This window comes from Erpetoichthys calabaricus, chromosome 4 (genome assembly GCF_900747795.2).
Source record: "Erpetoichthys calabaricus chromosome 4, fErpCal1.3, whole genome shotgun sequence".
Taxonomy (NCBI): Eukaryota; Metazoa; Chordata; class Cladistia; order Polypteriformes; family Polypteridae; genus Erpetoichthys; species Erpetoichthys calabaricus.
The window spans coordinates 305,854,205-305,998,383 of record NC_041397.2 but is presented as its reverse complement, the minus strand read 5'-3'; the positions used below and the strand labels follow the sequence as shown (position 1 = coordinate 305,998,383).

Below are 144,179 nucleotides of genomic sequence, written 5' to 3'. Positions count from 1 at the left end.
GTAGTAGTAGTAGAGCTTTATTGTCATCCTAACAATATACTTACAGTACACAGTGGGACGAAATATCGTTTTCCAGAGTCAAAAGGTGCAGTACACAAGATATATATATATATATATATATATATATATATATATATATATATAACTAAAAAAACATATACAGTATTAAGTAGTATTATGTAATCTTGAGAGTGTGTGGAGTAAAGAGTCCAGTGTGGAGGAGGGCAGCATGGTGTTCAGGAGCCGGACTGCTTGGGGAAAGAAACTATTGCACAATCTCGCAGACCTGCTCCTGATGCTGCAGAGTCGTCTTCCAGATGGAAGAGGAGTAAACAGTTGGTGAGAGGGGTGGTGGGGATCAGCCATGATGCTAGTGGCTTTATGAAGGCAGCGTGAGGTGTAGATCTCCTGCAGACTGGGTAGAGAGCTGCCAATGATGCACTCAGCAGTCCGCACAATCCTCTGAAGGGCTTTGCGGTCGGAGGCATGGCAGTTTCCATACCAGACTGTAATACAGCTGGTCAGGACGCTCTCTATGGTGCCTCTGTAGAAGGTGGTAAGTATGGGTTTAGGGATGTGCACCTTCTTCAGTCGTCGCAAGAAGTAAAGATGCTGCTGGGCTCTTTTTGTAAGATAGTTGGTGTTTTTGGTCCAGGACAGGTCCTCTGTGATATGAACACCTAGGAACCTGGTGCTCTTCACTCTCTCTACTGTGACGCCATCAATGTTGAGTGGGAGATGGACAGCCTTTGTCTTCGGGCCCATCTATCTATCTATCCTCGTATCCCTCCTGGTATGATGGTGTGAAAACATAAAAAGATGTAATTGAACAAAATGTATGTGTGTACAGAAAATAGGACAGAATGATGAAACTTGTTTGTGTTTTGCGTACGTGACAAGAAGCATGTATACTTTCTGGAAGTTTTCTTTTGATGATGTGTGTGACAAGAAAATATACCTTTAGGGTAATGACTTTACAAAATTGGAAAAGTACAATGAGTCAGGACGCTATTTTTTGCTTACGTGGTCAACGATCAGGAGATTAGAAAGGTATAAAAGAACAAGGACATCTGCGCTCGAGGCAGATGAAGCGCGGTGTCCTAGGACTGTGTTTCTCTGACATTTTACCTTTGCCTGGTATGTATCAATAAAAAGGTTTTGACTAATTTTAATTTTCTTCTCTGTCTTCAGTCACAAAAAGTGTCCACAGTTTTTGGCGCCCAACGTGGGGCAAGAGACGGCCGGTCGACTCCTCCAGCGAGACCATTTCAGTGATCCGTCTTACCAGCGGACTGCTGTCAACTTGAGCGCTCCGGCAGCAGAGCATGCAGCTCCGGCAAAAGTTAGGACTGCCCTGTCCTGAAACAGTTCTTGCGTGAGGAGTCCCCTGGTCTCCTCTTTGCTACATCCACAGTGACTGAACGGATTTCCAGACAGAGCTTGCACACTTCCAGGCTGGGGTAAGCACCGGGGGATTTCCGAACATTTTTTATTTTCTAAATAACGGGAGGGCGAGTTTCCTGTTGACCGTCTAGTCATACTCATATCTCAACGGGTTGCTTAAGGTGATGGAGACTTGACCCAAGCAGTTTGACGCATACGAAAGGTCTGACGAAAGGATACTGGCCTCACCCATATCCTAGACTCGGCTGGACGTATTGATGTAGTATTCTGCTGAACCGAATCGGACACGAAGTCACCTGAGCTGGAATCCGGGGATGTGAGCGGACAGGCTAACGGGACGAGTAACGGGGTGGTATGGAAATATAAGAGCACAGATTGCAGGATTGCTGTTAGGACGGAATAAATAAATCTACATACGGAATAAGCAAAAAATAGCGTCCTGACTCATTGTACTTTTCCAATTTTGTAAAGTCATTACCCTAAAGGTATATTTTCTTGTCACACACATCATCAAAAGAAAACTTCCAGAAAGTATACATGCTTCTTGTCACGTACGCAAAACACAAACAAGTTTCATCATTCTGTCCTATTTTCTGTACACACATACATTTTGTTCAATTACATCTTTTTATGTTTTCACACTCCTCCCTTTTTGAACAAAATGATGTGGGCAATATAATTCTATCTTGAAATGGTTGATGAAGGGGAAGGGGGAGAGAAAGTGGAAGAAGCTATACGAGACATGCGCTCCTCATGTAGCATATATGCCCTTTCCATAGAGGCGGTAAAGTACTTAGATATTATATAGCGAAACAAAGGGATAATACAACAACCAACCAGGAGGAGGAGACAAAATGTCACAACCAAAGAAATGAAAACAGATCTTATCCATTGTCCCCAGGATCCGAAGGAGGATGCAAACCACTGATCCCAGGGATTTGTAATGCCAGAATTAGTGGAAAGTTCTTTAGAGAGAGCAGTGAGGCCTGCCAATGCACGAGTTATTGATCCATCTGGCGCGGTATTATTTGGAATATATGTACAACAAGCATCACCAAACATAGCACAGACACCTCCCTTTTCCGCAAGTAACATGTCCAGGGCTAGACGATTTTGCCAAGTCATCAGAGAAGTACGATCAAGCTGTTCATGTATGCCTTCAATAGCGTCTTTGGTGAAGTTAAGGAAACGTTGTTGGTTATAATAAAGGTAATTAATCCAGTCTACATTCTTATTAATAGTAATTTGGGGTATGATAGATTCAAAACCGGCAGCAACTTGATCCCTAGCTTTAAATCTGTCTGGGACACCCCTAGGGACTCCAATAGCATCTATGTATACTCCAGGGCCATGTAAGGAGATATCAGTAGGCATATGGAAAAGGGAGCGGGTATGTCGGAAATAAAAAGGAGGTGTGGAATAATATGGGGAGTGAGAGGGAGGTAAGGATAGAAGTCTAAAAGGCATAACTAATTGGATTGGAGCACAGGTACCAGACCAGTTAGGGGGAAGGGTGGCAAATAATTTGGACCTACAGCACATCCACCAAATATCTGATCTAGGAGTGGTTTGGGAGAGAAGAAAGGAAGACAGAACGGTGTTCAGAGAAAAGTTAACCTGAAAAGTTTGAGAACAGAAAGAAAATGGTAATTCTCCTACCCATGTCGTTCCATAAGATTTGAAACATGTATAATTTCCTTCGTGAGTTTGAAACATAGGGGGTATCCATGTGACGGGTGGGGGGGAAAAAGAATAGATAGATTAGAACACTTTGAACCAGAGAGGGGTTTCTTGGAAGTAGTGAATAAGTACAGAAGGCAGGGCAACCCCACGGGGTCAGAAATGTTAGATAATGGGAAAGGGACTGTAGCTAAATGGGGACGGGCTGCAGCGCACGCATAACAATGAGAACGATTAACTTGCTTAGCTGAATAGAGAACCCACTGCAACCATCTATTCTGATCCCATAACCAGTTTCTACTGAAAAAGTGGATGAAAGGGTGGAAATATTCATAATCTTAACAGGAGAAAAAATCTGAACCAAAAGTTGGGGAGATGGGTGTGTGTGCCAGAGAATGAGGGGTGTTAGTAACAGGATTGTCAATCTTAATTAGAAATCTCCCTAAAGGGTCTGTTCCAGATACATATGCCCCTAATACATAAATACCTGAGTCATGTAAAGAGGGGGTTCTTCAAAGTAATGATCAAGGGGTTTACAATGGTTGTCAGCACATTCATGAGAGGCATGTCCTTTTATGATAGAAAACCGATTTTTCAAACCGTATTTTTGGGCCTCAAAAGGTTGATAACCCCAGTCCTCAGTTCCAGTGTTAGCAAAAAACCCATTGCCAGTTGTCGCAGTCACTTCCCCTCATACACACGTATTTGTCAGATCCGGTCCACTGGGCTTGTCGACCAGTCCCACAGTTGATAATAGAGCAGAAATCAAACTGCACTGATGTGGTAATTCCCAACGGGAAAGTCAAGGTGACCAGGGCAGTAGACAAGGGAAAAGAAAAACATATTAGCACAGCAATCAAGGGTGCCATCTCTTGCAATGTGAGGCGTGAATCCAGGCAGGCAGTCCTTCAACTTTCACGGCGTGTGGTGTGGATAGAAGAATTTGGAATGATCCTCTCCACCTAGGCTGATGCCAGTGTTTCCTCCGAGTATCTCGAACCAGGATCCAGGTGCCCAAAGGAATTGGTAAATCCTTGGAAAGGGGGCTGGTCCTCCAGGTTTGATTAACCTGCTGGTGGATTTCCTTCAACGAGGTTCGCAAACCTGCAAGACTAGAGAGAAGATCATTGTCCACAGTATGCAAATTCACATTACAACCATGCCAACGGGCATGGGACGTCCGGTCAGAATCTCAAACGGCGATAGTCCCTGTTGTCGGTGTGTCCGTCCCCTTAGTCCCATTAAAGCTAAGGGTAGTGCATCCGGCCATGATAAATTAGTTTGTTCACAAATTTTTGCGAGTTTAGCTTTTAAAGTGCCATTGCATCGTTCTACGATGCCTCTGCTTTGGGGATGGTATTCACAATAGCCAGGTGGTTAATTCATTTATAATGGAGTTCACAAAATGAGTGCCATTATCTGTTTGTAACTTTTGAGGGATACCCCATCTTGGAATAATCTCTTTAATTAGTGCTTTAGCTACTGTTTTGGCATCGCTGTGTTTTGAAGGGAAAGCCTCTATTCATCGGGAGAACACATCGACAATCACAAGACAATATCGGTACCCTTTAGACGGGGTTAGTTCAATGAAATCCATTTGGAGGTGTTCAAACGGACCCATTGGATTAGGGGTAACGGCGGGACTTACCTGGGTACCTTTTTCCCACATTAAACTTTTGACATATTGCACAGCGTCTGCAAAATTGCTCTGCATATGTAGAGAAACCTACAGCTTCCCAATGTTTTTCAACATCTCTTTTACAATTGCATTTCATTCATAGAATAAAGTTTTCTTTCAATTGTACTTTATTCACAGAAATCTCTCACGCGAGGTTGTGCTTAAAGGTTATCTATGCAACATACTTAAACGCGTCTTTTCCTTCATGCTTATTATTACAACTTCTCAGGCCGCAAGCTGGTATCACTTTCATTAAATTAGGAATTCATCTTACCTCAGTTTCATGCGCGCTGTGTTCCAGATCATGAAACATCCGTGGCGAAATTTTAGCCCAGCGGCAAACAAGGAAAAATCATTAAATTTTCCCGTGGCGAGCTGTAAATTCCAGCGACAAACAAGGACAATCCACTCGGGGAAATCACGCAGCACAATTCCACAACAAGAAAGCATTCCCAACAACAAGAAAGCATTCCCATTACGCGGTCACAAAGAACATTCTGACTTAACAAGGAAAACATACGTGCTTGAACCTTTATTCGTATCAAGTGTGCTGACCACTGCGTCACCATGCTCTTCCTTTATAGTACCTAAAATACACAACTTCCATTCATATCACAATTATTAAAAGAGTATTTTTCCTTCAAACTTGATCAGGGTTTAAAAGGAACACAAATCGATAATTATCTTTTTCAGTTTTTAGTTAGAGCTCTCCAGTACTGGTCTTAAATCCCCTTAGTTTCCATAGTGCTCCATGATCATGGCAGACTCCAAAAGCATACCTGGAATCTGTATAAATTGTTACGATCTTCCCTTCGGACAGCTGACATGCTTGAGTGAGTGCTACGAGTTCAGCTGTTTGTGCACTTAGCTTGATCTGCGTAACTAGTTGAGATGTGAAGTTTTGGCTTGTACTAGGATAGAATGTACAGCGTGAGGCACTTTAACTGTTAGGGGGCTCATGAGAACTACATCCGTGCTTGCTAAAACAGCTTCTGTTGTTGCAGCCACAGCACGAAGACACGGAGGAAGTGCTGCGGCCACTGGATCCAGTTTTTTTTTTAGAAAAAAATAAGTCACCGGTCTTTGTTTATCTCCATGTTGTTGCGTCAGTACTGCATTCATAAATCCCTGCTTTTCGTCCACGAACAAAGTGAATGGACGAGAATGATCAGGCAAACCTAGCGCGGGCGCAGATAAAAGAGTAGCTTTGAGGTCACAGAGAGCCTTCTCAGCCAGTTGTTGCAACGGCTGTGCTCTTTCAGTAAAATTTAGAACCCACTGTCTGCAGTAGCCCAGAATACCTAAAACAGACATAACCTGTTGTTTTGTTTAGCTGCAGCTTAACCTTAGAAACTTTATGGCCATTTTCCCCCAGAAACAGCAACAATTTCTGAGTATCTATTGTACAATTTTCTTCCGTAGCGCTACATATCATTTCCATCTACATACTGTATCCCGTCCGGCCAAAAGCCTTCTAAATTTTTGGGCAAGAGCTTAACCATAAACACAAGAGGCTTCTCTGTATCCCTGAGGCATGACGGTCTATGTCTAACGGCGGTACCGCGTTTGACGAGATCGGGATGTACGGCGGAGATGCCAGCCTCTGCTTCGGGAGACAAAGGATATTGGGCACGGTGCGGGCGGAAGGAGGATTTCGGGTGGATCACCAGAGGCTCACAATGGGCTATCTTTAAACGGTCAGGAGTATCAAAAATACCTGGAGTAACTTGTAACCAGTCTGTTCTTTCAAGGCATTTTTCCACCCATGGTCCTATTTCCCCCCATTTAACAGTGCGTGATTTAGCTAAGGAAATATGAGGCACTATGCTGCCAAGATAATATATGTGCTGTGAGCATGTAAAATGAACAGAAGCAGCTGCCTTTGTGGATGAAATAAAAACACAGTAGATGTGAAGGGTTTCGGGGCAAGTACCAGAAGTAAGGAAAGATTCTAGCCAGGTGGTGTCTACTTCTATAGGGAAGTATTGTGCAGTACAGTGTAAAATGTCAGGGGTCTGTAAATTGGGAAAAAGACAAAGGGAAAAAGAGTGTAGGGCTTTGAGGAGAATGGTGTGTAGGGAAATATCTAAAGTCCATGCTGCAAAAGAGGGTTTGGGGTAAGGGGTAATTTGACACAACAACTTTTGGGGTTGAACAAAGTATGTCCGCCAGGACGTGACTGGACTTGAAGAGGTTTTGATACTTGAAGAAGGTGAGGTTGTCCAGAAGCAGTAAGCACAGTAACAGTTTCGTTCGAAGCAGGGACCTTTGCCAGCGAGCGAGTGGCACCAGTGTCGATTAAGAAAACAGTCTCAGTGCCATCAACGAACAATGTCAGTAAAGGATCAGTCTCTGAATTATGGGTGAGCAAAGGTAGTTGAAAAGAGTGGCTGGAGGTCCCAGCGTTTTCCTATGGCCAGTATTGTTAGTCAGGGGTGTCAGAAAAAACAGGTGGAATAAGGGGAGGTGGGGGCTGTTGCTGTCTGTGAGGGCACTCCCGACGAAAATGTCCAGTTTCACCACAGGCGTAGCAAGAGAAGGAATTAGCATTGGAATTTAAGGGAGAGGGAATAAAAGGATTCTTAGTGTGGTCAACAGGAGGAGCTCTAAAACCACCTCGTCCTCTTCCTCGTCCTCGTCCCCTTCCTCTAAAGCCATATCCTCGACCTTGGTCAGGAGTATTCCTGGTATAATAGTTCATCTGTGCTGCCAATAATTTGGCATGAGAGTCCGATTCCTTCTGCTTAGTTTGTTTTTCGGCATGTTCAGCATGTCGTTTGACTTCATCAAACGTGGCACTTTCCCACTCAATACAGGAAGTGCGGACCTTGTTTTGTATATCAAAGCGCAAACCGGAAACAAAAGGTGGAACTGCAGCTCGGGTGCGGTCATCAGCATTTCCCAAGCCCGAGTGATTAGCCATAAGGTCTTGAATCCTATGTGCCCATTCATCAACCGTTTCGTGTCTCTTTTGTTTTGCAGCAGAAATAAGGGACCAGTCCGTTCCTTTTTTATATTTTTCTGCAATATTTTGTCTCAACGCCTCCCATTGTGGGTTAAAATCGCCTTCTCCACCTATCCCCTGTCCTCGAGTTAAAGCTGGGTTCCATACCCATGGAACGTCATTGCGGACACCCCTGCTAACAGTGGCCCATGTGGTCCCAAGCTTTCGACGAAGTACCTGGGTCCATTCAGCAGCATTAGGCTTATACATGCTATCTAACTGATCAAGTTGTTCAACAAATTTTAGTCCTCCTACTTCCTTGGGATCTGGAAGTGCATTCACGACATCATTTAGTTCTTGGATGTCCCAATTCCGATTTATCATAACTGTTGTGGGATTTTGGGGTCCAGCTGGATGGGCAGGGTTATAATGGGGATTGGGAACTTCTATTAAAAGGCAAGTAAGTGAAGGTGAAGGATCAGAAGAGAAAAAAGTTGGAGCTGGTTTGTGAGTGGAGGTTTGACTTCGAGTGCATTTGGAGACGGGGGTTTGTCTAGTACAGGGTGGGTCATCACGATGGGTTGAGGGGTCATAGTGATCTGTACCTGGGGAATCATCAGGGGAAACTTCTGCTAGTTGTAGTGCAGGGGGGGGGGCAGTCGGAATGGGGAATAGAGGAGGGGATAATAGAGGTGCCTGAGGTTGGACGTTTCCTTAACTTCACCAAAGACGCTATTGAAGGCATACATGAACAGCTTGATCGTACTTCTCTGATGACTTGGCAAAATCGTCTAGCCCTGGACATGTTACTTGCGGAAAAGGGAGGTGTCTGTGCTATGTTTGGTGATGCTTGTTGTACATATATTCCAAATAATACCGCGCCAGATGGATCAATAACTCGTGCATTGGCAGGCCTTACTGCTCTCTCTAAAGAACTTTCCACTAATTCTGGCATTACAAATCCCTGGGATCAGTGGTTTGCATCCTCCTTCGGATCCTGGGGACAATGGATAAGATCTGTTTTCATTTCTTTGGTTGTGACATTTTGTCTCCTCCTCCTGGTTGGTTGTTGTATTATCCCTTTGTTTCGCTATATAATATCTAAGTACTTTACCGCCTCTATGGAAAGGGCATATATGCTACATGAGGAGCGCATGTCTCGTATAGCTTCTTCCACTTTCTCTCCCCCTTCCCCTTCATCAACCATTTCAAGATAGAATTATATTGCCCACATCATTTTGTTCAAAAAGGGAGGAGTGTGAAAACATAAAAAGTGTCCACAATGGCCCATGCATAGCTATTATGCTATGCTACTCTAAATCTTGCACTCCGCAGCTGTAAACGCATATTTCCAAAAGGCCGCTACACTTATCTGCCATCATAACCCGGGTGGCTGGCGCACCAGCCCTTCACTATATAACTGGACTGTTCACATAATATACCGCCATGTAGTGACAATGTTACTCTATTTGCTCTAGTTCCACTGCTGTTTTTTTTTTTTCCTGCAGGTCAGTTTTGTTTTTGTTCATAGGTTTGCAGAAAGAAATAAAAATACTTTCCAAGTTGCACTTTAATTTTGATTAACTCATCAGGTCAAAACATAAAAATAAGTTAAGTGAGGCCAAAAAAAGAAGTAGGTAGTGAAGAATCAAATCAAAAGAAAAACGATCAACTGAGCAGTCAAGAGGTCTCCAGTAGCACAGTGGGTTTTGGTGTTAAAGAACAGCAAGGATTCACCATGGCACTGGAGCACGGGTGAGAGAATAGATGCTGTGATGGACAGCTGGCAGCTCAATGCCCAAACAGTGGAAGGATGTAGGAAGTCAGCTACTTTGGGATACTGCCTCCCCCAAGACGCTAGATGGTGATTTCCCTGCAGCATAGCAGCAGATCTGGAGTTCTGCTTCACAGCCCTGCTGGGTACCGTGGGTGCCGCCAGGAGATGCTGCAGGAGGACCTGGGGACTTCTACTTTCTACATAGCCCGGAAGTACAGGGTGGTCCAAATCTAATTATGCAACTGTTCGACTGACAACCGCCACCCCGCCATTTTGGAATGCAGGGAAGGTGCTGCCATCTATCGGAAACAAAAAGAATTTTAAGTGAAATCTCTATGTGCAGGGCAGGTGCTGTGAATTCTCTATGTAATAAACTTAATAAGGTATAGTGTAATGAAAATTGCATAATTAGATCTGGACCACCCTATACTATTAAGTCCTAGGGATGGAAATCCAGTACTTCTGGGCTGACAGAAAACTTGGTCTCTCCATCTTACCCAGAAGTGATGGAAAGTCACGTGGACAGAAGAGCAGAAGAACTTCTGGGTCGGACAATATATAAATAACTGATGAAAACCCAGCGAGCGAGTAAGAGTCAGGTGGAGGTGGACAAAGCTTGCTGGGAGGTGTAGAGGAGATATATATATAGAGAGAAAGACAGTTTATTGTCGCTGTGGTGCTTTGGGTACTATTGATAGAAGAAGAAAGAATAAAAATACTTCTCAGTGCTTTTACCCTGCGTCCTGAGAGTCTGTCTATTGGGTTTAAAGGGGCAACAGCGACACCTAGCGTTCAGAATACATAGTGTGCACAGAGAAGTACAAGTAGGCAAAGAGAACAAATCTAGGAGCCAATGACAAGGACCTGGCAAAATGCTTTGAAATTGTGTGCTGGTGTAAGTCATGAGAAGTGTTCTTGTGCATTGCTTCTGACACTGACAGCTGCTTTGGAGCACAACACTCAAAGGTGCAGTTTTGACATTAGGTCTGTACAATAGATGGTACAAAATGATAAAAACAGCGAACCTGTAAGTGATATTGTGTGTTCTACAGAATCAATCTGTTGTTATACCATTGTGGCTCATCATCGTGTTAGAATCATATAATAAATCTGTATAAATCAAAGCTTTTGGACTGTTGAAAATTATTGAAAACTGATAAGAAGGCAATGGTTTTAATGCCAGAAATGCTGGGGAAGGCAGGTTTCAAAGAATTAACATAAAGAAATGACTCAGCAAAGAATAAAAAGGACATAAAACAGGGGATTGAACCAGAGCCACAGGAGGAATCCTGACTTAAATGTAACAATTAAAAGTTGATGTTTCAGTGTGACTGTGTGTCTTCAATTTAGTGTCTGTCAATAATGAATCTAGTGAGCCCACTCGCCCCAGAATAATAAACTTCTGCCAATCCAAGATAATATCAGCTATCCATCATAGATTCTGCTTTCTTTTTTTAATTTTTATTCACCCAGCTGAATGATGATATTTTTATTTGTTAACTTACAGAGGCACATAATGTCAAGATGGGATTTGTCCATTTTCATTCAAACTCTTAGCGATGAGATGTCAAGATAGAGGATTAACAATATAATATGAAGTTCTGTGATGGACAGACAAGCTGATGATGGAATGTGAGAGAGCAGGAACTGTGGGAGACTTTGTTGAGGCTGAGATGACTTACAGAAGAGTATACAATCCTCTTAGGGGATGAGTAACTGAGAGAAGATTTAAACATAGAAGGAAGAGCAAAGGGATTCAAGTAACTTCGAAGAGAAGTTAGGAGTAGTTACAGTAACCTTTACATTTTATAAAGAAACCAGCATGTGAGATGATCAGGATGAGTCAACAGTGAGGTAGAGCGCCTCATGGTTTCAAAGCTGTACTTCATAACCCAGAATATGGAGCTGATGAAAAGGCACAATGAGAGGTATGGATGATAGGGATGTCACCGAGCCACAAACTCTGGACACTCCTGACACAAACACAGTCACAGGTTCAAATATAATGATTTTATTTTGTCCAAGTACCTTTACACAGCATGGAATACACAGGGGCGGTGAATCCTTCCTCTTTCTACTCTTCCTCCCAATTCCTCTACCTGACTACAACTCTCCGAAGTGAGGCGGAGGACTCCTTTTCTGCCAGACCCTGGAAGTACTTCTGGTGTTTGGGCAAAGTCTGGAGGACATAATTCCATTGTCAACCCTGCAGAACCCCCTGCAGCATCCAGGGCACCTAGCAGGGCTGTCACACTGGATTATGGTTTCTAGCCTGCCCAGTGGTCTGAAAAATTAGAGCACAAGTGACACATACTGTAGATGCTGCCCTCTAGCATGCTGTGGGGAGTATATATTCAGAACAGGCTAAGTCCCCCTTGCCATCCATTATTATAGACTCCCTTCCTGGCAAGGGGCTACGTTTCCTCCAGGTCAGGATGCCAGTCCATCCCAAATGGCATTTACACAGGATAAAAAGAAACCTGTCCCTTTATGACACTGTTATAATATTTTGTCCAAATTTTCAATACCATTACTTAAACAAAAGATAAGGATTTACATTTTTATGAAAGTAACAAAATTTGCAATTAGAAAGCAATTACTACAAAAACTTGAACTGAATGGTGAAGACACAAACTGAAATATTTTATGACTTACATTAGACAATACAGCTTGTTTGGTAATCAAATGGCTAAATTTTCCCATATCCAACATACATTTTAAAATTTATCAGAGTTTCCACTGCAGCCACATCACTTTGTCGTTTCTTCCATATTTCCATAACTCTTTCCAGATTGCTACTTAAATGCACTTTCCTAGATTTCATGGGTTAAATGCACATTAATCACTATATAAATTAAGACATTCTGCACAACTTGCCTTCAAATATAATAGCATTTTATTTGAAATTTTAATTGGATTGACACATTATTTGGACTGAGTATTGACAAAGTACAGCTTAAGAGTCTAAGCATCAATTTCTATAAGTTACACTTCTATTAGTTTATCAGTAAGATAACCCTAACCCATAACCCTAAGCTAAATCTCCACACAACATACAGTATATTTTTTATTTCCTTCTTATATGAGTTAATCTTCTCCTAATTAAAAGTGTTTGAATGCTTTTATTTATCTCTTTATTCCTAAAACTGTAGATAACAGGGTTCATCATAGATGGCACTGCATTTCCAAGAATAAACATAACGTTGTAAGTTTCTCTTGTTATCGTCACTCCTGCTCCTGGCAACAAATAAAATAATGAAATTGGAATATAAAAGAGCCCAACCACAAGCAGGTGGGTCACACAAGTGCTGAAAACTTTACTTTTTCCTTCAGCTGAAGAAATCCTCAGAGCTTCAATAGCAATCCGACTGTAGGATAAAAGAATAAAAAAAACTGGGAAGACACCATAGACAACTAGAGCGGCAGACAACGGTATCAAGTATTTAGGATCATCAGAACAAGATACATGGACCATGGTAGCATAATCACAGAAACAGAAAGGAAGAATATTAGTACGACAAAATGAAAGCTCAGAAACAAAAATGAGGTAATGCAATTTGAAAATTATTGCAAGAATATTTAACACTAAGACACCAACCACAATTGTTTTATTAGTAATGACTGAAGGGTACTGCAATGGGTAAACAACGGCAATGTAGCGATCAAAGGCCATAAAAGCTAAGAGAAAGGATTCCATTCCCTCAACATGTAAGAACAGAAACATCTGCAACACACAGGCTGCATGAGGCACCACTTTAGAACCGAGCAGAAGGACTGAGAGCATCTTAGGAATAAGAATTGAGCCGTTTGCTAGGTCTATCACTGCCAAGGTGCCGATACAAATGTACATTGGAGCATGGAGTTGAGGGTTCAGGATTATGATCACAATCACCAGTAGATTTCCAAACATGGATAAGAAGTAGATGATTGCAAGAATACAAATTGTAATGGTCTTCTGATTTGAATCAATGGCACATTGAAGTATAAATTCTGAGACGCTGATGGTAGCATTGTTCATTTTCATAAATCTAAAGAGTGATAAAAGAAACATTAGGATATCTGCCATGTAACCCTGTAGGAAACACTTTTCTGTATGAATGTCTGAAGAAAAAGTAGATACTAAGTGAGAAACTAACAGCACACCACACAGCAACTCTTGATGTGATCTTTAGAACATCAGAACAGTTGTGAGGAGAAAAGACCAATCAGCCAAAGAAGCGGGTCCATCCAAATGACTGAGAATGTCCAAAATAACATCGAGTTGAGATTTCAATATGCCTACAATCCAACTCTGCATACTACTTTGCAATTTTAATCACATGTCTATGGTTCTTTGCATGTAGAAAAACTTTCTATTTATGCAAAACAAGTATTCAACTGTGTCTTCATATGTTGTTGAGATGCAATTTGTTACATTATTTTTGTTTTTCCACTTGGAGCACAGATAGGTCAAGTGAATTGCTTATGGTCACATAGTGTGAGAAGTGGGATTTGAAACCACAGCCTCAGGGTTTTCTCTATCCACAGTACTAATTCTTTTAATAATTTTAAACACTTTAATCAGGTCATTTTTAAATCTCCTTTTGCATAATCTAAAAAGGTTCAACTCCTTCAATCTGAGTAGAACAAGTTAAAATAAAAAATCAATACAAAATAATAGGACTTGGGTTGAATGAAAAGATATGCCTTCAACTTCATATGTCATCAACAGACAGCAGCACTATGTAGATGATTTTTGTAGGTTGTTCTCTGTCACCTCAGTTAGCAGCAGTTCATTGCAGTGAATGTTTGTTTTGCTACTGTCTAAGAAATGAATGGAGACAAGTGCTGGTCTGTTGTCAGTGCATATTAAGCAATGTGCAGTGAATGATCACCTGTTCAGATGGCAGAAGATGTTGCTCCACCAAAGTAAGCAGGCTGTTTATGGTGATAACTGTTTACTGGCATAAAAAGAAGATCTTTGTGAACATCAGTACACATCCAGTAAAAAAGATAAGAATGCTATGATGGCTTCACAAAACTTTTTTAGCATCATCAAATATGTACTGTATATAGTTATCTAGTGACTAAGTCAAAAAATGATTATACACAATTAAAGAGCATATTGTAAAAAATGTTTTTGAGTTTAATTGATTAAAATATTTCAATTCAGTCATGTGTAAGCACTAAAGCATAGAAATGGATACATTAATTTTCATTCCACCCGTTTAAAGTTGTTAAATAAATACATTACGGTACCTTTCAGATGTTTTCTACATTTCCTACTATAGACTCCAATTTTCTGAAGCTGTGCGTCTTGTTCATCTTCTAAGTTTTGAACTACCTCAGTGAAATCCGTCTTATTACAATTCTATATTCTTTGAGCTTTCTTCACTTTTCAACTCCTTGATAAACCTGATAATTTAACAGAAATATTATATATCAGATTTCTTCCTGCTGCAAGTAGAAAGTATCTGATGAAATAACATTATGGCTTAGTTCTTTTATTGGGAAGTGAACACACAGGAGATCTGAGTCACTGTTGTGCTTAAAATGGTTTTCCCTGGTGGCTTCTTCTTGTTAATCCCAAAGTGGTTTCTAAAAATACATTTAATTACAATGTTTTTCAATACACCTCACCTGCCATTATCTAACGGCTATCTACTATTCCAGTTGTGTTGAGCAGCAGTATTTCACAAAAACAAAGTTTATGTCTTAGGTATGTGTTCAACATTTCTTGCATTTCCTGTCATCCTAGACTTACATAGATCTTTGTAGTACTAGGGTATTGTACCATGTTAGCCATTATGAATGTAGAGAAAAGCCAAGCAAAATGACACCTTTAGCCAATAAAGCTGTCGGTTGTGTTGTGTTCCTTCCAACTCCAGCAAATAATAACTACAGAGACACAACAACAACAACAACATTTATTTATATAGCACATTTTCATACAAAAAGTAGCTCAAAGTGCTTTACATAATGAAGAAAATAAAAATAAAAGACAAAATACGAAATTAAAATAAGACAACATTAGTTAACATAGAAAAGGAGTAAGGTCCGATGGCCAGGGTGGACAGAAAAAACAAAAAAAACTCCAGAAAGCTGGAGAAAAAAAAAATCTGTAGGGGTTCCAGGCCACGAGACTGCCCAGTCCCTTCTGGGCATTCTATCTAATATAAATGAAATAGTCCTCTTTGTAGTTAGGGTTCTCACGGAGTCACTTGATGCTGATGGTCATACAGACTTCTGGCTTTTAATCCATCCATCATTGTTGGAACATCATGGTGCTTTGGGTAGATGGTGGTGGCACAAGCCACCATCAAAAGGACACCTGAAAAGGAAACAGAAGAGAGAGTAGGGGTTAGTACAGATTTTAGAGCCACCATGAATAGTTATTATAATAAATTGGATATACAGAGTATCAGGATTTAAATTATAGTGAAGTTATGAGAAGGCCATGTTAAAGTAATGTGTTTTCAGCAGTTTTTTAAAGTGCTCCACTGTATTAGCCTGGCGAATTCCTACTGGCAGGCTATTCCAGATTTTAGGTGCATAACAGCAGAAGGCCCCCTCACCACTTCGTTTAAGTTTTGCTCTTGGAATTCTAAGGAGACACTCAGTTGAGGATCTGAGGTTGCGATTTGGAATATAAGGTGTCAGACATTCCGATATATAAGACGGGGCGAGATTATTTAAGGCTTTATAAACCATAAGCAGAATTTTAAAGTCAATTCTGAATGACACAGGTAACCAGTGTAGTGACATCAAAACTGGAGAGATGTGCTCGGATTTTCTTTTCCTGGTAAGGATTCTAGCAGCTGCATTCTGCACTAGTTGCAAACGATTTATGTCTTTTTTGGGTAGTCCTGACAGGAGTGCGTTACAGTAATCTAGTCGACTGAAAACAAACGCATGAACTAATTTCTCCGCATCTTTCAATGATATAAGAGGTCTAACCTTTGCTATGTGTAACACAACGTGCTCTTTACTCAATTTTGAATGGGTGTCTACCACACTTCCTATTTCCCACAAGGCTAAGCACACCACATGTCTTTATGTAAATTAAGTTATTAACATTGCTTTTTTTGCAATCTTATTTGCAATGGTGATGGACAGGTTGACAGACGAGATTAGACAGGAGTCCCTGTGTACAGTGTCCATTTTAGGACATCCTCCTCCCTCCGAAAAAACTCCATCCTTCCTACTACCTTCGACAAAATATTCCTCCTCCCTGCGAGGAATCCCCCGTCACCCCTCCTCCCTCCTTCCTCCTTCCACCACCGTCCACTCTCAGTTCTCCGATGTCCGTTTTCCGTCATCCACCCTCATATCTCCGTCATCCGCCTTCAGCTCTCCGTCAAACCCCACACTCCCCCCGCCCCCCATCACGGCATTTTCGTTAATGAAGTGACGTAATACTCCAGCTCCACCTTCTTCACAAGTTCATTCACCGAATTATTTGTCAATTTGATTTCACAGTAAGATTTTACAGCACGACTCAAATGCGGGAACGAAGGTAAATGACGTTAATTGTTGAGTGTCTTTTAATACTATGTAAGCATACATATTAACACGTGTGCATTAAAACATATGCATTTACGGGGTGATTTCTCAGGCTTAAAAGCTCACCTTTTATTGAAAGGTAAATGCAAACTTTTTTCATTCTGAAGGGCACAAACCACGTCGGATTTCAGCCGTTAAACGCGCAAAAATTTTGGTACACCAGATAAATAAGCACAACATATTATCAGTTGTATTGTATGCTTACAAAACATATAGAAATGTGTTAATCGTTAACTAATAGTATGGGATGGTATTTTTCGACTCAGCTACAGATGCAGATGGAAACCAGAACTGCTTTGGAAAAATACAAACGCCTTACTTAGGACCGATCTGGAAGAAGGTAACGCAGCGTCTTGATTTAAACGATTCCATGTTTTGGTGGGTTTGCGTAGCTTGTTGTCAATATCTTTACACCTGTTTTTAAGGCTTATTGACTGAAAGGGACTTTCATGAAAAAAGTTAGAGCTTTGCTACAGGATACACCCTCCACAAGTTGAGGAAGTAAAAATAAAAGTTATGTATTTCTGTTTTATTTAAACCTTTTAAGTTTGTATGCGGGCGGCATGGTGGCGCAGTGAAAAGTTGCCAGTTAAGGGACCCGGGTTCGCTTCCCTGCGTGGAGTTTGCATGTTCTCCCCATGTGAGCGTGGGTTTTGTCCGGGTACTCTGGTTTCCTCCCACAGTCCTGAAATCCGACGTGGTTTGTGCCCTTCAGAATGAAAAAAGTTTGCATTTACCTTTTAATAAAAGGTGAGCTTTTAAGCCTGAGAAATCACCCCGTAAATGCATATGTTTTAATGCACACGTGTTAATATGTATGCTTACATAGTATTAAAAGACACTCAACAATTAACGTCATTTACCTTCGTTCCCGCGTTTGAGTCGTGCTGTAAAATCTTACTGTGAAATCTAATTGACAAATAATTCGGTGAATGAACTTGTGAAGAAGGTGGAGCTGGAGTATTACGTCACTTCATTAACGAAAATGCCGTGATGGGGGGCGGGGGGAGTGTGGGGTTTGACGGAGAGCTGAAGGCGGATGACGGAGATATGAGGGTGGATGACGGAAAACGGACATCGGAGAACTGAGAGCGGACGGTGGTGGAAGGAGGGAGGAGAGGGGAGGGAGGAGGGGTGACGGGGGATTCCTCGCAGGGAGGAGGAATATTTTGTCGAAGGTAGTAGGAAGGATGGAGTTTTTTCGGAGGGAGGAGGATGTCCTAAAATGGACACTGTACCTGTGCACTATGACGTTTGCTGATGACATTGTGATCTGTAGCGATAGTAGGGAGCAGGTTCAGGAGACCCTGGAGAGGTGGAGATAAGCACTAGAGCGGAGAGGAATGTAGGTCAGTAGGAACAAGACAGAATACATGTGTGTAAGTGAGAGGGACATCAATGGAATGGTGAGGATGCAGGGAGTAGAGTTGACGAAGGTGGATACAATACAATACAATACAATACAATACAATACAATACAATCCAGTTTATTTTTGTATAGCCCAAAATCACACAGGAAGTGCTGCAATGGGCTTTAACAGGCCCTGCCTCTTGACAGCCCCCCAGCCTTGACTCTCTAAGAAGACAAGGAAAAACTCCCAAAAAAAAAACCTTGTAGGAAAAAATGGAATAAACCTTGGGAAAGGCAGTTCAAAGAGAGACCCCTTTCCAGGTAGGTTGGGCGTGCAGTGAGTGTCAAAAGAAGGGGGTCAATACAATACAATACACAGAACAGAGCAAATTCTCAATACAGTATAAAATAAAAAGTTTTTTTTAGAAGTAAAATAATAAAAAAAAAAAAATTAGAAGTACGGAGCAGAATTTAACAGTAGATGATATCATATAATAAGATTTGGATATTTTTAGAGTCCTGGAGACCTCATCCATCAAGCTGCATCCCCCATTTGGCCATTCCACAGGTGAAACAGTGCTTGGCCAGCCAATCCGATGAAAGGACCCCTCTTTCCCACTATTCCTGCAATCCTCCATCAGGGATGACTTTACCTTAGGCAGGCAAAACAACTTGGCAGGTGGGCCGTGGCACTTGGTGCCACATTTGAGTACCAAGAAGAGAAACAGAAAAGGTGAAGGTTAGTATCCAATTCTAACTATCATGTTACTTATGTTTTAGTGCTAATGACTAACAACAGGGATGCAGTATGTACAGTTAATCAGCAGCTCTAGTCAGGATATGCTAAACTGAAGTAGTGAGTCTTTAGCCGGGATTTAAAAGCTGAGACGGAAGGGGCATCTCTTATAGAAGCAGGCAGACCATTCCACAGTTTAGGGGCCCTGTAACTAAAAGATCGACCTCCCATTGTTATTTTATTAATCCTTGGAATCATAAGCAGACTGGCATCTTGAGATCTTAATGTGCGCTCTGGTTTGTAAGTCATGATAAGTTCAGAGAAGTAAGCCGGACCTTGGCCATTTAATGCTTTATATGTTAAAAGAAGGATTTTGGAATCTGCCCTAAACTTAACTGGGAGCCAGTGTAAGGATTTAAGAACTGGAGCTATGTGTTCGTATTTTCTTGTTCTTGTAATAATTCTTGCAGCCGCATTTTGGATTAACTGGAGGCTGTATAAAGAACAGTTTGAACATCCAGTGAACGCCGCATTGCAGTAGTCAATCCTACTAGAGATAAATGCATGAATTAATTTCTCAGAATCCTGTTTATTTAGAAAGCGCCTTACTTTCCTAACATTTTTTAGATGGAAGAAACATGTTTTGGACAACTTTGCAATATGAGTCAAAGATAACTCCTAGATTGTGGGCTGATTAAGTAAAATTAATTGGGATTCCAACTGAGTTAAATGATGACAAAATATTGTTATGATCAGCATCATTCCCTCCAACAATTAACATCTCTGTTTTATCTGTATTTAAAGACAAGTAGTTCTCATTCATCCACTCCTTTAATTCACTAACACAACTAATTAAAGACAACATCGAAGAAACTTCATTTGATTTAAATGAAAGGTATAACTGGGTGTCATCTGCATACGAGTGAAAATTAACATTATGTTTCCTAATGATAGATCCCAGTGGAAGCATGTAAAGTGAAAATAGTAAAGGTCCGGGTACTGAGCCCTGCGGGACACCATATTGAACTTCAGTGTATAATGATGGAGTACTGTCAGCACATTTCTGTACATATTGGAATTGATTTGATAAGTAAGAACTAAACCAAGCAAGCACGGTGCCTGTAAGCCCAACATCATTTTCTAGCCTGTGCTGTAAAATAGAATGGCCGATGGTGTCAAATGCTGCACTTAAGTCCAACAACATAATTACAGTGGAGTTTCCTTCATCAGAGGATATCAGAATGTCATTTACAACCAGCGTTAGTGCCGTTTCTGTACTATGACCAGTGCGAAAAACAGACTGGAATTTCTCAAATAAATTGTAATGCGTAAGGTGTGTCTGAAGTTGAGTGGCGACTACTTTTTCTAGTATTTTAGAGAGAAATGGTAGATTTGAAATAGGCCTATAATTATTTAGTATGTGTGGGTCTAGGTCTGACTTTTTAAGTAATGGTTTAATGACTGACACTTTTAGTGCATCAGGTACTGTGCCTTGCAATAATGAACTACTGATAATGTTTAGAATAGGCGCTACAAGAACATCCATTGCACTTTTTATTAGTTTTGTTGGCACTGGATCTAGGGAACAAGTAGTGGGCTAAAGTTAAGACTTCCTGCTCAGTTACAGGATTAAAATTACTAAAGTGCTGAATGCAATGTGAGGCAGGATTTGCTAAGCTAGTATGCGGTTTATACTGTGATACTGAGATCTGGGATCTTATATTTTTAATTTTCTCATTGAAGAAGTTCATAACAGTCTGTATTGCTAATATCTGTTGGTATTTTGCACTGTTGATCTGAATTTCCATTTGTTAATTTAGCCACTGTTCTAAACAATACCCGAGGATTTTTATTATTGCTATCTATTAATGTAGAATAGTATTCTGAGCGAGCTTTAAAGAGGGCTTTTTAATATTTATTAACACTCTCTGTCCATGCAATTTGAAAGACATGTAGCTTTGTTGTTCTCCATCTATGCTCCCATTTTCGACACTCTAATTTAAGAGCTCGAGTGTTTTCATTAAACCAGGATGAGTTTAAATACTTGGGATCAGCAGTACAGAGTAATGGAATTATGGAAGAGAGGTGAAAATGAGAGTGCAGGGAGGGTGGAATGGATGGAGAAGAGCGTCAGGAGTAATTTGTGACAGACGGGTATCAGCAAGAGTGAAAGGGAAAGTCTACAGGACGGTAGTGAGACCAGCTATGTTATATGGGTTGAAGATAGTGACACTGACCAGAAAGCAGGAGACAAAGCTAGAGGTGGCAGAGTTAAAGATGACAAGGTTGCACTGGGCATGAGGAGGATGGATAGGATTAGAAATGAGGACATTAGAGGGTCAGCTCAAGTTGGACTTTTGGGAGACAAAGTCAGAGAGGTGAGATTGCGTTGGTTTGGACATGTACAGAGGAGAGATGCTGAGTATATTGGGAGAAGGATGCTAAGGATAGAACTGCCAGGGAAGAGGAAAAGAGGAAGGCCTAATCGAAGGTTTATGGATGTGGTGAAAGAGGACATGCAGGTGATGGGTGTAACAGAGCAAGATGACGAGGATAGAAAGATATGGAAGAAGTTGATCCGCTGTGGCAACCCCTAACGGGAGCAGCTGAAAGAAGAAGAAGAATTAGACTGACAGTCAGTTGTTAGCACTTAAAGAAATATTTAGTTGAGCTAACATTGGAATGTTTGTTGTATTATGAATTGTAACTAAAAGTGATCAAAATACTTTGTGTTGTTTAAACATTTGCATTTTTCTGTCAAACTAAAAAAAAATCTATGTATTCAAATCTTAAATTGTTGCTCCCTGCGCAATTTTTTTCTAAGTTGAGCTAACAAAAAATGCTATTTTAAATCTTTACAATGGGTTTTACTATTAATCCAAAGAAATCAGTTAATACCAAACAGTTCAGGCAAGAAGTATTTCCATTCTACTAATAATCTTCAGTAGCTGTAGTCACAGTGTCAACTAATGCATTAAACAAAAAACAATTTCTGGTGTCATTTTTTTCTTTTTGAAAAACGTAGTGTTCTAGCTCAAAAATTGTCAAGAAATACTCAAGAAAATCAGACAAAAAACATTAACATAGTTAGCAACTGTCATTACACCGCTCCATCTCCAAATTCAACATACAACAGTCACACCATTTTTGAAACGCATTTTTTGCTGCACAAGGGTTTACAAGCAATCTTTTATAGATCTGAAACATATTTGATTGTATCTTTCAAAAATGCAGGCAATAAATTCACAGAGTGGTGTGAACAGTGCACTAGCTATAAGAAATATTTTTAAGTACATTTAACACATTCTGCAGGACAGTAATCTATGAACATACAAACTCAAAAGAGATGTTTTGTTTATCTAGAACATTAACCCTTTAACCGCCAACTCCCTAAATATTCCCCACGCCAGGCGAAATCTGAACAATTTTCGTTTTTTTTACTTTTTTACATTTTTTTTTACATTTTTTACATTTATTCAAGCAGTATTGACCACTAAATGTTGTGCAAGTTCTAGAAATGGGCAAACACATAATAAAACACAAAATGTACCTTTTCTCAGGCTTCTGGATTTATTGTCTACAACAAAACGGAACAGTCAAAAGTAATTCAAAAGTCAAAAGTAGTTCAGTCAATCATAGTTTCATTCCCAGTATTTGAGTTTGCTGTGCCACAGGCCAAAGCAGGGAACTGCACAAAGTCCTGGATTGCTGGGACACTTTGAGCAGAAGGTCTTGACGTTTCTACGCTGACCCTTCTTTGAACAGACACGACAGCGTGCCTGTGGCTTGGTCCAAGTTGGTGTTGGTTCAAGTTTGTCTGGAAAGTGACGTTCTGTGAGCCTCACCACTGCCTCTACTCTATCTGCATGTTGTTCCTCACCAGAGAAAATGAAGGCTGCAATGACGTCATGTTCAAACTGCAGAAATGTTTTTGTGCCTCCATTTTTCTGGTACAAAATATGAGCATTTAACATTGCCATTTGGAGCAGATGAACTGATAACTTTTTGTACCACTTCATAGTTTTTCTTGCAGCCGAATAGGGTTCCAATATTTGGTCCTGCTTGTCAACAGCACCCATGTTGCTGTTATACTCAATGATGCATTGAGGCTTGTAACGGACATCAGTAGGTGATGGGCGTCCTCTTCTGCGGGGAGCCTCCTGCACAGACTCATTGTGCTGAGTTGTTAGCATGTGAACATCTTTTTTGTCTCGAAATTTCAGGCACAGCAATGGGCCACTGCGGTATGCAATGTGCTGACCCGGTGCTGGCGCTGAATTGCGAACTTCTGGAGGGACCCTGTTAGACCGAATTGTGCCACATGCTGTAGTTTTACGGTGATGAAGGTAATGGAACAGCCTACAACTGGAGTACCAGTTATCCATCCAAATGGTGTACCCATTGTCCAATAGTGTTAGGGCAAGGTACACAACAATTTTTTCTGAAAGTCCAAAGTCCTTACATTCATCTGGCAACACTGCTGAAATACTACTCATAGGATCCTCTTTGCCAGTGTATATAAGCAAAACATCTTGATACCAAACCGTGCCCTTTTCAATGGTAGATACTGTCGAAACTGTAAGCGGCCCTTCCACAACAATAAACTTTCATCAACTGCAACTGACGGTCCTGGCATGTAGGGCAACTGAAATGCTTCAAATAAATGATCAATCAAAGGACGTAGCTTGAACAAGTGGTCGCGGTTTGGATCTTTCTTATCTGGCTCATTTCTGTTGTCATTCAAATGAAAGAATTTCAGCAGCAAAGAGAATCGGTTACGTGTCATGACAGCTGCAAAAATAGGTGTTGCATACATAGGATCTGTAGACCAGTACATCTCAATATCTGGTTTTCTGATTATTCCCATCAACATCAAAATCCCAATGAATTTTTTCATTTCGTTTTCATCAGTGTCAAACCAAGCACGAACACGGGAATGTGGAGGTAAATTGGGATTTTTCTCAATAAACTGTGCTGCATACAGATTTGTCTGATGAACAAAATGTCTGATCAAATCAGGTGACACAAACAGCTCATAAAACTGCTCAGCAGTGTAATTGTTTACATCAACAATAAAGCCAGACGTTGCCTCAAACGGATGCAGAAAAGGTAGTTCACCACGGGCAGCAGTCCAGCTGAGGTGCTGGGGATACACCCACTCATCGCCGTCATCCGATGCGTCTTCATTCACAGTATCATGCAGCGCACGTTGCTGCTCATCATTGTCGCTAAAATCTTCTTCAGAACTGCTACAATCATGATCAGAACTGTCCAAAATCGCCTGCAAAGCCTCACTTGAAGTCAGTTTACGTTTCGCCATTTTCACAGCTGTCACATGCGAATCACGTCACATGACCGGCCAAAACAACCACAGACTTGTCGAAATGCAATGTAGTAATAATACCCACGCCTAACCGTCAGTTATACTACTTGCCAGGCATTCATATAACCACAGGCAAATGTGCCGGATAATTCCGGCAGTATGGCGTTAGCAATAAAACAACGGTGCCGGATATATCCGGCAGAGGGCGGTTAAGGGGTTAAAAAGTCCTCACCTCAAAATCGCCTCTTTCTCAAAACAGTTACTGTAATGAGGCCTTTCCTTACCTATTTCAGTGCTATTGGTAATTTAGTTTAGTGTTCATTTGACAGAGTTATTAACATCAAAACACTAAGGATATCAAAATTCTACACACCCTTGCAGAAATTAAAGTCTACTGTTGCAACAATAGAATTCAAGGAACCTGCTGTATGACCATAAGGAGGTAATATCCATTTAGTTTATGTCATCCAATAATAGTCTAGCCCGTGAAGTTAGGTTTCTACACTGGAACGTCCAACTCTCTTCCTGGAGATCTATTGTGGCTACAGATTTTCACTCTAACCCTTTTCTTAATTAGTGACCAGTTTCTCCTGCTAATTAACGTCTTTCCCATTTTATTTTAATTGCCTTGCTTTTTATGGTTCAGTCTTCTGAATTGCTTTCTTTTCCCTTAAATGGAAGCCAAATAAAAATGAAATGTGAAGCAAGCCATCAGATGAACAGCTCAGTTGGACCCTCAGACTCCAACCAGTTCCACACTAACCAGTTTCTTAATTAGAAGCCAATTCTTGTTGTTAATAAATAATTTCTTGGCTTATTGGTGCTCTCATTCTACCACAGCAGACATTTTCAAAGATAACTATCAAAATGTTTTGTGGACCCAAGCAGATCAACATTATTCAACCCTTTATCTTTCAGATATTGTATGATGGACATAGGTTAGCAGATCATGTATTGGTCCCATTTTGTGTTGTTATTATTTGGCTACTAATTAAGGAACAAACAAACAATTAAGGGGTCTTAATCTTAAATGGCAAGTCAATTCAAATCAATACAAAAGAAGTTATTTAGCAGCAAAAACTGGTCATTAATGCACCAAATACTGCTCATTAAATTAAAATATAGTTAGAATGAAAACCTGCAGCCACTGTAGTCCTCCAGGATCACAGCTGGACACCATCATTTAATAATTTAACATGTTTTATAGGGAGTCAAAGTAATATTACTGAAAACTCACCAAACAGGTCTTTGTAATACATTCATGCTCCCGAAGATACAATGGCAAGATAGATCTGTGTAGCTGTAAATCCTATGAGATATTATGTCTGTTGTCTGAAAGACAGAAAAAACATTCAGTTTTCAATTAGCATGTTATTACGTGCATTTTTCATACAGAATTTGATCTTATTCCTGAATTTGTATAATCAGTTCTTCAGGCTCTATGATGACTCTGCTTCTCAAAAGCTTTCTAAATGCTCAGTATTCATTGTACATGTAATTTTACTTAAATCTCCAACACTTTCAAACTGAATACTATTCTTTCGGACAGTCAACAATGAGTTTAATATCTATTTACCTGTTCATCGAGTTTTTGTAGGAGACATTTAATTTCCTCTGCAAGGTCTTCAGTCTTAGCACGATACATTTAAATTACGGTTGTGGAATGCATATCAAGAGATATCAAGAAAGCAGTTTTAAGGTTGACACATTTTATCCTCTTGAATTCTACAAAAACTTTAAAACAAATTAAAATTTCAAACTCAGTTTACAAATGTTTTCAATACAACACCACATTTTCAGTCAAACTCTACCATGTACAAATCAGTACTTACCTGTTGCTCCTTGAAGAGGCCAGGCCACCATTCTTTGATGACATACTGTATAAGAGGGTGCCCCACTTCTAGAATGTGTGTATGTGTGTATACTCGCATAGGCCAAGAATCGATCACTGGCTTTCCCCTCAACTGCTCAATTGCCTTCCTCTTGTTTGTCTCACACCATGACAACTGTTATCAAAGAATCAAGTGAATAGAGACCACCCAGCCCCCTCTAGGAATTCTACCTAACATAAATGACATCAGTCAGTCCTCATTGTGTTCAGGGTTGTCATGGAAGGACTTGATGATGACGGTCACGTGGACTTCTTGTCTTTAATCCATCAATGGGGGGACAGCACGGTACTTTGATTAGGTGGTGGTGGCACAGATCGCCACCACAGAAAACCGGAAAAAGAACAGAAGAGAGAGTAGGGGTTAGTACGGATTTTCGAGCCACCATGAATAGTAATGATAATTAATTGCATATACACAGCATCAGAATTTAACTAAAATGAAGCTATGAAAAAGCCATGTTAAAGTAATGTGTTTTCAGCAGTGTTTTAAAGTACTCCACTGGCAAATTCCTATTGGCAGGCTATTCCAGATTTTTAAGGTACATAAAAGCAGAAGGTCACTTCACCACTTAAGTTTAGCTTTTGGAATTCTAAGCAGACACTCATTTGAAGATCTAAGGTTACGATTTGGAGTGTAAGGTGTCAGACATTCTGAAATATAAGATGCAGCGAGATTATTTAAGGCTTTATTAAACCATAAACTGTATTTTAAAGTTAATTCTGAATGACACAGGTAACCAATGTAGTGACATCAAAACTGGAGAAATGTGCTTGGATTTTCTTTTCCTAGTTAAGATTCTAGCAGCTGCATTCTGCACTCGTTGCAATCGATTTATATCTTTTTTGGGTGGCCCTGAGAGGAGTGCGTTACAGTAATCTAGTCGACTGAAAACAAAAGCATGAACTAATTTCTCAGCATCTTTCAATGATATAAGAGGTCTAACTTTGGCTATGTTTCTTAAGTGAAAAAATGCTGTCCTAGTGATCTGATTAATATGCGATTTAAAACTCAGATTACAGTCAACAGTTACCCCTAAATTCTTTACCTCCTTCTTGACTTTTAATCCTAATGCATCAAGTTTATTTCTAACTAGACAAAGAGTCCATTTCGACAACGTAAAATGAAACAGGCACGAGTTTGTGTCAGCATAGCATGAAGAACAAATGATAAGTAACGAAAAAGTTGTTTTGTAATGATTGTAGTCCGCTTTACTTATTATTGTACAGGCTTGTACTGTTAGTTGATGAATTTTCCAGGCCTATAGTATAATATTGAATGATGAATGTTCCAGTACAATATGGAATAGTAATAAGTATAAGCACCACAAACCTGATATAGGTGTATTGAATGAATGCGTAATTGAATCAGAATGTGTAATTAGGCCTCGAGCTGTAGTCGAAATCACCTTTCAGGCCTCTAGAGCTTTAACACTAAAATTACCAGAGCCTACGAAAAAACTCGTAGATCAGGCCCACCTTAAATCGCTTCTTAAAACCGTTCTCACCTCTCCGCCAGCGTCTTTTGTCATCTAAATGTACTGATAAAGACAAGCTGCCAGCAGCCGGCTATTCCATCCCCCCAACGACTTAGAAAGTAAACAAGCTTTTCCCAGCTCTTGCCTTGATTGATTGTCTGGGAGTGAAGTGGAGTTTTAGAGTAGAAATAATAGATTGTTATTTGAAACACACGCATTGCATATGTGTTGCATTTCTACAGTAATCTGTGTAAACACATTGTTAAAACAGAAACGTTTTATATATTCTAGTAGCAAATGACAAAATGTAGGCATAAACTATATAATGTATGAAGCCTGAAGTCCAAATATCAAAGAAACACTTTCACAAAAGGTACAAAAAAAAAGCCACCGCCAAAAAAACCCGCCTTAGTGTGAGACATTGACATGAATTAACTATCACTGCTTCCATGGCGCAACAGTATCAGTCGCTGACTGGGAATCAGAAGGTCATGAGTTCGACCCTGCACAACTCCCTTTTGAGAAGTGTTCTTATTTTCACTATTTTAGAATAAAAAGATATATTTGATTTCAGTCTGTAACAGCTGGTGTAATTTATGATATTTGTAAAGGTTAGGTTTATTTTTTTTTAAATTCACTTTTCATTGTCTCAGTCGCGTTCAGGATCCATCCCTACCGCCCCCCACCTGACACTGCTGTTTTCACATAAAGACGCGCTATACTTCTGCAGTGTATCACGATACATATGACCGCGTGTTTTTTTCCCCCAATATTGCCAGTCCCCACGTGTTGCTGTATGCTGTTTCTTTTGTACTCCAGGACATGCAGAGGAAAGCATAGTAAAGAGCAGTAACTTCAGCGCTATATGCAATCATCAGACACTCCCCATCTGATGCTGTTTTCACATAAAGACGCGCTAAAGCTCTGCAGTGTACTTGTGACTGCATTGTCGTATCAATGCTTGCGAACTGAAGTGTCTGCATGCACTTTTCGTGGCATTATACGTGTATTTTTTGAGTATGCCTATGTAGCTCAAACACAGGAACATATGTTGATGTAAAAGTATAACAAAACACTTTTATTCAAGACTATAACCAAAGAAAAAAGAAAGCAAGTTACAGTAGGAGGTTGATAAGACAGCTTGCATGGTGCAATACTAAGAACTGCTGATTTCCATTCTGTGCTATATAACTGTTAACATTTGAATCTGATGATTGCATATAGCGCTGTCTTATTCAGTGTGCGCAAGAACATGCAGGTGGCCAGTTGCTGAGTGCTACAACGCACATTTTAAAAAAAGAAAGAGACAAATATATGTGACGTTTTGAAGAAATCATTTTATGACGCGAATAGTACCAATCAGAAAACATCGTCGAAGTAATGCAATATTATTTGAAAACGAACAGCGTCAGATCGGGTGTGAAGTTATACTGGCGCTGTTTGAGTCAGATCAGAAGCTGAATAAGCTGAAAAAGCTCCTGTTCTGACTCAACAGAAATAACCGCAATTGACATTTTAAAGTTAACGATTTACAGTGCATACCAATTTATAAATTCAATGTCCGTTTGAGGAAAAAAAAAAAACGCTTTCTTCAAAGCTGGGAATCGAACTCGCGTCTCTGTGGCACAGTAAGGCAGCGGTGCTCCAAGTCAGCAAACTGTAGCGTTAAGCCACGGAAGCTGTTGTATCATCCTTGAACCTTTTGTAAAAGTGTTTATTTGATGTTTGGACTTCAGGCTTCACAGATTCTATAGTTTATGCCTACATTTTGTAACATTTATTACTAAAATATGAAAAAGTTTCTGTTTTAGCAATGTGTTTACACAGATTACTGTAGAAACGGAACACGCATGAAATGCATGTATTCCAAATAGCGATCTATTATTTCCATTCTAAAACTCCAGCACTTCAGTCACTCCCAGATAATCAAACAAGGCATGAGCTGGGAAAACTTAGTGAACGTTCTGCGACGGTGGGGGATGGAATAGCCGGCTGCTCGCTGCTCCTCTTAATCGGCACATTTAGAAGACAAAAGAGAGGTGAGAACGGTTTTAAGGTGGGCCGGATCTATGAGTTTTTTCGTAGACTCTGGTAATTCTAGTGTTAATCGAAGTCGCCTTTCTCTTTGAATTTTTGTGGCTGTAAATCTGCTGCCTGCCACGATGTTGGGGTTGGATGTCGGTATTGTATGGTTTTTCGGGCAGCTGCGCAGAAGGCGACTGCGCAGAAGGCTTCGGACAGACGTGAGTGAGTGAGTGAGTGAGTGAGTGAGTGAGTGAGTGAGTGAGGAGGCAGGTGAATTATGTATTAAGACAACCTGATTATATCCATTATTGCAAATCATTACAATTTCAGTTTTCTCTTTATTTAGTTTGAGAAAATTACTACTCATCCACTCAGAAATACAAATAAGACATTGTGTCAGTGAATCAAAAGAGTCGGGGTCATCAGGTGCTATTACTAAGTACAGTTGTGTGTCATCAGCATAGCTGTGGTAGCTCACGTTATGCCCTGAGGTAATCTGACCTAATTGAAGCATGTAAATCGAAAAGACTCAGGATAGATCCTTGTGGAACACCATATAGAATATCATGTGTCATAGAAATATGATTACCACAACTATCAAAGAATTTTCTACCTGCCAAGTAAGACTCAAATCCATTTAAGACCCTGCCAGAGAGGCCTACCCACTGACTAAGGTGATTTCTAAGAATATTGTGATCAATGGCATCAAATGCGGCACTCAGATCTAAGAGGATGAGAATAGATAGACGGCCTCTGTCTGCATTTACCCGCAAGTCATTGACTACTTTAACGAGTGCAGTTTCTGTACTGTGATTTGTTCTAAAACCTGACTGAAATTTGTCAAGAATGACATGTTTATTGAGGTGGTCATTAAGCTGCATAATGACTGTCTTCTCTAGAATTTTATTTAAGAAAGGCAAGTTAGAAATGGGTCTAAAATTTTCAAAAGCAGAGGGGTCAAGATTATTTTTCTTGAGTAGGGGTTTAACTACAGCAGTTTTAAGACAGTCTGGGAAGACCCCTGTATCTAATGACAAGTTTACTATGTCAAGAATACTATTACAGTGGAACCTCTAGATACGAGTTTAATTCGTTCCAGCACTGAGCTTGTATAGCGAATTTCTCGTATCTAGAACAAACTTCCCCATTGAAAATAATGGAAATCCAGTTAATCCGTTCCGCACCCCAAAAATATTAACATAAAAATCAATTTTCCTAACAAATAACACTTATAAATACTATATACTGTAGTCTACCTTTAATAAATAACACTGGTAAATAATATAACTGATTATTAAAAGAATCAAAACAGGTGTCCAAAGTGCAGTACAGCATTCAATAAATCTTTAAATAAATAATCCTTAAAAAGGTTGTGAAGTGGAGGTTTAAAATACACAAGAATAACAATCCTTTAACACAATGTTTAAACGTCAACAGGAAGCAGTCTTTAAAAAACAGATGACAATCCCCGGTGCTTCTTCTCTGTTAGCCTCAGCGTCTCATCTGCTTCTCCCATGCGGGCTCTGCAACAGGCGAGACACTCTTAATGCAGCTGACCATCTCTACACCGTCCTGCTTCAGCTGTTTGGCTCACCTGTTCAGCTCACTGTTCAGCTACACGCGAGCCTGCACTCGCTCGCTCTCCTGCACCGACTTCCTACTGCTGCTGCTTCCTGCCTCCTCCTGCAACCTCCGTTCTCTCTCCTCTCCTCTCCTCTCCTCTCCTCTCCTCTCTTTTACTTCTTCTCCCCCTTAACCGGCTCGCGCTTCTAGATATATGCGGGAAGGACATGGCAGCTGCAGCCCATCAGCCACAGGAACAATCATGGATGTGGGCAGTTTCCCACCTGTGCACTTAGGTGAGAAACGCAGACACCGCAGATCGCCCTGCGGCTCGCTACTGCTACCACGCCCCCTCGCTAAGCCGCGAGCTATACCCACAGCCTGGCTCGTGGCTCGTTACGCGAGCCAATGCTCGTATTTAGATCTGAATTTTTCACTCATACTTTCCTCTTATCTTGAATTTCTCGTATACAGAGGTGATCGTATCTCGAGGTTCCACTGTAATTAGGATGCCCGATGCTTCTTTGAAAAAACTTGTTGGTATTGGGTCAAGGAGGCAGGTGGAGGGTCTCAGTTGAGAAATTATTTTATATAAATCAGGTAAATCTATCCTGGTGAAAGAATTTAATTTGTTTATAATGGAGTACTGGGGCTTAAGAGGATCAGTGTTGGGGAGATGTACTATATTGTTTCTAATATCATTAATGTTTTGATTAAAAAATACAGCAATAGCCTCACAAGTTCCCCAAGAAAACCAAAAATAAGAAATGCACAATGTTGTTGAAAAACTGAAACATAGGCTGTAGCCTTCTCTTAAGTATTGCAGGTCTTGTCTTTTTATGGAGTCCTGTCTGGCTTGACTCAAAGTGAGATTCTGGGGGTGCTTGGTTTTATAGTACTTTGTCCAGGATTTGCGGATTTAGGTACCCTCTAGGCAAATCCTGGGGTCTGCCAATTAAGAAGTCTTAAATTCAATTGCAGTTGGTGACATTAAGTCCCAGTTTATGATGTTGGTGAACAAACCTTTTGGAATAAAAGTGGTATGAAGTACAAGATATGGCATTTTCTTTGGACCAATTGTAATAATGTAAACCGGAGAGGTCCCAAACTATGTTTAATCTTCCTGGGCACCAGTCTCTCAGAACATTTGCATCATAATGAGAGTGACTGCCACTCACCAAGACAGTCTTTTTTTCTTGTCTTTAGCTTTGGTAAAACTGATGTCTTTCTGAAGTAGGTAGGCAGTAACTCTGTGAGGCATTAAAAATGTGGATGAAAACGCCATCTGTTTGATCACGACAGATTGTACTAGCAAAGTCCCCAAATATACTTCATCTGGATCAACTGCTTTGTGAACATTGGCTCTTTTAAAAAATACTCCTAATGTGATTTACTGAAGCAACAAGATCTGAATCTTACCGTCTTGTGGGAGCTCACACAGGAAGGACTTTGTTGTCCAAGTAAAAGCAGAAACAGAATGTTCACTTGGGAGTGTTGTAATTCCAATGTGTAAACAGATGAACAGAAAAATTCCTTGACACATACTGTTTATCTATTAATCAACGGGTGATTGTGATAATAATCCTGAACCCTCAACTCCATGCTCCAATGTACATTTGCATCGGCACCTTGGCAGTGATAGACCTAGCAAACGGCTCAATTCTTATCCCTAAGGTGCTGTCTGTCCTTCTGCTCAGCTCTCCAGTGGTGCCTTATGCAGCCTGTGTGTTGCAGGTGTTTCTTTTTTTGCATGTTAAGGAAATGGAATCCTTTCTCTTAGCTTTTATAGCCTTTGATTGCTACATTGCGGTCGTTTACCCCTATGCAATACGATTTATCCATTACTAATAAAACAACTGTGATTGGTGTCTTAGTATTAAATATGTTTGCAGCAATTTTCAATTTGCAAACCCTTATTTTTGTTTCTGAGCTTTCATTTTGTCATACTAACATCTTGCCTTTCTATTTTTGTGAGTATTCTACCATGGTTCATGTGTCTTGTTCTGAAGATCCTAAATATTTGATACCCATGTCTTCTGGTCTAGTTGTCTATGGTGTCTTCCCAGTAATTTTTATTCTCATTTCCTACACTAGGATTGCTATTGAAGCTCTGAGGATTTCTTCAGCAGGAGGGAAAAGTAAAGTTTTCAGCACTTGTGTGACCCACCTGCTTGTGGTCGGACTCGTTTATATTCCACTTTCATTGTTTTATTTATTGCCAGGTGCAGGAGTGATGATAACAAGAGAAACTTACAACGTTATGTTTATTCTTGGAAATGCATTGCCATCTATGATGAACTCTGTTATCTACAGTTTTAGGAATAAAGAAATAAATAAAAGAATTCATAAACTCTCTATTAGGAAAAGGTCAACTCTATAAATGAGGAAAGTATATATGCTATATATCTAAATTATACTATACTTATTAATGCATTAATGGAATTAAAGTTTATTATAAATTTATGTCCGGACTGTTGAATGTCGAAGATTGTCAAATAGCATTTTTTTAATGTTATGTCCAGGTAATGTGTTACATTAAAATATTAGATTATATTTAATAACTGTTAACTGTCTAGATATGCTGTTTTCTATCATGCTGACCAGATCCATACACATGTGCACCACTTAACTAAGATTATGAAAAATAAACCTCTGGTCTTTATCACAAAATGCTACTTCCAGGTTTCCAGCACTATTTAAGTCATTGATAAAGTGTCTTCAATTAAGTAGTGACTTACATATACAACAATGGCAGTAGAAATTAAGACAAAGTGCTTTCAAGAAGGAATTCAGGAGACACTCCTTCACACAAAGGGTTGTGGGAATATGGAAGAAACTACTAAGTCATGTAGCTGAAATAGAAATTGTAAAAATGCTTTAAAAGTATCCTGATAAAATGGAACATCTTAGCGATTATCTAATTAAACCACCTCGATGTACTTAAAAGTAGTGCTGAGCAAAACAGGCAAATTTCAATTTGCATCACGTATCATGAAACTCAGATGATTTTGCTAGGGAGAAACATGAAACTCACTAAAGAGTCTTTTGGTGTTTCAAAGGGTTTCTAGGTGGAAAATGCAGAATATGTTTTTGTAAACCTCATTCTCATTTTCAGGATCATCTGTATTATTATACTGATAATTATATAATCTGTATCTGTATTTTATTTCTGCAGCTGCATAAAGTTTGTAATTCATAGCACACCTGGTAAAATCAATTCTATGTATGCCTGTCATTCCCATCACCTCGGAGAAGTGCGGTACGTCTTTACTCAAAGACACGGCCTAGCAACCGCCTCGTCCTAGATGACGATATCCACACTTCTATTCATTTTCTTCTCAATAAAGATCTTTATTTAGGAACTAAATGACAAGGAGACACACTCAGAACTAATGTATGAAAATGATTCAAGACAGGAACTAAATGTCTGTGAATATTAGACATTTCACTGGATGTGAAATACAAATTATTTAGCAATTTTTGAATTATTCAAATGTGCAAATGCCATTTCACACAAATAGTTTCACTTATCACTTCTAAACAGCCTCTTTATTTGATGTGCTCTGTGACTTTGTCAATATGTTTTCTTCTGTGCATTTATCCTAAAGATGATGAAACTGAATGTACTACTATATTTTCCTAATTTTTCACAGGAGCTGTTTCTCACTACAATTTTTTGGGGTTAATGGACAATTAAACACATCGCACTTGTTCAGTTCTAGTGGTGATGTTTTCAATACGTTGACAAAATATTGTAGTGTCATTAAATAAGAGAATTAACATTTGTCAGAGGACTTGAATGTGTTCCTGTTAGTTTGACATCTGCAACAAATGTGCATTTGTTTGAGCCAATTCTGCACCCATTTACACATCACACCCTGAACTCTCACTTCTTTTAGTCTGTTGTCCAACTTCTCATTTAGCATCTTATCAAATGCTTTCTGAAAGTCAAGATGAATACTATACTCTGCTCCATTTTGATCCTTTTGTTGCTTTCTCATAGAATTCCAGCATGTTAGTTAAATATGATCTCCCACTTTTTGCCATTTTTCTTCATAATTCCTTCCATTATTTTACCCGTGATGCATGTTAAACTTATTAGCTCATAGTTTCTTTGATCTGCCCAATCACCGCTTTTATATAATGAGATATTATCCATTTTCCATTTTTACAGACTATACAGAGAATATTATAATATTTTCTCTGATTTTTCAGATAAAGAAAACAAAAATTTTTAAGTAAGTTAGATTTATTGACTAATTATAGTACCAAAGAGTATCAGCATGTTGCGCCTTAATTAGCACATGCATGCAACTTACTTACAGTCACAATCAGAAAGGGAAATGTGACTTGGGAATTCTGAAATTTTTGAGAATGCAGACAAATTTAGAGCTGATGTACCAAACAAGGTCATTACACAAAAAGATAAATGACTGTAATGTCAAACGTGAGTACTTGAAATGGTGTGGCTGACTCTCAGCACAGCTACTCTCCATCTTCATTTTCATTTTTAGTAAGTCTCTTTGAATAGCCTGCTAACAAAGTTAGGCAGAGCAACTGCTGGATGTTATTTGCAACAGACTTGGAAATAGGTATAGTTTTAGAAACGAAAGACAGAGGTCAGGTCAGTTTGGGGAACATGCACTGGTACAGAGTGTTGCTGCAGCCATCACATGACAAAACAGCTCGGTATCCTGGTTGGCAATACCCCTAAGTAAACACACGGTCCAGTCTCACCCTCCGGAAATGGCTCTCTATCTGCTGCAGCCAGGTGTTACATGGGCGTCCCCTTGGCCTGGTCCAGCCCACTCAGATCCTCAACAATGAGGATGCTGTGAGCCAGATCACCATCTGGGAATCTCACCACATGGCCATAATGCTGTAACTGACGCTCCCTTACAATGCAGGTAATATGCCTCATTCAACACAAAGTCAAACCAGAGGAATCTAAGGATTCTCCAAAGAAACACAATATTGAAGGAGTCCAGTATTCATCTCAGGTCACTGGATAGCATCCATGTCTCACAACCATATACCAAAACATGAATCACCAGGAATCTAAAGACTTGGACCTTCATCGTTTGACAAAGATATCACATTTTTGTTTATTATATTTTTTTGTAACAAAGAGTCATATTAAAAAATGATAGCGATTATAGAATTTAAATTTGCTGGTTAAATAAGCTTGTGGTGGCTCAATAGTTTTCATGTGCGACAGATTCCAAATCAAGTGAACATTTCATTGATCAATGTGTGTTAATGGCGGAGGGTCTGTGACTACCTGTTGTGAGATTTTCTTAAACATTTCTTTTTATATTTTTGAAAGTAATGTGACGTGTCTTGCCACTGCATGGGCTGTAGGGAGTGAAGGCAGTGTTGGGATGGTATCTTGGGGGAAGACACTTTGTAAGGGCTCGGGAGGCACCTCCCTAGAGAGAGACCTGAGTGACAGGGATCAGTGTTAATTAACGGTACATGGAGAAATGGGGAAGGGGTTGTCAAAAGAGGTAGCTGTTGTTGGACCGAGAGGGAGACAGCATCAGGTTGAGAAGGGAGAGAACAGTTAAAGAGCAGGCAAAGGGTAGACAGGACGAAGGTAAATTATTTTTGTTATTTTGGAGGTGTTCCCTTGACCCAGACAATAGACATGTGAAAGGAGAAGGAGAAAAGCAACTGATATAAGTTCCCCATCAAGCTATTTATATTAGTTAAAACATAATTCATTAAAATTATATGAATAGGTAAGAAATTGGAAAGGAACTGATTTATTATATAAGGGGAATACAAAAGGTGACAGTAATCTTAATGAGGGTGAAGAATAAGCTGCATATATGTAACCAGAATCTGTCTTATGTAATTTTAAAGACTTTAATTCCAGAGTGAAGATACAAACATATAAAATTGGCTCTTCAGTTATGGATAAACCATAACATGCGCTCAGTCTTTTGTGTGTTTTACAATCAGTACCGAGTAAACATTAATCCTGCCCCACACTCACTATGGTCTGATCTTCTTCCACATATCAACTACCGTTCCATTTCCAGGCGTCTCTGGGGCGGTGAATAGTTTCTCTTTCTTCTCTTCCTCCCAGTTCCTCTACATCCAGGTAGTGTTGTGCTCTACTTCCCGAATGCTTCCCGAGATGAGGCTGAGGGCTCCTTTTAAGCTAGACCCTGGAGGTACTTCTGCTGTTTGGGGAAAGTCTGGAGGAGTTAATATCAGGTCAGGTGGAATTGTCAAGCCTGCAAAACCTCCTTGTGGAATCCAGGACACCTAGCAGGGTTATCACACTGGATTATGATTTCTAGCCTGCGCAGTTGTCTGAAAAATTAGAGCAGTGACACATGGCTGCTGCCACTCTAGCATGTCGAGGGGAGTGTATATTCTGAACAGGCTAACACCCCCTAACCTTCCATTATTCTGGACTCCCTTCCTTGCAAGGGGCTACGTTTCCTCCAGGTCAGGATGCCAGTCCATCCCAAATGGCATTTATGACACTGTTATAATATTTTGTCCAAATTTTTTAATATCATTATTGAAACAAACGGTAAGGATTAAAATTTTTATGAAAGTAACAAAAACTACAACTAAATGGTGGAGACACAAACTGAAATATATTATGACTTACATTAAACAATACAGTTTGTTTGGTTATCAAATGACTAAATTCTCCCATGTCCAAAATACATTTTAAAATTTATCAGAGTTTCCACTGCAGCCACATCACTTTGTCGTTTCTTCCATATTTCCATAACTCTTTCCCGATTACTAATTAAATGCACTTTTCCTAGATTTCATGGGTTAAATGCATATTAATCACTATATAAATTAGGACATTTTGCTAAATTCAGTTTCAGAATTAGGTTTCCATATTTCTTTGACAGTGAAGACATGTCCTTTAGCCAATTGGTGTACTTGTGTGAAGGTCTGGTCACCACATTAGAAAAAAGATGGAGTAGCTCAGGAAGCCCGACAAAAAACAACATTCCATACCCCTGATGTGGCATTATTCAGACATCGCAGTGTATGAGCACAACTTGCCTTGAAATATAACATTTTATTTGAAATTTTAACTGGATTGACACATTACCTGGACTGAGAATTGAGAAAGCACTGCTTTGTGAATTTCCCATTGGGATTAATAAAGTATCTATCTAAGAGTCTAAGTATCAATTTGTAAACGATACACTTCTATTAGTTTATCATTAAGTTAACCCTAACCCTAACCTAAGTCTCCACAAAACATACAGTATATTTTTTTATTTCCTTCTTATATGAGTTAATCTTCTCTGAATTAAAAGTGTTTGAATGCTTTTATTTATCTCTTTATTCCTAAAACTGTAGATAACAGGGTTCATCATAGACGGCACTATATTTCCAAGAATAAACATAACGTTGTAAGTTTCTCTTGTTATCATAACTCCTGCTCCTGGCAAGATATAAAACAATGAAAGTGGAATATAAAAGAGCCCAACCACAAGCAGGTGGGTCACACAAGTGCTGAAAACTTTACTTTTCCCTCCTGCTGAAGAAATCCTTAGAGCTTCAATAGCAATACGACTGTAGGATAAAAGAATACAAATAACTGGGAAGACACCAAAAGCAACTAGAGCAGCAGTCAACGGTATCAAGTATTTAGGATCATCAGAACAAGATACATGGACCATGGTAGTATAATCACAGAAACAGAAAGGAAGGATATTAGTACGACAGAATGAAAGCTCAGAAACAAAAATGAGGTAATGCAAATTTAACATTATTGCAAGAATATTTAACAGTAAGACACCAATCATAATTGTTTTATTAGTAATGACTGAAGGGTACTGCAACGGGTAAACAACAGCAATGTAGCGATCAAAGGCCATAAAAGCTAAGAGAAAGGATTCCATTTGCTCAACATGTAAGAAAAGAAACATTTGCAACACGCAGACTGCATAAGGCACCACTTTAGAGCCAAGCAGAAGGACTGAGAGCATCTTAGGAATAAGAATTGAGCCGTTTGCTAGGTCTATCACTGCCAAGGAGCCGATGCAAATGTACATTGGAGCATGGAGTTGAGGGTTCAGGATTATGATCACAATCACCAGTAGATTTCCAAACATGGATAAGCAGTAGATGATTGCAAGAGTACAAATTGTAATCGTCTTCTGGTTTGAATCAATGGCACATTGAAGTATAAATTCGGAGACACTGATGGTAGCATTGTTCATCTTCATAAATCTAAAGAGTGATAAAAGAAACATTAGAATATCTGCCATGTAACCCTGTAGGAAACAGTTTTCTGTATGAATGTTTGAAGAAACAGTAGATACTAAGTGAGAAACTAACAGAAAACCATACAGCAACTCTTAAACCTCACAAAATGTATGTCTGACTGTGAAAAGGATTGCTTTAGTCATCCTGCAGGGCCAGATGATTTCCCAACATAGCTTTTGCTTATGTGAAAAATTTAAAAGTATGAGCTTCTAGATTTCTTCTTTAGAATAAGGTTTGTCAACATTTGTAAAATGTAACCTGCACGGATATAAAACCCCTAATTTGATGAATACTTGCACTAATGTATTTTAAATTGGAAGTATTTATATCTACAGAAAACACAGGCATGAACTAAGGAATACATTAAAACATGCTAAAAGTCAGTAAGTTAACACTAGAATCCTTGAAGCCTACGAAAAAAGTCATAATGCCAGTCCACCTTAAACTCCTTCGCACCTCTCCTCATTAGCGTCTTTGTTTTGCAAATGTGACAATCAGCACAAGCAGCAAGCAGTCTGCTATCCAATCCCCCCACCAATGCAGCTGAAGTCCTATTAGCTCAAGTCTCTTTATCATGGTGTGAGGTGCCTGGAGTTGAATAGGGTAAATAATATATTGTTATTTGGGATACATGGGTTTCACATGTGTTTCGTGTCTACAATGATCTGCGTAAATGGTGACAGGAAATGCAAGGCAAGAAATGTTGAACACATAACTAAAACAGAAACTTTTTCCATGTTATAGTAATAATGACATGAAGTCTGTAATGTGTGAAGACTTTAGTCCAAATATCAAATAAACATATTCAAAAAAGGTATAACAAAACAAATGCACTTTTAGTCAAGAATATAACACTAAAATTACCAGAGCCTACGAAAAAACTCATAGATCTGGCCCACCTTAAATCCGTTCGCACCTCTCCGTCAACGTTGGCTCATTTACAGGACAAATTCTATAACAGACAGCACAGGAGTTTGGGGCACCATTCACCATCACAAGGTTACTCAACTGCCATTTGTACTGACCACTGCATGAGTCTGATCAATGTGGGTTTCTTCTGTATTTCATGTGTCAGTTGTTTGTCATCCGCCACTGTGATACCACTGGGGGGGGTGGTTGGCATGCAAATAAGAATCTCCTTCTACTCAGAACTGAAAAAATAATCTTTAGGATTTATTGATTTGAATTTTGGACATTGTTTCCACATGAATGGATAGCCTTTACAGTGCCCTATACCTTTCAACACTTAAATACTTAGCGACTTCATTTTAACTTATTGAAGTAAATTATGCATATTTTGATAAGTTACTTCTACATTAATTTGTAGTTTTACGGTACTATTTTTGGCCATATGTTTTGATTCAATTCATTTTCCACAATTCAACTATTTTGCATCATTCTTTCAATCAGCTTTATTGCCTTGCATTGCTGTGTAACTAGCTATGATACTTAATTTTGAATCACTGGAAATGCAACGTTTACTTACACATAAAAAATTACTATAATTAGACTGCACACTTTTAATGAAAAAGGAAAAAAGCCAACAGTTAAGACACTTTTGCCAACTGGTCTTGAGGAGAAGGAAAGGTTGCTTTTGTAGTGTACAGATTTGTAAATTTATTGAAAACCACGCACTATAAATCGGCTTCAGAGAACCTGCAGCACTTGAGTAAAAGGTCAGTGTTGTAACTCTATTTAACTTTCTTTGCAAATTTGATAATTTGCAGTATTGCACCTGAAAACTGTACGAAAGAATTCTGAAAAATTGCATCATACTATGTATGTCAGCCTACTGAAAACACCAGCATTCCACAGACGCACATTACTCCAAAGTAATATTCTTAGAAATAGCCACTTAAAGACATTAATGAGGATAAGTTTGAATTTAATTCTTTATACAGCTACCTTGGATTAAAATAACTCTGTGAGTTAATTTTTGAATAAATATTTTTTCAATAAGTCAGTCATAGTATTGTAATTCAGACTTTATGGCACTACAACTTTTGTTCCTGACATACATAATTGAAATGATTGATATTGGCAGCTACAGCACTGTTCAAATGTAAACACATTAACTTAACTATTTAAAATTATTGTTTTAACTGTTTACCATATTTTTTTACTGTGAAAAGGTATAGTCAATATTGTGTAATTTTATGGGTTTTTTTTTGCATGGTTTCTTAATTTCAGTCCTTGGGCTCCATTGCCCAGCATAATTTGAAGTGTTTCCTGCTCAGATACCCGAGGTCCAGCTCATCAGCTAATTATTAATACTGGATGACAATACCCAGTGACCTTTCACCATCTTAATCATCTTCGTCTAAACACCCTCCACTAATTGATTTGTTCCATTTGAATACTTAGTTACAATGTTATCAAATCACTTTCTTCTGAGCAGGTTGTGTTGCATTTTGACCTAACACAATATATTCACATTTTAAATTCAAACATGAAAGTATTAAATTGAATCCATCTGCTTTAGCATATTCTGTAGACGCTCATACCTACATGGACATTAATTAAACAATAATGGTTAAGCAGGATTAGGGTTACAGTTAATTTTGGCCCTCACAAACAGTGCAATTAGTATTAAAATGCTATATAAAAATATACTTTATGTAATTAAAATACACAATCACGCAATACATATGCAGACTTAAACACCTACTTTTTGGTCTGTTGATTGTTGTACACAGCAAAGTTCCAGTTGTCTAAATAATATGTAGAACTACAGAATAAAATATTTGAAAGCAGTTTAAGAAATAAAGTTACCATAGACAACACTAAAAATAATATGGGGTAGGATTATTTTTCCTTAAACAACTATTTTAATCGAATCAAAATGCCAAAATAACAAAAAAAAAAGCACAGGAATAATAAATAAATACTGTAATGCATGCACACATCAGAGAGTCACCTTCCACACTGCTGCTAACTTTGTAACCTGTTTCTACCTAAACAGCTCTGAGGAGACGGCCAATGACACAAAAAAATGCAAAAAAAGACAAGATCTACTCAACCGAGCAGCACTATTGAATTAAGAGGCTTCACCCTGTGTTTTAGTTTTGCAACAACATCATGTGTATGTTTTGTTTGGTTTTCTGTTGAAAGAATTAAATGGAACCACCCGGTTGCTGTTCCAACATTTGTTTTGACCTTGAGTTTTTCAACCTTTTCTCAACATTAGATATATTAGTATTTAAAACAAAAATAATTTAAAAATCCCTAAAGAAAAAAATAATGTTTTAAATAATGGGAGCTGCACTGATAATACAACAGAGAGCTGTGTCTGTGGTGAATGCACAGGATAAACTGATAGGAGCAAAATTAAGTCATTTTTTAACTTATTTGTTGAATTAGAGGTGCTCTCACGTTAACAGATACTGGTCACAAACCCTAATTCTAATCCTAACCCTTACAAATAATTTTGTATAGGTTAGGTTCTCTTCTAATATATATCCTGAAAATATGTCCACATTTTTATTAAGCACAGGTATGTAACTTTGGAGGAGGTGATGAACAAGGTTGAATGAGTGCAAAGAGTCAGTGATCAGTTCACAAAATGCAGTTTGGTTTCATTAGCCTAGAAACTAAACAACAGATGTGATTTTTATATAAGAGGTCAGAGTGTGGTTCAGAGTTTCTGTAGCTCACCTTCCCCATACTGTATAATAGCATAAGTACGGAACAATTAGAAGATAAATTTAAGAAACAACTGCTACTTAAGTACTATTTATGTAAAATAAATAATTAGCCGACTAGTGTGCTGTATAATTTGGCAAGTATTATTTATACCTGAGCATTGTTCATGCATTCTAAAGACTCACACTAGCCATAAAATGGCAGTTAAACGGCAGAGACAGAGGGAGAGTTTGAAGCTCTCCTTAGCTGCTTAAAAACAGCAACTGCCAGTCAAAACAAATGAAATTGTGACAGTTAAAACTGAGAAAAAAAAATAAACCTTTAAAACCGTTTTCCTCTGTTTCTTCTTTGTTCATCGCCTTCTCTGCTCCTGATAGAAATGATTTTTGGTGAGATCGTTGATATCTAAGGGACATTGTAATGAAATTTGCAATTTGCCACAAGCATTGGTTGAAGAAATTTCAGTATCTTATTTTTTATGTGTCATCTTTTACAGTAAAGAAGTAGAGAAAGATGTCATCCTGGAGCAAAAAAGTTGTGCAAAATCAAAAAAGGGAAGTGGTGGCATCTGGCTAGCCTGAGTAGAACAAGTTAAAATAAAAAATCGGTACAAAATAATAGTACTTGGGTTGAATGAAAAGAAATTCCTTCAGTTTCATATGTCATAAACAGAAGAAAGCACTGATATGTAGATGTGTTTTTTAGGCTCTTCTCTATCACCTCAGTTAGCAGCAGTTCATTACAGTGAATGTTTGTTTTGCAACTGTCTAAGAAATGAATGGAGATAAGTGCTGGTTTGTTGTCAGTGCATTTTAAGCAATGTGCCGAGAATGATGTCCTGTCCTGATGGCAGAAGGTGTTGCTACTAAGTATGCAGGCTGTTAATGGTGATGACTATTTTCTGTCATAAAAAGAAGATCTTCGTGAACATCAGTACACATCCAGTAAAAAAGACGAGAATGCTGTCAGTACGTGTTTGCGGAAATAGAGTGTAGACTTCTACCATGAGAACTTCACAAAACTTTTTAGCATCGGCAAACATTTATATAGTTATCTGGTGACTATGTTAAAAAATGATTATACACAATAAAAGAGCATGTTCTAAAAATTATTCTTCTGTTTAATTGATTAAAATATTTCCATCCAGTCATATGTAAGCACTAAAGCAAAGAAATGGATACATTACTTTTCATTCAACCCCTATTTAAAGTTGTTAAATACATTACAGTACCTTTCAGATGTTTTCTACACTTCCTGCTATGGTCTCCAATTTTCTGAAGCTGTGTGTCTTTGTTCATCTTCTAAGTTTTGAACTGCCTCCGCTAAATCCGTCTTATTGCAATTCTATAATCTTTGTGCCTTCTTCACTTTTCAGTTGCTTGATAAACCTGATAATTTAACAGAAACATTAGAAATCTAATTTTTCCCTGCTGCAAATAGAAAGTATCTGATGAAATAACATGAAACAGGAAAGCCCAAGATGTCATAGATTGTCCTGTGTTTGTTTCTTATGGCTTAGTTATTTTATTGAGAAGCGAACACACAGGAGATCTGAGTCACTGTTGTGTTTTAAAATGGTTTTCTCTGGTGGCTTCTTCTTGTTAATGACAAAGTGGTTTCTAAAAACACATTTAATTACAATGCTGAAGAAAGCTGCCATCTAGTGTCTTGGGGGAAGCAGTGTTGGAAAGTAGCTGCCTTCCCCCGTCCTTCTATTCCATGGGCGTCCCGGCCGGGTTGAGCTGCTGGCCATCCATCACACCATCTACTATTCCAGTTGTGTAGAGCAGCAGTATGTCACATATCCTTTTTTGTGTCACTTAATTCAATGTCAAACCAGAGCGCAGATGTCATTACGCACCACTGAAATGTGGTGAGTCAATGACACAGGCCATCATGAATTCTCACTTCATAATATTGGTCATTTTTCCATTTAAATGGCATATTTATGAATAATGTGTATCAATGTAAACAAATGAAGACATGAAGTTTTAGGGTCTATGCTGGCACAACGTTTAATAAGGACAAAGCAATTATGGGTAAAAACAACAACAATAAGGACCATTTGGTGTTAGATAGGACTTGTTCAGTCTGAAATTTGAGCTCCATCCTGTAGTTCTGTCTGAATCAGTTGTAGGTTCATGAATTACTGCTGACCTCCAGTATGATTGATTCTTAACACTAGAATCCCTGAAATATACGAAAAAACTCGTAATCTCGGCCCACCTTAAATTCCTTCACACATCCTCATCAGCGTCTTTTGTATTGTAAATGTGTCAATCAGTACAAGCAGCAAGCAGCCTTCTGTCCCATCCCCCCTACCAACAGAGCTAAACTGGGGAATGAAGCTCTCCCAGCTCAAGCCTTGTTTATCTTGGTGTGAGGTTCCTGGAGCTGTATAGGGTAAATAATATATCTTTATTTGGAACACATGCATTTCATGTGTGTTCCGTGTCTATAACGATCTTTGCAAGTATAGGATGACAGGAAAAGAGAGAAATGCAGAAAATGTTGAACACATAACTAAAACGTAATCTTTTTCCAAGATTTAGTACTAACAACAAAATTTGGACATGAAGTGTATAATGTGTGAAGTCCAAATATCAAGTAAACATTTCAGAAAAGGTACACATATAACAAAACAAGTGTGCTTTTTTTCAGGAATATAACCGAAGAAAAAGAAATCAGGTTAGAATACAACACTGACACGACCGCTTGGGTGGTACGTTGGTAAGAACTGTACTAAAACATGAAAAAAAGTTTGTTTTAGGTATGTGTTTCTTGCATTTCTCACATTTCCTGTCATCCTGCACTTATATTGATCGTTGTAGACACGGAACATACTAATACTGTATTGATGATTTTGGGTCTGAAAGACACAAAAATGGCAAAACTAAGTTGCAAGAAAAAAAAAGTTTAATTACCACCACTCTAGCGTGTAATACAGACGTGAATCAAAAGTTGTGCGTGACCAGAGTGACTACAGTAGAAAAGAAGTTCCAGTGTAAATAGATAGAACTTTATTTGTCCCCAGGGGGAAATCTGACTTTTTACAGGAGCTCTTTAAATAAATAAATACATGAAGAGTTAGATAAATAAGTAAATAAATAAATATACACACGTTTTGGTCTGAACACACATAAGAATTACCATAAAGCAAGAAATTCAAAAGAAAGAGAAGGTCTAACTTCGCTGTCACAGTGAGGCCTTATGCAGACATATTGCTGTTGGCATAAAGATGCCCTCGTCGCATTTCTTGACATATTTCTGCTGAATAATTCATTGGCTGAAAGTCCTCAGTGTTGGTGTGTCACAGAAAGAATGTTCAGCATTATTCATGATGGCACTAAGTTTTGTTTTGGTTCTCTTCTTTGCTACTACCGCCATGTAGGTGTTACTTTGGTTGTTGCTCTGAGTGACCAATAATACTTTCATGATGTTAATAATTGAAATAGATGTGGACCTCTTTCAGTGTGGTTTTAATAATAATAATTGTAAGAGACAGTCTTAAGTGAATTTTAACATTACCATTCTAAGTCTTTAATTTGAATAGAAGTTTTACATAGTTACCTAGATTATGATATAATCTTTTACCCCCTTTGAAATTTAACATGTAATAGAATTTTCTAAGCTAATTCTGGAATCACCGAATGTTAATTATCCAGTTAGGAAATAGTCCCTCTTCTAGAAGCATGGACAGTTTTGTTTTTTTAATTGAATGTATTAAAAGCAAGTAACATTCCATACAAAAAAGTCAAACTTAACAAAGCTAAATACAGTTCAATCCCAACCCAAGAGAAAGAGAGGAAGGCCAACAGCCAGAGTAAAACTATAGGAGTAGAAAAGGAGGAAGGAAATCCTTTACCCCAATATAAAAGCTTATTCTAAAATGTTATTTGATTTGATCCTGCCAGGTGTTTAAAAAGTTTTTAACAGTGAGAATTTCATTTTTTCCAAATACAAATAGTATATAACATCAGTTACCCACTGACTTAAAAGTGGTGGACTAAGATTCTTCCAGTTGGGCAAGATAAGAGTGCATGCTAGTAGTTAAGTGAAGGCAATTACAGCTAGTTTGTCCTTCTCCACTTTAACACTAGAATTACCAAAGCCTACGAAAAAACTTGTAATCCCGGCCCTCCTGGTGGAAACAGGTAGCTGTCTAACAACAGGCGTGTCGCTGGAAATAAAAAGAATCACAATAGTGTCAGATCTTTCCAAAGGTGCCAGCAGTTTACACTTAACAACATCTTTAACATTTGAAGACAGCAGGTCCAGTGTGATTTATCCTGAAATGGAGCAAAACACAAACTGACTGTAATTTGTCCAACAATTCATGTTAAGATGAAAGTATGAGTTATATATTATTGGTGTTCAGAACTTTTTATTGAATCATTTGTCTCCAAAATTAATACAGACAAAACACAAACATTAAAATGAAATACATTTATTGACATGACTGAAATACACCATACTATCTCAAACTCACTTCCAGTTTAGTGGAAGAAGACCACCATGTAGATGGCACAAGGCCATTTCAGGGTCCGCACACACAGATGACAAAATTTGACCTATTCAAGATGTCTATTAAATATGTGAGAGGGAAACCCATACTGACATCGGGACAACATGGAAATGGACAATAAGTGAATGGAGATTCAAAGCCAGGACAATGGGTTTGTGAAACCGAAACACTAACTACTACACTTCCATGTTGCCCACCCAGTTGGACATTAAATTAAGTGACAACAAAACAGGATATGTGACACACTGCTAATCAATACAACTGGAATGGTAGATGGCCTTTAGATTATAAATAAATGTCCAATTCAAACAAGGCAGGTCAGGTGTGTTAACAACATTGCAATTAAATGTGTTTTTAGAAACTGCATTGTCATTAGCGAGAAGAAGCCACCAGAGAAAAATCGTTAAGTACAGCAGTGACTCAGATCTCCTGTGTGTTTGCTTTGCAATAAAAGAACTAAGCAGCAAGAAACAAAGAGAGACGGGACATTCTAGGGCATTGTGAACTTTTCCGTTTTATCGGATTTTTCTATTTGCTGCAGTAAAAAAATCAGATTTCTAGTGTTCCTGTTAAAATGATCAGGTGTATCAAGCAGCTTAAAAGTGAAGAAGACGCAAAGAATACAGAATTGTAATAAGACAGATTTCACTGTGGCAGTTCCAAACTTAGAAGATGAACAACACACACAGCTTCGAGCAATAGCATAGAAAAAAATCTGAAAGGTAACTTAATATATTTATTTAACAACTTATATAGGAGTAGAATGAAAAATAATGTTTCCATGTCTATGCTTTTGCGTGGTTGGATGGGGATACTTTAATGAATTGAACACAGAAATAATTCCTGGAATATGCATATTTTTTCTTTAACTGCATATACTCATTTTGCAATGTAGTCACCAGATCGCTATATACAGTGTTGTCAGTGATAAACAACTATTGAGAAGCCGCAAGGGTAGAAGTCTACACTCTGTTTCTGCAAACACTAACAGCATTATCAATTTCTTTAGCGGGTATATAGTAATGTCTATGAATTTCTTCTTTCAATGCTGAAAAACTGTTGCACCACCATAAACATACTTGCATACTTCAGTGAATTTTGTTTCAAGCAAAGCTTTCTGCCATCAGGACATCAATCACAACATTTTGCTTGAATCGCACTGACGAGAGACCAGCACATGGCTCCATTTCTTAGAGTGCAGCAAAGCAAACATTCACTGTAATGATCTGCTGCCAACTGAAGTGGCAGAGGAGAACCTACACATCAGCACTTCCATCTGCTGACGTGATATGAAGTTGAAGGCATTTCTTTTCATTCAACCCTAGTGTTATTATTTTGTATTGAATTTTTATTTTAACATGTTCTACTCAGGCTAGCCAGATGCCCACACTTCTCTTACTTGATTTTGAACCTGCTTTCTACCTCCAAAATGACATCATTCTCATGTATCTTTCTGTATGCCGTAAAAGGTGATAACATAAAAAACGAGATACTAAACATTTTCACCTGACACTTGTGGGGAAACTGAAAATTTTATTCCAATGCCCCATTAAATATTAGCAATGTTATCAAAAACATTTCTATCAGGGGGAGAAAAGAAGAAAAAAAGAAGAAGAACCAGAGGCAAAAGGTTTTAATTTATATTTTTCAATTTTAACTGACTGTAAGAGCCATTTTCCAAGTTCTATAAGATTCATGAATATTTATTAGATGACAATGCATAATCTATGGGGGGTTCCAATAACCCCCGTAAATAGTCGTATTGGTATATTCTTGCCATTTCTAACAGCTTGGAGTAAACATTATTCTTCAGTTAGTTAGTGACAGCCTTGCCATGGGTAAGGTGTAGAAGGCATAAGGTTTTAAACCGTGCCTGGGCAAATGCCTATGTGCCAACCGGCCTAGGGGCTATTTCGAATGCGTGAAGTAAATATGTAAGAAAACAGCACTTAATGTATGTGCTGTGCCTTATGTTTAAAACGTACAGAAGAAGAAGGTAAGAATCTTTAAGTAGAGAAGAAGAAATAAAGAACCTTTAAGTATAGAAATAACTAAAGTTTTTCAAGAAAAGCTATGTTTATAGAAGATACATTTTTCCCTTTTTTTTTGTCTTTTATTCTACATGTGTAACTATTTTTTCTTTTATTCTTGTGTGGATTATTTGCTTTTAACTTTCACTAAATATTTTTAAAACAAACTTTTGGACTTTGACTTTTCTTACGGAACGCGTTTCACACGTGTTTGACCACACCTATATCTCGGCAGCTACACCAACGGTGTTTAATTTGTTTTGACGTGGATTTGCTAAATGAAAGAGAAATGAAATTTACTGTTTTTAAGCCACTAGTTTTAGCTTCAAACTCTCTCCCTGTGTCTCTATGCTTTAACATCCATTTTACGGGTAGTGTGACTCTTTAAACTACATTAGCAGGACTCATAAATATTACTTATCAAATAATAAAACACACTAGCCATCTAATGATTTATATATTTTGCATAAATACTACATAACTAGGCACCCTGTCAAGAGGTTGTTTCTGGCTTGAACCCTATGCTAGCTGGGATAGGCTCCAGCACCCCCTGTTTTATTGACTAAGTGGGTTTGAGAATGACTGACTGACTACTTCTGAAAGACATGTTTCTTGAATTTATCTTCTAATTGTTCAGTACTTATGTTGTATGTCCATGGAGAAGGTGAATTTTTGTATGTGCTTAAACCTGTCTTAAAGAACAAAGACGTAGCAGTGCTAGAGAAAGCCCGGCGAAGAGAGATCTGGCAGATTCTGGGAATAAAAAGACATGAGCTATGAGGAGAGATTGAATGACCTCAACTTTTTCAGGTTTTACAGTAGAATTCCTGAAGCCTATGAAAAAACTCGTAATCCCAGCCCACCTTAAATCCCTTCGCACCTCTCCATCAGCGTCTTTTATGCTGTAAATCAGCACAAGCAGTAAGCAGCCTGCTGTCCCATCTCCAGCCTTGATGGAGCTCAACCTGGGCAAAAAGCTCTCCCAGCTCAAGCCAAAGCTCCTTATCTGCGTGTGAGATCTGAAGTTCTATAGGGTAAATAATACAGTATATCGTTATTTGCAATACATGCATTTCATGTGTGTTCTGTGTCTACAAAGATCTGGGTAAGTGCAGGATGAAAGGAAATACGAGGCAAGAAATGCTGAACACATACCTAAAGCAGAAACTTTTTCCATGTTATACTACTAATGACGTGAAGTGTATAATGTGTGAAGACTTTACTCCAAATATCAAATGAACACATTCACTTTTATTCAAGATAATAACCAAATAAAAAAAAAGCATTCGATTTACATGTGGCTGTCAATGAGTTAAAAACTTAAACTCAAATGTCAATCGACAGGGGTTTTAAACGTATTCTTCAATGGTGCAGAGGTAAGAACTGCTGCCTTATAACCCAAAGGTCCCGGGTTTGAGACTGGGCGCTCCATGTTTTGAGTAGTGAGCTGCTATTATTATTATTATTATGATTATTATTATTTCTATAATATAATAAAAACAAACATTTCATTTGAGTTTGTAACACCCAGTGTTGTTTTTAGCTATTTGTAAAAGTTACAGCTTGTTTTTTATTATTCAGTTTTATTCTCTCAGTGATGTTCACATGGTACAACAAACTTGCCTCACTCTCTCTGAGTTGATGGCATTTATCTCCATTCTTTTCACAAGAGCAGCGCTGTGGCTTATGCCTGCTCAGAACTATTTGTTGTACCGGCAATCAAAGGTATGATGTCCCTTGATCGCTATCAGAATGGACAAAGGCAGGACCGTAACAACAGACAGCTTCTTCAGAGCGCTAGACATGGAACACACATGAAATGCATGTATTCTAAATCATGGTAAACTATATTGTTTACCCTATAGAACTCCAGGCACATCACACGCAGATAAGGAGCCTTGGCTTGAGCTGGGAGAGCTTTTTGCCCACAGCCTGAGCTCCGTCAAGGTGGGGGATGGGATAGCGGGTTGCTTGTGCTGATCGACGCATATACAAAACAAAAGACACAGAGGGTAGAGGTGTGAAGGAATTTATGGTGGACTGGAATTACGAGTTTTTTCATAGGCTTCAGGAATTCTAGTGTTTAGCAAATGTAGATTAAGAGGAGACTTTATTAAAGTGTTTAAACATATTAACAGAATTAGTACAGTGGATCGAGAAAACCCTGAGGTTGTGGTTTTAAATCAAACTACTTTCACAAATCACTTCAGCTGTCTTTGCTCCAAGTGGAAAAACAAAGGAAATGTAACCAATTGTATCTTGACTTACAGCATGATTGAAAATATTTATTTAATTATTAACAGACCTAATGCATTAGACTGTTAGTTTATAGTAATAGTATAAATAATGACTATATTTTTGCCAATTGCCACTTCCACTTCTCATACTATACACATTGGAGAGGTTGCACATAACACACTAGTGAGGCCTCACCTGGACTACTTTGATCAGTTTTGGACTCCATATTACAAAAAAGACATAGCAGCAGTAGAGAGAGTCCATAGGAGAACAACTAGCTATGAGCTATAGGAGACTGAAGAGGCTGAACCTTTTCAGATCAAGCAAATGGAGATTAACAGGTGACTTCAATGAAGTGCTTAAAATTAATAACAGAATTAGTACAGTGGATTAAAAAATCCCCGAGTATGAGGTCTCAAATCTCACTACTGACACAAATCACTCCACCTGTCTACCTGAAACCTATTTTATCTCAGTTTACAACATATGGAGACACTGTTGTAAACTTAAGAGCCATTTTGCACAAATATAAAGTTTTTCTTCATGCAAAGAATCATATCCACATATATAAATTGCAGAGTAGGATGGTGCAGAGTAAGATCGTAGGTAACTTCAAATCTCAACTTGATGTTATTTTGGACAATTTAGGTCATTCGGATTAACAAGCTTCTTGGGCTGATTGGTCTTTTCTCATCACGGTTGTTCTGATGTTGTAAATATCGCATCTGTTGTTCCCTTCCTAGACTAATGAAACGAAACTGAATTTCTCAGACTTTAACCTGATCCTTGATGCTTTTCTCTAGCACTCTCTCAATCATCACCTCCTCCAAAAGTTACATACCTGTGCTCAGTAAAAATGCGGACATATTTTCAATAGATATATTAGAAGACATCCTTTAAATAATATGTGGAAGGGATTTATGTTCAGTATTTGTTAATGTGAGAGCGTTTTCCATTCAACAAATAAGTTAAGGAATTATTTAAATTTGTTCTAAAAAGTCTGATATAGACAACACAGACATGGCTGTCTGTTCTGTTATCAGCGAACCTCCCATTATTTAAAAAATAACTTTTAATTTAGGGATTTGTAATTATTTTTGTTTTATTACAATTATTATGTACTATTATGTTGTGATTGAACAATAAAGAAACCCAGGTTCAAAAAACACCAATTGTGTGGTGCTGTTTAATTCTTTTTAACAGAAAACCCAAAATAAAAAATACACAATGTTGTTGAAAAACTGAAACATGGACTGTAGCCTGCTCTTAATTTAGTAGTGCAGGTCTCGTCTTTTTATGGAGCCCTGTCCTTTGGTCTGGCTTGACTCAAAGTGAGATTCTGGGGGCGTCTGGCTTTAGAGTACTTGGCACTGGAGGGCCGGAATTAGGTACCCTCTAGGCAAATTCTGGGGTCTGCCAATTAAGAAGTCTTAAATCCAACTGCAGTTCATGGCAGCAAGTCCCATGTTTATGTTTTGGAATAAAAGTGGTATGAAGTACAAGATATGACATCTTCTGTGGACCAACTATGATAATATGTAGACCGGAGAGGTCCCAAACTATGTTTAATCTTCTCAAGCACCAGTCTCTCAGAACATTTGCATCATAATGAGAGTGAGTGCCACTCACCAAGACAGTCTTCTTTTTTGTCTTTAACATTGGTAAAACTGATGTCTTTTTGAAGAAGGCAGTAACTCTGTGACAGATTGCACTAACAATGTCTCCAGATGTGCTTCATCTGTACCAACTGCTTTGTGGACATAGGAGTATTTTTTTTAAAAGAGCCAAATGTGATTTATTGGAACACCAAAATCTGAATCAAGCCATCTTGTAGAAGCTCACACAGGAAGAACTTTTTTGCCAAAGTAAAATCAAAAACAGAACATTCACTTAGGAGTGTTGTAACTGCAATGTGTAAACAGATAAACAGATAAATTCATTGACACTATTTTTCTATTCTGCGTTAGGGTTAGGGGTAGGGTTATGGTTATTGACTTTAAGCACACTTTAATATTTTCCTTTGCTCATGTCTGCTTTTTTTCTGTAGATATAAATACTTCCAGTTTAAACTGCATTAGTTCAGTAAATTAGGGATGTTAAGTTCATGCAACTTATATTTTACAAATGTTGAGAAGCCTTTTTGTAAAGAAGAAATCTAAAAGCTCATACGTTTTTATTTTTCATATAAGCAAAAGCTAAAATCATACTTTGGGATATTCTCTGGCCATAGACTGTGGGATAGCTAAAGTAATCCTTTTCACAATCATTTGTACGTTTTGTGAGGTTCAAGAGTTAATGCGCAATGTTCTCTTAGTTTCTTACTTGGTATCTTCTGTTTCTTCTATGATTCATACAGAAAACTGTTTCCTACAGGGTTACATGACAGATATCCTAATGTTTCTTTTTATCACTCTTTAGATTTATGAAGATGAACAACGCTACCATCAGCGTCTCAGAATTTATACTTCAATGTGCCATTGAATCAAACCAGAAGACCGTTACGATTTGTGTTCTTTCATTCATCTACTGCTTATCAATGTTTGGAAATCTACTGGTAATTGTGATCATAATCCTGAACCCTCAACTCCATGCTCCAATGTACATTTGCATCGGCACCTTGGCAGTGATAGACCTAGCAAATGGCTCAATTCTCATCCCAAAGATGCTCTCAGTCCTCCTGCTTGGCTCTCCAGTGGTGCCTTATGCAGCCTGCGTGTTGCAGATGTTTCTTTTTTTGCATGTTGAGGAAATGGAATCCTTTCTTTTAGCTTTTATGGCCTTTGATCGCTATGTTGCGGTCGTTTACCCTTTGCGATACCCTTCAGCTGTTACAAATAAAAAAATTATAATTGGTGTGTCAATGTTAAATATTTTTGCAATAGTTTTCAGATTACATATCCTAGTTTTTGTTTCTGAGCTTTCATTCTGTCGTACTAATATCCTTCCTTTCTGTTTCTGTGATTATACTACCATGGTCCATGTATCTTGTTCTGAAGATCCTAAATACTTAATACCATTGTCTGCCGCTCTAGTTGTCTATGGTGTCTTCCCAGTAATTTTTATTCTCATTTCCTACACTCGGATTGCTATTGAAGCTCTGAGGATTTCTTCAGTAGGAGGGAAAAGTAAAGTTTTCAGCACTTGTGTGACCCACCTGCTCGTGGTTGGGCTCTTTTATATTCCACTTTCTTTGTTTTATATCTTGCCAGGAGCAGGAGTGACTATAACAAGCGAAACCTACAACGTTATGTTTATTCTTGGAAATGCGATGCCGTCTATGATGAACCCTGTTATCTACAGTTTCAGGAATAAAGAAATAAATAAAAGCATTCATACACTTTTTATTAGGAGAAGATAAACTCATATAAGAAGGAAATAAAAATATACTGTTGTTGTGTTGAGATTAGGGTTAGGGTTAACTTACTGATAAACTATTGGATGTGTAACTTGTTACAAATTGGTGCTTAGACTGTTAAACTGTAAAACTACTTTGCCAATACTTAGTCCAGATAATGTGTTAATCTAATTAAAAATTTAAATAAACTGTAGTATTTCAATGGAAATTGCTTTCATACACTGCAAAGACTGAGTGATGCCACATCAGTGGTATGGACTGTTGTCCTCCATCCAGCTTTCAGATCTACTCTCTCTTTTCTATCATGGTGACCAGACCTGCACAGAAGTACATCACTTGGCTAAAGGACACTTCCTCACTGTCATGAAACCTAATTCTGAAAGTGAATTTAGCAGAATGTCCTCATGTATGTTGGAAATTCAGTGCATTTAAGAAGCAATCCAGAAAGATTTACAGAAATGTGAAAGAAACTACAAAGTCATGTAGCTGTAGTGGAAACCCTAATTAATTTTAAAATGTATCTGGGTTATGGGAGAATTTAGCCATTAGATAAGCAAATAAGCTATATTGTCTTATATAAGTCATTAGTTACTTCAGTTTGTGTTTTCACTTTCAGATGATGAAATTAAATTTATGAACGTGATATTTAACTTTTTTGCAGAAGTTGTATTCTCATTACAAATTTTGTTACTTTCATAAAGGTTAATCTTTTGTTTTTACTGATGGTGTTGAAAATGCTGACAAAATATTTCAACAACAAGTGTCATAAGGCCACAGGTTTCTTGTTATCCTTTTATTGTGTCCTTTCATCAGCTCCATATTCTGGGTTATGATGCATAGCTCTTAAGCAATTTTTTTGCAGAAATTGCTCATTTTGTTACTTCCATAAAAGTCCTTGCTTTTTTGTTTGCTGTTGAAAATTCTTACAAAATATTGTCACAACCATTGTCCTAAAGCCACAGGTTTCCTGTTATCCTGTCAATGTGCCCTTTCATAAAGCACATCTCTGAAACAATGAGGAGCTCTGCCTCTGTTTTGGCTTATCCCGATCATCTCACATTCTGTTTTCTTTATAACTTTAAAAGGTTACTGTAACTACTCCTAACTTCTCTCTGCAGTCTCTTGAATCCCTCAATCCCTTTGCTCTTCCTTCCTTTTTTAAACATCATCTCAGTTACTCATCCCCTCAGAGGACTGTCCACCCTTTTGAAGTCAAAATCTCCCATGTCAGCCCAATCAGTTAAAGTATCCCATAATTCCTGCCCTCTCATAGTTCATTAGCAGCTGTCTGTCCATCACAGAACTTCACATTATATTGTTAATTCTCTAATTTTACATTTCTTTGCCAAGAGGTTGAATGAAACTGGACAAATTCCATCATGTCTCTGTAAGCCAACCAATAAAGATGTCCTCATTAGCTGGGCAAATAAAAAATAAAAAAGAAAGCATAATCTAAGTTGGATGTCTAATATTACCTTGGACTGGCAGAAGTTACACATCAAAGTGTATTATTCTAGGGTGAATGGGGCTCACTAGATTTATTATTGGCACACACTAAATTGAAGACACACAAACACACACATAGTAAAACACTAACTATGCCTTTTAACTGTTACATTTCTGCCCAGGGTTCAATTCCATGTTTAATGTTAATTTTTTCTTTGCTGAGCAATTTTTTATGTTAACCCTTTGAACCCTGCCCTCCTCTGTGTTTCAGCAGTATAATAGAATGCTCCCCATAAATTTTCAATAATAATGGAAATCAAAAGCTTAAAATTTATAAAAGTAAAATTTTATTACATGATTCTAATATGATAATATGAGCAATCAATGGTTTTAAAAAAAACAGATTGATACTATAGAACATGCTGTATCACTTACGGTCTCAGTTTTCTTCATTTTGTACCATCCATTGCATAGAACACACATCAAAACTATACCTTTAAGTGGTATACTTCAGTACCAGAAGCAATGGACAAGAACACTTTGCATGATTTACACCAATACACAGTTTTAGAGTGCTTTGGCAGGTCCTTGTCCTTGGCTCCAAGATTCTGCTTGTTTATATTTCTCTGTACACACTACGTATCTATTCTCTCATCTGTGCCGTGGTGCAGTGGTGAATCTCTGCATTTTCAGCTGTTGCTTAACACCAAAATTCTTCTGGAGAGTGTTTGACTGCTAAGTTCACCATGTTTTTTTGATTTGATTTTCCACTACCTACTGCTTTTTTAGAACACAGAACATAAGTAATTTGACAAACGAGCATTCAGTCCATCAAGCCTGTTTGTTTAGCTAATATCTAAGCTGTCCCAATACCTCATGCAGATTCTTCTTAAAGGTTGTCAAGGTTTCTGCTCCAACTCCATGTCTCGGTAGTTTATTCCAGAGTCCCACAGCTCTTTTCATAAAGAAGTGCTTCCTGGCTTTGGGTTTAAATGCACCTTCCCTTAATTTTCACTGATGTCCTCAAGTTATTGAGTTTTGACCTCACTTGTCTTATCCTTATGTTTTAGCTCGATGAGTAAATCAAAACTAAAGTACAACTCAAGCCTATAAGCAAAAACAAACCTGCAATAAAAAAACAGCAGTACAAGTAGCGTAACAACGTAACTACACAGCAGTATATTATGTGTGTTAAATTGTAAAGGCCGGTGTGCCAGTAAGCTGGGTTATGATGGTAGATTGGTGTAGCAGCCTTTTGGGAATTTGTGTCCACGGCAGCAGACTGCAAGATTTACAGCATAGTGTATAGTAACAGTAGTATATTGTAACAAATACCGTATATACTCACGTATAAATCGGGTCTTGATACCTGAAAAATTGGACATAAAATCAGACCCCAACTTATACGCCCATTCAAAAATGCAACACTTAATTTTTTTTTTTTTGAACATCTTCTTGTCTCCTCCAATCTCACATCATTTTCTCAGACGCATCAAATTTTGTTGCAGCAGCACAGTTACCAACCTTATTTCAACGACGTTTAATTCAAAACCAGTTTCATATTTTTTTCTGATCAAACACTCCATCGTAGGAAAGGGATGTTCTTACAATAAAGGTGTATGAGGGTGTGAGACACAAAAAACACAAATCAGTGCAAACGTCGTTTCAGAATTGTTTGGGTATTCCCATATGGTCACGTAGGCACAATACATAGAAAAAAAAAGGTAGTGTGCTCCGTGGTTACTGTCTCATGTGGCGTTAGCATATCATAATCTCTTGGACCAATAGCGTGAGTTTTCCGCATTCGACTTATACGACCGACCGACATTATAAAATACCAGAAGTTATACGGTAAAATCAAGTACTGACTTATCCGTGGGAGAACTTACCCACGAGTATATACGGTATGTGTAGGCCATTATTCAGACCTGCAGGGATCTGACAATAGATAAGTGGGCTATTTTAGATAGATAGATCGAACAAACGAACTAACTAACTAACTAACTAACTAACTAACTAACTAACTAACTTTGTCCCCGGGGGAAATTTTGGTGTTTTTACAGAAGCTCTTTCAATAAATAATTACATAAATAGGAAGAAAAGTTAATAAATAAACACACACTTTGGTCTGAACACACAAAGAAAGAAAACTTCTGCCTTGGCAGTCCCAGTCCTAGTGAGACACTATAGAGTCGTACTGCTGTTGGTGTTAAAGAGCCCTTTGTCACATTTCTTACACACTTTTTGCTGAATAATCCATTGCCTGAAAGTCCTCAGTGTTGGTGTCAGAGGAACGATGTCTAGCATTGTTTATAATCGCACTCAGTTTTGTTTTAACTCTCTCCTTTGCTGCTAGGTTGGTCCGTATACAACGCTATGAAGTTGGCATGAAAGTTTGCCTCCTGGGTTCACAAGGTTAGTGTTACTTTTGTAATTATCTATTGTATTTTCTTTGCCTGTGTTATGGGGGGGGGGGTCCCAAGAGGTGGGGCCACCTGCCAATCACTACCAGGAAGTGCCCTTCACCCTATAAAATAAAAGGTTCCAGTAGTTCATTTGAATGCACTCGAGAGTTGGTGAGTCACTGTGATTTTTCTCTGCCTGTGCTATTGTGTTTTCTGGAATTTTTGACCTTCTGCTGTGTTTCTTTGACCTTGTCTTGAATTACTGTATTGGGACTTTGTTCACCTTGGATTGCCTTGCTGGCAACTCCTTTATGCTTTTTGTGCTCTTGGAACTTCACAGGATAAAAGATAAATAAAGCTTTTGTTTTAATAAGATTCTGTGTTTGCCCTCTTACTAGCCAGGGTTTTTATAGCAATATTCCCCTTTCGTGTGCATTTTTGAGACTTTTTGGGACTCTCAGTTCATAACAGTAACTTTCTTTCACTTACCAATGGTTCTGTTCAGCTATTGGAGGTGTCCCTCCTCAAACAGTTAACACTGTGGGAGAGAAGGGACAGTACGTTACAAGTGACAGCCTGGATCCATTGTACTAATTCCTTTTGTAATTTTAAACATTTTATTTATGTTACCTCTTAAACTCTTATTAAACTGAAAAGGCTCAACTCCTTCATTCTTTCCAAATATCTCATAACTCATAGTCCCATATCAGCCTAGCTGCTCTTCTCTGGACTTTAGCACTGCTACATCTTCACAATGTGTCCCGGATGTCCATATCCATCCATAATTGTTATTCATTTTAAACACATATATTTATAGGTACATTTGTGATATAGTTTTGATTGGTGTTTTCGTCCACTGTACCTTTGCTGATTGCAGTTGTATGTTGTAATGTTGAAATGTAAGATTCTGTACATTGCATTGGCGTTTGTGTTTTGTTATTGTTGTAGACAAACTCCTAGCAAATACAACATCTGGCAATTAAGTTTAATTCAAATTGATTCCAATGATGTTCAGGTTAGATTGATTGGTATTTGAAAATTTGCTCAGTGTGGTTTATAATTGTGACCTGCAATGGACTGGCAGTTCATCCAGGATGTTCCCTACCATCAAACTGTGCGATCTAACAAAAAAATGAAACCATGTGCATTTTCTACATTTCTACTGCTTTTTCATATTTATAAATTTGTAGGTGCACCCTGGGACTGTTTTCAGGTAAGAGTACAATCAAAGAATGTCTTGAACTGAACAAATGTTCAAACCCTTCTTTAAAACCTAATGTCAGATGTGCACACCTAGAGAGCACTTTATGGGTTTGCTCAGGTAGCAAAGGGGGACTGAGCATGGTGGGATTTTCTCTCCATTTTTACATCCAAAGTGGTTGGTAGGTAGATAGATAGATACTGTAGATAGATAGTGGAGGACAGCAAGATTTACTTATTTCCTCGTGGGTACCAGAATACCCATTTTTCTGCTCTGCACCCTGTTAAAAAATTGTTAGACCAGAAGTCCACATTCATTCTCGATTCATCAACTGATTGAGACAGAACTCTACCCGCAAGAGCTCCAATTTCAGGGTGAAGGAGCCCAACCTCAGAATGAACAGTCTTTTTTTCTTTATTCTTTGCCTATGATAACTTTTTACCCATTAAACAGGGTGCCACGGCAGACCCCTTGCCAACTTCCAGAGCGTGCGTGATGACATCCTTCCTCTTTTTAGAAGTTAACATAAGCGACACATTAACAGCATATGTGACAAACTGCTGCTCTGGACAATTAGAACGGTAAGTAACCATTAGACTGTAGATTCCCAATTCACACAAGGCAGGTCAGGTGTGTTAAAAATATTGCAGTTAAATGACTTCTGAAACCACTTCATCATTAACAAGAACAAGCCACAAGAGAAAACTGTTTTAGGTACAGCAGTGTCTCAGGTCCCCTGTGTGTTTGTTTCTCAATAAAAGGACCGAGTCAAAACAAATAGAGATGGACAAACCGAGGCCATGTTGGGCTTTCCTGCTTTATGTTATTTTATCAAAATGTTTCTAATTGCAGCAACAGAAATGAGGTTCCTCATGTTTCTCTTAAATTATTAGGCTTATCAATTAAATTAAAGGAGGAGAACACACAAAGAATACAGAACTGTAATGAGACGGATTTCACTGAGACACTTCAAAACTTAGGAAATGAACAAGACGCACAGTTTTGGAAGAACTGGGATTGTAGAAAAAATCTGAAAGGTATCTTTATGTATTTATTTAACAAGTAATGCAAGAATAGAATGACAAGTAATGCCTCCATATCTGCTACTGGTGACTGTATGGTAATGTTTTAATAAATTATCCCAGAAAATGTTCTTTAATTATGTATACTAATTTTTCTACATTGTCACCAGATAACTGTACACATTTTTGCCAACTTTAAACACATTTTGTGAAGCTATTGAAGTCCATTCTGTAGAAGTGTCCTGAATGCATTCTTAGTTTCTTTGTTGGATGCGTAGTGATGCCTACAAAGGTCTCCTTTAAATTTCAGAAAACAATTATCACCTTAAACAGCTTGTATACGTCAGTAAATTTCAATTGGAATAATATCATCTGCCATCAGAAACTCAATCACAACACGTTGTGTAAATCGCACTGATGAGGGTCCAGCACAGGTTTGCTATTTTATAGCAAACAATAAGAAAACAATCATTCATAATGACCTGCTGTGAACTGAGATGATAGCGGAGAACCACATAATGTATCACATATCACTGCTGCCCTCTGTAGATGAGATATGAAATTAGAAGTATTTGTTTTCATTCTACCCTCATACTATTATTTTGTACTGATTATTTTTTCATGTGGTCTAGTCAGGGTAGTCACTTTCCCATCGCTTCTCAGTCATATCTGCTAGAGATAAGTTCAAACACACTGTGTTGCTCTCTTTCTGCTGCTTTAAAAGCCATTTTCTGAATAGTTTGAATCTTTAGCAGGTATTTACAGTATTCTGTTATAAGTATTACTTGTCAAACTATAGAACACACTAGCAAGTTTGTGATTTATATATTTTACAGAAGTATTTTCCTGTTTATTGAAGTTGTCTTCTAATTGTTCAGTACTTATGTTAATGAATGTCCATGATACTGCGGTGGGTTGGCACCCTGCCCGGGATTGTTTCCTGCCTTGTGCCCTGTGTTGGCTGGGATTGGCTCCAGCAGACCCCCATGACCCTGTGTTCGGATTCAGCGGGTTGGAAAATAGATGGATGGATGGATGTCCATGATAGCAATAATGGTATGACAATGGCATTGTTTGAGTTACCTCTTAGGGAAGGTGAGCTACAGAATGTCTGAACCACATGGTGAAAAAAATTATTGGAGGTTCACCATCTTGTACATACATAAAAAGCTATCTCATACATTACTAAAACTATCTTGTAAAACTTCAATCAGTGCTAGAATAAAGTCCAGAGGAGAGCAGCAAGGCTGATTCTGGAATTGTGAGGTATGAGCTATAAATAGTTGAACTTTTTCATTGTAAGCAAACAAAGATTAAGAGTTGTCAAGAGTAAATGCTGGAAGAGGTGTTAGCGATACCTGCAGTGGGCACTCACCCTGTGGTCTGAATGTGGGAAATGGGCAAACTCTGTGAAAAAATGGCACCGTCCTCCAGATGAGACATAAAATTGAGGTCCTGACTCTCTGTGGTCACTCCTTTGTAAAGAGTAGGGTGTATCCCAGTCTCCAGACTAAGTTGCCCATCATGGCCTAGTCATTCTGGCCTCCTAATCATCCCCTGACTCTAACTGGCCAAGTGTCTCTCACCCCTTCACCACTTAACAGCTCATGTGTATTGAATGTACTGGTGAAAAATGGCTGCCGTCGCAACTCACAGGTGGAAGTTCCTCAATGGTGGTGGTTAAGTGACTCCCTACTCATTACAACAACAACAACAACATTTATTTATATAGCACATTTTCATACTTAAAAGTAGCTCAAAGTGCTTTACATAGTGAAGAAAAGAAAAATAAAGGATATAATAAGAAATTAAAATAAGACAACATTAGTTAACATAGAATAAGAGTAAGGTCCGATGGCCAGGGAGGACAGAAAAAACAAAAAAAAACTCCAGACGGCTGGAGAAAAAAATAAAATCTGTAGGGGTTCCAGGCCACAAGACCGCCCAGTCCTCTCTGGGCATTCTACCTAACATAAATGAAATAGTCCTCTTTGTATTTAGGGTTCTTATGGAAGGATTTGATGATGATGGTCATGCAGACTTCTGGCTTTTAATCCATCACTGTTGGAACATCACGGTGCTTTGAGTAGATGGTGGTGGCACCAGCCATCACCAAAAGGAAACCGGAAAAAGAAACAGAAGGGAGTAGGGGTTAGTACAGATTTTAGAGCCACCATGAATAGTTATTATAATGAATTGGATATACAGAGTATCAGGGTTTAAATTACAGTGAAGTTATGAGAAGGTCATGTTAAAGTAATGTGTTTTCAGCAGTTTTTTTAAAGTGCTCCACTGTATTAGTGAGGGTGAATTCCTATTGGCAGGCTATTCCAGATTTTAGGTGCATAACAGCAGAAGGCCGCCTCACCACTTCTTTTAAGTTTTGCTCTTGGAATTCTAAGGAGATACTCGTTTGAGGATCTGAGGTTACAATTTGGAATATAAGATGTCAGACATTCCGATATATAAGATGGGGCGAGATTATTTAAGGCTTTATAAACCATAAGCAGAATTTTAAAGTCAGTCCTGAATGACACAGGTAACCAGTGTGGTGACATCAAAACTGGAGAAATGTGCTCGGATTTTCTTTTCTTGGTTAGGATTCTAGCAGTTGCATTCTGCACTAGTTGCAAACGATTTGTCTTTTTTGGGTGGTCCTGAGAGGATTGCGTTACAGTAATCTAGTCGACTGAAAACAAACACGTGAACTAATTTCTCAGCATCTTTCAATGATATGAGGTCTAACTTTTGCTATGTTTCTTAAGTGAAAAAATGCTGTCCTAGTGATCTGATTAATATGCGATTTAAAATTCAGATTACAGTCAACAGTTACCCCTAAGCTTTTTACCTCTGTCTTGACTTTTAATCCTAATGTATCCAGTTTATTTCTAATAGCCTCATTGTATCTATTATTGCCAATCACTAAAATTTCAGTTTTCTCTTTATTTAGCTTGAGAAAGTTACTATTCATCTATTCAGAAATACAAGTAAGACATTGTGTTAGTGAAACAAGAGATTCGGGGTCATCATGTGCTATTGATAAATACAGCTGTGTGTCATCAGCATAGCTGTGGTAGCTCACGTTGTGCCCTGAGATAATCTGACCTGACGGAGGCATGTAGATTGAGAAGAGCAGTGGACCCAGGATAGAGCCTTGTGGAACACCATATAGGATATCATGTGTCTTTGAGTTGTAATTACCACAACTAACAAAGAATTTTCTCCCTACCAGGTAGGATTCAAACCAATTTAAGACGCTGCCAGAGAGGCCCACCCACTGACTAAGGCGATTCTTAAGAATATTATGATCAATGGTGTCAAATGTGGCACTCAGATCTAAGAGGATGAGAACAGATAAATGGCCTCTCTCTGTCATTTACTACTTTAACGAGTGCAGTTTCTGTGCTGTGATTTGTTCTAAAACCTGACTGAAATTTATCAAGAATAGCATGTTTATTGAGGTGCTCATTTAACTGTATAATGACTGCCTTCTCTAGAATTTTACTTAAGAAAGGCAGGTTAGAGATGGGTCTAAAATTTTCAAGAGCAGAGGGGTCAAGATTATTTTTCTTAAGTAGGGGTTTAACTACAGAAGTCTTAAGACAGTCTGGGAAGACCCCTGTATCTATTGACGAATTTACTATGTCAAGAATATTATCAATTAGCACGCCCGATACTTTGAAAAAATTAGTTGGTATTGGGTCAAGGACGCAGGTGGAGGGTTTCAGTTGGGAAATTATTTTATGTAAATCAGGTAAATCTATCCTAGTGAAAGAGTTTAATTTGTTTATAGCGGAGTACTGGGGTTTAGGAGGATCCTCAGTGTTGGGGAGATATACTATGTTATTTCTAATATCATTAATTTTTTGATTGAAAAATACAGCAATAGCCTCACAGGTTTTACTGGAAGTACTTAGGAGGCATTCCTTTGAGTTACCTGGGTTTAACAGACGGTCAATCATCGAGAATAAGACTCTGGGATTACTAGCATTGTTATTTATAATCTTAGAGAAATAGCAGCGCCTCTCAAGATGGACTGTGTTATTGTATTCTGTTATTTTAACCTTTAATATTTCATAGTGGATAGTTAAGTTTAGTCTTCCTCCATTTACGCTCAGCTCTACGGCATGTTCTCTTTAAATCAGACACTCTTTGGGTCTTCCATAGTATAACAATGCTAGAAGATTTTTTAACTGTCTTTTCAGGTGCAACTATGTCAACAGCAGCTCTCACCTTAATATTAAATCTTTCCACCTTACTATTTACATTATCCTCGCTATTATAGTTGGCACTATAAACGGAATGATTGCTTAGAATGTTTGAGTTTTAAAGCTGCTGAGTCAAAGAAGTGTTTAACAATATGTTTCTCATGAATGTTTTCTATCAATATTTCTATATTAAATAGTAGAAGAAAATGGTCTGATAGACCAATATCAATAATCTGCTTTACATCAACCTTTAGTCCTTTAGTAATTACTAAGTCTACCGTATGACCTGCTTAATGTGTAGGCTGATTAACGAGCTGTCTCAAATCAAAAAAGTCCAGGAGGTTCATGAATTCTTTTACTTTTTGGTCACACTGATTATCTAAAGGATAGGGATATCTCAAGCTCCCTTAATTTTTTTTTTTTTTTTTTTTTAGAAATGTGATTTTAGTTAATATTATTTTCATGTGATTTCCACCTCAGAAAGGTTCAAATAAAGACTGATAGCCTGCAGCAAGACCACCTTATGCTGTTGGAAAGCAACTTTCAGCCCGAGGCACAGATCAATAGAATAATAGCAGTGAAGTAGTTATGAGAATGTGTGCCCTAATGTAAAAGATGAAAAAAAATGTCACAAAGGACCCGAGATATTTAACTATTACTGTGAGGAAAAAAAGTGGCAATGCTGTGGACACCAGTGCATGAGCAACAGAAGTAAGGAGAACCTTTCTCAAAGGCCACTGATGTTGACCAAGCTCAATGGCGATTGCTTGGCACCCAATGCGACTCCTGGTGCAGAAGGAACTAAGTCTAAGTAAGTTAAGTGATTTTCTACACTGTGGTGTACTGGGTTGGTAACATCACTTTAAGAGTGGCCCACCAAATCAACAAGCTAATTAAAAGGGCAAGCTTAGTTATATATGCACTTTGGACTCCCTGAAGGTCGCAGCGAAGAAGAAAATGAAGAAAAACCTAAGTGCAATTATAAACAACGCTGCACATCTTCTCTCTGACACATTAACACTGAAGATGTTCAGCCAACAAATCATCTGTGTATTATATTCTGCCTTTCACGTCTATCTATCTATTGCATTAATTGGGGTGGGTTTTAGGTGGGAAAGTAAATAGGTATTTGGAGTTGTATTTTATTTTTAATTTTCTAATATATATTAATATTTTTCATTTATCTTCATTTTGTTTTTTCTGTATTTTGGTGTGAGACCCGAGTGGACATTGTGTTGGTCACTGGTTTTTAATTAGTGTTGTTGCTGCTGTAGGGGTGACAGCATATCATTCTTGTGCCTTTAGTTTAGTGATTTGAACATACATATTGAATAGCCCTTTTCTATTCTAAAGAAGAAATCTAAACGCTCATACTTTTTAGCCTTTCATTTGAGAACCAGCTGAAATCTTAATTTGGGCAGCAAATTGTAGGATAGCTAAAGTAATGCCTTTCACAATCAGTCATACATTTTGTGATATTAAACGGTTGGTCTAAGGCAGGGGTCACCAAACTTTTTTCACAGCGGGCCGGATAAATGAAAGAATGACAAGCGCGGGCCGCATAATCATTCTGTTCAATACTTATAAACCAGAACAAAAGCTCTGGAGAAAAAAGAGAAAAAACTAAGTTTAGATTTCCATGTTAATCATGGGTGAGTGGCATGAAATGCACAAAAAACAAAGACACTTAACATATTTATTTACTAAAATGTTATCAAAGAAGGCGACGTTAGCAAAAAGATAGTTACATCAGACCTAGTGTGCACATATCCGAATCTCACAGACTAAGCAGCAAAAAAGGTTAGTGAGATTTGTGAAACTGATGTTTGGCTTTCAAGATATCTCAATGTTCGGTTTGGAATTGCTGCATCCAATCAAGAGAATTGCTTTCAAATGTTCATCAGTCAATCTCGTTCGATGTGTTGACTTCACATACTTCATTTTTGAAAATGTTTGTTCACAGACATAAGTTGTTCCAAACACTGATGCCATACCAGCGGCAAATTTCTTCAGTTTCGGAAACTCAACATCAGGTAAGCAGTGGTAAAATTCAACAAGTTTTCCTTCTCTGTGCCTCTCTTTCAACACGTCATTTGCTTGCAAATCAATGAGCTCCAACTGTAGTTCAACTGGCACATCATCAAGGTTACAATCAAACAGATTCTGGAACAGAAGAATGTCACTCTCAATTCTGTCGAGATCTGAAAATCTCACCAAAAAATGCTTCTTCAAGTCACGAATAATCTTTTTCGGAAAATCGAGGTCGACATCTTCAGCGATTGTAGCGCAAAATTCTTTGAAACAGTGAAAATGAGAGACGTTTTCTCCTTCCAGTTGTGCTTCAAACAATGACGGCTTTCTCCAAAATCCTTTGATTCTGTACAGATCACAGACAAGGTTATCCTTTCCCTGAAGTTTCAAGTTCAGTTCATTCATGTGGGATGTGATGTCGACCAAAAATTACAACTTTGACAGCCAGGTAGAATCTGACAGTTGTGGATCAGCTCATTCTTTTTCAGTGAGAAAAACACCTATTTCGTTTTGGAGCTTGTAAAAACAAAACAGGACTTTACCACAACTGAGCCACTTCGCTGCTGTGTGATAAGGCAAGTCACAGAAATCAGAATCAATTTCTTCAAGAAAGGCCTGAAACTGACGGTGATTAAGTGCATGTCCCCGAATGAAGTTCACAGCAGAAACTACTGGTTTCAGTACACAAGAAATATCTAAGTCTTTACCACAAAGTGCTTGCTGATGTATGATGCAGTGTATGAACAGAGCGTCCGGAATTTGCAAATCTTCCAACTGAGTCCGGATCTGCCCCACCAGAACCTTCCTCACTCCAGCCATGTTTTTTCCTCCATCAACTATAACACCTCGAAGCTGATTCCACTGAAGGTTGTAGTCTTGCAAAGTTTTCTGCACTTCCAGTTGTTGTTCCATGCATGCTGCAAATGGATGACAACTCTTCCGTTATCTGAAAGTCCAAATTGACACCATGAATGAACACGAGAAGTTGTGACATACTCGAGAGATCAGTAGACTCATCCAGCACCAGAGAATACAACAAGAAGTTCCTAGCTTTCTCGCGTATCTGTAGCATTATGTTCTCCAAGTTCTTCTATTCTCTGCACAACTGAACTTGCCGAAAGGCTGATACTTCCAAACAAATCGTCTTTCTCAGGACACAAGTCATTTGCTGCTTCCATCATACACTCTTTGATGAAGTTGCCATCAGTAAATGGTTTTCCTCGCTCTGCCATCTTATGCACTATTTTGTAACTTGTACGAGTGACAGATTCATTTTCAGCAAACTTTCTCGTGAAGAGATTTCTTTGAGTTTCTAAACCACGTTTCATGGACTCATATTTCTCAGCCTAACTTTCCAGATAACCTTGAATATGTTGATAGATGTTTTGTTTCATAGTGATGCTGAAGATTGTTCTCTTTCAAAACGACAACACTTTCGCTGCATACCACGCAACTAGCTTTCTGGTTATTTGTTTCCACAAAGAAGTACTTTACTCCCCATTCTTCATTGAAAACGCGACACTCGGCGTCTGCTTTTCTTTTCTTAGTAGCCATAACAAAGGGTGGAGAAAACGGGATCTGAAAATGAAAAAGACATTGAATTAGAAAAATAAAGAATTTTTACAAATATTTTTTTATACTATATTTCAATTTACACCTATATATATATACAGTAATCCCTCGCTATATCGCACTTCGCCTTTCGCGGGTTCACTCCATCGCAGATTTTATATGTAAGCATATTTAAATATATATCGCAGATTTTTCGCTGCTTCGCGGGTTTCTGAGGACAATGGGTCTTTTAATTTCTGGTACATGCTTCCTCAGTTGGTTTTCCCAGTTGATTTCATACAAGGGACGCTATTGGCAGATGGCTGAGAAGCTACCCAGCTTACTTTTCTCTGTCTCTTGTGCTGACTTTCTCTGATCCTGACGTAGGGGGATTGAGCAGGGGGGCTGTTCGCACACCTAGACGATACGGACGCTCGTCTAAAAATGCTGAAAGATTATCTTCACGTTGCTATCTTTTGTGCAGCTGCTTCCTGAAACGACATGCTGAATGGTGCTTCGCATACTTAAAAGCACGAAGGGCACATATTGATTTTTTTATCTGTCTCTCTCTCTGCTCCTGACGGAGGGGGTGTGAGCTGCCGCCTTCAACAGCTTTGTGCCGCGGTGTTTCGCATACTTAAAAGCCAAACAGCCCTATTGATTTGTTTGCTCCTTTGAAGAGGAAGATATGTTTTGCATTCTTTTAATTGTGAGACTGAACTGTCATCTCTGTCTTGTCATGGAGCACAGTTTAAACTTTTGAAAAAGAGACAAATGTTTGTTTGCAGTGTTTGAATAACGTTCCTGTCTCTCTACAACCTCCTGTGTTTCTGCACAAATCTGTGATCCAAGCATGACAATATAAAAATAACCATATAAACATATGGTTTCTACTTCGCGGATTTTCTTATTTTGCGGGTGGCTCTGGAACGCAACCCCCGCGATGGAGGAGGGATTACTGTGTATATATATATAAATAACTCTGCCATAATTTTTTCTGAAAGATTCAAAAAATACTCAGTAAACTGTGTTCTTTCGAATGGTAGTATGAATAAACCGAAAAAAACACCTTTAATTTTTCAGAGGATCTCCCCCTTAATGTGATATATAAAATATATAATATTCATATTATATATTTGTAACAAATAAATTAAATTTCTAATTAATAAAATACTAATAGGAAATATCTCCTAATATTCTAAACATAATATTTAAATTTAAATTGTATCACCACATCTCATGTTCCATACGTTTTATCAAGCAAATTCAAGTACCGTCAGCAAGCCTGATGAACAGACCTCCGGCCCACGGGCCGTAGTTTGGTGACCCCTGGTCTAAGGTGTGCTGTTAGCTTCTCACTTGACATCTACTGGTTTCTCCAAAGATTCATAGAGTATACCATTTCCCATGAGGTTATGTGACAGATACCCTAATATTTGTTTTTATTATTGTTTAGATTTATGAAGATGAATGACGCTACCATCGCCGACTCAGAATTTATACCATTGAAACAAACCAGTAGACCTTTACGATTTGTGTTCTTTCATTCATCTGCTTCTTTTGAATGTTAGTTTGCGGTGTGCTTTTAGTGTCTACTGTTTCTTCAAACGTTCATATAGTATACTATCTCCCACCGGGTTACGTATTAGATATTCTAATATTTGTTTTGATTGCTTTTTAGATTTATGAAAATGAAGAACGCAACCATCACTGTCTCAGAATTTATACTTCAATGTGCCATTGAATCAAACCAGAAGACCATTATGATTTTTGCTCTCGTATTCATCTACTTCATATCCATGTTTGGAAATTTACTGGTGATCTTGGTAATAATCCTGAACCCTCAACTCCATGCTCCAATGTACATTTACATCGGCACCTTGGCGGTGATAGACCTAGCAAATGGCTCAATTCTCATCCCAAAAATGCTGTCTGTCCTTCTGCTCAGCTCTTCAGTGGTGCCTTATACAGCCTGTGTGTTGCAGATATTTCTTTTAATTCATGTTGAGGAAATGGAATCCCTTCTCTTAGCGTTGATGGCCTTTGATCGCTACATAGCTGTTGTTTATCCTTTGCAGTACCCTTTAGCCATTACTAATAAAAAAGTTGTCATTAGTCTCTTAGTGTTAAATATTTTTGCAATATGTTTCAAATTGCATATCCCTGTTTTTGCTTCAGAGCTATCATTTTGTCATACCAATATCCTTCCTTTCTGTTTTTGTGATTATACTACCCTGGTCCAGGTGTCATGTACTGACGATCCCAAATACTTAATACCCATGATTACTGGTGCAGTTGTCTATGGTGTCTCCCCACTGATTTTAATTCTCTTATCTTACAGTCGGATTGCTATTGAAGCCCTGAGAGTTACTTCAGCAGGTGGGAAAAGTAAGGTCTTCAGCACTTGTGTGACCCACCTGCTTGTGGTCGGACTTTTTCACATTCCACTTGCATTTTTTTATATATTGCCAGGAGCGGGAGTCACAATTACAAGAGAAACTTACAATGTGATATTTATTCTTGGAAATGCAGTGCCGTCTATGTTGAACCCAATTATCTACAGTTTTAGGAATCAAGAAATAAATAAAAGCATTCACAAACTCTTTATTAGGAGAAGATCAACTCCTATAAGGAGGAAATAAAATATTTACTTCATCTTGTGTAGAGATTTAGTAAACTTAGTGATAAACTGATAGTAGTGTAGCTTATCACAAACTGATGCTTAAACTCTCAAAGAGTACTTTATCAATACTAAGTCCAGGCAGTGTTTCACTGATTCAATAAAAAAGTTAAATAAAATGTTGCTATATTTGAAAGGAAACTGGTAACTTAGACACTGCAAGGTCTGAATGAGACCACATCATGAGTATTGACTGTTGCTCTCTGTCCAGCTTCCTGAGCTACTCCATGATTTTTCTAATGTGGTGACCAGACCTGCACAGAAGTTCATCACTTGGCTAAAGGACACATCTTCTTTAACAAGAAAACATGGAAACCTAATTCTGAAGAAGAATTTAGCAGAATGTCTTAAATTAGATAATGATTGATAGCATTTAACCCCAGGATCCTGCTGGAAATTTAGGAGGAGTGCATTTAAGTAGCAATCTGGAAAGAGTTGTGGAAATATGAAAAGAAACTGCAAAGTCATGTAGCTGCAGTGGAGACCGTAATAAATTTCAAAATGTATTTGGCATTAGATTTCCAAACAAGCTGCATTGTCTTATGTAAGTCATTAAATATTTCAGTTTTTGTCTGTTTACCTTTCAGATGATGAAATTAAATATATGAATGTGATATTCAAATTTTTGGCAGAAATTCTTCTTAAATTGCTAATTTTGTTACTATCATAAAAGTCAAATTTGTTACTTTGTTGTTTTTTCGGGATTAAAATTAAAAATGATGACAAAATGTTTCAACAATCAGTGTCATGATGCCACAGTTTTCTTTTTTATCATGTCATCCTTTCATCAGCTCCATATTCTGGGATATGAAGATACAGTTCTGAAATGATAAGGGGGTCTATCTCGCTTTTCACTTATCCTGATCATCCCTCGTGCTGTCTTCTTTATTAACTTTAAAGAGTTACTGTAACTATTCCTAACTTCTCTCTGATCTCTCCAGTATACTGAATCCTCAACCCTTGCTTTGTGTTCCTTTTATAAACATTCTCTCTGCTATTCACCTCCTCAGAGGACTGTCCACCATTTTGAAGTCCAAATCTCCTGTCTCTGCCTCATCTGTTAAAGTATCCCACAGGTTCTGTTCTCTCATAGTCCATTAGCAGTCGTGCACCCAACACAGTATTTCATAATATATTGTTAATCCTTTATCTTCACATCCTTTCATCAAGAGTTGGACTGAAACTGAACAAATGCCACCTTGACGTTAGGTGCATCTATAGGCCAACAAATAAAAAGGTCATCAGCCAGCTGGGTGAATAAAAATAAAAAAGAAAGCAGAATCTTTGCTAGATGGCTGATAATAGTTTGGACTGGCAGAAGTTACATGTCTAAGTTTGTTAACCCGAGGTAAGTAGAAATGGTTGGCTTATTCCCACACACACTAAATTGAAGAAACATACACACACTACACACGCTTCTTCTTTTAAAATCTTACCTTTAACCTTTGACTTAATTCTTCGATCACACAATACTCCTGATACCTTCTTCCAATTATTCCATCCACCCTGCAGTATTAGGGTTATCTCTGCATCTAGCTTTCCATCTTGGGCTGTCACTGATCCTAAATGTTTAAACTTATCCACGCTTTTCAATAGCTCTCCCTGCAGACTAACTTCTGAACCCTCATCATCATTAAACCTCATATATTCTTCAACCCTCTGTCTTCCAAAACTGTTTTCCATTCTTCTAACTTACTCTACTCTTCCTAATCTCTGGTGCTACACAACACAATGTCACCAGCACAAAGCCTGCAACAGGGGAATTGGTCTGTTATCCCATGAGTCAATACATGTATCACCAGATCAAAGAGGTAAGGACTTCTAGAAGATGTCTGGTGCAGACCTTCTCTAACTGGGATCTAGTCTGTAACTCCAGCAGTTGCTTTTAACCCAAGTCCTCATTCCCTCATACATATCCTGGTTAATCCTCATGTACTTCTTTGGTAGTCCTTTCTGTATCATGCACCACTGGACCTCATGACATTGTACTCTGTTATAAGCCTTCTCCAAATAAATTGTACGTAAACATTTTTGTTTTTCTCAGTATTTCTCTCTTAGTTGTCTTACATCTTTCCTGAAGAAGAGGCCTGAGTTGCATTGAAAGCTTGTATATTGTAATCTTTTTAGTTAGCCAATAAAAGGGTGGAATTTTTGCTTGAGTTCTCACTAGATTTCATAATGGCTACACGGTACAACACCCTAGTACTACAGGAATAAAGAAATTAATAAAAGCATTCATACACTCTTTATTAGGAGAAGATAAACTCATATAAGATGGAAATAAAAATATACTGCATGTTGTGTTGAGATTAGGGTTAGGGTTAACTTACTGATAAACTATTGAATGTGTAACTTGTTACAAATTGATGCTTAGATTGTTAAAATGTGCTTTGCAAATACTTAGTCCAGATAATGTGTTAATCAATTTAAAAAACTTAAATAAACATGTTGTATTTCAATGAAAATTGCTCTTATACACTGCAAAGTCTGAATGATTCCATATCAGGGGGTATGGACTGTCATCCTCCATCCAGCTTTCTGAGCTACTCCATCTCTTTTCTGTCATGGTGACCAGACACCACTTGGCTAAAGGACACTTCCTCACTGTCAAGAAACATGGAAACCTATTCTGAAAGTGAATTTAGCAGAATGTCCTTGTGTATATAGTGATTAATATGCATCTAATCCAAGAATCCTTGGAAATACAGTGCATTTAAAAAGCAGTTTGGAAAGAGTTACAGAAATGTGAAAGAAACTACAAATCATGTAGCTGCAGTGGAAGCCCTAATTAATTTAAAAATGCATCTGGGATATAGGAGAATTAGCCATTAGATAACTAAGCAAGCTACATTGTCTTATACAAGTCTTTAATTCCTTCAGTTTGTGTATCCACCTTTCAGATGATGAAATTAAATTTATGAACATGATGTTTAAATTTTTTGTAGAAGTTGTCTTCTCATTACAAATTCTGTTACTTTCATATAAGTTCATCTTTTGTTTTTACTGATGGTATTGAAACTGCTGACAAAATATTTCAACAACCAGTGTGATAAGGCCACAGGTTTCTTGTTATCCTGTTATTGTGTCCTTTCATCAGCTCCATATTCTGGGTTGTGATGCATAGCTCTTAAACAAAGTTTTTGCAGAAATTGCTAATTTTGTTACTTCCAAAAAAGTCCTTGCTTTTTGTTTGCTGTTGAAAATTCTTACAAAATATTGTCATAAAGCCACGGTTTCCTGTTATCCTGTTGATGTGCCCTTTCATAAAGCACATCTCTGAAACAATGAGGAGCTCTGCCTCTCTTTTGAATTATCCCGATCATCTCACATTCTGTTTTCTTTATAAATTTAAAAGGTTACTGTAACTACTACTGACTTCTCTCTGCAGTCTCTCAAACCCTCAATCCCCTTTGCACTTCCTTCTTTTTTTAAAACTCCTCTCAGTTACTCATCTCCTCAGAGAATTGCCCACACTTTTGAATGTCAAAATCTTCCATGTCAACCCAATCAGTTAAAGTATCCCACAATTCCTGCTCTCTCATCGTTCATCAGCAGCTGTCTGTCCATCACAGAACTTCACACTATACTGTTAATCCTCCATCTTGACATCTCTTCGCTAAGGTATTGAAAGAAATTGAACAAATTCCATCCTGCCTCTGTAAGCCTACAAATATAGAAAGCTTAATCTGAGCTGGATGGTTGGTATTACCTTGGGCCTGGCAGAAGTTACACATCAGAGTGTATTATTCTAGTGTGAATGGGGCCTCACTAGATTTATTATTGGCATACACTAAACCTGCAGTAATGGTGGTCCTCCAGGACTGGAGTTGGCAACCCCTGCTATAGAACATGCTGTATCACTTTTGGTCTCACAGTTTTCTTCATTTTGTACCATCCATTGCATAGAACACACATCAAAACTGCACCTTTGAGTGATATCCTTCAGTACCAGAAGCAATGGTCAAGAACACATTGCATGATTTACACCAATACACAGTTTTAGAGAGCTTTGGCAGGTCCTTGTTGTTGGCTCCGGATTCACACTCTTCGCTTGCTTGTATTTCTCTGTATGCACTACGCATCTCTTCTCTCATTTGTGCCATGGTGCAGCGGTGAATCCCTGCATTTTCAGCTGTTGTTTATCACCAATATTCTCTCCACTTCAGGAGAGTGTCTGACTGCTTAGTTGACCATGTTTTTTTGGATTTCATTCTTCACTACCTACTGCCTTTATTAGAACATAGTACATAAGGAAATTTGACAAACGTGAGGAGACCATTCAGTCCATCAAGCCTGTTTTGTTTAACTAAGAGCTAAGTTGTCCCAGTATCTCATCCAGACTCTTCTAAAAGGTTGTCAAGATTTCTGCTTCAACCCCATGTCTCGGTATTTTTTTTTTTTGCATAAAGAAGTGCTTCCTGGCTTCGGTTTTAAATGCACCTGCCCTTAATTTTCACTGATGTCCTCGAGTAATTGAGTTTTGGCCTCACTTGTCTTATCCTTATGTTTTGGCTCAATGAGTAAATCAAAACTAAAGTACAACTGAAACCTACAAGCAAAAACAAAAAAGACCTGCAGCCAAAAAATACATCAGTGCCTCCAATGTAACTTCACAGCAGTATATTATGTGCGTACTATTGTAAAGGCCGGTCTGCCAGTCAGCTGGATTATGATGATAGATTGGTGTAGCAGCCTTTCAGGAATTTGTGTCCCTCAGCGGTGGACTGAGAGATTTAAAGCATAGTGTATAGTAACAGTAGTATAGCGTAACAACTATATGTAGGCCATTAATCAAGCCAGCAGGAAAATGGCAATAGATAAGTAGGTCATTTTAGATAGATAGATAGATAGATAGATAGATAGATAGATAGATAGATAGATAGATAGATTTTTTACAGTTGCTCTTTCAATAAATAATTACATAAATAAATAAATAAATAAATAAATAAACACACTTTGGTCTGAACACACAAAGCAAGAAAATTAAAAAGAAAGAAAACATCTCCCTTGGCAGGCCCAGTCCCAGTGAGGCACTATAAAGTTGCATTGCTGTTGATGTTAAAGAGCCCCCTGTCGTGTTTCTTGACACACTTCTGCTCAATAATTCATTGCCTGAAAGTCTTCAGTGTGGGTGTGTCAGAGGAAGGATGTGCAGCATTGTTCGTAATGACACTCTGGTTTTGTTTTAACTCTCTCCTTTACTACTGTGAAAGTTGTGTGAAAGTTTGCCTCCTAGGTTCACAGGGTTAGTGTTACTTTTGTATTTTCTTTGCCTGTGTTATGGGGGGGTCCCAAAAGGTGGGGCCACCTGCTAATCACTACCAGGACGTGCCCTTCACCCTACAAAATAAAAGGTCCCAGTAGTTCATTTGAATGCACTAGAGAGTTGGTGAGTTACTGTGATTTTTCAGTGCTTGTGCTATTGTGTTTTCTGGAATTTTTGACCTTCTCCTCTGTTTCTTTGAGCTTATCTTGGATTACTGCTTTGGGATTTTGTTCACCTTGGATTCCCTTACTGGTAACTCCTTTGTGCCTTTTTGTTCTCTTTGAAGCTTTACAGGGTAAAAAAGTAGATTCTGTGTTTGCCCCATTAGTAGCCAGGGTTTTGACATCAATATTCCCCTTTAGTGTGCATTTTTGGAACTTTTTTGGGACTCTTGTGCTTTGGGACTCTCAGTTCATAACATTAACTTTCTGTCACTTACCAAAGGTGCTGTTCAACTACTAGAGGTGTCTTTCCTCAGAGAGCTAACACTGAGGGAGAGAAGTGACAGTACGTTACAAATAACAGCCTTGATCCATCGTACTAATTCCTTTTGTAATTTTAAACACTTTGTTTATGTTACCTCTTAAACTCTTATTAAACTGAAAAGGCTCAAAACCTTCATCCTCTCCAAATATCTCATAACTCATAATCCCAGATCAACCTAGCTGCTCTTCTCTGGACTTTAGCACTGCTACATCTTCACAATGTATCCTGGATGTCCAAACACCATCTCCAACCATAATTATTATTCATGTTAAAGACTTCTATTTATGGGTACATTTGTGATTGTTTTTGATTTGTGTTTTTGTGCACTATACTTTTGCTGGTTGCTGTTGTATGTTGCAATGTTGAAATGTAGTGTTCTGTACATTGTATTGGTGTTTTGGTTATTGTTGTAGACAAACTCCTAGCAAATACAACATCTGGCAATTAAGTTTAAATCAAATTGATTCCATAATGTTCAGGTTAGGTTGATTGGTATTTGAACATTTGCTCAGTGTGCTTTATAATTGTGTCCTGCAATGGAGTGGCACTTTATCCAGGATGTTTCCCTACCATCAAACTGTACCAAAAAAATGAAACCATGTGCATTTTATACATTTCTACTGCTTTTTCATATTTATAAATTTCTAGGTGCACCCTGGGACTGTTTACAGGTAAGAGTACAATCGAAGAATATCCTGAACTGAATGAATGTTCAACCCATTCTTAAAACACTAATGTCAGGTGTGCACACCTAGAGAGCACTTTATGGGTTTGCTCGGGTAGCATATGGGGGACTGAGCATGGTGGGATTTTCTCTCCATTTTTATGTCCAAAGTGGTGGAGGACAGCAAGACTTACTTCTGATGTTATTTCCTCGCTGGTACCTGAATACCCATTTTTCTGTTCTGCACCCTGTTTAATAAATGGTCAGACCAGAGGTCCACATTCATTCTCGATTCATCAACTGATGGAAACAGAACTCCACCAGCAAGAGCTCCATTTTCAGGCTGAAGAAGTCCAACCTCAGAATGAACAGTCCTTTTTTCTTTATTCTTGACTATGATAACTTTTTACCCATTAAACAGGGTGCCACCACAGACCCCAGCACTTCATCTGTGTAGTTGCTTATTTTCTCACACTAAGAAAGAAAAGTTTATCAGCTCACATTATTCATGAATATGCCAATAAATAGTAAAAGGCCTAACAGGACTTGTGATGGCACCGTATCATTGATGTCCAGAGCCCAAAGGGGGCTGGGCGGACTCATGGTCTGGGACCCCTACTTGTTTTATTTTTTTCTCCAGCCGTCTGGAGTTTTTTTTGTTTTTTCTGTCCCCCCTGGCCATCGGACCTTATTCTTACTCTATGTTAATTAATGTTGTCTTATTTTAATTCTTACTTTGACTTTTATCTTTCTTTTCTTCATCATGTAAAGCACTTTGAGATACATTATTTGAATGAAAATGTGCTATATAAATAAATGTTGTTGTTGATGTCATCCCTTGCCATCTTTCAGAGCGTGTGTGATGACATCCTTGCTCTTTTTAGAAGTTAACATAAGTGACACATTAACAGCATATGTGACAAACTGCTGCTCTGGACAATTAGAACGGTAAGTAACCATTAGACTGTAAATTCCCAGTTCACACAAGGCAGGTCAGGTGTGTTAAAAATATTGCAATTAAATGAGTTTTTAGAAAGCACTTTATCATTAACAAGAAGAAGCCACAAGAGAAAACTGTTTTAGGTACAGCAGTGTCTCAGGTCCCCTGTGTGTTTGTTTCTCATAAAAGGACCGAGTCAAAACAAATAGAGATGGACAAACCGAGGCCATGTTGGGCTTTCCTGCTTTATGTTATTTTATTAAAAGGTTTCTAATTGCAGCAACAGAAATGAGGTTCCTCATGTTTCTCTTAAATTATTAGGCTTATCAATTAAATTAAAGGAGGAGAACACACAAAGAATATAGAACTTTAATGAGACGGATTTTCACTGAGACTCTTCAAAATGTAGGAAATGAACAAGACGCATAGTTTTGGAAGAACTGGGGAATGCAGAAAAAATCTGAAAGGTATCTTTATGTATTTATTTAAGCAAGTAATGCAAGAGTAGAATGAAAAGTAATGCCTCCATATCTGCTACTGGTGACTGTAATGTGTAATGTTTTTAATAAATTATCCCACAAAATGTTCTTTAATTATGTATACTAATTTTTCTACTTTGTCACCAGATAACTGTACACATTTTTGCCAGCATTAAATGAGTTTTATGAAGCCACCACGGTTGAAGTCCATTCCACACACATGTCCTGAAGAAATCATCAGCTTCTTTGTTGGATGCATAATGTAGCCCACAAAGGTCTCCTTTAAATTTCAGAAAACAATTATCACCTTAAACAGCTTGCATACATCAGTAAATTTCAATTGGAATAACATCATCTGCCATCAGAAACTCAATCACAGCACATTGTGTAAATCGCACTGATGAGGGTACAGCACAGGGTGCCATTATATAGCAAACAATAAGAAAACAACCATTCGTAATGACCTGCTGTGAACTAGGGTGATAGCGGAGAACGTACATAATGTATCGCATATCACTGCTGCCCTCCGTAGATAAGATATGAAATTAGATGTATTTCTTTTCATTCTACCCTCATACTATTATTTTGTACTGATTTTTTTTTTCACATGGTCTACTCAGGGCAGTCACTTTCCCATCGCTTCTCAGTCATATCTGCTAGTGATAACTTTAAACACACTCTCTGTTGCTCTGTCTCTACTGCTTTAACAGCCATTTTCTGAGTAGTTTGAATATAAGTTATAAGTATTACTTGTCAAATTATAGAACACACTAGAAAGCTTGTGATTTATACATTTTACAGAAGTATTTTCCTGTTTATTGAAGTTGTCTTCTAATTGTTCAGTACTTATGTTAATGAATGTCCATGATAGCAATAATGGTATCACAACAACATTGTTTGAGTTAACTCTTAGGGAAGGTAAAATACAGAATGTCTGAACCACATGATGAAAAAAATTATTGGAGGTTCACCATCTCGTACATACATAAAAAGCTATCTCATACATTATTAAAACTATCTTGTAAAACTTCAAGCAGTGCTAGAATAAAGTCCAGAGGAGAGCAACAAGGATGATTCTGGAACTGTGAGGTATGAGTTGTAAGCAGTTGAACTTTTTAATTGTAAGGAAACAAATATTAAGAGTTATCAAGAGTAAATGCTGGAAGAGGTGTTAGCGATACCTGCAGTGGGCACTCACCCTGTGGTTTGAATGTGGAAAATGGGGACACAGTGTGTAAAAATGGCACCGTCCTGACTCTCTGTGGTCACTCCTTTGTAAAGAATAGGGTGTATCCCGGTCTTCAGAATAAATTGCCCACCATGGCCTAGTCATTCTGGCTCCCTAGTTATCCCCTGTCTCTAATTGGCCAACTGTCTCTCACCCCACTTAACAGCTAATGTCTAGTGAGTGTACTCGTGCAAAATGTCTACCGTCGCAACTCAAAGGTGGAAGCTGCACAATGATGGTGGTTGAAGTGACTCCCCACTTATTATGTAAAGCACTTTGAGTAGTGAGAAAAACACTATATAAATGTAAAGAATTATTATAAAAAAATGTGGACATGTTTTCAATAGCTATATTAGAAGACAGCCTATGCATGGTATGCAGAAGGGATTCCTATCCAGTGTCTGTTAAAGTGAGATTACTTCCAATTACACAAATAAGTCAAAGAATAACTTAATTTTGTTCCTAATAATTTGTCATGTTAAGATACCACAGATACAGCTCTCTGTTCTGTCATCGACTCAGCTCCTATTGTTTAAAATATTCAATTGTATTAATTTACTATTATTACTATTATTATATGTACTTATTTATTGTTTTTTTGTTATTTAATGGCTAAGTTACTCTCTTTTGTTTACTGTACATTCTGATATTTTGCAGTTTGGTGTAATTAATGTGGCTGGTTATTGAAAACATTATTCTTTCCCGTATTATTTTAAGTATTGTCTGTGGTAACATATTCTTTCTTCAGTTGGATTTAAATACTTTTATTATTAACATGTCACGTTATTTAGACAACTGGAATGATACCAGGTACAGCAAACAATAGAACAAACAATAGGTGTTTAAGTGAGCATATACATTGGGTGATTGTGTATTTTAATTAAATAAAGATAGTTGTTGAGTGCTAATTCAACTGTTTGTTAAAGTCCTGGGGCCTCATGCATAACACCGTGCGTAGAATTCACACTAAAACATGGTGTACGGACAAAAGCGGAAATGTGTGTAAGCACAAAAAAATCCAGATGCATAAATCTGTGCGTACACCAACTTCCAAGTTCTTCCGCTACATAAATCCGGGTCTGCATGAGACGTAACGCACGTGCACGCACCTGACGCCACTCCCCAACTCCTCCCAGAATTACGCCTCTTTGAATATGCAAATCAATATAAATAGCCCTTAAGCTCAGCATTCTGTGAAAAGGCAATAACAAAAGTACGGGGGAAAATAGAAGAATTTCAGCGAATACTAAGTGGAGGCAAGGAAAAACGTACTATTTGTTGGTTTAAAACAGTGGTATAAACAACAAAGGAAGTTGATCAAGTGACATAGAGTGTTGGAAAAACTCAAAAGTTCAAGTTCACAAAGTCGCACATTGCCCAAAATAAAAAAGAAGTTGTCAGATATCAAAGTCGCTGTGAAAAGGTGAGTCGTAGCCCACCGTCTGAGAGTCATATGAAAGCTTATTAGAGTATAGAGAGAAGAAAAAAAATAGGCACACAGTGAGGAAAAAAGCATGGAACTTTAATCTCGAAAGTTCCACTTTAATCACGTAGTTTATTTTGTCATTAAAGTAGAACATCATAAACTTCATCTTAAAATCTTTAATTTACTACTTTCTCAAATACCATCGTAAATCAAGAAGCACGTTAAATGCTTTGTATTGTATGTGTTCTTCTATGTGTTCTATGTGTGTGAATCACTACGTGATTCTTAACACTAGAATTACCAGAGTCCACGAAAAAACTCATAAATCTGGCCCACCTTAAAACCATTCTCACCTCTCTTTTGTCTTCTAAATGTGCCGATTAAGACGAGCAGCAAGTAGCCGGCTATTCCATCCCCCACCGTCGCCAAACGTTCACTAAGTTTTGCCAGCTCATGCCTTGTTTGATTATCTGGGAGTGACTGAACTGCTGGAGTTTTAGAATGGAAATAACAGATCGTTATTTGGAATACACGCATTTCATGTGTGTTCCGTTTCTACAGTAATCTGTGTAAACACATTGCTAAAACAGAAACATTTTCATATTTTAGTAATAAATGTTACAAAATGTAGGCATAAACTATAGAATGTGTGAAGCCTGAAGTCCAAACATCAAATAAACACTTTCACAAAAGGTTCAAGGATACTACAACTCTTTCCGTGGCTTAACGCTAAGATTTGCTGACGTGGACCACAGCAACCCTGCTATGCTACAGAGACGCAAGTTCGATTCCCAGCTTTGGAGAAAGTGTTTTTTTTTTTCCTCAAATGGACATAAAATTTATAAATTGGTATGCACTGTAAATCGTTAAGTTTAAAATGTCGATCGCGGTTATTTCTGTTGATTAATTCATGCTTTTTACTTAGAGTCAGAACAGGAGCTTGTCCAGCTTATTCAGCTTCTGATCTGACTCAAAGAGCGCCAGTATAACTTCACACCCAACCTGACGCTGTTCATTTTCAAATAATATTGCATTACTTCGACAATGTTTTCTGATTGGTACTAGTCGCAGCATAAAATGATTTCTTCAAAACGTCACATATATTTGTCTCTTTCTTTTTTTAAAATGTGCGTTGTAGCACTCAGCAACTGGCCACCTGCATGTTCTTGCGCACACTAAACAAGACAGCGCTATATGCAATCATCAGATTCAAATGTTAAGTTATATAGCACAGAATGGAAATCAGCAGTTCTTAGCATTCCACCACGCAAGCTGTCATATCAACCTCCTACTGTAAATTGCTTTCTTTTTTCTTCGGTTATAGTCTTGAATAAAAGTGCACTTGTTTTGTTACATCAACATATGTTCCTGTGTTTGCGCTACATGGGCATGCTCAAAAAATACACGTATAATGCCACGAAAAGTGCATGCAGACACTTCAGTTCGCAAGCATTGGTACGACAATGCAGTCACAAGTACACTGCAGAGCTTTAGCACGTCTTTATGTGAAAACAGCATCAGATGGGGAGTGTCTGATGATTGCATATAGCGCTGAAGTTACTGCTCTTTACTATGCTTTTCTCTGCCTGTCCTGGAGTACAAAAGAAACCAGCATACAGCAACACATGGGGACTGGCAATATTGGGGGAAAAAACACGCGGTCGTATGTATCGTGATACACTGCAGAACTATAGCGCGTCTTTATGTGAAAACAGCAGTGCCAGGTGGGGGGCGGTAGGGATGGATCCTGAACGCGACTGAGACAATGAAAAGTGAATTTAAAAAAAATATAAAGCTAACCTTTACAAATATACAGTAAATTACACCGGCTGTTACAGACTGAAATCAAATGTGTCTTTTTATTCTAAAATAGTGAAAATAAGAACACTTTTCAAAAGGGAGTTGTGCAGGATTGAACTTATGACCTTCTGATTTCTAGTCAGCGACTGATACTGTTGCGCCACAGAAGCAGTGATAGTTAATTCATGTCAATGTCACACACTAAGGCGGCTTTTTTTGGCGGTGGCTTTTTTTTGTACCTTTTGTGAAAGTGTTTCTTTGATATTTGGACTTCAGGCTTCATACATTATATAGTTTATGCCTACATTTTGTCATTTGCTACTAGAATATATAAAACGTTTCTGTTTTAACAATGTGTTTACACAGATTACTGTAGAAATGCAACACATATGAAATGCGTGTGTTCCATATAACAATCTATTATTTCTACTCTAAAACTCCACTTCACTCCCAGATAATCAATCAAGGCATGAGCTGGGAAAAGTTCATTTACGTTCTAAGTCGTTGGGGGGATGGAATAGCCGGCTGCTGGCAGCTTGTCTTTATCAGTACATTTAGATGACAAAAGACGCTGGCGGAGAGGTGAGAACAGTTTTAAGAAGCAATTTAAGGTGGGCCGGATCTACGAGTTTTTTCGTAGGGTCTGGTAATTCTAGTGTTAAACGGTCTTTCTCTTCCTCCGACAGGACACAGAATCCATTACATTCATGATATTACAACTCTCTGAATAATTTAAATACTGAGATGTTATACTTGATATCATTTTCATGATGATAGGAATTAAAGCATGATTATTAAACATGGGAGCATGGTGGCGCAGTGATAGTGGCGCCCAGTCCAGAGATTGTTCTTGCCTTCCTCAAGATGTTTGCTGAGCCATGCGCAACCATCAATGAAATAATTTATTGCAGCAGTACTGTCTCTTTCAAATGTACTAACCTCCAATTACCGGCCTTCCTTTTCTTTCTCCAAGTAACCAATCACCACACAATCAGCCCTGTAATAGACGTTAAGCCATCTGTAAGCTTAGAACGCTGATTTTTCAAAACTTCTAAGGAATATTGAAATATCTTTGTAGTACATGTTTAATTATTCTACCCATCTATCCATCCAGTGTTGTGCCAGCCCCAGCAAGCATACAGTGCGAGGCAGGAACAATCTCTGAACGAGGCGCCAGCTCATCGCTAGCGCTGCAACACCGTGTCCTCACAAGTTTAATTATTAATATTATAGATTATTTAAATATTTTGCTGCATTTAATCTTAAAAATGATATTATCATCATATGTAAATATGTGCTTTATAAAGTGGCTCAGGTTGTGCAATATTATAACTGTATCACAAGTTTTCAGTGAGGTATTGTACTTATAAGTACAAACAGTTCTACAAGGAGCACTTGTTGGACCGATTGAGTGCGTTTACAGTTCTTGGGATGAAACTGTTTCTGATCCGTGATGCCCCTACAGGAAATCCTCTGAAGTGTTTGTCGTATGAGAGCAGTTCAAATAGCGCATGGCTGAGGCATTGTGTGCTTGATGCTGTATACCGATAATTCTCTTTCCGATCAGTTGATGTAGAGCTGTGATTCCACACTCAGATACAGTGGGATAAATACTCTGAATGGTGCATTGAGAGGAACAACACTAAAGCAGCTTTGGTATTTGGAATAGTTTGACCATTCTGTGGACCATTATATTGTTACAGGTAAATTACAATCAGATACCTTAAACTAATAAACAATATGCAGTTAATTTCAGTGTATTTGATGAAGCCGCATCAGGGATCTGGGTCTAAAAAAGAAAGGGAAACCACACTGAAACAAAAGCACTGATTTGACGCTGGGTGCCGCAAGTCTGCAAAACCGAGCGGAGAACTTGCGTACAGCAAGGATTGAGCTGGTGTGAAAATATGCGTGGCTTTATGGCAAGTTTAGGTTTTATACATCGCAATGTCAGCGTGGAAACGGGCGTATGCACAGTTTATACATTAGGCCTCTGGTTTGGGCCCACTAAAGGATAGGGATGGCTCTGGCTCTTTCAGTTTTGTTTTTGGAAATGTGATTTTGCTTTATATTATTTTCATGTGATTTCCACCTCACAAAAGTTGAAATAAAGACTGATAGCCTGCAGCTCTCCTCCTGTCTTCTCTAGCAGCAGGACCACCTTATGCTGTTGGAAAGCAACTCTGAGACTGAGGCACAGATCAATAGATTATAATAGCAGTGAAGTAGTTATAAGAATGTGTACCTTAATGTAAAAGATGAACAAAAATGTCATGAGGGACTCACGATATTTAACTATTACTGTGAGGAACAGTTGCACATTACTGGGCTGGTCATACTCCTACTGGCCTAATTCTTCAATTACAATGAGCGACAGCCACACCAGAAAGCAGTTTAAACACCCTTTCAGGCTCTGCAGCAAACACATTAATAGTGTGTGTGTGGAATCCAAATGTAATTAAATTAAGAAACACATTTAGCACATAAATAATGTGGCCTGCAGGGGGTGCACCAGCTCCCCAAACCCAACACAGACTGACGCAGACACAAGTTCTTTCACACACATGACTTTTATTTTCTTTGGGAAACTCTTGCTTTTGTGTTCCACTAGCCAGCACAGTACACAGCACCAATAATAATGTCCACCACACTTCTTCCTCTCCTTCTTCTTTTTTCTTCTTCTGCCTCCACTCCTCCTCCAACAAGGTTTGCCCCTCTGGCTCTCGGAGCAGTGGAAGCGGGCTTCTTTTAGCTTCCACCCATAAGTACTTCCAAGTGGCCCATTAGCATGGTCTGGAAGCACTTCTGGGTGAAGCGGAAGTAGGTCTCCGTAGTCCCTGCATCACCACCTGGCGGCACCCACAGAACCCAAAAGGGCTGTGCCGAACTCTAACTCCCGTGAAGCCCTGTGGGAATCCAAGGCACTGCTGCAACCCAAGCGGGCTGCCATCTAGCACTGCAGGGGAGATAATGGTCTGTGTATATTCTCTCCCCTGGTCCTTCCATTAAGCAGCCGGGCAGGGGTGCTGGCTGGTCACCACAATACCAATGTAGTGTATATATAAACCTAAACATCCAAAACGTCAGAACCAATACATTGTAGATTACCCAGGAAGATTAATAATTGCAATCAAAGTTTCAGTTCTTTTTTAATTTTTTTTTATTTTATTGATTTTATTTTAATCATTCCATACAAATAGATCAATTTTTACAAAAAAAAAAGGATTGAACACAAATCAAACCCCACCCCTGAGAAAGAGAGCATGGCCAACGGACTAAAACTTAAAAATAATAAAAATGAATAAATTGATGAGTTTATTAGGCGGATACAGATAAATGGAGAAGTAAAAGAAATGGGAAGAGAATCTACTCCCTCAGTGCTTTAAGAGCTTATTCTAAAATATATATATATTTTTTTTTGTTCTTTATTTCGTCCTATACAATTTCTCGTATTAGAAATTTGTTAGTTTTCGCATACCCCTTGGGGTTAGAGCGCAGGGTCAGCCATTGTTCAGTGCCCCTGGAGCAATTACAGGTTAAGGGTCTTGCTCAAGGGCCCAGCAGAGTAGGATCTCTTTTGGCAGTGATGGGGATTTGAACCGGCAACCTTCAGGATACCAGCGCAGATCCTTAGCCTCAGAGCCACCATTATTGATCAGATCCTGCCAGGTTTTGAAAAAGTTCTGCACAGATCCTCTAAGTGAGAATTTGATTTTTGCCAATTTCAAATAATATAAAACATCGGTTACCCACTGACTTAAAAGAGGAGAGTTAGGATTTTTCCAGTTTAGCTAAATAAGTCTGCGTGCCAATAGTGTAGTGAAGGCAATCCCAGTTTGTTTGTCCTTCTCCACTTTAAGCCCATCTGTGAGCCCACCAAACACAGCTGTTAGTGGATTAGGAGGGATTGTGACACCAAGGCTGTCTGAAAGGCACTTAAAAATTGTCAGTTCTTTAAAATCGAAATGGTATTAATTAATCCAACTAGTAGATTGCATTATTACCCCAATTTACAAATATAGGCTCAGCATTCATATACAAAAAGGGAAATGCCCCACATTTTAATACAATTCTGATCAAAATAAAATACAGCATATTACTCTTGACTGTTAATACTGAATAATATTAATAACCTGTACATTTGCAAACAGAAAGGTGGTTATCATGGTCCATTTACATATACAGTACAAGAACTAATTGTTATTAAAATTTAAATATTTGGCTTTAAATTTAAAGTACACTAAACCTGCTAAATATTATAAATCCAACAGAAAATTTACTTTGTCAGCAATCACAACACATAATTAGAAGGTTTAGAATCAAGCACTGAACAGAAAGCACAAACAAGTATGGAGTCTGTGAGCGTACTGGCTCTGCATAAATGATAAACTCGTTGGGTGTGTCTTGCTTAGCTGGAACGCAAAGCAGAGGAATTTTGCATACTTACCATTTACAAACTAATGGAATATTCTGTTCTTGAATAAAAATCAAAATATTGAGAAACAATAATAGCGTAAAATGTACATTTCACTCGCAAGAACAGCCCTGTCTCCTTTTCTATTCACTCTTTACACCTCAGACCTTAAATATAACAGCAGGTAATGCCACTTGCAGGAATTATCTGATGATTCTTTACTTACACCGTTAATTGATAAGGAAGATGAGACAGAAGAGAGGAGTCAGGTAGGGGATTTCCAGAATTATCTTCAACTTAACATAAGAGTACCATTTCACCTACCTTGGCAGCATTGTAGCAAGAAACTATAGGTCCAATCAAGACACCCTATGTCGGATTTGGAAGTTGATAGCTGTTATGTGCTGCTTGGGATCTATCTGTACATTCAACAGCATAGCCCTACCAACTAAGATTCGCCTTCTGAATTTGATTGCAATTCCTACCAATATCTATACCAGTGAAACACAGAAGGCAAATGCAACCATCATGAAATGCCTGAACGTGTTCCAGCAACGGTGCCTCCAACGGATCCATCAGAAATGAAGAAGTATATTGTCGAACCATTACTCGCTCTCTAGGCAATATTGTCACTAAACGCTGGATCTGGTTCGCAAGCCACATTCTCAGCATCTCCCCAGGACACCTACCAAAAGTGGCCATGCTGTGGATGCCAGTGCATGCGAAACAGAAGCAAAGACAAACTTTCTCAAAGACCTTCATGCAGTCAACTTGGCATGGGACAAAACTGAGGCCGCTGATGTTGACCAAGCTCGATGGCGATTGTTCGCCATCCAATGCGCCTTCCGGTGCAAAAGCAAATAAGTCTATCTAAGTTAAGTGATTTTCTACACTGTTGTAGTGCTGGGTTGGTAACATCATTTCCAGAGTGTCCCACCAAATCAACAAGCTAATTAAAAGGGCAGGCTTATCTATGGGATGCACTTTCAGAGGTAGTAGCGAAGGAAAAAATGAAGAAAAACTTATGTGTGATTATGAACAATGCTGCACATCTTCTACCTGACACATTAACACTAAGAAAGTTCAGCCAACAAATCACCTATCTATTTATTATATTTTGCCTTTCACGTCTATCTATCTATTGTTCCAATTGGGGAGGTATTTAGGTGGGTTAGAAAACAGGTATTTGCAGTTGTATTTTATTTTTCATTTTCTAATATATATTTATATTTTTCATTTATCTTCATTTTTGTTTTTTTTATCTATTCTGGTGTGAGACCTGAGTGGACATTGTGTTGATCACCTCATTTTTTGATTAGTGTTGTTGCTGCTGTAGTGGTGACAGCATATCATTCTTGTGCCTTTAGTGATTTGAACAGAGTGATACATATTGAATAGCCCCTTTCTATTCTAAAGAAGAAATCTAAAAGCTCATACTTTTTAGCCTTTCATTTAAGAACCGGCTGAAATCTTAATTTGGGCAGCAGATTGTGAGATAGCTAAAGTCATGCCTTTCACAATCAGTCATACATTTTGTGATGTTAAACGGTTGGTCTACGGTGTGCTGTTAGCTTCTCACTTGACATCTACTGGTTCTTCAAAGATTCATAGAGTATACCATTTCCCATGGGGTTACGTGACAGATACCCTAATATTTGTTTTTATTATTCTTTCAATTTATGAAGATGAGCAATGCTATCATCACTGTCTCAGAATTTATACCATTGAATAAAACCAGTAGACCTTTACCATTTGTGTTATCTCATTCATCTGCTTCTTTTCAATGTTACTTTGTGGTGTCCTTTTAGTGTCTTACATGGTATCTACTGTTTCTTCAAAGATTCATATAGTATTCCATCTCCCACTGGGTTACGTATTAGATATTCTAATATTTGTTTTGATTGCTTTCTAGATTTATGAAGATGAAGAACGCAACCATCACTGTCTCAGAATTTATACTTCAATGTGCCATTGGATCAAACCAGAAGACCATTATGATTTCTGCTCTCGCTTTCATCTACTTCATATCCATGTTTGGAAATTTACTGGTGATCTTGGTAATAATCCTGAACCCTCAACTCCATGCTCCAATGTACATTTACATCGGCACCTTGGCGGTGATAGACCTAGCAAATGGCTCAATTCTCATCCCAAAGATGCTGTCTGTCCTTCTGCTCAGCTCTTCAGTGGTGCCTTATGCTGCCTGTGTGTTGCAGATATTTCTTTTACTTCATGTTGAGGAAATGGAATCCCTTCTCTTAACATTGATGGCCTTTGATCGCTACATAGCTGTTGTTTATCCTTTGCAGTACCCTTTAGCCATTACTAATAAAAAAGTTGTCATTAGTCTCTTAGTGTTAAATATTTTTGCAATATGTTTCAAATTGCATATCCCTGTTTTTGCTTCAGAGCTATCATTTTGTCATACTAATATCCTTCCTTTCTGTTTTTGTGATTATTCTACCCTGGTCCATGTGTCATGTACTGATGATCCCAAATACTTAATACCCATGATTACTGGTGCAGTTGTCTATGGTGTCTCCCCACTGAGTTTAATTCTCTTATCCTACAGTCGGGTGGCTATTGAAGCCCTGAGGGTTATTTCAGCAGGTGGAAAAAGTAAGGTCTTTAGCACTTGTGTGACCCACCTGCTTGTGGTCGGACTTTTTTACCTTCCACTTGCATTTTTTTATATATTGCCAGGAGCGGGAGTCACAATTACAAATGAAACTTACAATGTGATATTTATTCTTGGAAATGCAGTGCCGTCTATGATGAACCCAATTATCTACAGTTTTAGGAATCAAGAAATAAATAAAAGCATTTACACACTCTTTATTAGGAGAAGATCAACTCCTATAAGGAGGAAATAAAATATTTACTTCATCTTGTGTAGAGATTCAGTAAACTTAGTGATAAACTGATAGTAGTGTATCTTATCACAAACTGATGCTTAAACTCTTAAACTCTCAAAGAGTACTTTATCAATATTAAGTCCAGGCAGTGTTTCACTGATTCAATAAAAAAGTTAAATAAAATGTAAAGTCCGAATGAGACCTGACTTTATTAACCTCTATGTCAAGATGCTCATGTAACCTGTATGTGTGTGCTAGATCATAAATTATGTTGTCTGTTAGGCTTTTCTCTGAATTTACTATCTTACTCTTCTTTAATTATTTATTTGGTTTAGTACAATGCTATGTACTGTATACCCTGCCATTCTTTCTTAAACTCTGTGAAGTGCCTTGAGCATGGGAAAGGCGGTATATAAATAAAATGTATTATTATTATTATTATTATTATTATTATTATTATTATTATTATTATTATTATCACATCATGAGTATTGAGTGTTGCTCTCTGTCCAGCTTCCTGAGCTACTCCATGATTTTTCTAACATGGTGACCAGACCTGCACAGACGTTCATCACTTGGCTAAAGGACACGTCTTTTCTAACAAGAAATCATGGAAGTCTCATTCTGAAGAAGAATTTAGCAGAATGTCTTAAATTAGATAATGATTAATAGCGTTTAACCCTGCTGGATCCTGCTGGAAATTTTGGAGAAGTGCATTTAACTAGCAATCCGGAAAAAGTTGTGGAAAGATGAAAAGAAACTGCAAAGTCATGTAGCTGCAGTGGAGACCGTAATAAATTTCAAAATGTATTTGGCATTAGATTTCCAAACAAGCTGCATTGTCTTATGTAAGTCATTAAATATTTCAGTTTTTGTCTGTTTACCTTTCAGATGATGAAATTAAATATATGCACGTTATATTCAAATTTTTGGCAGAAATTCTTCTTTAATTGCTAATTTTGTTACTATCATAAAAGTCAAATTTGTTACTTTGTTGTTTTTTCATTATGAAAATTGAAAATGATGACAAACTGTTTCAACAACCAGTGTCATGAAGCCACAATTTTCCTTTTTATCATGTCATCCTTTCATCAACTCCATATTCTGGGATATGAAGTACAGTTCTGAAATGATATGGGGGTCTACCTCACTTTTCACTTATCCTTATCAACCCTTGTGCTGTCTTCTTTATTAACTTTAAAGAGTTACTGTAACTACTCCTAAATTTACTCTGACCTCTCCAGTATACTGAATCCTCAACCCTTGCTTTGTGTTCCTTTTATAAACCTTCTCTCTGCTATTCACCTCCTCAGAGGACTGTCCACCGTTTTGAAGTCCAAATCTCCTGTCTCCACCTCATCTGTTAAAGTATCCCACAGGTTCTGTTCTCTCATAGTCCATTAGCAGTCGTGTACCTATTACACTATTTCATAATATAATTTTAATCCTGTATCTTCACATCCTTTCATGAACAGTTTGACTGAAACTGAACAAATGCCACCTTGACATTAGGTGCATCTATAAGCCAACAAATTAAAAGGTCATCAACCAGCTGGGTGAATAAAAATAAAAAAGAAAGCAGAATCTATGCTGGATGGCTGATAATAGTTTGGACTGGCAGAAGTTACATGTCTAAGTGTGTGAACCCGAGGTAAGTGGAAATCACTTAATTTGTTAATGGTTGGCTTATTCCCACACCCACACGTCTTATTCTCCTTCCTCTTCATTTTTTCCCACTTCTGTGTCTGGTCAATATTCTTGATTAATGTTCTCCATACAGCTTGGTCCTGCACCTCCTCCCTATTAAGATCATTTTCCTTTAAATCTTCTTTTACTTTATCCATCTACTTCCACTTTGGCCTCGTCATTTTCCCTTCCCCTGTACTTCCATTTTCATCACTCTTTGGCTCACATATTCCTTGTCTCTCCTCATCACATATCCATACCACTTCAAACTACTTTCCTGTACTTAGATTTCTTTCCTACTTTGGTTGTTGTGTCATTTCTTATTCTGTCCTTTTCTGTAACTCCACACATCCATCTCAACATTCTCATTTCTGACACTTCCAACTTCTTTTCCTGCACTCCTTTTACTGGCTGTGTCTCAGCTCCATATACCATTGCTGGTCTTATCACCATTTTAAAATCTTACCTTTAACCTTTGACTTAATTCTTTGATCACACAATACTCCTGATACCTTCTTCCAATTATTCCACCCACCCTGCACTATTAGGGTTATCTCTGCATCTAGCTTTCCATCTTGCACTATCACTGATCTTAGATGTTTAAACTTAACCATTCTTTTCAATAGCTGTCCCTGCAGACTAACTTCTGAACCCTCATCATCATTAAACCTCATATATTCTGTGTTATTATTTATCTTCAACCCTCTGTCTTTCAAAGCCCTTCTCCATTCTTCTTACTTCTTCCACTCTTCCTAATCTCTGGTGCTACACAACACAATGTCACCAGCACAAAGCCTGCACCGGGGGATTGGTCATTTATCCCATGAGTCAACACATGTATCATCAGAAAAGGTAAGGACTTCTAGACAGATGTCTGGTGCAGACCTTCTCTGATTGGGATCTTGTCTGTTACTCCAGCACTGCTTTTAACCCAAGTCCTTTTTCCTTCATACATATCCTGGTTTATCCTCATGTACTTCTCTGGTACTCCTTTCTGTCTCACGCACTGCAGGACCTCATGATGTTGTACTCTATCATAAGCCTTCTCCAAATTGTATGCAAACCTTTTTGTTTTTCTCAGTATTCCTCTTTCAGCTATCTTACATCTTGCCTGAAGAAGGGGCCTGACATGCCTTGAAAGCTTACATATTGTAATCTTTTTTGTTAGCCAGTAAAAGTTGTAATTTTGCTTGACTACTCACTAGCTTATGATTCCAAGGATTAATAAAATAACAGTGGGAGGTCGAGATTTTAGTTACATGGCCCCTAAATTGTGAAATGGTCTGCCTGCTACTATAAGAAATGCCCCTTCGGTCTCAGCTTTCAAATCCCGGCTGATTACTCACTAATTTAGTTTAACACACCCTGCCTAGAGCTGCTGATTAACTGTGCAGACTGCATCTCTGTTGTTAGTCATTAGTACTTAAATATAAGTAATATGACAAAATTATAAATTGTTACCAGCGCTACCCTATTCTTTTTCTCGTCTCGGTACTCAAATGTGGCACTTGGTGCCACAGCCCACCTGCCAGGTTGTTTTGGCTGCCTAAGGTAAAGTCATCTCTGATGGAGCATCACAGGAATCATCAGGTGGATGGGTCTTTTCATCGGATGGCTAGCCCAGCAATGACTCAGCTCTGGAATGGCTAATAGGGGGATACAGCTTGATGGCCAAGGTCTCCAGGACTATGAACAAATCCAAATTGTATTATGTGATATCATCTACTGTTAAATTCTGCTCTGTACTTGTAATATTTCTATTGCACTATTATATTGTATTGAGAGTTACTTGTGTTTTGTTCTGTGTATTGTGTTGTATGTTATTTTTTTTGACACCCACTGCATGCCCAACCTACCTGGAAAGGCGTCTCTCTTTGAACTGCCTTTCCCAAGGTTTTTTCCAATTTTCCCTACTAGAGTTTTTCCTTGTGTTCTTAGAGAGTCAAGGCTGGATGGCTGTCAAAAGGCAGGGCCTGGTAAAGCCCATTGCAGCACTTCTTGTGTGATTTTGGGCTATACAAAAATAAATTGTATTGTATGGTATTGTACTAGCTGCCTTAAAGCAAAGACTGTACACCACACAAACACACACACATACACTAAAACACAAACTATGCTTTTTATCATATTCTAAACTTATCAGTGGTGCATTGATCCTGTCAGTGCTGTTCAATTACTGTCACTTAGATGTTTTAACACCTCCTTCCAGCCTTAATTATGACTCAATTTAAAGGCTTATATTCTACAGGTAGGTGTAGAGTAACACTGTTATACAGTTTGTGCAAAAAATATTATTCTTAGTCACTGTTTTATATAATGTTGTAATGTTAGATTCTGTACATTGTATTGAAGGTCGTGTTTTGCTGTTATTGTAGACAAACTCCAAGCAAATATGACATCTGGCAGTTAAGTTCAATTCAATTTGATTCCAGTGACATTCAGGTTAGGTTGATTAAGGTTTCAAAATTTGTCCAGTGTGACTGAATATGGACAAGGGTATGAATGTGTCCTGCAATGAGCTTGCACCTCATCCACAAATGCTTTCAGACATAAAACTGTGATTTAACAAATAATTAAATCAGGTGAATGTTCTACTTTTCTACTGTTTTTTTATATTTATTAATTAGATAGATAGATAGATAGAAAAGACACTATATAATAGATAGATAGATAGATAGATAGATAGATAGATAGATAGAGTTGCTCTTTCAATAAATAATTACATAAATAGGAAGAAAAGTTAATAAACAAACAAACAAATAAATAAATAAATAAACACACTTTGGTCTGAACACACAAAGCAAGAAAATTAAAAAGAAAGAAAACATCTCCCTTGGCAAGCCCAGTCCCAGTGAGGCACTATAAAGTTGTATTGCTGTTGGTGTTAAAGAGTCCCCTGTTGTGTTTCTTGACACACTTCTGCTGAATAATTCATTGCCTGAAAGTTCTCAGTGTTGGTTTGTCAGAGAGAGGATGTGCAGCATTGTTCATAATCACACTCAGTTTTGTATTAACTCTCTCCTTTGATACTAGGTTGGTCTGTATATAACACTATGAAGTTGGCGTGAAAGTTTGCCCCCTGGGTTCACAGGGTTAGTTTTCTGCCTCACTCCGCACTGTCCATGCAACGCGGCCGCAGAGAGCTTAAACAACTCGGCACATCCACATAAAAAACGACAAGGGGTGAGTCAGCTTTCTTGAAGGCTTTTTACTGGACGTACCTTGTTGTAAACTGAAATATATACAAAAGAAGAATACAGGTATATACAGGTGTACAACCAAAGACAATAAAGAATGATTTACAAAGCAATACATAGCAGACAGTGTACAATAAACAATAAAGCTTTAAAAGACACTTACAAGACAAGTGATTTCCACGGCCAGATCAAGGCAAAGAGAAACGCGTAGACAGAGGTTCAAATTGCTGCATACCACAACTAACCAGACCCAGGGGTTTATATACCCTAAAGATACATTTCAGATGGGACCGAAACAAGAGATAAAGGGGTGCCTACGTGAGACACATGGGGTGTATTGTATTCAAATGTTTATTATGGGACCTACGTGCTTTACGTGAGTTTCATAGACTTTTATAGCACCACTGTGAGTGTGACACGTGACTGACAGGTGTGTTAATACATGACAAGATGAAGGAGGAGCACAGTTCAAAGAATAACAGTCTCAACTAACAAGAAGTGGGGCAGGCAGTTAGTGTTACTTTTGTATTTTCTTTGCCTGTGTTATGGGGGGTCCCAAGAGGTGGGGCCACCTGCCAATCACCACCAGGAAGTGCCCTTCACCCTATAAAACAAGAGGGCCTAGCGGTTCATTTCAATGCACTAGAGAGTTGGTGAGTTATTGTGATTTTTCTTCTGCATACGCTATTGTGTTTTCTGGAATTTTTGACCTTCTGCTCCATTTTTTTGATTTTATCTTGGATTACTGCATTGGGATTTTGTTCACTTTGGATTCCCTTACTGGCAACTCCTTTATGCCTTTTTGGTCTCCTTGGAGCTTCACAGGGTAAAAGAGTATTTCCGTGAAAAATAAAGCATTATTTTAATAAGATTCTGTGTTTGCCCCATTAGTAGCCAAGGTTTTGACAGCAATTTTCCCCTTTAGGGTGCATTTTTTGAACTTTTTGGGAGTCTTGTGCTTTGGGACTCTCAGTTCATAACATGAACTTTCTGTCATTACCAAAGATGCTGTTCAACTATTAGAGGCGAGCTAACACTGCAGGAGAGAAGTGACAGTATGTTACAAGTAACAGCCTTGATCCATCGTACTAATTCCTTTTGTAATTTTAAACACTTTGTTTATGTTACCTCTTAAACTCTTATTAAACTGAAAAGGTTCAGCTCCTTCATCCTCTCCAAATATCTCACAACTCATAGTCCCAGATCAGCCTAGCTGCTCTTCTCTGGACTTTAGCACTGCTACATCTTCACAATGTATCCTGGATGTCCAAACACCATCTCCAACCATAATTCTTATTCATTTTAAAGACTTCTATTTATGGGTACATTTGTGATATAGTTTTGATTTGTGTTTTTCTGCACTATACTTTTGCTGGTTGCTGTTGTATGTTGCAATGTTGAAATGCAATATTCTGTACATTGTATTGGTGCTTGTTTTTTACAATTGTGGTAGACAAACTGCTAACAAATACAACATCTGGCAATTAAGTTTAATTCAAATTGATTCCAATAATATTCAGGTTAGGTTGATTGGTATTTGAACATTTGTTCACTGTGGTTTATAATTGTGTCCTGCAATTGACTGGCACTTCATCCAGGATGTTCCCTACCATCAAACTGTGCGATCTACCAAAAAAATTAAACCATGTGCATTTTCTATATTTCTACTGCTTTTTAATATTTATAAATTTGTAGGTGCACCCTGGGACTGTTTTCAGGTAAGAGTACAATCAAAGAATATCCTGAACTGAATGAATGTTCAACACCTTCTTAAAAACCTAATATCAGATGGGGAATTTTCTCTCCATTTTTACGTCCAAATTGTTGGAGGACAGCAAGTCTTACTTCTGATGTTATTTCCTCGCTGGTACCAGAATCCCATTTTTCTGCTCCGCACCCTGTTTAAGAAATGGTCAGACCAGAAGTCCACATTCATTCTCGATTCGTCAACTGATGGAGACAGAACTCCACCTGCAAGAGCTCCATTTTCAGCCTGAAGAAGCCCAACCTCAGAATGAACAGTCCTTTTTTCTTTATTCTTGCCTATGATTACTTTTTACCCATTAAACAGGGTGCCACCACAGACCCCAGTGCTTCATCTGTGTATTTGCTTATTTTCTCACACTAAGAAAGAAAAGTTTATCAGCTCACATTATTCACGAGTATGCCAATAAATAGAAAAAGGCCTAACAGGACTTGTGATGGCACCGTGTCATTGATGTCACCCCTTGCCATCTTTCAAAGTGTGAGTGATGACATCCTTGCTCTTGTCAGAAGTTAACATAAGTGACACATTAACAGCATTATGTGACAAACTGCTGCTCTGAACAATTAGAACGGTAAGTAACCATTAGACTATAAATCCCCAATTCACACAAGGCAGGTCAGGTGTGTTAAAAATATTACAATTAAATGAGTTTTTAGAAAGCACTTCATCATTAACAAGAAGAAGCCACAAGAGAAAACTGTTTTAGGTACAGCAGTGTCTCAGGTCCCCTGTGTCTTTGTTTCTCAATAAAAGGACCGAGTCAAAACAAATAGAGATGGACAAACCAAGGACATGTTGGGCTTTCCCGTTTTATGTTATTTTATTAAAATGTTTCTAATTGCAGCAATAGAAATGAGGTTCCTCATGTTTCTCTTAAATTATTAGGCTTATCAATTAATTTAAAAGTGAAGCAGGTACAAAGAATACAAAACTGTAATGAGACGGATTTCACTCAGACGCTTCAAAATGTAGGAAATGAACAAGAAACACAGCTTTGGAAGACCTGGGAATGTAGAAAAAATCTGAAAGGTATCTTTATGTATTTATTTAACAAGTAATGTTAACCATATGGTAATGTATTAATAAATTATCCTAGAATATGCTCTTTAATTATGTATACTCATTTTTCTACATAGTCACCAGATAACTGTACACATTTTTGCCAACTTTAAACAGGTTTTGTGAAGCTGTTGAAGACCATTCTGTAGAAATGTTCTAAAGGCATCCTCAGCTTCTTTGTTGGATGTGTAGTGATGCCCACAAAGGTCTCCTTTAAATTTCAGAAAGCAGCTATCCCCATAAACAACTTGCATACATCAGTAAATTTCAATTGGAATAACATCATCTGCTATCAGGAACTCAATCACAGCACGTTGTGTAAATCGCACTGATGAGGGTACAGCACAGGGTGCCATTATATAGCAAACAATAAGAAAACAATCATGCATAATGACCTGCTGTGAACTGGGGTGATAGCGGAGAACCACATAATGTATCACATATCACTGCTGCCCTCTGTAGATGAGATATGAAATTAGAAGTATTTCTTTTCAATCAACCCTCATAGTATTATCTTTGTACTGATTCTTTTTCACATGGTCTACTCAGAGTAGCCACTTTCCCATCGCTTCTCAGTCATATCTGCTAGAGATAACTTCAAACACACTCTCTGTTGCTTTGTCTCTACTGCTTTAACAGCCATTTTCTGAGTAATTTGAATCTTCAGAAGACATTAATAGTATTCTGTTATAAATATTACTTGTCAAACTATAAAGGCACTAGCAAGCTTGTGGTTTATATATTTTACAGAAGTAGTTTCCTGTTTATTGAAGTTGTCTTCTGATTGTTCAGTACTTAAGTTATTGAATGTCCATGATAGCAATAATGGTATCACAACAGCAGTATGTAGTTAACTCTTAGGGAAAGTGAGCTACAGAATGTCTAAACCACATGATAAAAAAATGATTGGAGGTTCACCATCTTGTACATACATAAAAAGCTATCTCATACATTACTAAAACTATCTTGTAAAACTTCAATCAGTGCTAGAATAAAGTCCAGAGGAGAGCAACAAGGCTGATTCTGGAACTGTGAGGTATGAACTATAAGCAGTTGAACTTTTTCATTGTAAGCAAACAAAGATTAAGAGTTATCAAGAGTAAATGCTGGAAGAGATGTTAGCGAGGCCAACAGTGGGCACTTACCCTGTGGTCTGAATGTGAGAAACGGGGAAACTCTGTGTAAAAATGACACCATCCTTCAGATGAGACATAAAACTGAGGTCCTGACTCTCTGTGGTCACTCCTTTGTAAAGAGTTGGGTGTATCCCAGTCTCCAGACTAAGTTGCCCACCATAGCATAGCCTCCTAAAAACATCCCCTGTCTCTAACTAGCCAACTGTTTCTCACCCCTTCACCACTTAACAGCTCATGTGTATTGAGTGTACTGGTGAAAAATGGCTGCCATCACAACTCACAGGTGGAAGCTCCACGATGGTGGTGGTTAAGTGACTCCCTACTCATTATGCAAAACACTTTGAGTAGTGAGAAAAACACTATATAAATGTAAAGAATTATTATAAAAATTGTGGACATTTTTTCAATAGCTATATTAGAAGACAGCTTATGCATGATATGCAGAAGGAATTCCTATGTCTGTTAAAGTGAGAGCACTTCCAATTACACAAACAAGTCAAAAAAAATAACTAGTTTGTTCCTAATAGTTTATCCTGTTTAGATAACACAGATATAGCTCTCTGTTCTGTCATCGGTTCAGCTACTATTGTTTGAAAAATTCAATTGTATTAATTTACTATTATTACTATTATTATACTGTATGTACTTATTTATTGTTTTTGTTATTTAATGGCTAAGTTACTCTTTTTTTTACTGTACATTTTGTTATTTTCCAGTTTGGTGTAATTAAAGTGGTTGGTAGTTGAAAACATTATCCTTTCCCATATCGTTTTAAGTGTTGTCTGTGGTAACATATTCTTTCTTCAGTTGGATTTCAAAACGTGTACATGTTATTTAGACAAGTGGACCGTTACTGGGTACAACACACAACAGAACAAACAGTAAGTGTTTAGGTGAGCATATACATTGGGTGATTGTGTATTTTAATTATATAAAGATCATTTTTCAGTGCTAATTCAACTGCTTGTGAGGGCCCAAGTTAAAGTCCTTTTTAGGGCCCACTAAAGGATAGGGGTATCTCAAGCTCCCTCAGATTTTTTTTTTAGAAATGTGATATCGCTTTATATTATTTTCATGTGATTTCCACCTCAGAAAAGTTCAAATAAAGACTGATAGACTGCAGCTTTTCCTGCAGCAAGACCACCTTATGCTGTTGGAAAGCAACTTTCAGCCCGAGGCACCGATCAATAGAATAATAGCAGTGAAGTAGTTATGAGAATGTGTGCCCTAATGTAAAAGATGAAAAAAAAATGTCAAGAGGGACCCGAGATATTTAACTATTACTGTGAGAAAAAAAAGTGGCCATGCTATGGATGCCAGTGCATGAGAAACAGAAGCAAGGAGAACCTTTCTCAAAGACCTTCATGTTGTCAACTTGACATGGAACAAAACTGAGGCCGCTGATGTTGACCAAGCTCAATGGCGATTGCTTGGCACCCAATGCGACTCCTGGTGCAGAAGGAACTAAGTCTAAGTAAGTTAAGTGATTTTCTACACTGTGGTGTGCTGGGTTGGTAACATCACTTTAAGAGTGGCCCACCAAATCAACAAGCTAATTAAAAGGGCAGGCTTAGTTATGTTTGCACTTTGGACTCCCTGAAGGTCGGAGAGAAGGAGAAAATGAAGAAAAACCTAAGTGCAATTATAAACAATGCTGCACATATTCTCTCTGACACATTAACACTGAGGATGTTCAGCCAACAAATGATCTATCTGTGTATTATATTCTGTCTTTCACGTCTATCTATCTATTGCTTTAATTGGGGAGGGTTTTAGTGGGTTAGTAAATTGGTGTTTGGAGTTGCATTTTATTTTTAATTTCATAATATATATTTATATTTTTTATTTATCTTCATTTTTGTTTTTTTCTGCAGTTTTGGTGTGAGACCAGAGTGGATATTGTGTTGGTCACTGGTTTTTGATTAGTGTTGTTGCTGCTCTAGAGGTGACAGCATATCATTCTTGTGCCTTTAGTTTAGTGATTTGAACAGAGTGACACATATTGAATAGCCCCTTTCTATTCTAAAGAAGAAATCTAAAAGCTCATACTTTTTTAGCCTTTCATTTAAGAACCAGCTGAAATCTTAATTTGGGCAGCAGATTGTGAGATAGCTAAAGTCATGCCTTTCACAATCAGCCATACATTTTGTGATGTGAAACGGTTGGTCTACGGTGTGCTGTTAATTTCTTACTTGACATCTACTGGTTCTTTAAAGATTCATAGAGTATACCATTTCCCATGGGGTTACGTGACAGATACCCTAATATTTGTTTTTATTATTCTTTAGATTTATGAAGATGAATGACGCTACCATCGCCGACTCAGAATTTATACCATTGAAACAAACCAGTAGACCTTTACGATTTCTGTTCTTTCATTCATCTGCTTCTTTTCAATGTTAGTTTGCAGTGTGCTTTTAGTGTCTTACATGGTATCTGCTGTTTCTTCAAACGTTCATATACTGTAGTATACTATCTTCCACCAGGTTACGTATGAGATATTCTAACATTTGTTTTGATTGCTTTCTAGATTTATGAAGATGAAGAACGCTACCATCACTGTCTCAGAATTTATACTTCAATGTGCCATTGAATCAAACCAGAAGACCATTATGATTTCTGCTCTCGCATTCATCTACTTCATATCCATGTTTGGAAATCTACTGGTGATCTTGGTAATAATCCTGAACCCTCAACTCCATGCTCCAATGTACATTTACATCGGCACCTTGGCGGTGATAGACCTAGCAAATGGCTCAATTCTCATCCCAAAGATGCTGTCTGTCCTTCTGCTCAGCTCTTCAGTGGTGCCTTATGCTGCCTGTGTGTTGCAGATATTTCTTTTACTTCATGTTGAGGAAATGGAATCCCTTCTCTTAACATTGATGGCCTTTGATCGCTACATAGCTGTTGTTTATCCTTTGCAGTACCCTTTAGCCATTACTAATAAAAAAGTTGTCATTAGTCTCTTAGTGTTAAATATTTTTGCAATATGTTTCAAATTGCATATCCCTGTTTTTGCTTCAGAGCTATCATTTTGTCATACTAATATCCTTCCTTTCTGTTTTTGTGATTATACTACCCTGGTCCAGGTGTCATGTACTGACGATCCCAAATACTTAATACCCATGATTACTGGTGCAGTTGTCTATGCTGTCTCCCCACTGGTTTTAATTCTCTTATCTTACAGTCGGATTGCTATTGAAGCCCTGAGGGTTAATTCAGCAGGTGGGAAAAGTAAGGTCTTCAGCACTTGTGTGACCCACCTGCTTGTGGTCGGACTTTTTTATCTTCCACTTGCAATGTTTTATATATTGCCAGGAGCGGGAGTCACGTTTACAAGAGAAACTTACAATGTGATATTTATTCTTGGAAATGCAGTGCCGTCTATGATGAACCCAATTATCTACAGTTTTAGGAATCAAGAAATAAATAAAAGAATTCACACACTCTTTATTAGGAGAAGATCAACTCCTATAAGGAGGAAATAAAATATTTACTTCATCTTGTGTAGAGATTCAGTAAACTTAGTGATAAATTGATAGTAGTGTAGCTTATCATAAACTGATGCTTAAACTCTTAAACTCTCAAAGAGTACTTTATCAATATTAAGTCCAGGCAGTGTTTCGCTGATTCAATAAGCTAACACTGATTCAATAAAAATGTTAAATAAAATGTTGTTATATTTTAAAGGAAACTGTAGTTACTCAGACTCTACAAAGTCTGAATGAGAAGACCACATCATGAGTATTGACTGTTGCTCTCTGTCCAGCATCATGAGCTACTCCATGATTTTTCTAACATGGTGACCAGACCTGCACAGACGTTCATCACTTGACTAAAGGATACGTCTTCTCTAACAAGAAAATATGGAAACCTAATTCCGAAGAATAATTGAGGAGAATGTCTTAAATTAGATAATGATTAATAGCATTTAACCCTGCTGCTGGAAATTTAGGAGGAGTGCATTTAAGTAGCAATCTGGAAAGAGTTGTGGAAATATGAAAAGAAACTGCAAAGTCATGTAGCTGCAGTGGAGACCCTAAGAAATTTCAAAATGTATTTGGCATTAGATTTCCAAACAAGCTGCATTGTCTTATGTAAGTCATTAAATATTTCAATTTTTGTCTGTTTACCTTTCAGATGATGAAATTAAATATATGAATGTGATATTCAAATTTTTGGCAGAACGACTTCTTAAATTGCTAATTTTGTTACTATCATAAAAGTTAAATTTGTTACTTTGTTGTTTTTTTGTGATGAAAATTGAAAATGATAACAAAATGTTTCAACAACCAGTGTCATGAAGCCACTGTTTTCCTTTTTATCATGTCATCCTTTCATCAGCTCCATATTCTGGGATATGAAGTACAGTTCTGAAATGATATGGGGGTCTACCTCGCTTTTCACTTATCCTGATCAACCCTCGTGCTGTCTTCTTTATTAACTTTAAAGAGTTACTGTAACTACTCCTAACTTCTCTCTGATCTCTCCAGTATACTGAATCCTCAACCCTTGCTTTGTGTTCCTTTTATAAACCTTCTCTCTGCTATTGCCCTCCTCAGAGGACTGTCCACCGTTTTGAAGTCCAAATCTCCTGTCTCCACCTCATCTGTTAAAGTATCCCACAGGTTCTGTTCTCTCATAGTCCATTAGCAGTCGTGTACCTATTACACTATTTCATTATATAATGTTAATCCTGTATCTTCACATCCTTTCATCAACAGTTTGACTGAAACTGAACAAATGCCCCCTTGATGTTAGGCACATCTATAAGCCAACAAATTAAAAGGTCATCAGCCAGCTGGGTGAATAAAAATAAAAATGAAAGCAGAATCTATGCTGGATGGCTAATAATAGTTTGGACTGGCAGAGGTACATGTCTAAGTGTGTTAACCTGAGGTAAGTGGAAATCACTTGATTTGTTAATGGTTGGCTTATTCCCACACACACTAAATAGAAGAAACATACACACACATGTCTTCTTCTGCTTCCTCTTCATCTTTTCCCACTTCTGTGTGTCGCCAATATTCTTGATGAATGTTCTCCATACAGCTCGGTCCTGCACCTCCTCCCTATTCAGACCATTTTCCTTCAAATCTTCTTTTACTTTATCCATCTACCCCCACTTTGGCCTTTTCATTTTCTCTTCCCCTGTACTTCCATTTTCATCACTCTTTGCCTCACATATTCCTTGACTCTCCTCATCACATATCCATACCACTTCAAACTATTTTCCTGTACTTTCTTAGATTTCTTTCCTACATTTGTTGTACCTCTGATTGTCTCATTTCTTATTCTGTCCTTTTCTGTAACTCCACACATCCATCTCAACATTCTCATTTCTGACACTTCTAACTTCTTCTCCTCCACTCCTTTTACTGGCTGTGTCTCAGCTCCATATACCATTGCTGGTCTTATCACCATTTTAAAATCTTACCTTTAACCTTTGACTTCATTCTTCGATCACACAATACTCCTGATATCTTCTTCCAATTATTCCATCCACCCTGCAGTATTATGGTTATCTCTGCATCTAGCTTTCCATCTTGGGCTATCACTGATCCTAGATGTTTAAACTTATCCACCCTTTTCAATAGCTCTCCCTGCAGACTAACTTCTGAACCCTCATCATCATTAAACCTCATACTGTATATTCTGTGTTCTTATTTATCTTCAACCCTCTGTCTTTCAAAGCCCTTCTTCATTCTTCTAACTTCCTGTACTCTTCCTAATCTCTGGTGCTACACAACATAATGTCACCAGCACAAAGCCTGCACTGGTAGATTGGTCTTTTCTCCCATGAGTCAACACATGTATCACCAGATCAAAGAGGTAAGGACTTCTAGAAGATGTCTGGTGCAGACCTTCTCTAACTGGGATCTTGTCTGTTACTCCAGCAGTGCTTTTAACCCAAGTACTCATTCCCTCATACATATCCTTGTTAATCCTCATGTACTTCTCTGGTACTCCTTTCTGTCTCATGCAGCACCAGACCTCATGACATTGTACTCTATCGTAAGCCTTCTCCAAATCAATCGTACGCAAACATTTTTGTTTTTCTCAATATTTTTCTCTGAGCTGTCTTACATTTTGGCTGAAGAAGGGGCCTGAGTTGCCTTGAAAGCTTGCATATTGTCATCTTTTTAGTTAGCCAATGAAAGGTGTTATTTTGCTTAATTTCTCACTAGCTTATGATTCCAAGGATTAATAAAATAACAGTTTGAGGTCGAGCTTTTAGTTACAGGGCCCCTAAATTGTGAAATGGTCTGCCTGCTACTATAAGAGATAGCCCTTCGGTCTCAGCTTTCAAATGCCGGCTGATTACTCACTAATTCAGTTTAACACACCCTGCCTAGAGCGGCTGATTAACTGTGCAGACTGCATCTCTGTTGTTAGTCATTAGTACTTAAATATAAGTAATATGACAAAATTATAAATTGTTATCAACGCTACCCTATTCTGTTTCTCATCTCGGTACTCAAATGTGGCCCACCTGCCAATTTGTTTTGCCTTCCGAAGGTAAAGTCATCTCTGATGGAGGATCGCAGGAATCATCAGGTAGATTTGTCCTTTCATCGGATGGCTGGCCCAGTATTGACTCAGCTATGGAATGGCCAATAGAGGGATGCAGTTTGATGGCCGAGGTCTCCAGGACTCTGAATAAATCCAAATCATATTATGTGATATCATCTACTGTTGAATTGTACTTGTAATATTGCACTATTATATTGTATTGAGAGTTACTTGTGTTTTGTTCTGTGTATTGTGTTGTATGTTATTTTTTTGACACCCACTGCATGCCCAACCTACCTGGAAAGGGGTCTCTCTTTGAACTGCCTTTCCCAAGGTTTCTTACATTTTTCCCTACTAGAGTTTTTCCTTGTGATCTTAGAGAGTCAAGGCTGGAGGCCTGTTAAAGCCCATTGTGGCACTTCTTGTGTGCTTTTGGACTATACAAAAATAAATTGTATTGTATTGTATTGTACTAGCTGTCCTAATGCAAAGACTGTACATCACATAAACACACACTCACACACCCACTAAAACACTAACTATGCCTTTTATCATACTGCAGACTTACCAATGGTGCATTGATCCTGTCAGGGCTGTTCAATTACTGTCACTTAGATGTCCTAACAGCTCCTGCCAGCCTTAATTATGACTCATTTTAAAGGCTTATATTCTACAGGTAGGTGTAGAGTACTACTGTTATACAGTTTTGTGCAACGAATATTATTCTTAGTCACTGTTTTATATAATGTTGTAATGTTATATTCTGTACATTGTATTGAAGGTTGTGTTTTGCTGTTATTGTAGATAAACTCCAAGCAAATATGACGTCTGGCAGTTAAGTTCAATTCCATTTGATTCCAGTGACATTCAGGTTAGGTTGATTAGGGTTTCAAAATTTGTCCAGTGTGACTGAATATGGACAGAGGTATGAATGTGTCCTGCAATGAGCTTGCACCTCATCCATGAATGCTTCCTGACATAAAACTGTGATTTAACAAATAATTAAATCAGGTAAATGTTCTACTTTTCTACTGTTTTTTTTATATTCATCAATTAGTAGATGCACCATGAAGGAAGCTTCTAGGAACAGCCCAATATAAGAATATAATGAAATGGATAAACATTTATCCCCATCTTGATACTACAATGGCGGCGCGCTTAGACGCTGCGGCTGTGTGCTCTCCGACTCAGATTGTGTTTTTTCCACCCTGCCTGGATAAATACACGTATAGCCGGCAGGATATTTTATCTATCGGTTTACGGAGCGAGAGTTGCTCGACCTCCGAGTTTCTCCGCGTCCACAACATTCCGGACGACATCGCACGAACACCGGGCTCTCCGTGGATTACAATCCCAGCTTCGAGGAGACGGCGGCGGCGCAAAGAACGTAAACAAAAGAGGGGGTGCCGAGGCGGCGTGCTAGTGAGGCTAAGGAAGCAGCCACACAAACCACCGCTTCCAAGCATTTTCTCCTCAAATGTGAGGTCGCTGGCAAACAAACTGGACGAGTGGCAGCTGCGGATTGCAACGGAAAAGATCATCAGGGACTGCTGCATATTGTTGATCACGGAGACGTGGCTTAATCCACTCATACCGGACACGGCGATCGAGATAGCAGGCCACACAGCACACCGGCAAGACAGGACAGAGCAATCCGGTAAGAAGAGAGGAGGGGGGCTGTGCATTTATGTGAACAATAGCTGGTGCACAAATTCCACCATAGTCACCAGACACTGCTCTCCAGACGTGGAGTTTATGACAATTAAATGCAGACCCATATACCTCCCCCGTGAATTCAATGCTATACTGCTAACTGCTGTGTACATAGCACCTGATGCTAATGCTAACTCGGCTCTGGGGCTTTTGCATGACACCATCAGCAGTAAACAGAGCAAGTATCCTGAGGCTGTTCACATCATTTCTGGGGACTTTAATCATGTAGATCTGAAAGCAGTTCTCCCTCAATTCCATCAACACATAAAGTGTGCAACCAGGGGAGTAAAAACACTGGACAAGTTGTACACAAATATCAGACAGGCCTATAGGGCTAAACCCCTAGCACACCTTGGCCAGTCTGATCATACATCTCTGCTTCTAATCCCTGCATATACTCCCCTCAGGAAACAAGCTCCCATTATGACCAGGACTGTTACCATATGGCCCAAGGAGGCCTCCCAACAGTTGCAGGACTGCTTCCAGAGAACCGATTGGGAGGTTTTCTATCACCAAGACTTGGAGTACCACACTACTGCAGTCCTGGATTACATCAGGTTCTGCACGGACAACGTCACCAGGGACAGACGCATAAGGATTTATCCTAACAGGAAGCCCTGGATGACGAGGGATGTCCAGAGTCTGCTGAAAGCTAGGAATACTGCTTTCAGGTCTGGGGATGGGGCTCTTTACAGTGTAGCCAGAGCGAACCTGAAGAGAGGCATCCGAGAGGCCAAGGCAGCATACAGAAGGAGGATAGAAGATCATCTGAGGAGTAACAACACCAGGCAGGTGTGGCAGGGTGTCCAGCACATCACCGGCTACAAATCCAGCAACTCCTTGGCTGCTGAGGGAGACGCTTCTCTGGCAGAGGAGCTGAACATCTTCTTTGCCCGCTTTGAGGCGACACCAACAGCAGCTCCATCACAACAGCCTGTTCACAACAGCAATTTACTCACAGTGGAAGTGTGTGAGGTGAGGCGGGTGATGAGGAAAGTGAACCCGAGGAAGGCTGCAGGACCCGACGGTGTGGCTGGACGGGTGCTGAAAGACTGTGCAGATCAACTGGCCGGAATCTTCACCAGGATTTTCAACCAGTCCCTGTCCCAGGCCACTGTCCCATCCTGCCTCAAGTCCTCAATCATTGTTCCGCTGCCAAAAAAATCCAACATGAACAGTCTGAATGATTTCCGCCCAGTGGCACTCACATCTGTCATCATGAAGTGCTTTGAGAAACTGGTGCGGAGTCATATCATCGCCTGCCTGCCAGCAGACCTGGACCCATTTCAGTTTGCTTACAAAGCAAAGAGATCCACGGAGGATGCTGTGGCCACAGCCCTTCATGCTGCCCTGACCCACCTGGAGCAGCAGGGGAGTTACGCCAGACTGCTCTTTGTAGACTTCAGCTCGGCGTTTAACACCATCCTCCCACAACGACTGGTGTCCAAACTGGCAGATCTGGGACTTCCATCACTCACCTGCAGTTGGATACTGGACTTCCTGTCGGGTCGCTCCCAGAGGGTCAGGCTGGGTCTCCACACATCCACTGCTCTCAGCCTCAACACCGGGACGCCGCAGGGTTGTGTGCTCAGCCCGCTCCTCTACACCCTCTACACATATGACTGTGTCCCCACTCACCATAGCAACAAGATTATAAAGTTTGCGGATGACACGACGGTGGTCGGACTCATCTCGGGCAAGGAGGGTGAGCTAGCATACAGGGACGAGGTGGAGCGACTGTCAGAGTGGTGCACAGTCAATAACCTGCTCCTCAACAACAAAAAAACAAAGGAGCTTGTTATTGACTTTAGGAAAAACAAAACTGACATCCAGCCACTCACCATTGGCGGGGCATGTGTGGAGAGGGTCCCGGTGTTCAGGTTTCTGGGTATGGAGCTGGAGGATGACCTGACCTGGAGTGCCAACACCAAGGAGCTGCTAAAGAAGGCACAGCAGAGACTGTATTTTCTGAGAATTCTCAGAAAGAACCACCTCCCAAAAAATCTGCTCCTTGCTTTTTATCATTGTTCCATCGAGAGTGTGCTCACGTACGGACTGTGTGTGTGGTACGGCAGTTGCACTTCCTCAGAAAAGAAAGCGCTACACAGGGTCGTCAGGATAGCGGAGAGAACAATTGGTTGTACCCTCCCCACTCTGGAACAAATCTACACCTCCCGAAGCCGCAAAAAAGCAATAGACATTTCACAGGACTCATCACATCCCGGTCATTGCCTCTTCCAGCTTTTGCCATCGGGCAAGAGATACAGAGCTATGAAAACTAGGACAAACCGCCTTAAAAACAGCTTTTATCCGAAAGCAATCATGGCCCTGAACTCAAAATAAAACTGCTCTATATTATTCTTCCAATGTGCAATATATACCTTAGGTCAACAAGTGCAATTTGTATATTTATTACTATTCGGTTTGTTATTATATTCTGTCTTTTTGTCATTTTAACCCTTATTCCTCACACTGAGTTGATTGCACCTTCAATTTCGTTGTTCCTTTGTAAAAGTGACAATGACAATAAAGATCTATCTATCTATCTATCTATCTATAACTTAATAAGCACTTTGCAGGCTTTGCGCAGGTAGGACATGATAGGACTGAGAATGGTGTGACTTCCTTTCCTTTTCTGACCCTAAAATGGACACTGCCACTGACCCCTAATGCCACTAAAGCACTGCTTCCACCCAGCACCCTATTTGGATATTCAACATTCATTCACAAACCTGCAAATGATGGAGATGGAAACCTTACCCTCAGGACCTCAAACTTCCAGGCTGACGAAGCTCTATTTTGGACCAAGTGATACTTTTTCTATATTTTTGCCCCAAATTACCTTGTTCTCATTAAACAGGGAACCACCATGAACTCCAACACTGTGTATTTACTTTTCTTATAATCCAAGGAAAGAAAACAATCAGTTCAAATTATTTATGAATATGCCCACACATATAACAATGCTCAACAATATGAATTAAGGACTCATGATGGCACCTTGTCTTAGACGTTGTAGGACAAAGTGGGCATTGCTCATTCTGCTAGGCTTCTGTGGCACACCAGGCCTGTTAAGAAAGCAGATTTAACAAGGATGCAGACATCCAGCTGTGCCTTCCGCCACCTGTATTCCAAACTACAGTAAGTGACTGAACTCCAGCCTGGACCAGGATCTGACTCGACTTCATCTTATAAGGAAGGTGTAAATGAGACTTGAACTGGCATCTCTCCAGAGGTCCCTCTGCAGACCTCTTGAGCCAGAAAATGCAAAATTGACTCAAAGAAGAACAAAGATCTATAATTCAAGAGATGACAACTAGTATGATCGGAAGAACTCTCTTATTACAAGACACTGATTTTGTAACTGGAAGTGATTTTAACCCAATCAGGAGAAGGTTTAACCTTCCTTTAAAAGCACATGCACCTCATCTCTATAAATAAGGGAGAAGGAGCAAAGAATGACAGAGAATCAGGAGGAGCAAAAACAAATCTGGAGAATTGTGAATTGAACACACTCAAATTCTCTAGGAAATCCTAGGGAACTTTGGGACTTTCTAAAATCTTTTCTTAAACTAAAAGCTATGAACCACTCATCCTTGGAATGCCGAATTTGACAAACTCTTGTCTTTGTGGACTGGAAGCTGAGACCCAGTCTATCAAGCCAAAGCTGTGTGCCTATAGTCTAACAAGGCTGAGAAGTAGCCATTACTTCAAGTGTGGTACTTCAGCATCTAAACTCTCGGGTCAGAATGAGTGGCAAAAGACAGCAGTAGGCAAGCTGAAGAAGCAGCAGCAGCAGCAGCAGCACAGCACTGACAAGGATCATGCAGCAAAGAGAAAGAGTGCACTCCAACGCATAAAGAATTCTCCGCTTGAACCCGAACCAACCACAAAGCAACAACTCCACACAACATCGGACATCATCCAAAAAGATTTGGTATCATAAAACTAATTATCACTGCCAAGATTAAAATGAACTCTAATTACCAGTAAACAGCCAGCCTGTATGTTATACTGTATGTTGGTTTGTCTACTCTGTCTGCATGCAGTCTTATATATCATCATATATATGCATTTATCTTACAGCTATAATCCTTGTGTTTATTAATAATTTAAATTATTCTGTTTCTTAAAACGAGTGTGCTTCAGTTACCTTGATATAAGTCTAAAGGCCGGAGACTTCATCCTACAACAGAGAAAGGTAAGGTAAATAAAGTAGGAGCCTTGCTGTATTATTTGATTAATTAGCGATATTGCCGAAGGCAAAACTGATTAGTAAATAACCAAGTTCAAATTTCTTTTTCAAATCCCTAAATATTATGGCATTCTCCTAGGTGGCTGTCTTATTAATTATTAATCACCAAAAATCCTACAATGCCACACTTGAAATCTGACAGTGCATGTGTGATGACATCAGTGTTCTGCTTAGACATTAAATTAAATGACACATAAACAGGATATGTGATGTACTGCTGCTCTGAACAATTAAAATGGTGGATGACCATTACATTATAAATAAATTCCCAATTTGCACAAGGCAATTCGGGTTTGTTAAAAAACAAGTTAAATACATGCGTTTTTAGAAATCATTTTGCCAATAACAAGAAGAAGCCACAAGAGAAAATCATTTTACGTCCAGCAGTCACTCGGGTTTCCTGTGTTTTAGTGTCCCAATAAAAGAACTGAGCCATGATAAACAGAGACGGGATTATCTAAGCCATGTTGGGCTTTGCTGTTTTATGTTATTTTATCAGACATTTTCTATCTGCAGCAATAAAAATCAGATTTTTTGTGCTTCTGTTAAATATTCAGGTTTATCATGTAATTATCAGGTGAAGAAACACATAGAATACAGGATTGTAATGAGACAGATTTTGCTAAAAGAGTTCAGAAGATGAGCTTCGGAAGAATTGGAGAACATAGCAGTAAATGTATAAAAAATCTGAAAGGTATCTTTAACGTATTTATTTATATATTTATATTTATCATGTAATTATCAGGTGAAGAAACACATACATCAATTTTAATGAGACAGATTTCACTAAGGTGTCGTGCGGTGGGTTGGCACCCTGCCCGGGATTGGTTCCTGCCATGTGCTCTGTGTTGGCTGGGATTGGCTCCAGCAGACCCCCGTGACCCTGTGTTCGGATTCAGCGGGTTGGAAAATGGATGGATGGATTTCACTAAGACAGTTCAGAAGATGAACAAGATTCTCAGTTTTAGAAGAACTGGAGAACACAGCAGGAAATGTAGAAACAATCTGAAAGGTCTCTTTAATGTATTTATTTAACAACTTACTGCATACAAGGACTAAATGAAAAGTAAAGCCTCCACATCTTCTTCAGATTCTGCATTGGAATATTTCAGTAAATTAAACACAGAAAACATTCTTAGAATTTGCTCATGAATTGTGTGTTTTTATTTTCTATATGGCTCCTAGATTACTCTACACATTTTTTCCAATGAAAATAAGTTTTATTTTAAGTTTTATGAAGCTGTCAAGATAGAAGTCCACACTCTGTTTTTGCAACCCCATACTGACAACATTCTCAGCTTGTGCTTGTGTAGTGATGTCCAGGAAGGTCTTCTTCCAATTTTAAAAACAGTTATCATCATAAACAGCTTGCAGATGTCAGTGAATGTTGAATGGAGCAACACCTTCTGCTGTGAGTTGCTACAGCATTGGGGCTGTTGCTGCTGCTCTAGGGGTGGGAGAGTTCAATTGTTGCGCCTTTGGTTTAGTTATTTTGGAGGATTACATATTAAGCAGCCCAATTCTAAAGAAGAAATCTAAAATCTCACACTTTTTAATCTTTCATTTGAGAAACAACTAAATCATACTTTGGGCAAAAGATTGTGGGATAGATAAAGCTAATCCCTTTCCCAATCAGTTACAGTATACATTTTGTGATGTTAAACGGTTGGTCTACTGTTTCTTTAAAGATTCATAGAGTATACTATTTCCCATAGGGTTACGTGACAGATACACTAATATTTGTTTTTCTGTTATTCTTTAGATTTATGAAGATGAACAACACTACCATCACCACCTCAGAATTTATATCATTGAATTAAACCAGTAGACATTTACATTTCTGTTCTCTCATTCATCTGCTTCTTTTCATAATTTGGAAATCTGCTGGTGATTGTGATAGTAATCCTGAATCCTCAGCTTCGTGTTCCATTGTACATTTACATATCAACATTGGCAGTGATAGACAAAGCAAACTACTCAATTCTTATCCTAAAGATACTCTCAGTTCTTCTGCTCAGTTCTCCTGTTGTGCCTTATGGGGCCTGTACTGTATGTTGCAGATGTTTCTTATGGCTCATGTAGAGATAATATAATCCCTTCTTTTAGTCTTTATGGCCTTTGATCACTACATACCTGTCATTTACCCTTTGCGGTACCCTTCGCTTATTACTAATTAAAACAGTTATCAATATTCTGTTAGTGTTAAATATTTTAATAGTAATACATTTTTGCAATAAGGTTCAAACTACATATCACCATTTCTGTTTCTGAGCTATGATTCTGTCACACCAATATCCTTCCTTTCTGTTTCTGTGATTATACTACCATGGTCCATGTAACTTGTTCTGAAGATCCTAAATACTTAATACCATTGTCTGCCGCTCTAGTTGTCTCTGGTGTCTTCCCAGGAATTTTTATTCTCATTTCCTACACTCGGATTGCTATTGAAGCTCTGAGGATTTCTTTAGCAGGAGGGAAAAGTAAAGTTTTCAGCACTTGTGTGACCCACCTGTTCGTGGTCGGACTATTTTATGTTCCACTTTCATTGTTTTATACACTGCCTGGCCAAAAAAAAAGGTCACACACTCAAATATTTCACTGGACCGCCTTTAGCTTTGATTACGGCATGCATTCGCTGTGGCATTGTTTCGATAAGCTCCTGCAATGTCACAAGATTTAGTTCCATCCAGTGTTGCATTAATTTTTCACCAAGATCTTGCATTGATGATGGTAGAGTCTGACCGCTGCGCAAAGCCTTCTCCAGCACATCCCAAAGATTCTCAGCTCTGGAACAGGGTAAATCTGGACTCATCAGACCACATGAACTTCTTCCATTGCTCCAGAGTCCAATCTTTATGCTCCCTAGCAAATTGAAGCCTTATTTTCCAGTTTGCCTCACTGATTAGTGGTTTTCTTACGGCTACACAGCTGTTCAGTCCCAATCCCTTGAGTTCCCTTCGCATTGTGTGTGTGAAAATGCTCTTAATTTCACTATTAAACATAGACCTGAGTTCTACTGTTGTTTTTCTTCGATTTGATTTCACCAAACGTTTAAGTGATTGCCTGATCACGATCATTCAGGATTTTTTTCCGGCCACATTTCTTCCTCGAAGACGATGGGTCCCCACTATCCTTCCAGTTTTTAATAATGCGTTGGACAGTTCTTAACCCAATTTTAGTAGTTTCTCCAATCTCCTTAGATGTTTTCTCTGCTTGATGCATGCCAATGATTTGACCCTTCTCAAACAGACTAACATCTTTTCCACGACCACAAGATGTGTCTTTCGACATGGTTATTTAAATAATGAGAAGCAACTCATTGCACCAGTTGGGATTAAATAACTTGTTGCCAGCTAAAAGATAATCGCCCATGCAGTAATTATCCAATAGGAGACTCGTACCTATTTGCTTAGTTAAATCCAGGTGGCGACTTTTTTTTTGGCCAGGCAGTGTATATTGCCAGGAGCAGGAGTGACGATAACAAGAAAAACTTACAACGTTATGCTTATTCATGGAAATGAGATGCCGTCTATGATGAACCCTGTTATCTACAGTTTTAGGAATAAAGAAATAAATAAAAGTATTCATACACTCTTTATCAGAAGAACATAAACTCATATAAGAAGGAAATAAAAATATACTGTATGTTGTGTTGAGATTAGGGTTAGGTTAGGGATGTGTAACTTGTTACAAATTGATGCATAGACTGTTAAACTGTGCTTTGCCAATACTTAGTCCAGATAATGTGTTAATCCAATTAATTTAAAAAATTTAAATAATGTTCTAGTGTATATAGTGTTTAATATGCATATAACCCATGAATACTGTTGGATATTTAGTGCATTTAAAAAAGCAATCTGGAAAGAGTTACGGAAATGTGAAAGAAACTACAAAGTCATGTAGCTGCAGTGGAAACCCTAATTAATTTAAAAATATATCTGGGATATGGGAGAATTTAGCCTTTAGATAACCAAAACAAGCTATGTTGTCTTATACAAGTCATCAATTACTTCAGTTTGTGTATTCACCTTTCAGATGATGAAATTAAATCTATGAACATGATATGTAAATTTTTTGCAGAAAACTGTCTTCTCGTTACAAATTTTGTTACTTTCATAAAAGTTAATCTTTTCTTTTTACTGATGCTGTTGAAAATGCTGACAAAATATTTCAACAACCAGTGTGATATTGTTATCCTGTTATTGTGTCCTTTCATCAGCTCCATATTCTATGTTATGATGCATAGCTCTTAAATAAATTTTGTTACTTCCATATACGTCATAGCCATTGTCATAAAGCCACAGGTTTTCCTGATATCCTGTCAATGTGCCCTTTCATAAAGCACATCTCTGAAACAATGAGGAGCTCTGCCTCTCTTTTGAATTATCTCGATCATCTCACATTCTGTTTTCTTTAAAAATTTAAAAGGTTACTGTAACTACTCCTAACTTCTCTCTGCAGTCTCTCGAACCCTCAATCCCTTTGCTCTTCCTTCCTTTTTTAAAACCTCCTCTCAGTTACTCATCTCCTCAGAGAATTGTCCATCCTTTTGAAGTCAAAATCTTCCATGTCAACCCAACCAGTTAAAGTATCCCACAATTCCTGCTCTCTCATAGTTCATCAGCAGCTGTCTGTCCATCACAGAACTGCACATTATATTGTTAATCCTCCATCTTGACATCTCTTTGCCAAAGGGTTGAATGAACCTGGACAAATTCCATCCTGCCTCTGAAAGTCAACAAATAAAGATGTCCTCATTAGCTGGGTGAGTAAAAATAAAAAAAGAAAGCATAATCTGAGCTGGATGGCTGATATTACCTTTGATTGAATCCGAACACAGGGTCACGGGGGTCTGTTGGAGCCAATCCCAGCCAACACAGGGCACAAGGCAGGAACCAATCCCAGGCAGGGTGCCAACCCACCCACAATGTATCCTGGATGTCCAAACACCATCTCCAACCATAATTCTTATTCATTTTAAAGACTTCTATTTATGGGTACATTTGTGATATAGTTTTGATTTATGTTTTTCTGCACTATACTTTTGCTGGTTGCTGTTGTATGTTGCAATGTTGAAATGTAATATTCTGTACATTGTATTGGCGTTTGTTTTTTGCAATTGTGGTAGCCAAACTGCTAGCAAATACAACATCTGGCAATTAAGTTTAATTCAAATTGATTCCAATAATATTCAGGTTAGGTTGATTGGTATTTGAACATTTGTTCACTGTGGTTTATAATTGTGTCCTGCAATTGACTGGCACTTCATCCAGGATGTTCCCTACCATCAAACTGTGCGATCTACCAAAAAAATTAAACCATGTGCATTTTCTATATTTCTACTGCTTTTTAATATTTATAAATTTGCAGGTGCACCCTGGGACTGTTTACTGGTAAGAGTACAATCGAAGAATATCCTGAACTGAATGAATGTTCAACCCCTTCTTAAAAACTTATGCCAGATGGGCACCTAGAGAGCACTTTGTGGGTTTGCTCAGGTAGCAAAGGGGGACTGAGAATGGTGGGATTTTCTCTCCATTTTTACGTCCAAAGTGGTGGACCACAGCAATACTTACTTCTGATGTTATTTCCTCGCTGGTACCAGAATACCCAGTTCCTGCTCCACACCCTGTTTAAGAAATGGTCAGACCAGAAGTCCACATTCATTCTCGATTCGTCAACTGATGGAGACAGAACTCCACCCGCAAGAGCTCCATTTTCAGGCTGAAGAAGCCCAACCTCAGAATGAACAGTCCTTTTTTCTTTATTCTTGCCTATAATTACTTTTTACCCATTAAACAGGGTGCCACCACAGACCCCAGTGCTTCATCTGTGTATTTGCTTATTTTCTCACAATAAGAAAGAAAAGTTTATCAGCTCACATTATTCACAAATATGCCAATAAATAGAAAAATGCCTAACAGAACTCGTGAATGGCACCATAGCATTTGTGTCACCCCCTGCCAACTTCCAGAGCGTGCGTGATGACATCCTTGCTCTTGTTAGAAGTTAACATAAGTGACACATTAACAGCATATGTGACAAACTGCTGCTCTGAACAATTAGAACGGTAAGTAACCATTAGACTGTAAATCCCCAATTCACACAAGGCAGGCCAGGTGTGTTAAAAATATTGCAATTAAATGAGTTTTTAGAAACCACTTTATCATTAACAAGAAGAAGCCACAAGAGAAAACTGTTTTAGGTACAGCAGTGTCTCAGGTCCCCTGTGTGTTTGTTTCTCAATAAAAGGACCGAGTCAAAACAAATAGAGATGGACAAACCAAGGACATGTTGGGCTTTCCTGCTTTATGTTATTTTATCAAAATGTTTCTAATTGCAGCAATAGAAATGAGGTTCCTCATGTTTCTCTTAAATTATTAGGCTTATCAATTAAATTAAAGGAGAAGAAGGCACAAAGAATACAGAACTGTAATGAGACGGATTTCACTGAGACACTTCAAAATGTAGGAAATGAACAAGACGCATGGCTTTTGGAAGAACTGGGAATGTTGAAAAAATCTGAAAGGTATCCTTATGTATTAATTTAGCAAGTAATGTTAACCATATGGTAATGTATTAATAAATTATCCTAGAATAGGCTCTTTAATTATGTATACTCATTTTTCTACATAGTCATCAGATAACTGTATGCATTTTTGCCAGCATTAAATAAGTTTTGTGAAGCCATCACGGTTGAAGTCCATTCCACACAAATGTCCTGAAGAAATCCTCAGCTTCTTTGTTGGATGCATAATGTTGCCCACAAAGGTCTCCTTTAAATTTCAGAAAGCAGCTATCCCCATAAACAGCTTGCATACATCAATAAATTTCAATTGGAATAACATCATCTGCTATCAGGAACTCAATCACAGCACATTGTGTAAATCACACTGATGAGGGTACAGCACAGGGTGCCATTACATAGCAAACAATAAGAAAACAGCCATTCATAATGACCTGCTGTAAACTGGGGTGATAGCGGAGAACGTACATAATGTATCGCATATCACTGCTGCCCTCTGTAGATGAGATATGAAATTCAAAGTATTTCTTTTCATTCAACCCTCATACTATTATTTTGTACAGATTTTGTTTTCACGTGGTCTACTCAGGGTAGTCACTTTCCCATCGCTTCTCAGTCATATCTGCTAGAGATAACTTCAAACACACTCTCTGTTGCTCTGTCTCTGCTGCTTTAGAGCCATTTCCTGAGTAGTTTGAATCTTTAGCAGGTATTTACTGTATTCTGTTATAAGTATTACTTGTCAAACTATAGAACACACTAGCAAGCTTGTGATTTATATATTTTACAGAAGTAGTTTCCTGTTTATTGAAGTTGTCTTCTAATTATTCAGTACTTATGTTATTGAATGTCCATGACAGCAATAATGGTATCACAACAAAAGTTTTTGAGTTAATTCTTAGGGAAAGTGAGCTACAGAATGTCTAAACCACATGATGAAAAAAAATTATTGAAGGTTCACCATCTCGTACATACATAACTAAAACTATCTTGTAAAACCTCAAGCAGTGCTACAATAAAGTCCAGAGGAGAGCAACAAGGCTGATTCTGGAACTGTGAGGTATGAGTTGTAAGCAGTTGAACTTTTTCATTGTAAGGAAACAAATATTAAGAGTTATTAAGAGTAAATTCTGGAATAGGTGTCAGCGATGCCTGCAGTGGGCACTCACCCTGTGGTCTGAATGTGGGAAATGGGGACACAGTGTGTAAAAATGGCACCGTCCTGACTCTCTGTGGCACCACTTAACAGCTTATGTCTAGTGAGTGTATTCATGCAAAATGGCTGCTGTCGCAACCTACAGGTGGAAGTTGCACAATGGTGGTGACTCCCCACTAATTATGCAAAGCACTTTGAGTAGTGAGAAATGCACTATATAAATGAAAAGAATTATTATAAAAAATCTGGACATGTTTTCATTAGATATATTAGAAGACAGCCTATGCATGGTATGCAGAAGGGATTCCTATCCAGTGTCTGTTAAATTGAGAGCATTTCCAATTACACAAATAAGTCAAAAATAATTTTATTTTGTTCATAATAGCTTGTCCTGTTTAGATACCACAGATACAGCTCTCTGTTCTGTCATCGACTCAGCTCCTAGTGTTTAAAAAATTCAAATGTATTCATTTACTATTATTATTATTATTATTATATGTACTTTTTTTTGTTATTTAATGGCTAAGTTACTCTCTTTTTTTACTGTACATTTTGTTATTTTGCAGTTTGGTGCAATTAAAGTGGTTGGTTTTTGAAAACATTATCCTTTACCATATTAAGTTTTGTCTGTGATAACATATTCTTTCTTCACTTGGATTTAAATATTTGTATTATAAAGGTGTCACGTTATTTAGACAATTGGACCGTTACTGGGCACAACGAACAACAGAAGAAACAAAAGGTGTTTTAGTGGGCATATAGATTGGGTGATTGTGTATTTTAATTACTGTATATAAAGATAATTTTTCAGTGCTAATTCAACTGCTGGTGAGGGCCCAAGTTAAAGTCCTGGTTATGGCCCACTAAAGGATAGGGGTATCGCTAGATCCCTCAGTTTTGATTTTTTGGAAATGTGATTTTGCTTTATATTATTTTTTATTTTAATATTTTTTTCAAATATTTCCAACTCTGAAAAGTTCAAATAAAGACTGACAGTCTGCAGCTCTCCTCCTGTCTTCTCTAGCAGCAGGACCACCTTATGCTGTTGGAAAGCAACTTTAAGCTTGAGACACAGATAAATAGAATAATAGCAGTGAAGTAGTTGTGAGAATGTGTGGCCTAATGTAAAAGATGAAAAAAAAAATGTCATGAGGGACCTGAGATTTTTAACTATTACTGTGAGGAACAGTTGCACGTTACTGGGCTGGTCGTACACCCACTGGCCTAATTCTTCAATTAGAAAGAAAAACAGCCACACCAGAAAGCAGTTTAACACTAGAATTACCAAAGCCTATGAAAAATACTCGTAAACTCAGCCCACCTTAAATCCGTTCGCACCTTTCCATCACCGTCTTTTGTTTTGTAAATGTGTTGATAAGTCCAAGCAGTAAGCAGCCTGCTATCCCATCCTCCCACCACCGCAGAAACAGCAAAAAGCCCTCCCAGCTGAAGCTTTGGAGTGAAGTACCTAGAGCTATATAGGCTAAAAAATATATCATTATTTGGAACACATGCATTTTATGTGTGTTCCGTGTCTGCAAAGATCTATGTAGGATGACAGGAAATGAAAAAATGTTGAACACATACCTAAAAGACAAACTTTTTTCATGTTTTAGTACTAACAACAAAATTTTGACATGAAGTGTATTCTGTGTGAAGACTGAAGTCCAAATATCAAATAAACACTTTCACAAAAGGTACAATATAACAGTACAAGTGTGCTTTTATTCAAGAGTATGACCGATTAAAAATAAATCAGTGTGATTTGCTGTCGCAGCAATAAGAGCTGCTGATTCCTCTTCGAAAGGTTGCAGGTTTGAGCCTTCCTGTGTCCCAAAATACAGTAAATGTTTTGAGTAGTGAGCTGCTCTTATTGTAACTATTATACAATAAAAGCTTACATTTGATTTCAGTTTGTAACAGCCGGTGTAAATGTATAGTAATGTTGGCTTTTTTTTATTCAGTTTTATTCTCTCACTCGCGTTCACGCTCGCCCCGATCTGGCACTGTTAATTTTCAAATAAAGTCAAGCTATAACAGTGGTGAATTCAGATGAGGATGAGGATTCTACATCGGAGAAAGAGAACAGAAGCCCTCCCCACAAGAAACATCCACTCACATATAAGAACAATGCAGCTGCACCAGGCGTAAAGGCAAAAGATGGCACCATTTGGTTGCAGGACGAGGTCCGACGTCATCCTGCCAGTCAGTTCTGCCCCACACCTGTCCTTCAACTAAACAGCACGGCTTACAAAGCTCACCAACATATCGGGCAAAGTCCTGTTTCTGATTATGTTTTGTGATGGTCTTTACATAAGAAACATTTATATGTTACTTATATAAAAGCCAGACTTGAATGTTGTTTACCTTGATTTATTTACTTATCTTTCTACAGCATAAAGTCACAAGTAGACTTCAAAGTTTCCTGTGTTTGATCAACAAGGGCATGCTCACAAATTACACGTGTAATGACACGAAAAATACCTGCTGACACTTCAGACTTCTTTTTTTGATCACATACACCAACCAGATCTAAACACTAGCGTGAAGAGTCGCTCACGTACTGAACAGTCTATACCTGCAGGTGGAAGCTGCCATCGCACTTTTGCCGTCACTGTAATTTGTATATGAAAGTCAGATCGAATGGTATTTACCTTGATTTATTTACTTATCTTCCTAAAGCGTAAAGTCACAAGTAGACTGCTAGACTGCAGATCTTCCTCTGTTTGATCGACATAGGCATGCTAAAATTCATGTGTTCCAAATAACGGTATATTTTTTAGCCTATACAGGTCTAGGTACCCCACTCCCTGATAAACAAAGCTTGAGCTGGGAGAGGTTTTTGCTGTTTCTGCAGCGGTGGGAGGATGGGATAGCAGGCTGCTTGCTGCTTGGGCTTATCGACACATTTACAACACAAAAGACGCTGAATAGAGAGGTGAGAATGGATTTAAGGTGGGCAGGGTTTACAAGCTTTTTCATAGGCTTTGGTAATTCTAGTGTTAAACACCCTTTCAGGTTCTGCAGCAAACATGTTAATTGTGTGTGTATGGAATCCTAATATAATTAAATTAAGAAATACAGCAAGCACATAAATAATGTGGCTTGCACCCAGAAGTACTTCTGGTGACCCGTTAGGATGGTCTACAAGCACTTCCGGGTGAGGCGGAAGCCCGGCAAAGTAGTGCTTCATAGTCCCTGCAGCACTCACAGAACCCAACAGGGCTGTGCCGAACTCCAACTTGCATGAAGCCGAGTGGGAATCCAAGGCACCACTGCAACCCAGGGGGGCTGCCATCTAGCACTCCAGGGGAGATAATGCTCTGTGTATATTCTCTCCCCCGGTCCTTCCATTAAGCAGGAGTCCCAGCTGGGCAAGGGCACTGGCTGTCCACCACAATACCAATGGAGTGCGTATACAATCCTAAACAACCAAAATGTCAGAATTGATACATTGTTGATTAATCCAACCAGTAGATTGCATTGTTATCCCAATTTCCAAAAATAGGCACTGCGTGGGCCCAAAACAGCATTCATATACAAAAAGGGAAATGCCCCAAGTTTTAATACAATTCTGAGCAAAATAAAATATAGCTTCGCTTCCTGGGTCCTCCCTGCGTGGAGTTTGCATGTTCTCCCCGTGGGTTCTCCCCTCCGGGCGCTCCGGTTTCCTCCCACAGTCCAAAGACATGCAGGTTAGGTGGGTTGGCGATTCTAAATTGGCCCTAGTGTGTGCTTGGTGTGTGGGTGTGTTTGTGTGTGTCCTGCGGTGGGTTGGCACCCTGCCTGGGATTGGTTCCCGCCTTGTGCCCTGTGTTGGCTGGGATTGGCTCCAGCAGACCCCGTGACCCTGTGTTCGGATTCAGTGGGTTGGAAAATGGATGGATAAAATACAGCATATTACTCTTGAATGTTAATACTGAATATTATTAATAACCTGCTCATTTGCAAACAGAAAGGTGATTATCATGGTGCATTTATATTTACAGTACAAGAACTAATTGTTATTAAAATTTAAATATTTGGTTATAAATTTAAAGTACACAAAACCATCCATCCATCCATCCATCCATCCTCTTCCGCTTATCCAAGGTCGGGTCGCGGGGGCAGCAGCTTGAGCAGACATACCCAGACTTCCCTCTCCCCGGCCACTTCTTCTAGCTCTTCCGGGAGAATCCCAAAGCATTCCCAGGCCCTCCAGTGTGTCCTGGGTCTTCCCCGGGGCCTCCTCTCGGTTGGACGTGCCCGGAACACCTCACCAGGGAGGCGTCCAGGAGGCATCCTGATCAGATGCCCGAGCCACCTCATCTGACTCCTCTCAATGCGGAGGAACAGCGGCTCTACTCTGAGCCCCTCCCGGATGACTGAGCTTCTCACCCTATCTTTAAGGGAGAGCCCAGACACCCTGCGGAGAAAACTCATTTCAGCCGCTTGTATTCACGATCTCGTTCTTTCGGTCACTACCCATAGCTCATGACCATAGGTGAGGGTAAGAACATAGATCGACTGGTAAATTGAGAGCTTTGCCTTACGGCTCAGCTCTTTTTTCACCACGACAGACCGATGCAGAGCCCGCATCACTGCGGACACCGCACCGATCCGCCTGTCGATCTCACGCTCCATTCTTCCCTCACTCGTGAACAAGACCCTGAGATACTTGAACTCCTCCACTTGGGGCAGGATCTCGCTCCCAACCCTGAGAGAGCACTCCACCCTTTTCCGGCTGAGGACTATAGTCTCAGATTTGGAGGTGCTGATTCCCATCCCAGCCACTTCACACTCAGCTGCGAACCGATCCACACAAAACATGCTCATTATTATAAATCCAACAAAAAATGCACTTTGTCAGCAATGCACAACATATAATTAGCGGGATTAGAATGAAGCACTGAACAGAAAGCACAAACAAGTACGGAGTCAGTGAGCGTACTGGCTCTGCATACGTGATGAACTCATTGGGTGTGTCTGGCTCTGCTGGAATGAGAGGTAGAAGAATTTTGCATACTTACCATTTACAAACTAATGGAATATTCTGTTAATGAATAAAAATCAAAACATTAAGAAACAGCAAAAGTGTAAAATGTACATTTCACTCACAAGAAACAGTTCTGTCTCCTTTTCTGTTCACTCTTTACACCTCAGATTTTAAATATAACAGTAGGTCATCTCACTTGCAGAAATTCTCTGATGATTCTTTACTTATCGGGTTTATTGATAAGGAGGATGAGACAGAAAAGAGGTGTCAGGTGGGGAACTTCCAGAATTTTCTTCAACTTAACATAAGTATACCATTTCACCTGCCTTGGCAGCATTGTAGCCAGTGCAGGATTTACGTATAAGCTACACAAGCTATAGCTTAGGGCCCCCGCCTTCTTGGGGGCCCCCAAAACAAATTGTCCGAGTGAGCAATTGCCATATATACTTAAATATACTACAGCATTATTTGTCCCAATCAGGCCCGGCCTCAGGCATAGGCAAAGTAGGTTACCGCCTAGGGCCCCGGATCGACTCCTTGGTCTAATTTTCACGCATTTCACAGAGCTTCCAGGGGGGCTCCTGGACCCCCCTTTCGCCTAGGGCCCCATAATACCTAAGACCGGGCCTGATTGTAGCGAGAAACTGTGTCTGACCAAGATACCCTATGTTGGATTTGGAAGTTGATAGCTGTTATGTGCTGCTTGGGGTCTATTTGTACATTCAACAGCATCGTCCTACCAAATAAATTCGCCTTCTGAATTTGACTGTAATTCCTACCACTATGTATGCCAGTGAAACGTAGAAGGCAAATGCAACCATCGAGAAACTCCTGAATGTGTTCTAGCCACGGTGCCTGCAACAGATCCTTTGTATCTCATACTGTGACCACGTCAGAAATGAAGAAGTATATTGTCAAACCAGTACTCACTTTCTAGCCGACATTGTCACTGAATGCTGGTTCTGGTTCGCAGGCCACATTCTCAGAATGTCCCCAGAACACCTACTAAAAGTGCTCAGGCTGTGGGCACCAGTGCATGAGAAACAGAAGCAAGGACAAACTTTCTCAAAGACCTTCATACAGTAAACTTGGCATGGGACAAAACTGAGGCCGTTGATGTTGACCAAGGTCGATTGTGATTGCTTGGCACCCAATGTGACTCCCAGTGCAGAAGGAACAAAGTCTACAGTAAGTAAGTAAAGTGATTTTCTACACTGTGTTGTGCTGGGTTGGTAACATCACTTTAAGAGTGGCCCACCAAATCAACATGCTAATTAAAAGGGCAGGCTTAGTTATATATGCACTTTGGACTCCCTGAAGGTAGAAGCGAAGGAGAAAATGAAGAAAAACCTAAGTGAGATTATAAACAATGCTACACATCTTCTCTCTGACACGTTAACACTGAGAACATTCAGCCAACAAATGATCTGTGTATTATATTCTGCCTTTCACATCTATCTGTCTATTGCTTTAATTGGGGAGGGTTTTAGGTGGGTTAGTAAATAGGTATTTGGAGGTTGTATTTTCTTTTTTTCGTTTTCAAATATATATTTATATTTTTCATGTATCTTCATTTTTGTTTTTTCTGTATTTTGGTGTGAGACCTGAGTGGACGTTGTGTTGGTCACTGGTTTTTGATTAGTGTTGTTGCTGCTGTAGGGGTGACAGCATATCATTCTTGTGCCTTTAGTTTAGTGATTTGAACACACATATTTAATAGACCTTTTCTATTCTAAAGAAGAAATCTAAAAGCTCATACTTTTTAGCCTTTCATTTGAGAACCAGCTGAAAAACTTCTTTGGGCAACAGATTGTGAGATAGCTAAAGTAATGCCTTTCACAATCAGTCATACATTTTGTGATATTAAACGGTTGGTCTACGGTGTGCTGTTAGCTTCTCACTTGACATCTCCTGGTTTCTTCAAAGATTCATAGAGTATACCATTTCCCATGGGGTTACGTGACAGACATCCTAATTTTTGTTTTTATTATTCTTTCGATTTATGAAACTGAACAACGCTACCATCGCCGTCTCAGAATTTATACCATTGAAACAAACCAGTAGACCTTTACGATTTCTGTTCTTTCATTCATCTGCTTCTTTTCAATGTTAGTTTGAGGTATGCTTTTAGTGTCTTACATGGTATCTGCTGTTTCTTCAAAAGTTCATATAGTATACTATCTCCCACCAGGTTACGTATTAGATATTCTAACATTTGTTTTGATTGCTTTCTAGATTTATGAAGATGAAGAACGCTACCATCACTGTCTCAGAATTTATACTTCAATGTGCCATTGAATCAAACCAGAAGACCATTATGATTTCTGCTCTTGCATTCATCTACTTCATATCCATGTTTGGAAATCTACTGGTGATCTTGGTAATAATCCTGAACCCTCAACTCCATGCTCCAATGTACATTTACATCGGCACCTTGGCGGTGATAGACCTAGCAAACGGCTCAATTCTCATCCCAAAGATGCTGTCTGTCCTTCTGCTCAGCTCTTCAGTGGTGCCTTATGCTGCCTGTGTGTTGCAGATATTTCTTTTACTTCATGTTGAGGAAATGGAATCCCTTCTCTTAACATTGATGGCCTTTGATCGCTACATAGCTGTTGTTTATCCTTTGCAGTACCCTTTAGCCATTACTAATAAAAAAGTTGTCATTAGTCTCTTAGTGTTAAATATTTTTGCAATATGTTTCAAATTGCATATCCCTATTTTTACTTCAGAGCTATCATTTTGTCATACTAATATCCTTCCTTTCTGTTTTTGTGATTATGCTACCCTGGTCCATGTGTCATGTACTGACGATCCCAAATACTTAATACCCCTGATTACTGGTGCAGTTGTCTATGCTGTCTCCCCACTGGTTTTAATTCTCTTATCTTACAGTCGGATTGCTATTGAAGCCCTGAGGGTTAATTCAGCAGGTGGGAAAAGTAAGGTCTTCAGCACTTGTGTGACCCACCTGCTTGTGGTCGGACTTTTTTATCTTCCACTTGCAATGTTTTATATATTGCCAGGAGCGGGAGTCACGTTTACAAGAGAAACTTACAATGTGATATTTATTCTTGGAAATGCAGTGCCGTCTATGTTGAACCCAATTATCTACAGTTTTAGGAATCAAGAAATAAATAAAAGCATTCACAAACTCTTTATTAGGAGAAGATCAACTCCTATAAGGAGGAAATAAAATATTTACTTCATCTTGTGTAGAGATTCAGTAAACTTAGTGATAAACTGATAGTAGTGTAGCTTATCACAAACTGATACTTAAACTCTTAAACTCTCAAAGAGTACTTTATCAATACTAAGTCCAGGCAGTGTTTCACTGATTCAATAAAAAAGTTAAATAAAATGTTGTTATATTTGAAAGGAAACTGGTAACTTAGACACTGCAAGGTCTGAATGAGACCACATCATGAGTATTGACTGTTGCTCTCTGTCCAAGCTTCCTGAGCTACTCTTTGATTTTTCTAACATCATTTGGCTAAAGGACACGTCTTCTCTAAGAAGAAAACAAGGAAACCTGATTCTGAAAAAGAATTTAGCAGAATGTCTTAAATTAGATAGCGATTAATAGCATTTAACCCAAGGATCCTGCTGGAAATTTAGGAGAAGTGCATTTCAGTAGCAATCCGGAAAGAGTTGTGGAAATATGAAAAGACCTGCAAAGTTATGTAGCTGCAGTGGAGAGCATAAGAAATTTCAAAATGTATTTGGCATTAGATTTCCAAACAAGCTGCATCGTCTTATGTATGTTATTAAATATTTCAGTTTGTCCGTTTACCTTTCAGATGAAATTAAATATATGAACGTGATATTCAAAATTTTGGCAGGAAATCTTCTTTAATTGCTAATTTTGTTACTATCATAAATGTCACATTTCTTACTTTGTTGTTTTTCGTGATGAAAATTGAAAATAATGACAAAATATTTCAACAACCAGTGTCATGAAGCCACAGTTTACCTTTGATCATGACATCCTTTCATCAGCTCCATATTCTGGGATATGAAGCACAGTTCTGAAATGATAAGGAGCTCTAGATAGATAGATAGATAGATAGATAGATAGATAGATAGATAGATAGATAGATAGATAGATAGATAGATAGATACCTCGCTTTTCTCTAATCTTGATCATCCCTCATTTTGTTTTCTTTATTAACTTTAACTTTACTGTAGTATTCCAAACTTCTCTCTGATCTCTCCAGTATACTGAATCCTCAACCCTTGCTCTGTGTTCCTTTTATAAACCTTCTCTCTGCTATTCGCCCCCTCAAAAGATTGTCCACCCTTTTGAAATCCAAATCTCCTGTGTCCACCTCATCAGTTAAAGTATCCCATGGGTTCTGTTCTCTCATAGTCCATTAGCAGCCATGCACCCATTACAGTATTTCATAATATGTTGTTGTTTTCCTGTAGGGGTGATAGCTCACTGTTTGGAATAAGTTTAATTGTGGCGTTTTAAGTAACCTGAACCTAAATAGATATACAGTGGTGTGAAAAACTATTTGCCCCCTTTCCTGATTTCTTATTCTTTTGCATGTTTGTCACACAAAATGTTTCTGATCATCAAACACATTTAACCATTAGTCAAATATAACACAAGTAAAACACAAAATGCAGTTTTTAAATGATAGTTTTTTATTATTTAGGGAGAAAAAAAATCCAAACCTACATGGCCCTGTGTGAAAAAGTAATTGCCCCCTTGTTAAAAATTAACCTAACTGTGGTGTATCACACCTGAGTTCAATTTCCGTAGCCACCGCCCAGGCCTGATTACTGCCACGCCTGTTTCAATCAAGAAATCACTTAAATAGGAGCTGCCTGACACAGAGAAGTAGATCAAAAGCACCTCAAAAGCTAGACATCATGCCAAGATCCAAAGAAATCCAGGAACAAATGAGAACAGAAGTAATTGAGATCTATCAGTCTGGTAAAGGTTATAAAGCCATTTCTAAAGCTTTGGACTCCAGCGAACCACAGTGAAGCCATTATCCACAAATGGCAAAAACATGGAACAGTGGTGAACCTTCCCAGGAGTGGCCGGCCGACCAAAATTACCCCAAGAGCGCAGAGACGACTCATCCGAGAGGTCACAAAAGACCCCAGGACAACGTCTAAAGAACTGCAGGCCTCACTTGCCTCAATTAAGGTCAGTGTTCACGACTCCACCATAAGAAAGAAGACTGGGCAAAAACGGCCTGCATGCAGATGTCCAAGACGCAAACCACTGTTAATCAAAAAGAACATTAGGGCTCGTCTCAATTTTGCTAAGAAAACATCTCAATGATTGCCAAGACTTTTTGGGAAAATACCTTGTGGACTGATGAGACTAAAGTTGAACTTTTTGGAAGGCAAATGTCCCGTTACATCTGGCGTAAAAGGAACACAGCATTTCAGAAAAAGAACATCATACCAACAGTAAAATATGGTGGTGGTAGTGTGATGGTCTGGGGTTGTTTTTGCTGCTTCAGGACCTGGAAGGCTTGCTGTGATAGATGGAACCATGAATTCTACTGTCTACCAAAAAAATCCTGAAGGAGAATGTCCGGCCATCTGTTCGTCAACTCAAGCTGAAGCGATCTTGGGTGCTGCAACAGGACAATGACCCAAAACACACCAGCAAATCCACCTCTGAATGGCTGAAGAAAACAAAATGAAGACTTTGGAGTGGCCTAGTCAAAGTCCTGACCTGAATCCAATTGAGATGCTATGGCATGACCTTAAAAAGGCGGTTCATGCTAGAAAACCCTCAAATAAAGCTGAATTACAACAATTTTGCAAAGATGAGTGGGCCAAAATTCCTCCAGAGCGCTGTAAAAGACTCATTGCAAGTTATCGCAAACGCTTGATTGCAGTTATTGCTGCTAAGGGTGGCCCAACCAGTTATTAGGTTCAGGGGGCAATTACTTTTTCACACAGGGGCCATGTAGGTTTGGATTTTTTTTTCTCCCTAAATAATAAAAACCACCATTTACAAACTGCATTTTGTGTTTACTTGTGTTATATTTGACTAATGGTTAAATGTGTTTGATGATCAGAAACATTTTGTGTGACAAACATGCAAAAGAATAAGAAATCAGAAGGGGGCAAATAGTTTTTCACACCACTGTATTATAACGAGGCGATATCCCTCCCATAGTGATACGGCAGTAAGAAATCACATAAGAGAAAATAATTTAGCTTTCTTTAATGACAATTTACGCAGCATAACAGACGAGGAAGCCAATGGCAAGACAATCAGTCGTTGCGCTGGAAGGGTTTTCACGATTGGATGAAGTAATCTTCCATCTGCCCGTCAACTTCAAAGGTGTGCCGGGCAATGTTCCAAGGCTTTATACTCTTTCTCCATGTGCAGGCCCTTACTCAGGTAAATCATGCCATTCCAAACAAGGCAAAGAGAGGATCCAATGTCATGCTGGCTCTGTCACACAAAAATAGTAAATGCCCATTTTCGTAGTTGTCCCCTTCTTGTGTTCTAATGCTTGCCTAGCAGTTCTAAATGCTGAGCCCCTGTGTGCTAAATCTGGCCTTTAGTTGTACATGTGAAAAGAAGCAGATTTATAAAATATTTTTTGTACAGAGCATTGTGACATATTAAACATATAAACGTATTACAATTGTTGATCCTTTATCTTCACATCTATAAGCCAACAAATAAAAAGGTAATCAGCCACCTGGGTGAATAAAAATAAAAAACAAAACAGAATTTATTCTGGGTGGCTGATATTACCTTGGACTGACAGAAGTTACACATCTTAAGTGTGTTAACATGAGGTAAGTGGAGATCACTTGATGTGTTAATGTTTGGCTTATTGCCACACAATTAATTGAAGAAACATACACATACTCGTCTTCTTCTCCTTCCTCGTCATCTTTTCCTACTTCTATGTGGGGTCAATATGTTTGATGAACCTTCTCAATACAGCTCGGTCCTGCACCTCCTCCCTATTCAGACCGTTATCCTTCAAATCTTCTTTTACTTTATCCATCTTCCTCCACTTTGGCCTTTTTTGCTCACATATTCATTGTCTCTCCTCATCATATGTCCATACCTACGTTCCTGTACTTTCTTAGCCATCTCTCCCACTTTTGTTGACCTCTGATTGTCTCATTTCTTATTCTGTCCTTTTCTGTAACTCCACACATCCATTTCCACATTCTCATTTCTAACACTTCTAACTTCTCCTACACTCCCTTTACTGGCTATTTCTCAGCTCCATACATCATTTCTGGTCTTATCATCATTTTAAAAAACTTACCTTTAACCTTTGACTTCATTCTACAATCACACAATACTCGTGATACCTTCTTCCAATTATTCCATCCACCCTGCACTCTTAGGGTGACCTCTACATCTTTTCCATCTTGGGCTACCACTGATCTTAGATATGTAAATGTAACCAGTCTAACTTCTGAACCCTCAGCATCGCTAAACCTTATATATTCTGTGTTCTTCCTATTTATCGTCAATCCTCTATCTTCCAAAGCCCTTCTCCATTTTTCCAACTTCCTCCCCACTTGCTCTTTTCTGGTGCTACACAACACAATGTTATCAGCACAAAGCCTGCACCAGGGGGATTGGTCTTTTATCCTATGAGTCAATACATTTATCACCAGATCAAAGAGGTAAGGACTTCAAGACATTCTCTGTTGCAGACCTTCTCTACCTGGGATCTTGTGTGTTACCCCAGCACTGCTTTTAACCCAAGTCCTCATTCCCTCATACATATCCTTGTTAATCCTCATGTGCTTCTCTGGTACTCCTTTCTGTCTCCTGCACCTCTGGACCTCTTGATGTGATACTCTATCATAATCCTTCTCCAAATCAATAGTGCTGTTCAATTTTTGTCACTTAGATGTCCTAACACCTCCTTCCAGCCTTAATTATGACTCATTTAAAAGACTTGTACTCTACAGGTAGGTGTAGATTACCACTATTATACAGTTTTTGTGTGCAATGAATATTATTCTTAGTCACTGTTTTATATAATGTTGTAATGTTATATTCTGTACATTGTATTGAAGGTTGTGTTTTGCTGTTATTGCAGACAAACTCCTAGCAAATATGATGTCTGGCAGTTAAGTTCAATTCAATATGATTCCAGTGGCATTCAGGTTAGGTTGATTGCGGTTTCAAAATTTGTCCAGTGTGACTGAATATGGACAGGGGAGTGAATGTGTCCTGCAATGGACTGGCACCTCATCCATGGATGCTTCCTGACATGAAACTGTGTGATATAATAAATAATTCAATCAGGTGAATGTTCTACTTTTGTACTGTTTTGTTTTTATTTATCACTTAGTTAGATGCAACCTGAGCTTATCTTCTGGGAAGACTATATAAGAATATAATGAATTGAATAAACATTTATCCCCATCTTGATATCCTAATGGGCATTTTGCAGGAAGGAAATGACTGGACTGAGAATGGCGTGGCTTCCTTTCCTTTTCTAACCCTAAAATGGACATTGATACTGTCCCCGAATGCCACTGTTTGCCGTCACTGCTTCCACCCAGCACCCTATTAAAGAAACGGTTGGACATTCAGCATTCATTCACAAACATGCAAATGATGGAGACAGAAACCTTACCCTCAGGACCTCCACCTCCAGGCTGAAGGAACCATATCTCTGACCAAACGATACTTTTGCACAAAATGTCTTTGTTTTCATTAAACAGGAAACCACCACAGACTTCAACACTTCATCTTGGCATTTGCTTTTCCTTGTTTTTCTTATAATCCAAGGAAGAAAAGTTAATCAGTTCACATTATTTATAAATATGCCTGTACATAGAAAAATGCCTAACAATATGAATTAAGGACTCATGAGGCCACCTTGTCTTAAGATGTTGGAGGACAAAGTGGGCATTGCTCATTTTGCTAGGTTTCAGTGGCACACCAGGCCTGGTAAGAAAGTAGAGTTAACAGGAATGCAGACATCCAGCTGTGCCTTCCACCACCTGTAGTCCAAACTAAGGGACTGAACTGTGCTAAGTTAAAGTAGAACTTTAATTACCAGTAAACAGCCAGCCTGTATGTTATATGTTTGTTTGTCTAGTCTGTCTGCCTTTAGTCTTATATGTCAACATTTATATGCATTTATCTTATTGCTGTAATCCTTGTGTTTATTAATATGTTACTTTATATTATTCTCTTCCTTAAAACAACTTAATTTCAGTTACCGTGATATAGGTCTAAAGGGTAGGAGCCTTGCTGTATTATTTGATTAATTAGCGATATTGCCGAAGGCAAAACTGATAAGTAAATAACCAAGTTAAAATTTCTTTTTCAAATCCCAAATTATTATGGCATTCTCCTATGTGGCTGTCTTATTAATTATTAATCACCAAAAATCCTACAATGCCACACTTGACATCTGACAGTGTGATGACATCAGTGCTCTGCTTAGACATTAAATTAAATGACACATAAACAGGATATGTGACGTACTGCTGCTCTGAACAATTAAAATGGTAGACGACTGTTGGATTATAAATAAATGCCAAATTCGCACAAGGCAGGTCACGTGTGTTAAAAAACAAATTAAATACATGTGTTTTGAGAAACCACTTCGCCATTAACAAGAAGAAGCCACAAGAGAAAATCATTTTACGCCCAGCAGTCACTCTGGTTTCCTGTATTTTAGTGTCTCAATAAAAGAATTGAGCCAAAACAAAAAGAGACAGGATAATCTAAGACATGTTGGGCTTTGCTGTTTTATGTTATTTTATCAGATATTCTCTATTTGCAGCAATAAAAATCAGATTCCTTGTGCCTCTGTTAAATATTCAGGTTTATCACGTAATTATCAGGTGAAGAAACACATAGAATACAGGATTGTAATGAGACAGATTTTGCTAAAAGAGTTCAGAAGATGAGCTTCTGAAGAATTGGAGAACATAGCAGTAAATGTAGAAAAAATCTGAAAGGTATCTTTAACGTATTTATTTAACAACTTATATAATGAAAAGTAATACCTCCACATCTTCTTCAGGTGCTGCATGGAAATGTTTCAGTAAATTCTTCTTCTTCTTTCGGCTGCTCCCGTTAGGGGTTGCCACATCTTCTTCCATATCTTTCTGTCCTATGCATTTTGCTCTGTTACACCCATCACATGCATGTCCTCTCTCAGCACATCCATAAACCTTCTCTTAGGCCTTCCTCTTTTCCTCTTCCCTGGCAGCTCTATCTTTAGCATCCTTCTCCCAGTATACCCAGCATCTCTCCTCTGCACATGTCCAAACCAACGCAATCTCGCCTCTCTGACTTTGTCTCCCATTATTATTACTCAAAATGATCATTGGAGGGGAAATACCATCAACAGAACCCAGCTAGTCACATAAAGGGCAAGATAGAAACTTTATGAATAAAAAGATTTATTTACCACAAAAATATGCTGTGGCAAACATAAGCTCTAAAGACAGGGTGTAGAAGGCAATCTTAACAAAAGGAAATCCCAAAAGCAAGAGAAGTCCCAATACAAAATCCAAGAATGATTAAAAAACAGAACACGTAATTCATAAATCACAAAAAAAAACCTCAAAAGAACTCACTACACTTTGAGCACATTCAAAATGAACCGCAAGGGACTGTGGGTTGCCAAAGCCTTTATCAGGCTGAGGGCAGTCCCTTGACAGTGAAGGCCAGATGGCCCAACTTCTTGGGGAACCACCCACAAAGTACAATGTCCATAGGACAGGATATACAGATACACAGAACTATATAACCAACAAATTAAACATAAACAAAGGAATCAAAAATGAATAAAACAGTCATAAATACTGCATTTGAACCTCAGCCAAGGGCCAGCTGAAACATAACACATAGGTTTAGGTTTATTTGTCATATATAGGTTAACACAGGGTCAACATACAATGAAATGTGTATGACGAGAAAAACAAGTCACTCAGCCTAGATCCAATAAAGCTAAAAAATAATTTAAAAAAATTATCCATCCATCCATCCATCCATCCATTGTCTCCCGCTTATCCGAGGTCGGGTCGCGGGGGCAGCAGCTTGAGCAGAGATGCCCAGACTTCCCTCTCCCCGGCCACTTCTTCTAGCTCTTCCGGGAGAATCCCAAGGCGTTCCCAGGCCAGTCGAGAGACATAGTCCCTCCAGCGTGTCCTGGGTCTTCCCCGGGGCCTCCTCCCGGTTGGACGTGCCCGGAACACCTCACCAGGGAGGCGTCCAGGAGGCATCCTGATCAGATGCCCGAGCCACCTCATCTGACTCCTCTCGATGCGGAGGAGCAGCGGCTCTACTCTGAGCCCCTCCCGGATGACTGAGCTTCTCACCCTATCTTTAAGGGAAAGCCCAGACACCCTGCGGAGGAAACTCATTTCAGCCGCTTGTATTCGCGATCTCGTTCTTTTGGTCACTACCCATAGCTCATGACCATAGGTGAGGGTAGGAACATAGATCGACTGGTAAATTGAGAGCTTCGCCTTGCGGCTCAGCTCCTTTTTCACCATGACAGACCGATGCAACGCCCGCATTACTGCGGATGCCGCACCAATCCGCCTGTCGATCTCACGCTCCATTCTTCCCTCACTCGTGAACAAGACCCCGAGATACTTGAACTCCTCCACTTGGGGCAGGATCTCGCTACCAACCCTGAGAGGGCACTCCACCCTTTTCCGGCTGAGGACCATGGTCTCGGATTTGGAGGTGCTGATTCTCATCCCAGCCGCTTCACACTCGGCTGCGAACCGATCCAGAGAGAGCTGAAGATCACGGCCTGATGAAGCAAACAGGACAACATCATCTGCAAAAAGCAGTGACCCAATCCTGAGCCCACCAAACCGGACCCCCTCAACACCCTGGCTGCGCCTAGAAATTCTGTCCATAAAAGTTATGAACAGAATCGGTGACAAAGGGCAGCCCTTAAAAAAATTACAAGTTAAAAATAGACTAGCCATATAAAATAAAATGTGCATGTTTTAAAAGAAGTTATAGAGCATTATGAGTTGAATGAACAGCAAGTACAAATGACAGTTATTGCACAGAAAGTATGACTCTGTTTCTCCAATATTAGCTTCTTTACACTGGCTGCCTGTCAGTTTTCGAATTGATTTTAAAATGTTGCTGCTAGTTTTTAAATCTTTACATGGGCTTGCTCCTGCCTATTTATCTGAACTGTGTGTTTTACATCAGCAATATAGAGTGCTTAGATCTTCTGCTCAGCTGTCTCTGGTTGTCCCTTGTACCAAGTGTAAAACTAAGGGGGACAGGGCTTTTGCAGCTGCTGCTCCTCGCCTGTGGAACTTTTTACCTCATCACATAAAGGAGTCGTCTACAATTATACTGTTTAAAAGAAAATTAAAGACTCATTTCTATTCACTTGCATTCTGTGACCTTCAGTAATACTGATGGTTTCCTCTTTGTGATTATATAACATTACTTCTATTTTTTTATGTATATAACATTACTTCTATTTATTATGTATTTTATTTTATGTTCATATATTTTATTTCTATTTATGTTTTATGTTAATTTGTTTTGTTTTTCTTTTATTCTATTATTGTAAAGCACTTTGGCCACAGCATTACTATGTTGTTTTAAATGTGCTATATAAATAAATTGACATTGACATTGACATAGATAATGTTTTATAAGTACAGATGCATATTCCTTAAAGTACAGATGCATGTTCCAGTCAGTATTCAGAGTGTGTGCAGGTACAGTTTGTGTGTGAGTAGGGTAATGTAGATGTAATGTAATGTAGGTGTAATCGAAGTGTATGTAAGTGTTCAGGTGTTGCTGTTGAGGAGTCAAATGGCCAGGTGGTAAAAACTGTTCTTAAGTCTTGTAGTCCGAGCAGCCAGACTCCTGTATCGTCTGCCAGACGGTAACAAGGAGAACAGCTGGTGTGATGGATGGCTGTGGTCCTTTATGATGCTGCTTGTCTTACGCAAGTAAATGCCTTCAATGGCAGGGAGGCTCTTCCCCGTGATGTGCTCTGCTGCCTTCACCACTCTCTGTAGTGATTTCCAGCTGCTGGCAGAGCAGCTCCCATACCAGACGGCAATGCAGCCCATCAGCAGACTCTCAACCACACTCCTGTAAAAGTCTGAGGTGATGTTGGCATTCATGCCAAACTTCCTCAGCCTCCTCAGGAAGTAGAGCCGCTGGCGAGCTTTCTTAACCACAGTGTCTATGTGAAGGGTCCACGAGAGATCCTCTGTGATGTTTACTCCGAGGAATGTGAAGCTGTTAACCCTTTCATATTATTATATTTTAAAAATAACAATAATAGGGCATTGATTTCTGAACAATTACTTGAGATCTTTTGTTTGAAAGGGGAAATGAGTATAAAATACAAATATCTGTGTTATACAATACAATACAATACAACACAATACAATACAGCGCATGGATGGTACGACAATAAAGCCTCTTTTACTCCTTTTTACTTATTTTTTATCTTATACACAACATTTGAATTTGGCTCAATTGCACCTTCTCTGACATAATACTTACCTACTTACCCAGTAAGACATTATATAACAGATATTGAATTGGATGAATTTAACTCCTTTCTGATAACATCAGAAAGAAAACAATATCAGGTCATGTTATTCATTAATATACCAGTGACAATATGAAGAGAGGACTCATGATGGCATTGTGTCATTGACTTTACTCCATGTTTCACCGAGTGTGTGGTGACATCTGTTAGACATTAACATAAGTGACATATTAACAGGATATGTGACATTCTGCTGCTCTGATCAATAAGATGCCCACTAGAATATAAATGTCCAATTCACACAAGGCAGGTGTGTTCAAAACACATTGCAATTAAATGTGTTTTTAGAAACCACTTTGTCACTAACAAGAAGAAGTCACAAGAGAAAACCGTTTTAAATTGAGCAGCGACTTGAGTCTCTTGTGTATTCATTTCCCAATAAAAAAACTGAGCCATGACAAACCATGGACAAGTTGGGCTTTCTTGTTTTACGTTATTGTATCCATTTTTTTTATTTGCAGCTGTAAAATTTAGGCTCCTTGTGTTTCTGTTAAATTACCAGGTTTATCAAACAATTTAAGAAGGCACAAAGATCACAGAACTGTAATGAGACAGATTTCACTGAGACATTTTGAAGCTTAGAAGAAAGCTGCTTACCTTCAAAACAACTGGACATGAAAAAAGCACTTGAAAGGTAACTTTATGCGATTATTTAACAACTTATGCTATTCATTTTAGTGATATTTTTTAAACTGGCAAGCCAGATTCCCTCTTCTTCCCTTCTTTCATTTTGCAGCACATAATTTTCCATTTTTGCAGCTCCAGGATGACATTATTCCCATGTATCATTTGCAGTATTAAAACTGTATAATAGTGGCGTACCAAAAAGCGCAGCACACCATCATGGGGATGTGAGCAACAATCTGTGTCCCAAACCTGCCCAACCTAATAAACGACAGAAGGAGCTGCTGAAGGACCAGCACCTGCCTGGACCACCCAGATGTTCAACAGTGTTTACTGTTCGCTGTTCAAATTTCAATACAATGTCCCTTAGATGCCCCTAAAAATATTCATCAGGAGGACAGTAGAGGAAAAATAAGTAGAAGAAGCAGAGAAATAAAGGTTTTAAGAGATTTTTCCAGTTTTAATAATTTGTTTTGGCTTGTAGTTACTCAAGGAAAGTGAAGCAAAGTTGATGTCTTTACGTCACCGGGGGCAGATTCAAACTCTGCCACTTTAACAGCCATTTTTTGGGTAGTTTAAATACTGTGATAGTATTAATAGTATTCAGTTGTCAATATTACTCATCAAATTATAGAACACATTAGCTACAGTAGCTAATGATTTATAAAATCTTTAGAAGTACGACTTAGATACAGTGGATTCGGAAAGTATTCTGACCTCTCCACTTTCTGCACACTTTATTGTACTGTCGATTTAATTTTAAATGGATACATTTGCCATTTTTTTCCCATCGATCTACATTCAATAACCCATAATGACGAAGCATAAATATGTTTTCAAAAAAGTTTGCAAATTTATTAAAAATCCAAAACTGAAATCTCTCCCTCACAAACGTATTCAAACCCTTAGGTGTTGCACTCCAAATTTTACTTAGGTACATCCTGTTTACTTGAATTCTCCTTCAGAATTTGTTTCTAGAATTTGAATGAAGTTCACCTATTGAAACAATAGAAATGATTGGCTATCAGTTAGAAAGGCACATGTGTACCAGTGCATATAAGGTCCCACAATTCACACTGCATGTCAGGAAAAACACCAAGCGATGCAGTACAAGGAACTCTTTGTAGACCTCCATGATTGTGGTGAGGCATAAATCAGGACAAGCGTATAAAACCATTTCTAAAGCTTTGAAAGTTCCCAGGAGCACAGTGGCTTCAATAATCATGAAAAGGAAGAAGTTTGTAATCACCAGTATTATCCCTGGAGTTGGGTATCCAGCCAAACTGAGTAACCAAGCAAGAAGGGCCTTGGTCAGGAAGATGACTAAGAACCCAATGGTCATCCTAACAGAGCTTCAGATGTCTTCTGCTGAGATGGAAGAACTTGTTTGAAGGACAGCCATCTCAGAGGCACTCCATCAATCACGCATTTATGGCAGAGTGGCTAGACAGATGTCACTCTTGGCTTATGGCATTTTAAAGGACTCTGAGACATTATCTGGTCTGAAGAGACAAAAATGTATCTCTTTGGGCAGAATTCCAAGCCCTATGTCTAGTGAAGACCAGGAACTACTCCATACCTGCATAATGTCATCCCTACAGTGAAGTATGGTGGTGGCACATCACGCTCCTGGGCATGCAGGAATAGGGAGACTGGTCAGAGTTGATGGAGGATGAATGCAGCTGAATACAGAGAGATCATCGAAGAAAACTTTCTTTTATTTAGCAAAAACTCTTACAACGGGGTAAGCAAAATTTACATAACAAGCTAAATAGGCTTAAATACAAATTTCATGCTAAATTGATAAATCTTACAAGATTTAATGCCTAGGTATAAATACTCAGATTTCATATTTTACAGTGATACTTCTATGGGAGATTTCGGTTTTTGATTGTTAATAAATTTGCAAACCTTTTTAAAAACATGTTCATTTTGTCATATGGGTTACTGAGCTTAGATTGCTTGACAAAAATAGCAAATATATATCCATTTGCTGCGGTAGATTGGCGCCTTTCTGAATTTACTGTAGTACTTCTTTCCTTGAAGTTATGTATATAAATATTTTTTTTAATTTTATTGATTTTATTGAAATCACACAGCATTCCATACAAATAGATCAATTTTACAAAAATAGAATTCAAAACAAATCAACCCCCACCCCTGGGAAAGAGAGAATGGGCAGCAGGATAAAATTTAAAGCTAGTAAAAATAAGTAAATAAATGAATTAATAATTGAATAAAGATAAATTGAGAAAAAAAAGAAATGGGGAGAGAATCTGCTTCCTCAGTGCTTTAAAAGCTTATTTTAAAATGTTATTGATTAGATCCTGCCAGGTTTTGAAAAATTTCTGCACAGATCCTCTAAGCGAGAATTTGATTTTTTTCCAATTTCAAATAAAATAAAACATCAGTTACCCACTGAGGCAAATTTGGATTCTTCCAGTTTAGCAAGATAAGTGTGTGTGCCAATAATGTAGTAAAGTCAATCACAGTTTGTTTGTCTTTCTCCACTTTAAACCCATCTAGGAGTACACCAAACACAGCTGTTAGTGGATTAGGAGGGATTGTGACCCCAAGGCTGTCTGAAAGGCATTTAAAAATTTTGGTCCAGAATGATGTTAATTTGGTGCAGGCCCAAACAATGTGACCCAGTGAGGCTGGAACTTGATTGCAGCGTTCGCAGGTTGGACCTTGCCCTGGAAACATTTTGGACAGTTTTAAACGAGACAGATGTACTCGATATATAATTTTGAGTTGAATAATTGAATAATTGCTTTGCGCATATGCAGCTCGAGTGAATTCTCTGCATTGCTACCTTCCACTCCTTTTCTGAGATGTTGAGTGAGAGATCCTTTTCCCACTGTAAGAAGTAAGGTCTTTCCAGTGAATTCTCAAGCATACAATATTAGATTGGACACCTTCCCTTTTATCATTGCAGATCAGTTTAAATACCAAGGGGTAAACATCACAAGTAAACATAAAGCTCTTTATCAACAAACTTTCGCCATCTGTATGAAAAAAATTAAGCAAGACTTGCATAGATGGTCAACCCTTCATCTCACTTTAGCTGGAAGAATTAACATTGTTAAGATGAATATCCTCCCTAAGCTTCTCTTCTTATTTCAAAACATTCCAAAAAACATCAATAAATCAACCATAACCTCATTTATTTGGAATTGAAAACATCCATGTATCCAAAGAGCGACCCTACAAAGACCTCAGGTAGAAGCCACTGGAATCATAGCGAAAAAGCCATTTTAAAAAGATGGGTTTTAAGTTTACATTTGAAGGTTGAAAATGATTCGATATTTCTAAGCTCAGTAGGTAGTGAGTTCCAGAGCTTGGGACGAGGTTATGACGAGGTTATGAATGGCCTTAAATGTTAACAGCAGAATTTTAAAATCAATTCGAAACTTAATCAGGAGCCAATGTAGCTACTGCAAGACTGGAGTAATATGGTGAATAGACGGGGTTGAGTAATGATGTGAGCAGCAGAATTCTGGACTAGCTGAAGCTTATGGAGAGATTTATTAGAGAGACCAAAGAGGAGAGAACTGCAGTAGTCCACATGAGAAGTAACAAGACTGTGAACAACGATGGCAGTGGTATGAGGAGTAAGGGAGTGGTGGATACAATTAATATTACGTAGGTGGAAGTAAGCAGACTGGGTGATGTTATTAATGTGAGATTGGAAAGATAGAGTACTGTTGAGGATGACACTCAGACTCTTGACCTGAGGTAAAGGGGAAACAAAGGAGTTATCAATAGTAAGAGAAAGATTATTGGCTTTGGATAATGATGATCTTGTACCAATGAGGAGAACCTCAGTTTTGTCACTATTTAATTTAAGAAAGTTTGAAGAAAACCAGGATTTAATTTCAGCAATACAGTCAATAAGCGAAGATGGTGGAAAAGAAGAGGTGGGTTTACTAGCAAGTTAGAGCTGGGAGTCATCAGCATAACAGTGAAAATTAATGGGTATATTTACAAAAGATATTTCCAAGGGGAAGAAGGTAAATAATAAATAGAAGTGGCCCAAGGACAGAGCCCACCTGAAGTAACAGCGGTGGGTTGGGATGTGAAAGTTTTAAGCTGAATGAACTGAGTGTGGCCTGAGAGGTAGGATCTGAACCAATCAAGTGGAGTGTGGGTAATTCCAATCAAACATAATCTATTTTTTTATTATTATTTTATTGATTTTATTAAAATCACACAACATTCCATACAAATAAATCAATTTTTAAAAACATAAGATCGAAAACAAATCTATTAAGGAGAGTGGTATGACAAATAGTATCAAAGGCCACACTCAGATCAAGGAGGATGAGAATAGTAATTAAACCGGAGTCAGCAGCCATAAGGAGGTCATTGGTAATTTTAAGATCACTTCAAGAGATTCCCACAAAATCAACAAACTAATAAAAAAGGCAGACTCAGTTATGGGATGCACCCTGGATCACCTGGGGCCTCATGTATAAACGGTGCGC

At 38.5% G+C, this 144,179-nt stretch overlaps 1 protein-coding gene across 3 annotated transcripts; it reads left to right on the top strand.

Annotated features, from left to right (window-relative positions):
• Positions 1-61,305: 61,305 nt before the first annotated feature.
• Positions 61,306-129,264, top strand: LOC127527357 (olfactory receptor 1468-like). Of its 3 annotated transcripts, none has more exons than XM_051925920.1 (2): positions 61,306-61,524; positions 127,760-129,264. In XM_051925920.1, exon 2 carries the CDS (start codon positions 127,764-127,766, stop codon positions 128,718-128,720), a length of 957 nt encoding a protein of 318 aa, XP_051781880.1. In that variant the 5' UTR covers positions 61,306-61,524; positions 127,760-127,763; the 3' UTR covers positions 128,721-129,264. The 3 variants fall into 3 exon arrangements, with proteins under 3 accessions (XP_051781880.1, XP_051781879.1, XP_051781881.1); XM_051925919.1 differs by lacking the exon at positions 127,760-129,264 and adding an exon at positions 102,914-104,013 and having other exon boundaries at positions 61,309-61,524; XM_051925921.1 differs by lacking the exons at positions 61,306-61,524; positions 127,760-129,264 and adding exons at positions 99,139-99,217; positions 102,914-104,013.
• The last annotated feature ends 14,915 nt before the right edge of the window (positions 129,265-144,179 follow it).

Excerpts from the sequence above, each read along its gene's own strand:
- LOC127527357 (XM_051925920.1), top strand. The coding sequence starts at position 127,764 with ATGAAGATGAAGAACGCTACCATCACTGTCTCAGAATTTATACTTCAA.